General features: G+C 41.4%; 1 protein-coding gene across 1 annotated transcript; it reads left to right on the top strand.

Annotated features, from left to right (window-relative positions):
- Positions 1 to 28,157: 28,157 nt before the first annotated feature.
- Tet2 (tet methylcytosine dioxygenase 2) lies at positions 28,158 to 112,092 on the top strand. Its single transcript, XM_038311230.1, has 11 exons — positions 28,158 to 28,272; positions 54,199 to 54,343; positions 85,184 to 88,503; positions 90,240 to 90,330; positions 91,524 to 91,617; positions 92,597 to 92,805; positions 96,622 to 96,772; positions 99,086 to 99,175; positions 100,854 to 100,991; positions 107,003 to 107,354; positions 108,726 to 112,092. The coding sequence occupies exons 3-11, from the start codon at positions 85,230 to 85,232 to the stop codon at positions 110,183 to 110,185; spliced, it is 5,859 nt and encodes a 1,952-aa protein (XP_038167158.1). The 5' UTR covers positions 28,158 to 28,272; positions 54,199 to 54,343; positions 85,184 to 85,229; the 3' UTR covers positions 110,186 to 112,092.
- The last annotated feature ends 32,087 nt before the right edge of the window (positions 112,093 to 144,179 follow it).

Here is a 144,179-nt window from a genome sequence, read left to right as displayed (position 1 = left end):
ATGAGTCAAAAAAGATGAAGAAGGACATTTCATATTCATCACAGGAAAAATCCATCAAACTGAAGTCCCAATTCAAACATTTATGCCCAAATACAGGGCACTCTCATTTGTAAAAGAAATATTACTAAAGCCAAAATCACACATCAAATACCATACACTAATAGTGGGTGATGTCCTTATACCACTATCGCCACTGAACAGGTCTGCCAGACAAAAACTTAACACAGAAATAAAGGATCTAACAGATGTTATAGCTCAATGGGCTTAACAGACATCTACAAAACATTCCACCCAAACACAAATGAGTATACCTTCTCAGCACTCATGGATCCTACTCTAAAATTGACCACGTACTCAATAACAAAGCAAATTTCAAGAAATACCAAAAATAAAAATGAAGCAATCCCCTGTGTCTTATCAGACCATCATGGCAGAAAGCCAGAATTCAACGATAATACTAATTGCAGAAAGCCCACAAACACATGGAAACTGAACAATGCTCAACTGAATCACCAGTGGGTAAAGAAAGAAATAAATAAAGAAATTAAAGACTTCCTAAAATTCAAAGAAAATGATGGCACAACATATCAAAAACTCGTGGGACACTGTGAAAGCAGTGCTAAAAGAAAAGTTCATAACACTGAATGTCTAAACAAGAAGTTGGGAAGAAAAATCCCACAACAGCAAATTAACAGAACATCTGAAAGCCCTAGAATAAGAAGAATCAAACTCACCCAGAAGGGCTAGATGACAGGAAATAATAAAATTGAGGGCTGAAATCAACAAAATAGAAACAATGAACAATACAAAGAATCAAAGAGTCGACGAGTTGGTTCTTCAAGAAAATCAACAAAATGGACAAACCTTTATTCAAACTTACTAAAAAGCAGAAAGAGAATATCAAAATACAGAACACCAAATAGACTGGACCAAAAAAAAAAAAAAAGAAAAGAGAAGTCCCCTCACCACATAATAATCAAAACACTAAACATACAGAGTAAAGAAAGAATTACACCTGACTTTTCAATAGACACAATGAAAGCCAAAAGGTCCTGGTCAGGCATTATGCCATCCAAGACTACTATATTCAGCAAAGCTTGCAATCAATATAGATGGAGAAAATAAGATATTCCACCGCAAGCCAAATTTAACCAATATCTATGCAAAAATCCAGCCCTACAGAAAGTACTAAAAGGAAAACTCCAACCCAAGGAATTTAGCTACACCCACAAAACATAGTCAATAGGTATTAACAAAATAAGAAATGAAAATGGAGATATAATAACAGACATGGAAGAAATCCAAAGAATCATCAAGTCATACTTCAAAAACCTATACTCCACAAAATTGGAAAACTTAAAGGAAACGGACAATTTTCTGGATAAGTATCACATACAAAAATTAAATCAATTAAATCAAGACCAGATAAGCAAATTAAATATGCCTATAACTGCTAAGGAAATAGAAACAGTCATCAAAATTCTCCCAACCAAAAAAAAAAAAAAAAAAAAAAACCCAGGGCCAGATGGTTTCAGCACAGAATTCTACAGGATTTTCAAAGAAGAAATAATACCAATACTCCTCAAATTATTTCACACAATAGAAACAGAAGGAACATTGCCAAACTCTTTTTATGAGGCTACAGTTACCTTGATACAAAACACACAAAGACACAGCTAAAAAAAAGAGAATTACAAATCAATCTCCCTCATGAACACTGATGCAAAATTACCCAATAAAATCCTGGCAAACCTAATCCAATAACACAACAAAAAAATCATCCACTATGACCGAGTAGGTTTTATCCCAGATATGCAAGGATGGTTCAACATATGAAAATCCATCAATATAATAAACCATATAAACAAACTGAAAAAAACACATGATCATCTCATTAGATGCTGAAAAAGCCTTTGACTGAATTCAACAACCCTTCATAATAAAGGTTTGGGAAAGAGCCAGGATACAAGGAACATATCTAAACATAGTGAAGGTAAATACAGCAAATCAACAGCCAACATCAAACTAAATAGAGAGAAACTCAAAGCAATGGCACTGAAATCAGACATAGCTGTCCACACCCTCCATATCTATTCAATATAGTACTTGAAGTTCTAGCTAGAGCAATAAGACAACAAAAGGAGATCAAAGGGATACAAATTGGAAAGGAAAAAGTCAAACTTTCACTGTTTGCTTATGATATGATAGTGGAGGACCCGTAGGACAAGAACAAAAATCTTTGGAGAAAGATATAAAAGAAGATATCAGAAAATGGAAAGATCTCCCATACTCTTGGATAGGTAGGATTAATGCAGCAAAAATGGCAATTTTGCCAAGAGCAATCTATAATACAATACCCATCAAAACCTCAGCAAAATTCTTCACAGATTTCGAAAGAACAATATTTGACTTCATTCATATGACAAAACAAAAAAAAAAAACAGGATAGTCAAAACAATCCTGTACAATAAAGAAACTTCTGGAGGCATCACAATCCCTGACTTCAAATTCAACTATAGAGCTAAAGTAATGAAAACAGGTTGATATTGGCATAAAAACAGACAGGAGGATTAATTGGAATTGAAGACCTGTATATCAACCCACACACCTATGAACACCTGATTTTTGACCAAGAAGCTAAAATTATAAAATGGAAAGAAAGCATCTACAACAATTAGCATTGGCATAATTGGATATCAACATGTAGAAGAATGAAAATAGACCCATATCTATCACCATGCACAAAACTCAAGTCCAAATGGATCAAAGAACTCAACATAAATCCAACCACATGGAGCCTCATAGAAAAGAAAAGAAATTGGAAAGTAGCCTTGAACTCATTGGGACAGGAGATTATTTCCTAAATATAATTCAAGTAGCACAGACACTGGGAGCAACAATTAATAATGGGACTTCCTAAAACTGAGAAGCTTCTGTAAAACAAAGGACATGTTCAACAAGACAAAATGGCAGCCTACAGAATGGGAAAAAATCTTCATGAACCCCACATTTGACAGAGGACTAATCTCAAAAAATTTTTAATCTCAGGATTTTATTTTATTTTATTTTTTTATATAAAAAAACCTCAAGAAACTAGACATCAAAAGAACAAATAATCCAATCAATAAAAAAAATGGGGTACAGACATAAACAGAGAACTCTCTACAGATGAATCTCAAATGGCTAAAAGATATTTAAGGAAATACTCAACATCCTTAACCATCAGAGAAATGCAGATTAAAAACAACTCTGATATACCATAATCTTATACCTGTCAGAATGACCAAAACCAAAAGCACTGATGTCAGCTTATGCCTGAGAGGATGTGGAGTAAGAGGAACATTCCCCCACTGCAAACTTGTGCAAGTGCAAACTTGTACAGCCACTTTGGAATCAGTATGGCAATTTCTCAGAAAATTAGGAATCAATCTAACTCAAGATCCAGCTATACTACTTGAGCCTATACCCAAAGATTGCTCGATCATGCCCCAAAGACATTTGCTCAACTATGTTCATAACAGCATCATTTGTAATATCTAGAGCCTGGAAACCACCTAGACGCTCATCAACTGAAGAATAAATAATGAAAATTGGCAAATTTACACAATGGAGTACTACTCAGCAGTAAAACTTAATAGCATCTTGAAATTTTCAGGCAAATAAACAGAAATTGAAAAAAGTATCCTGAGTGAGGTAACCCAGATCCAGAAAGACAAATATAATATGCACTCACTCGTAAGTGACTTTTAGTCATAAATCAAAGAATAACCAACTTACAGTCCACAACTCCAGAGAACCTAGACAACAAAGACCCTAGGAGAGACATGCATGGATCCACCAAGGAAGGAGGAAAAGACAAAGTCTCCTGAGTAAATTGGAAGGGTGGGGACAGAGGGGGAGGGCAGAAGGGGAGAAGGGAAGATGGAAGGGGAATGGGGAAAAATGTATAACTCAATTAAAAACAATAAATTATATATATTAATACTAAATAATAAAGTTGTGGGATTTTTTTTTCAGAAAAACAGTACAAATTTACAACCAAACATGTCACATTGTGCATCCTATAAATCACACAGGATTGAAGCAAAGCTGAGGATTAATTGTGGGGCTTTTCAGAGACATCTCAGCAGATAAAAGCACCCATTGCTCTTGCAGAGGATCAGGATTTCGCCCCCAGCACCCATGTGGCAGCTTGCAACCATCTATAACTCCAGGTTTAGGGGACCTCTGCCAGGCATAAATGTGGTACACATCCACACCTGCAGGCAAGCACTTAGACACATAAAAAATAAAACAAAATAAAAAAACTGGAACGACATCACTTCATTAGCACCTCTTACCCACGGTCCCATATCTTGGGGTTGGTGAAATCACTTTGTGGTTAAGAGAGTTGGTTCTTCAATCCCCAGCACCCATATGGTAGTTCACAGCCATCTCTCACCCAAGTTCCAAAATTCAAATTTGGGCTTCCCCAAGTGACTTTCAGACATCCCAAGTAATTATTACTTTTGTTTGCTTTCATGGAGAAGCTAATTGCATGATCCTTAATATTAATCCAATTTTTTTCAGGGGTATTGGTTTAATTTTCTAATGTAGAAATGACCAGGAAGATGAAGTGGGGAGTTGAACACATTCAGGAAGTCGGGGTGAGAAAATCTCTTTGCAATAAGCAGGAAGAATTTAGTATATAGACGGCACTCCAGTTTTATACACAAAGTGACCGTGAGCATTTGTAATAAACAAGTCTATGGCCAGATGCAGTATAGACCCAGGAAGCCCCATTTTTACTTTCAGGTAGCTTACACATCATGTAGCTTTAAGAAAAGAGATGCAAAGAAGGCTCACAGGTTAAAAATACTTGTTGCCCTTTCAGAGTACCTGAGCTCAGATTCCAGCACTGACTTAAAACATGGTGGCTTGCAAACATCTATAACTCCAGATACACAGAATCTGGTACCTTCTTCTAATATCTTCAGGCAGCAGGCACAACAGTGGTCCACCATCATACATGCAGGCAAAATACTCATATATCTAAAATAAAATGAGTCTACAAGAATGTTTTAAAAAGAAATGCACAAAAAAACCCACATACAACTAATACTACAAAATTGGGTCATAGCAAAGCACAATTCTTAATAAGCTCCAAGTCTTTAAAAGCTTCATTCTGTCGAGTATTATCTTGGTTCTCATTGGTTCTTCCAATAATGGTAAAGGTCTGAACTCTCAACACACTTCATTAACTGTAAGAAGAGACCGGCAATCACTGATGGAGCAACATGGCTGCTTCTCTCTCTCTCTCTCTCTCTCTCTCTCTCTCTCTCTCTCTCTCTCTCTCTCTCTCTCTCTCTCTCTATCTCTCTCTCTCTCTCTCTCTCTCTCTCCTCCCCTATGTGCCTGTGTGCGAGTGTGTGTGTGTGTGTGTGTGTGTGTGTGTGCTTTTTGTTTTATTTTGCTTTGGATTGGATTTTATTTGTCTTCTTGATTTTAGTTTTAGTTTGCTTTGATTTTTATTTTTATTTTTCTATTTTCGTCTTGAGTAAGAGAGGACACAAATTTGAGTGAGTAGGGAGGTAAGGCGAATTGTTGAGGAACTGGGAAAGAGGACAGAATATAATTAAAATATATTGTATGAACATTATATCAATGGTTTTTAAAAATCTGGCAAGAGAAAATGCCCATCAATTTGCTCATGGTCTCTCTCTCTCTCTCTCTCTCTCTCTCTCTCTCTCTCTCTCTCTCTCTCTCTCTCTCTCTCTGACCTCAACCTCATGAAACGCCTGCCTCAGCTTTCTGGTGCTGGGATTATGGGTGTACACACCCAACTTGCCTGTTCCCTCACATTTTCCAAGGGCAATCGCTCTTCCATTAATTAGAAAGAACGTCCTCACTTACCTTGATTATATAATCAAGCAGCTAAATGCTGTTTGGATGTCCTCTCTTATAATAACTGACATTTTATGTACTTTGCAGATCTATAATCAGCAATCTATCACAGCCCTCAAAACAATACAGGCAGGGTTAGGGGTGACAGTGCACACCTGAGATACCCAGGAGACAGAGGCAAGAGAGAGAGAGAGAGAGAGAGAGAGAGAGAGAGAGAGAGACTGGGTGGGGGGGGGCTTCATCACTGAGCTATAGTTCAAATCCCCATTTAAGTTTTTATTTTAAGGTAACGCCCCACTAAATTGCTCAGGCTGGTCACAAACTCTTTCTGTAGTTCAGGCAGGCTTTGAATTTGCAGTCCTCTTACCTTAGCCTCCCAAACTTCAGGGGGTGTAGGCTACTACTCTTCATATAACACGTAATCCAGGCTGGTTTGGAACTAGCAGCTCTTCTGAGCACCGAGATTAAGATCTTGAACCACCACCCCTGACTTAATTCCATTTAACTTTATTCAGCTCTTTATTGAGGAATGTTTTTGACAGCGTTTCACTCGAGGCCCACAACTGGGATTCACTATGTAGCCCAGGCTGGTCCCAAATTCAATAATAATCTTCCTACCTCAGCCTCCTAAGTGCTGGGACTCTAGCTGTGCTGCTATGCCATGCCAGGCTCTCACATCTGGCTTGACCAGTCATGCTTGAAAAATCAGAAGAAGAAGTCAGTTGCTACCATTCCAGCAGTTAGGAAATGGAGGCTAGGAACCAAGGGTTCAGAGGCATCTTCAAATAAATAGTGAGTTCAAAGCCACCCTAGACTTTGTGACAATGTCAAAACAAAGGAAAACAATTAGATAGACAGCTGGGCCTTCTGGCTCGTGGCTGTAATCCTGAGGAGGATGTAACACTGAGGAGGCTGAGGTAAGAGGTGGAAGCAGACCAAGTTTGAAGTCAGTCAGGACAATCTAGTGACATTTGGTCTCAACTGAAGATTTAAACAAGACCTGGGGTAGGATTCAGTAATAGTGTGTTTGCCCAGCATGTGCATAAATTCAATCCCAATATCATAAAACAACAACAACATCAACTAATAATAATAATAATAATAATAATAATAATAACAGTAAACAGATGGTTTTAAAAACTACAGAGAATCAGGTGTTTGCTATATGGCAGTGTATTCCTAGAATCCCATCACCTGCGAGGAGAGAGATGAAAATCAATGGTGAATTGAGCAGCAGTAGAGGGTTGCAAACTGACCTTGACTTCATGTGTCGATCGCTTCACTCTTCTAATGGATGAAAATGATTGTCTTCTTTGGGGATCAATGTGGCAGTCATCACCCGATTGTGAAATGTATTTGCGAGATTCCAGGAAACACAATAGAAACAAGATCACTTACAAAATCAGTTTTCAAGTCTAAACTCCATTCATCTTGGGCCCTCTATGTTTTGAAATCATTGGCAGTTGTCCCAAGCACCATGGCATTATGGATGCAGCCAATGCCAATGTGAATAAACTCTCACATAGATGGTGGTTAAAATAAGATGGGGAAGTTACTTTTTAAACTGTAGGGTTTTTGTTGTTTTGTTTTGTGATGCTCCTGCTGATCCCCCATAGGAAAATTCAGATTCAAGGGCAATCAGTGAGAAAACTACAAAAGGATTATGCCAAGCCTCAGCCATGTAAGATTGCTGGAGAAAGCCCTTTTCTAAGCAACAAACTCTGGCAAACAGTGCATTAATTAGGCTTCATGCTTATCACCCTGTTTCTGCTCAACAGAAAGCACTAGTTTGTTGGGCGTTGGTCATGCACGCCTTTAATCCCAGTACTCAGGAGGCAGAGGCAGGCAGATCTCTGTGAGTTTGAGACCACCCTGGTCTGCAAAGCAAGTTCCACAACAGGCTCCAAAGCTACATTGCTGCACACTTACCAAAGAAATGTACTTCCGGTGCTTCTACAATTCACTTTGTTTTTCCAGAATGAGCATTGGGAATGACCCCACCCAAATGCTCTGAGTTGATTTTGTAAATATGTCTTAGTCAATCATTAAACAAAATTTCACCTACAAAATGCAGTATCTAAGACTTTCAGGGCAGTTTCCCTAAATGACACATATCAGGCATGAAGAATGGAAAGGATCATTTTGTCCAAGAAGGAAATCATGGCTCAGAAATTTCTAAGACTGAAAGGTAAGAGACATATATGCATTTACTTTATATTGTCAGCCATGGGATCACTAAATATTATATGCACCTGAACAGGAATAGTCAATAGAAATGTATTCCTTTGTTTCTTAAATTATAAGTTGAGATGAGTTTTTCCTAATGATTCTATAGAAGGGTAAATTTGAGTGCTATACATATGGCTATAGTATATAGCTTGGTGATTTTTTTTTCCAAAATTTTGAAAGATTAGCTAGAAGGTGGCAAGGTATGGATAACATTGAGTTTGAAACAAAAATGTTACCTATTTTAAAAGTAAAAAATTTTATCAGAGTTTGTCTTAGTTCAGCTTTCTATGGCTGTGACAAAACACCATGACCATAAAACAGGTCGGGGAGGAAAGGGTTCATTCAGTTTACACTTCCACAGTTGCTATTCATCAAAGGAAGTCAGGACAAGGGCTCAAACAGGGCAGCAACAGGCAGCACTTTATACACAGACCATGGAGAGGTGTTGGTTAATGCATTAATCCTTGTGACTTATTCAGTCTGCATTCTTCTTATTTATTTATATTTGATGATGATGGTGATTTGGCTTTTCAAGACTAGGTTTTTATGTGTAGCCCTGGCTGTCCCAGAACTCTCTCTGTAAACTAGGCTGGCCTCAAACTCAGAGATTTACCCTCCTCTGCATCTCAAGTACTGGGATTAAAGGCATGACCCACCACTCCCTCACTTCAGCCTGTTTTTTTATGGACCCTAGAACCACCAGACTATGGTTAACTATGTTCATAGCACCATTGTTTGTCATAGCCAGAACCTGGAAAAAAATATAAATGCTCCTAGACTGAAGAATGGATAAGAAATATGTGGTACATTTACACAGTGGAGTACTACACAAGAGAAAAAAATAATGGCATCTCGAAATTTGCAGGCAAATGGATTGATCTAGAAAATATTGAGTGAGGTGAGATAGCTCATACCCAAAAAGACAAATATCATATTACTCACTCATAAGTGGCTTTTAGACAAAAATCAAAGAAAACCAGCCTACAAATCACAATTCAGAGAACCTAGACAACAATGAGGACCTTAAGAGAGACTCACATGAATCAAATCTACATGGGAAGTAGAAAAAGACAAGATCTCCTGAGTAAATTGGGAGCATAGGAACCATGAGAGAGGGTAGAAGGAGAGGGGAGATGAAGGGAGGGGAGCAGAGAAATATGTATAGCTCAATAAAATCAATAAAAAAGAAAATAATGTAAAGAAAAAAGTTTTTACAATGCCGAGTCTTCAGCAATCAACTCAGCTCAGAGCTGATTTGTCACCTTTATTTATGTTTTTTTTAAATGTCCACTTTCCTGGGAAGAATCATGACACCACCACCTCCATCTTCCTTCACGCTCCTACCAATTAACCAAAAGCTTTCCTTGTCATCTACAAGACCCGTGAAGGGAAGCTGATTGAACTAATTTGCTGTGCTTCGCTGACTGAAGCCTATCTTGCACCAATGAGGAGACTAGAGAAGTGTGAGAGGAGCCCCCTTAACCACAGGGTTACCATGACTTAGCCACATCAGAGAGCCCACCCCTTACAGCCTGCACACACAGCACATACCAGCTGCTTTCCCCAGGCAGTGTTCCACCAGGCAGTTACAGGAGGGAGTAGGCAGTGTCCCTCACAGTGGCTTTATTCAGTCTTCTGGGATGGCTATTCCCTGGGGATTGTCTTCGTCACATACAGTTACCTGTGATTGTTTCAGAGTGGGCAAGCTCAACATGCTGCCTACCCTGTGCCTCTCCCCTCACACTGAGAACCTTCTTGGCAAGCAGAGATCAGCAGCAGCTGCGTTGTTCTGACATAACTTTCCCCTTTGTGAGTAGCTTCAAGGCTAGTGGCCCGAGCTTGGACAAACTGCCGTGGGAACTAGGTTTAACCTTAAGGCCCAATCTACCATTCTTTTATTTCATTGTATTTATTAAAGACAGATGTAGGGGGACAGATGGTTCAGTTTGGTTCATTTGCTGCCAGGCCTTGAGTTCAAGGCATGGAACCCAGATGATAGAAGGTGAGAACTACTCCAGAAAGCTGCCCTCTAACCTCTACACACACAGTGACACGGGTTTGAGTGCACACATGGTGGTGCACATGTATGAACACACAAATAAATGCTCATCCTTAAAATGATTTTTAAGGTAGCTGACAAGAGCTGGTAAAGGCATTTGCTGACAAGCCTAATTTTGTGACCTCTTGTTGGTTTCTGGCTGCTCAGCCCCAAAATAACCACACAGAAACTATATTATTTAAATCACTGCTTGGCCAATTAGCTCTACCTTCTTATTGGCTAACTCTTACATTTTAATTTAACCCATTTCTATTAATCTGTGTGTCTCCAGATTGTGACTTACCAGGTAAAGGTTTGGTGTTTGTCTCTGGGGCTACATGGCTTCTCCCTGACTCTGCCCTTCTTTCTCCCATCAGTTTAGTTTTCCCCACCTAGCTAAGTTCCGCCCTGCTATAGGTCCAAAGCAGTTCCTTTATTAACCAGTGGTATTCACAGCATACAGAGGGGAATCCCACATCACCTAATGATCTGAATTCTACTGCTGATAGAAAATTCATAGTAAAATGAGAAAACTGACTCTCAGTTTACCTTCTGACCTCTATGTCTATGCCATCACATGGGTACCACATGCATGTGTGCACATACACAAATAAATTTGTAAATATTGTTCTAAAAGACAACAGTAATCAAGGAGTTATAGATTTAATTTTTTTCTTATAAGCTCAAAATTTTTTTTAAGTATCCACTAAACCTACCCACCTACCCACCCCTCCTCCCTGTAATTGGAACCATCTAGAAATTCTATGGGCCCCTTGGCCTTTCATAACTGGTTGCAGTTCAGTGACTACTCCATCTAACATGGCAGCCATGTAATCACCAAGTAATCAATATTCCTCCCCCAACCCTTTCATTCTCTTGCTTCCTAAACCACATTTCCATCCATGAGCCAGGACTCTTACAAAAAATTCCACTTAATGGATATCAAATCCTTTAGAAAAAAGTAACTGCTTCCCCATCTACTCTCTCACAATTAGCAGATACTTTCGGGAGCCTCAAAAGATGTAAGGATATTAGCGGGGCAGTGGTGGCACACAGCTTTAATTCCAGCACTCGGAAGGCAGACTCAGGAGCATCTTGAATTCAAGGCCAGCCTGGTCTACATACAGAGTGAGTTCCAGTACATCCAGGGCTATGCAGAGAAACGCTAATCTTAAAAAACAAAAACAAACAAACAAGTAAAAGGTAACAGCAACAAAACCCATAGCCCATTTAAGAATAACACACACACACACACACACACACACACACACACACACACACACACTTCCTAGCAAACGAGTAATGCTGTAATGCTGTAGCAGTGGAGAGCAGCTTGATGTCCTCTAAGTCAATCTAGGAAGCCACAGGTTGAAAGTTCCGTCCCACAGCTTCCCACCTTCAGCTGCCAGTCACAAGCCCCAGGGTGTATTACCTGGGCTTCTGAACTACTGACCACAACCCCATCCTCTGGTCTGATTACCCTGCCAGAGTGTCTCATAGAACTCCGGGAAGCAGTGATTCAGATGGGCCTGTTTATTACAGAAGGAGTGACTAAGGATGTGGATGAAGAAGCACAGCCCGCAGGACGGGAGAGGGGCGTAGGGGCACCGTGCTTCCTCTTTGCACATGACACTCAGATGCCTGCAGGTGTTCAGCAATGCAGATGTTCATGTGTGATAGAGTGGTGTCAGTACCACGGTGTAAAATCACTCCCTTCCTCTGGGATGAAAATACTGAAAGAAAAGAGAACATTTCTGACTGCTGATTAAAGCAAGTGGCTGAGCACTGACGCATAGATCATGAATGACGAGTTTCACTTCTTTGTTCTTGAATGCCATTGTGTGATAGCCACATTGGATCCTCTTTTTCGTGAAAGACATTTAAAGCCAATTTCAACTGGATATAGTGGTTCCTTTCTGTGATCTCAGAGCTTGGGGTTAGGAGTTCAAGACCAGTCTCAGCTACATGTGAGGCAAGCCTGGACCTTCCTCAGATTCAAGGCCTTAACTGAGAAGATAACAATATTCATCTTCTGTCTCATCATCAGAGAAATGTAGTGGTTCTCAAAACTAAAAAGATGAAGAACTGGCCAGGTCTGCTCTTTGGACACTTTTCCCCACCTTTTGCTGTTTTCCTCTGTATTAGATACAAAGGAACAGAGGCAGAGTGTCACCCATCTGATTGCCAGTAGATTTTTTTCTAATGCATTCTCTCATACATTACATCTTGACCACAGTTTCCCCTTCCTCCACTCCTCCCAGTCCTTACTCCCATCTTCCCTCTCTTCTAGATCCATTCCTCCTTTGTTTCCTTAAAAAATGCAGGCCTCCCAGGAATATCAACCAAACACAGCATTAACAACTTATAATAAGGCTAAGCAAAACCCTTCAGATCAATTAGGCGAGGCAACCCAGTAGGGCAAAAAGGGACCCAAGAGCAGACAAAAGAGTCAGCAATACTACCACTCCCACTGTTAGGAGTCTGACAAGAACTGGAAGCTACATAAACATAATGTATATGCAGAGGACCTAGCTCAGACCCATCAGTTCCATGATTGTCACTTGAGTCTCTGTGAGTCCCTATGAGCCTTGTTAAGCTGTTATCTTGAAATGTGAGCAACCCTACATAAAAGATGTTTCTCCTTAACACAAAGAACAGAGTTAACTTCATTTTTATATGTTGGCTTAGCTTGGCCAGTGGCTTTTCTGTCTTAATAATTTCTGTAGCTTCAGGCACAGTGGCACCTTCCTTTAATCCCAGCATTCAAGAGGCAGAGGCAGACAGATGTCTGTGAGTTCCAGGACAGCTTGGTCCATGCAGCAAGTTTCAGGACAGTCATGGCTACACAGAGTGACCCTATCTCAAAGAACCAAACCAAATGAAATAAAGAATTCTTATGATGGAGGAAGCTAGAGAGATGGTTTAACATAGTCTGACAACCTGTGTTGGATGCCCAAGACACACATGGTGGAAAAAGAGAATTATTTCCTGAAACTTGTTCTCTAATTTTTTACAGGTGTCATGGCACAGACATGTGCATGCACATGCATATGTATGTGTACAAATAGATAGGTAGGTAGATAGATGATAGATAGATAGATAGATAGATAGATAGATAGATAGATAGATAGACAGACAGATAGATGAAATTCCTGTAGAATGCCAAGGATGTAGCTTAGGGGTAACTATAGGGGTAGAATGCTTACTTACTATGCATGTGACCCTTCGCACCCCATAAACTGCACCAGTGATTCATCCCTGTAATCCTGGGACTCAAGCAGAAGCCGGAGGATTAGAAATTCAAAGTCATTCAGATCTTCATAGTGAGTTCTGGTCAGCCTGGGGCACAGAGATCCTGTTTCAAAAAATTAAATAAAACACAAAGACTTGAGGGAGGAGAGGATGGAACTGCCATTTTATGATTGGCCAGCACTGCATCAGCTCATGCCACCTTTGTGCCGCAGGTAGAACAGTCCACCTCTGCCCTGTGGTTCAAAGATCTTCATTCTGCCTATATGTTACTATGCAACCACCTAGCAAAGGAGGATCCAGTACTTACTTTGTCCTGTGTGGTGTTACCTCTGCTTTGACCTCATTTGATTGGACTGCCTACTTACCTTTGGCCTTCAGACATGCTGGTCTTATGTCACATCCCTTTTTGCTTCTGGACTTTCCATATGGCAATTTCTCCTCTGAGAACGAGGTGCCTTCCCTTTGGGTCCTGTTCAGCTGGGCCACTTCTACTTATTTTTCGTAGGACAGCTCAAATCTTAATTTTCTCAAGGATATCTTAAATTGACTCATAAATCAAGTTACATCCTTCTCTTCCCATTCCCCAACGGCCACTAAACATCTCCTTTACAGCTTTTAACATAATCATAATTAAGTTTCAAATGAGTGTTTTCCTTTAATTCTGGGGGAACAGAATAATTGTAGAAATTAAAATTTTTGTCAAGTAAATGGATGCGATTCTTCACCAGATTGGCAAGTTGAAGGCCATCATCATGCTCCCCTGATTCCTGCCCACCTGTTCTAGCCTCCTTTCAGCTTCCTTCCTTACACATCAACACCGGTTTTTCCCTATGTCAGTTCTTGGATAAAGTCAATAAAGAGGATATTTTAGTTCTGAAGCAAAATGCCCTGTAAGGACATTTTGAGAGAGTACAATCTCTCAATTAGCTACTTTTGTTTGGGTTTTTGAGACAGGGCCTCATCCCCTTGTCTAGACCTCAAACCTTTGGGATTACAGGACAGAGCTACCATCCTTGCCTTCAGCTTGCTATCTCTGAAGACTCTATCAAGGTATTCAGTACAAAGTGCTCATGCTGCACACAAACCTAGATGCTGTGCTGGTTCAGCATCGCCAAGCTCTATGATTGCAAGAGTTTGGTTATTCTCTCCGAGTCTTCACTTACCTCACCACTAAAGATAATGAAAATCTGACGGGGACCTTGTGGCAGTATAAAAATAATGAATGCTTTGCTCCCAACACAGATCAGGCAAGCAATATTCTGATGATTATTCTTATATCACAAAATTGTCACCACTGTGGAAAGCCTGGAAGAAATCACAACCACCCTTGGACAGCCTACCTTTGACACGATGAAAGAAGCAGGTGGAGAGGAGGGACGTGAGGTGGAAAAACTGTGTCAGAAACCATGGGGTCTACACTAGCAGGGGACCCTGTGCTCTTCGAATGAATTCCACAAAATTACCTGAGCCTTAAAGCTGTAAAGAAACCTTCACACTGAACCAAGTGGCCCATCTTCTTTGCTGTCTATGCTGCGTGTCAGCAGAGTGAGTTTTCCCCAGCTGTACTGAGGGCCTGGACTGTGCTACACAAGGTTTCTGCCCTTCACCTGCACCCACAGGCTGCACCTTTCCAAAAGGGATAATGTCAATAAATTATCTTTTCTCCCCTTCAACCATGCGCCTTAGTTTTCTTTCTCTCCTATGGGCATTAAACCATGTTCAACTCTTTCTTATCTTAAAAAAAAATCCCCCTTTCACCCCACATCCCTCTTAGCTACTCTGTCCCCTTCCTCCCCACCACAGTAACCCTTCTTTAAATAGTTGTCTCCACAGCCTTACTTCCTGTTCAGCCTTCAGCCTCAGGCAATCTGGCTTCAGGGATCAAGGCTCGTCTTCTGAAATTCACTTGGCTAAAGATCACAGGACTGTCCCACTGTGCATCTGAGGACAGTTCTCGTCACCTGTGTCTTGTGACAGCTTGATGATTGGTGGCCCCGTGGACTAGGTCATACATTCCCTCAGGAAGCTTTTAAGTTATCCTTAACCCGGCTCCCTTGGCACCGAGGACCCTCCCATCCCACCCCAGGGCTCCTTACAAGGATGGATTTTTTTTCCTCATTTTTCCTTCTCACCCCCTCCTCAGGGCTACAGCTTCATTAAGTGCTGTCTTTATCCAGGTGGTTCACATAAGCAAATCTCTACTCCGAGTCTTCCTTCTGAGTGTCTGGCTCAGATAGTCAACCACCCCTGGGCTTGTCCACATGGATGCCTCCCAGGTGCCTCAACATAACTTTTTCCCTGCTGAGATTTTCCTCCCTCACACGGTCAAGTGACCACTCTCGAGAACACCCCCACTCAGTGTGTTTAGCTCTAGGGACAATCACCAAACATCTCATGGGCCAAGTGGTAATTGTGGGTGGGAGGCTTGCCTGTGCCGAGTCACACACTGCTGACAGCCCTTCGCCGTGGTTCACATCAACCCTCAGAGCAAAATGCTACATCCTGCTCTCCTCATGCCCCCTTGACTTCCTGTCCACATCTTCTATTTCTGGAACACCTCTGACTTGACCCATTCTTCTCCTCCCAGTGGCCTAATGTCTAATCCAGACCATTCTGGTTTTTATGTAAGTGATGAGTCACTTTTCTCAGTGCCAAACACCTGGAAAGGGCAGCTTAAGAAAGGAAGGTATTCTTTCTGTCTCGTAGCCCACGGGTCTCATCCAGCATGGTGGGAAAGGCTTGGCAGCCTGAAACCAAGGGAGCTAGTTCACGATGCATTGGAAGTCAGGAAGAAATGAGAGATGGATGCTGGTACTCAACTCTCTTCCTCCTGTTTACTCAGTCCAGGACTCTAACACAGGAGAAGTGACTAGCCATATTTGGAATGAATCTTCCCACCCCAGTTAACCCTATTTAGAAATTCCTTCCCAGGCCCCGCCAGAGGTTTGCCACCCAGATGACTCTAGATTCTTCCAGTTGAGGGCCAATATTAAGTGCCTCGATGATGTACACTTGTTACCTTGTTGAAACAGTGTCTTTCTTGTTTCCATTGTAGCACTGGTTACTCCAGGCTAGCTGGCCATGAACTTCAGGCAATTCTCCTGTCTCCAAGGAATACTAGGCCTGCAGATGGGCGTGGCTGCATTGGCTATTTACATGGGAACTTAGGTGGCCGAGCTTGCACAGCTGACAGTTCTACCCACTGAACCTTCCTCCCTGCTCGTTCGTCTTCTCAATCTATTCTCCACACCCATGTTTAGGTGGAAGCTCCACCTCAGTCCCCCTTCTCCCTCTCCAAAGCACATGCCTCCCCCTAAGATGATCAAGACTATACCTACACACCTACAGGGTATTTAAGACCTGGATCCTAGACCTGCTGTGTGCTTTCTCTCCTGCCTTTCTTAGAGTCACCCAGGAGTTGTTTTGCTCTGTTTATTAAAATCTGGTCTTATAATTGGACTAGATTTGGCTTATTGCATTGGCTGAGGACTCCCCTCCCCCGGCAAGCAGGAATTTTCAAAAATTCTTATCACATCTCACTGGAACTGCAGAGGTATTCCCATATTTCAAATCTACCAATCTGATCATTTGTATCTTCTCTAAAATCTATTCTTGTTCTTATTGTTTTGACCCTACCCCCGTTTTATTTTCCTGTGTGTGTATGTTTATGTGTATGGGGTATACATGAATATGCAAATCAGCATTCATATGGAGGCCAGCATTTGATGGGCCTCAGTTGCTCTTCTACCTTAATCTCTAGCCAGCTTGCTATGGGGATATCTTGTCTCCACCTCCTGAGGCTGGAATTACAGTTGAGCTGTTATCTGGTACCTATGTGGGCTCTGGGAATCTGAACTCTGTTCTTCTTGCTCACATGGGAGCCAACTGTCTAGTCCAGAATTCACTGTATGGACTAGACTAACCTTGAGCTTATAGAGAACTACCCACCTCTGCCTCTTTTGTGTTGGGACTGAAGGGCTGACTCACCATGTCTGCCCTCCTTTTGGACTCGAGAGGTTGGAATTCTTAAGTGTGTGTGTGTGTGTGTGTGTGTGTGTGTGTGTGTGTGTGTACACCCTAGGGCATTCCATGGCATACTTGTGGAGGTCTGAGGGTAACTTGTAGGAGTTGATCCTCTTCTTTCTACTACTTGGGTCTCGAGGCTCAAACTCTTGTCATTAGGTTTGACAGCCGGCACTTTCTCCTGCACAGCCATCTCACCAGCGCACAGTTGCTCTTTAAAAATTTTTTTCAGTATCTTTAAAAAATAAAATAAAATACGGGCCAACAAGATGTCTTTAGCAGTCAAAGGTGCTTCCCACCCAAGCCTGCTTAATCTGAGTTGTGTCTCTTCTGGGTCCAACATAAAGGTGGAAGGAGGGGTCCAGCTCCACAAAGTTGTCCTCTGACCTCTGTACCTGCAAGCTCATATCCATGACATATACACACACAGTATTTTAGTAAAACCAGGAAAGCTTTGCAAGTTTGTATTTGATCCCTGCACAAAAGTCATCATCTCTTCAATATTCTGATTTTAGTAAATGTGTGGGCCAACAAAAACACTGTTTTGTTGTTAGGTTTTATTATTTGTTACATTTTATTTATTTCGTGGTGAAGGGAATGCTATGCATGCTATGATGCATGAATGGAGTCAGGGACAACATGTGGGAGTCCCTCCCTCCCTCCCTCCCTCCTTCCTTCCTTCCTTTCTTCCTTCCTTCTACCATGCGGCTCTGACAATTCAAGTCGTCAGTCTGGCAACAGACAGGGACCTTTATCCAGAGCCATCTTGCTGGCCCTGCTCTAAGCAAGAGGGTCTCTCTCACTCCGTATAGGTCAGGTTGCCCTCAAACATAATGTCTCGTTCAGGCCAGCCCTGAACTTGCAGCAATTCTCCTTGCCCAGTCTCCTACATGCTGAATGGCAGGTGTGCAGTACCACTTTCTGACATTTTTTGGAGGCAGGGTATTACAACTCAGGCTGGCCTGGAACTTACTATACAGCTCAATCTGGCCTTAAGCTCACAATGTTCTACCCTCAACTTCCCGAATTCTGGCACTACCGATATGTACTCCTTCATATGACTCTTAAATATCTAGTTTTTTAAAAGTTCATATTGCCTCTACCTCTAATAGTCAACCTCACCCCTGCCAAAAAAAAAAAAATTCTAACTTCACATTTTCCCAGACTGAAAGATTCTTCTAGTTCTTGCTTTCTACAAGACAGTGGCTTCCAGTATTCTCTGATGTAAGTGATTCTGGAGAGTTTTCTTCATTTAAATCTACTGTCTGTTAAAATACACCATGTGGGCCTGGCCAGATGGTTCCATTGGTGAAGCTCCTGCCAAGCAAACCTCATTACCTGAGTTTGATCCCCAGAATGCAGAGAGAAAGAATTGACTCCAGAAGTTGTCCTCTGACCTCTACACATGTGTTAGCAATCACCCTCACCATCTGCATACAGATATCACACACACTATGACAGCATCTAAAATATGCATGTACTGGTTGGGATTGTAGCACCGGCCTAACTCAACACCACAGAAGCATATCAACTCAAGCAAACTGAATACATCAGCACCAGGAGATCTGTGTGTACCTGGTGACGTCAGCCCATGGAAACAGACTTCTGTATCGGTTCCTTCCTTACATCTCCCTGCCCAGTCTAAGTCAGACCACAGCCTGAGACCTTCAGGAGAAGTGAAACTTAGGAACACAGAACACTCTCCGTGTGATTTGGGACACCCTTCTGTAACAGAGGAGTGTGTTTCCTCACACCTTTCACAGTCTTTCTGTTAGGGGCCTCTGGCTGGTGATCAATGGTTGGAAATTAATTCCTTCTTTGGGTGATACCAGCTATGGTAAAAAGCAAGACCACAGACAATCCATCATGATCAATGAAAAGGCATGCTTACTTACTGATAGATCAAAATGGCTCCTGCAATAGTAAGAATATTATGATCTAAGGTATAAAATAAGAAACGAGGCATAGTGGTGGCACACACCTTTAATCCCAGCACTTAGGAGGCAGAGGCAGGCAGATCTCTGAGTTCGAGGCCAGCCTGGTGTATATACATAGTGAGTTCCAGGACAGCCAGTGGTACATAGAGAGGCCCTGTCTTGCTCTGTAGGCCAGATTCATACTGAAAGAGATCTACCTGCTTTTGTCTCCTGAATACTAAGATTAAGGGTGTGCACCGCCATTGTTTGGAAACCGTCTCAAAACACACACAATGAGGGAACAAACTTAGCTGAGATCAGTAGTGCACAGCCTTGGAGGAAACTCAAACACCCATGGGCTCTGAGTTGCCAGTGAGTCAGCGCTCATTAGCTTTTCTGAAAAAGACACTCGTTTCTAGACACTCGTCTAGAAAACATGCAGACAGCGTAGAAGATATGAAGAAAACTGGACATCAAATAATGATATCCTGTCTTTTGATTTTTATTTCTCTTCCATTCAAAGTATCTGTAGCAAAGGAAATAATTTCACTAGGAGGGGCCTAAAATTAGTCTTGTTTAGCTGTTGTTTGGTTTCCCTTTAGAGACTGATCCTCCAGACTGACCTCCAGTCTGACCTCGAATTCAAAATCCTCTTCCTTCAGTCTCCTATATTCTGAAACTAGAGAGGGAAGCCATCGCGACTGGTTTTTAAATGCCTTTATTTATTACAGTTTCACAGATGGGTGATCCCTGTGGTTTTCAAGTGATTATGTATCTAACTCCTGTAAAACTGTTGAAAGGTCTGGTTACAGCAGCCTTCACCCCGGAGCCTCCACGACCTTCTCCTTGGAACCTCCAGAACTGGAGGAGTGGAACCTGGTTTCTCATATTTCTTCCCCAAGCTCCAGGATGGTTCTGATTGTTTTTCTAACCAACATCATTCTGCATATAGTATCTCCAAGGATTCAAGCTGCGCTAGCAAGTTCAGCAGAGGGCGCTCTTTCCACCTTGCTTCACGGAATGGCTAGGGGGTAACTCGGGAGCACCAGGAGCATATCAAAGGTGCAATTCTGCCTTTTTTGGTCATCAATGAAGCCAATCCTTTTGTGACTCTAACCAAAGCAAAACTCATAAAATATATTTCTCTTGTTTTAATTAAGGCTTTATTTTTCATTTCTGTGTGTATACTGTGTGGCGGGAAGCGGGGCGGAGGGGAGGTTCAGGGGTTGGAGGCAGAGGGGGAGGATTGGCTGGGAATTGAACTCTGGTCCTCTAAAAGACCGGGAAGACTCTAAACATGCAGCCACCTCTCTGGCCCCACAAAAGGCATTCCAATGTGTTCTCCTCTCCCCAAAGAACCAAGACCAAAGGACAGCATTCTATGATCTGTGGTCTATGCTCATGAGAAGAGGTGAGAAGCCGGACATGATGGTATATGTCAGTTACTCTAGCATGTGGCAGGCTAAAACAAGGTCACAAGTTCAAGAACAGCTTGGGTACCCAAGGGAACTCCTATCTAAAACCTCCCTCAAACTAAGCAAAACAAAGCAGAGAAAAGACAAGATAAAGCAAAATGAATGAATGAGTGAGTGAGTAAGTGAGTGAATGAGTGAATGAATGAATAGATAATTAGGCTGCAGAGGCTTACAATGTATGGGGTGGGGGGACTCTGAAGAGCAGAAAGTGGTCCAGGCTTACACTCCATGAAAACTGCAGGAAAAGGCTGGTGGTTCACGTATCTACACGGGCATTCCCCTCTATATGGTGTTTTTCACTAGAATGAAAATGGACAAAGGCTCTGTGAAGTTACTTGACCAAAAAGCCCAAATTCTGTGAAGTAGAACTGGAAAAGAAAAAAATACATAGAAGATGCAATCAAGAAGATGAAGGAGTGATCTTACATACAACACTGCCTTAAGAATTGCTAACATGAAGGAGGGTAAGCTGTAATTCTATTACCAACGACACTGAAAACATGTCTTAGATTTTACTTGTGCTTCCAAATGTGGGGATGCATAGCTTTACCCCAGTACTCGAGGCAGAGGCAGAGGCAGAGGAGGCAGAGGCAGAGGCAGAGGCAGAGGAGGCAGAGGAGGCAGAGGCAGAGGCAGAGGCAGAGGCAGAGGCAGAGGCAGAGGCAGAGGCAGAGGCAGAGGCAGAGGCAGAGGCAGAGGCAGAGGCAGAAGAATAGCCACAAAGTCACAAAGTTAATCCCAACCTGGTCTACATAGTGAGTTCAAAGTCAACCTGGCCTGCATGGTGGCACCTTATCCCAAAAGAAGGCAAAACTAGGTGTAGTGATACATGCCCTTGATCCCAACACCTGGGAGGCAGAGACAGGTGATCTCTGTGAGTTTGAGGAGTTTGACGACAGTCTATAGACCTATAGAAAGAGTTTCAGGACAGCCAGAGCTACATAGAGAAACCCTGTCTCAAAAACAAATCAAAAACAAAAAACCAAAAACATGTTACTGTACTCTCAGCACTTGGGTGAACGAGGAAAGACTCAGAAGTTCGAAGCCAGCCAGGGCTACATGGACATTCCAAAGCCATCTGGGTTATAGGAAATCATTTTTAAGTCCTGAAAATTATGAGAGATTGATATTAGCAACACAGTTTCAATATTTCTGAACAATTCCTATGATATTTATCCCAATAATAACCTTAATAGTCTTTTATAATACCCCTGGTGATATTTTAATAGAATTGGGGTAGGGGAATAGCTCACTGCTGCAGACATAAACCATGTCAAACAAGGTTGGGGAAAAATAAGTGCTAGTCACAGTAAGAAAATAAACTATCTAGGCCCTGTAACATTATGACCTCTGGCTTTAGAAAACAATAGCTTTGATATTGTGGATAATTCATATTTCTGCGCTAAAGGGCAATATCTTCTAGTTAGCATCCTATGTTGATTTGATTAGGTGCCGCCTTATGATGGGAAGGACAGCAAAGCTTCTTCCTAGCAAAAGTGCTGTGTCCTCTGAAGGTCAATTGTCTTTTAAGAATGCAGAAAACCTCTACCATGCTATCCTTTAGAAAAATGTTTCAGAGATAGGAATGATAGGAAGATTTAATGTCCCTGTGACATCTCTGTAATTCTTTCAAAGCTGTAGGAAGCACAATCCTTAAAGAGAAAAAAAATCGAGTCTGTAAAAAAAATGTTGTACACTGCAGGCAGGGAGAAGGTCAAGAGAGAGAAAACCTAGTTTTGGTTGATGTGTTGTCATTGTGATCAGCACAGTATGAAAACCCACTGCACTCTGAGACAGTGCTCCGGGGGACAGCAGCAGACAGGAAATGGCCTCATCTCCAGGAGGCTTAGAGATGGCAAAACTGAGACAGCAGATATTCAGGCCAATCAAGTCAGTTCTCTGACATGGAACAGCATGGCATGGAGCGTGTTCTATTGGCAGTCTCCACCCCATCTCCCATCAGGAAGCAAGGAGTTCGTGGTGTGGTAAAAGCAAGCAGTCTTGGTTTCTAGTTTTAGAGAAACAGCAAAGGATTTGATTACAATCAGCTGTTGTTAAAATAGTAAATTATCTTCTAAAAACCAGATTAGCCACACCTATGGGGGGATCTCAAGAATGCATTGTATTCATAAAAGCTGGCACTGAATTACTCCTGCATATGGACCCTGATGCCCATAAACAAGGGATTATGCACACTAGAGCCTTCCTCTCCCAGAAATAGCTAAGGAAGGCGGCTTTCTTTAAATCAACAAAACAAAAACTGAAAAATCAAAAGTGCGGACCTACAGACTTTCATAGTTTTCCTTTATTTTGCTAGTGAAATGTCACAGTAGCCAATAGGAATAATATATTTCCTTTGAAATTAACAAATGTCATGGTAGTTAAGGGTGGGTGCAGACGCAGAGAAAGAACTTGGCACAAAAATGTGCAGAGCCTCTTGCAAAAGCAACTGCAGCCCAAACATACTTCCAGATAGACAAGAACCACCTGCTATCACAGAGAGGATCTAAAAGATGAACCAAGGAGATGGCCTGAAAGTTGTTTCTATCAATTTTAATATAAATAAAGGAACTTACAGACATATCCAATATATACCTTGTTTTTAATCCCAGCACTTTAGAAGTGGAGCAAGCAGATCTTTGTGAGTTTGAGGCCAGCCAGGTCTACATGGTGAGTTCCAGCCTAGCCAAGTTTATACAGTGAGACCCTGGAGTCTAGGAAAAGGAACATTAGGGTATTTGAATATCTTGGGGGGGGGGAGGGCTGAAAAGATGGCCAGGAAGTTAAGAACATTTGTTGTATTTGTTGTTCCTCCTCTTGCAGAGGACCTGAGTTCTTCTCCTAGCTAGCACCCACAGTGACCAGCCCTCAACAAGCTGTAGCTCCAGTTTCAGGGGATCTGATGCCACTTCTGGACTCTGCAGGTACCTGCATGTGCATAGGTACACACATACACTCTGGCCCACACACATACACACAAAAAAATTACATGCCAACATTAGATTTCCCATCTATTATTAAGCATAGAAAGATGTGTAATTATGTATATATTCCTACAGTTAGTCAAGAAACACCTGTGGAAGTAGATGGCTTTCTCCTGATAAGAGTAATAAGTACCCACACACATACTTGGAGTCTTAGTTAATCTCTATAACAGTGCTCTGCTCTACGCTGCCTAAGGGCTGAAAAAAAATCTAATTCACAGAGTTATGGAACATGTCCGGTTCATATGACAAGAGATCCAGGCAGAACTGCCTCAAGTCTGCCCAACTCCTAAGCCCACACTCCCAGCCGCTCTGTAATACTGGGCACTACATAAATGTATGACACGGTCAGTGTAGAACTTCACCTCCACAACACGACAAAAGCAAATCTCAGGGAATCTTCCTGGGTTTTAAAATTCATTGATAATTGTGAAGATTCCAAGGACACACTTGTGGACAGACAGAAAAGACAGAAATTTAATCTGCACGTCATGTCTAGGGGAACAGGAACACAATTTTGCTTGGTCAATACAAAGTCAGAAACATGATTCTTTTTATTTTCTCTTCTTTCCTTTCTTCTGATTAAATTAAACAATTGTTATGGGCACCATTCATAGTTTTCTGCCCCTTAAAATACAATGCCACTGTGCAGCTCGTCCTGCTAAAAGCCAGGTTCCCACTGAGGAATGGAATGGATGACTGTCTGTGAAGTGGAGTGCATGAGGGACCCCATTTACTACTGGGCCCTAAGCCAGGCAGTGGGGGTGCATGCCTTTAACCCCAGCACTCTCTAGGCAGAGACAGGCGGATCTCTGTGAGTTAGAGGCCCGCCTGGTGTATGAGAGCTAGTTCCAGGACAGCCAGGGTTGTTACACAGAGAAACCCTGTTTAAAAAAAAAAAAAGACTAACTGGAGGCCTAATAGGGCTAATAATGACTGAACTGAGATGAGGTACAGGAACATGAACAGGAAGTGGGGGTAGGGAAGTCCTGTGTTCGTCACATGCTTTCTGGTACATGTGTATGTGACCTCAACACTCAGACACCTACATGCATTATTTTTATAATAAGGTTTCTTATTTGTGTGTGTGTGTGTGTGTGTGTTTGTGTGCATGTATGTGTGTGCATGTGAGTATCACAGCACCACTGAAGAGGTCATATGACAACTTAGTAAATCAGTTCTCTCCCTCTACCTCTATAAGGGTTCTGGAAATCGAACCCACGTTGTACAACTTGTGTGACAAGCACCTTTACATGATTTCTAACACCTCCTGCCAGCCTTCCAAAACTTCCGGAGAGCCTGGCCTTGAAGATAATGCAAGGTGAAGGCCAGCAATGTGAGTTACGGTATCTACTGTCCTCTCCTATATGGGCCAGGCTGTGGCCCTAGGGAGATGCTATTCCATCCTGCTCCTGGGATGGTCCTGAGTGTGCTCTTACTGTCAGAGAATTAGACATTAAATGCTGAACAACCAGAGCAAGACCCCCTGAACTACAATGGGAATTTCAGGTTTCTGACTCAGGGTTTTGTTTTGAGATAGTGTCTCATGTATCCCAGACTGGCTTGGTTATTCAGTATAACCAGGCAAGTGTGACTTGGGAAAATCATCCTTTGGTCCCTGGCTCCTGGATGCTGACATCACAGGAGTGTCATCACACCCAGGCTTGAACTTCTCTGAGTAGAGAAGGCAGAACACAGGAAAGGCCCAGACAGAACAGCAGGGTCCAAAACTGGCTCCCAAGGGCACTTTAGACACCCACCAAGGTTTCTGAGGCCAAACCTTAGGTCTGAGAAAGACTCTGGTTTGGAGGGAGTCTCAACCAGAATAGCTAGGCTATTTTAGTCCTGGTCACTAGTAGGATGTTTTGGATTTCCACATTGATTCAACAAACTCTTGGTTATGTCTGGTAAACAAATAGACAAGAAAGGGGTCTGGAGAGATGGCTCAGTGTTTAAGAGCACTTCTTCTTATAGAGGACCTAGGCTCAGTTCCTAGAAGTAACTGTCAGCTCATAACCATCTATAACTCCAGTTCCTTGGGATCTGGCCCCCCTCTTCTTGATTTCTTGGGGCACCAGGCACGAACATGTTGCAGAGACATATATGCCAGCAAAACACTCATACAAATAAAGAAAACTTACTCTGGAGGCAGAAGCAGGAGGATCTCTGAGTTCGAGGCCAACCTGGTCTGCATAATGAGTTCCAGGAGAGCCAGAACTACACAGAGAAACCCTGTTTGGTGGGTGGGGCATGACTGGTATACACCTTTAACCCTAGCAGTTGGGAGACATAGGCAAGCATCTGATATCTATGAGTTCTAAGCCAGCCTGTTTCATGTAGTTCCAAATGAGACAGAGCTATACAATGAGGCCCAGACAATAATAATAATAATAATAATAATAAATAGCAAGAATAATAAATAGTAATAATAATAAATTTAGAAATAAAGTGGAACCCAGCTAAATGCTGATTACTGATTTGTGAGATCATGACTTGGAGATTGTTTCTAAATGGCAGAAACATTGTTTCCTTAGAACTTACTTTAGCATTCTTCTGGGTAACAATGTGACACATGGAGTTCCTGGCTTTGACTCTGTGTGTGTGTGTGTGTGTGTGTGTGTGTGTGTGTGTGTGTGTGTGTACATACGTGAGGCCATTTTACAAAGAGGAAGTGTTTCTAGTTCAATAAAGTTAAGGGAAGGAGTCACAGCTTTTTCTTATTTTTTGAGACAGCCTCACTATAAGGCCTAACTGGATTCAAGGTCCCAGCCATCTTATTGCCTCAGGCTTCCAAGGGCTGTGATTACAGGTCTGATCCTTTTCTTTTCAAAATGTGTGTGTGTGTGTGTGTGTGTGTGTGTGTGTGTGTTAGTGTGAGAGAGTTGTGTATTTATGGGTGCACACCACCACAGCACCTGTGTTTTGGTAGGTCAGAGGACTACATTTTGTAATTTCTGTTACCTTTACACAGGTCGTGGGGATCCAGCTAATGTCTATAGGCTTGCAATGCAAGCATCTTTGCCTTATAAGTAAGTTCCCATTACTCTTCCTTTTGAGTTGGCTGACTGTGTGCCAAGGCTGACCCAGGACTCCTGGCTCAAATGATTCTGCTCTCATCAGCCTCAGGAGTAACTGTGACTACAGGCAGGCTCTTTTCTGAAGAAATCACACACACACACACACACACACACACACACTATGGGCAATATAATGATGTTAAGGTTGACTTAAGGTTGTTGTGATCGCAACTGTTCCCATAGAAAATGTTCCCAAATTACCTACTTAAAACTTTAATTTCAGTGATGTGAAAACTTAATAGAGGGTGTGTGAGTGTGTGTGTGTTCTCTAAACTACTGTCTCATGACTTCTATGAATTTGTCTTGCGCTTACCTTCAAAAGTTAATGGTTACCCAAAGGAGTATTTAAAAGGTAAGTAAAAGAGAAGAGCAAGAGAAGAGAAAACTGCCCAGAGAAGAGCTGGTGTGCATAAGCGTTGAACTTCAGGGAAAACTGGGCGCTGCGTGTTCGGAATTCAGCTTCCCACAGGCGGTTTCTTCATGACTTAACTGTACGAGTGGAAATTTGTGCAAAATAGAGGAACTTACGGGGGCGACTTGAACATGAGAAACTGCAGGCTAATTTCTTTCGAGTGACAAGTAGGGGCTCAGAGACACAACTCCTCTTGGCTCAGCGAGACAGCCCCCTCTGCAAGGCCCACGTGGCCAAAGTAAACAGAAGGTGGGCCTGGGCGGGGAGAACCCCCGGCGCCGCCGATTTGCAGCCTTTTGAGTCTTTAAAGCACGGGCCCCTCGAGCTTTCTGGGCATGGTCTTGGAGAAATGGGGAGCGGCTTGGCTGGGCGACAGGGAAGGGAGGGTGGCAGGGCGTGGGGGAGAGTGGGGAGCGGTCGGTGCCGTGCTGGGAGAGAGAGCCCGGGGTCAGGGGCCTCCCCGGAGCGCGCGGGAGGGAGCAAGAGTTTCCAAGTGCGCACCGGGCCCCGCAGGGGACAAGGGCGCGGGGGACAGGGGCGCCGGGGACAGAGGCGCGGGTGTGCAGCCAGCGGGCTGGGGGCGGCGGGGAGCCCCGGGGCGGAGCGGAAAAGAGGAGGCCCAGAGCCCCCGGGAGGGAGCGAGCGTCTAGTCCTGGTCCCGCGTCCCCGCGAACGAGCGAGCGCACAGCCGGGACCCCGCCGCGCCCGCCCCCGCGAACGAGCGAGCGAGCGAGGAGCGAGCGCACAGCCCGCGCCCGCGCCGCTCGCATGCCAGTCACGTCCGCCCCCTCGGCGGCTGCCCGAGAGCCGGCCCCGGCGAGCCGGGAGAACAGACGTCAAACTGCCTTATGAATATTGATGCGGAGGCGAGGCTGCTTTCGTAGAGGAGCAGAAGGAAGCAAGATGGCTGCCCTGTAGGATTTGTTAGAAAGGAGACCCGGCTGCGACGGCGGCGGACTGCGAGGCTGAGGGACCAGAACCAGGTCAGAGCGCTGCTGGCCGCGCCTGTCTCTCTCTCGCTCTCTTTCTCTCCTCGCTCTTTTCGGCAGCGGAACTGTCCCTTTCCAACCTTCCTCGCTTTCTCTCGGCCTTGCGGGGACTGTCATGTCACCCACAAATACCAAGAGGGAAGAGGGAAGCCTCACAAATTACTGGAGCTTCTTCAACATGGCTGACAAATATAGTTTTAATTTAGCACCCCCTCCCTCCTGCAACCTGCACTTCTGGGGTCCCTTCTTCCTACTAATGTGTGCCCCCCTCCTTACCCAGAAAACTTACCTTTGAACCTCCCACCAGCCGCTGGCCTTTGAGTCTCAGGAAAGTATTTTCTTGGGGCTGCCTTTTTGAAAGAGCTCATCTTTGGGGATCACCACTTTTCTTTTTGATCCTCGTCCCCTTTGACCTTAGTATAAGTCAGTCGAGTTCCTCGTTTACCCTCAGACACCCCGGAAAGAACACTGACCCGGTGTTTTTGACTCTTTTCTCTCCGGTAGTGTTTGTTTGGGTCCTGTTCTGGGTTTGTGTCTCCGGTTTCCAGCACGTTTGTCCCCCCGTGGAAGACTACACTAGACAAATGCCACAGTGAGTGGATTCAGGATCCACTACGTGGAGTTATTTTTTTTCTTTTTCTTTTCCTTTCTTTTTTCCTCCCTCCTGAGTCCGCGCGTTTTGTTAGTGGCGCTGAGTGAGAGAGGAAAGAATAGTTTCTCCGCGCCTCCAAAGAAGACCAGAACCCACTTTTCTCAAGGTTCACAAGCCCTGCGTGGGCTGTACCTCCCAGTTTAGGAAATGTGTGTAAGAGAATCTGTGCAAATCTGTGTGTTGGCTTTGTGCTGCCCCCGAATCAGCTTCGTTCTGTTCCCCGGTAAGTGACAGGCACACACAAAGGCAGGCGCAGGCCGAGGGAGGGGGCGGGAGAAGCGTTCCGAGTTGGAGAAGGCAAGGTCAGGGGCGCCCAAAGAATTGAAACCCAATCCCGGCAGGGATCTCTAACCGTCCCATCCCAGATTTTCTTAACTCTGGCCCTCGCTCTTTTCTCTTGGTCTTTCACCACCTCCCCTCCCCACACGCCTCACTCACATCCTGATTCTCTCCACCAGTACTGCTTGCTTACGGTTAGAAAGCTAATGGGGTTTCTATGGAGAGTTTTCTGCTATGGCCAGACCCAAGTGTGGCCTGGGCAGACTCCTGGGAAGGTCGAGTTAAAAAGACGTGCTACTCGCGGGTTAATGCCTTCATGATAGACTTTTGAGTGCTTTGAGAGATTTTTTTTTTCTTTCTCCCGTTTAATGATTTGGAATTGAAATCGGTTGATTTGGGGTTTTGTTTTGTTTTTTCCCCAAGTTGTTTGCTTAAAATTTAGGGAAATGTTTTGGTTGGTGTTTGCCTATCAGGGGGAGCAGAATACTTCCGTGGACTTACAAAACAATCACAAGTCACACACAGTACTTTTGCTCTAATTAAGGATTATAATGACAAAATTCATACACATAAATACTCATAAGAATAAGATTGTATGTTAGGGAAAGTTGGGATTCACGGGGAAAATATATTGGTTTGATTTAAGTCTGTGGGTATTGTTGCCTGGCTAATGAAATCATTGCATTTGCATTTTAATGGTAAGTTGAAATACTGAAGGGGAGATAAATTCATCTGTTTCTCTGTGTGTTTCATAATGCATTTTGAATACAGTACAAATTACATTTTTAAAATATTAATTTTTAAAAATGTTATTAGGCAGTAGAGTGTTTCTAAAGGATGAGGGTTAAACTTAAGATGGGGGGGATAGATTTAACTGCAGGGGAGAGGGAAAGTCACTTCACTGCACCAATCAAATCTCCAAACCTGCTCACCCTGAGTAATTCACTTCACAAGTCTTTCTGTTTTGGTTTTCAGTAACATGGCTAAGCTTGCTTTAAGCTTGCTCCTAGGGGCTCATCCACATGACCAGAAGGAAGAGACATTACTCATCCCCGAACAGAAACACTTCATTGGTTCTGATTTGCCCTAAAGTAATAAAGAAAACACAGGGCTTTTTTTTGTCTCATGGTTGGTTGAGAAAACTATGGTGAATTAGTTATGCCAGCAATCTAGGATTCCGAAAGAGTAATTTGCTTGACTAGTAGACTAGTGTGTTGTAACTTCTTTGGGGGCAAGTTTTCAGATTTGTGATCTTTTGTGTCCTCAAACTACTTAAGAGTATTTGCCATCCTAATAAATAAAAAATATTTAAGTTGGCTTATTTTTTTATGTTGTCATAGAGGCCTACTCTTTCCTGTCATGAAATTTAGCATCTTGTCATTTTGTGCATCTTGGTTTCATGCTGAAAAGAGCTGCTTAATTATTGTTATTTTAAAAGTGAAAATTGGTATATTATTGAACACTGTATAAAAATAACACTTTCTCGAGCCAGGCGGTGGTGGCGCACGCCTTTAATCCCAGCACTCGGGAGGCAGAGGCAGGCGGATCTCTGAGTTCGAGGCCAGCCTGGTCTACAAGAGCTAGATTCAGGACAGGCTCTAGAAACTACAGGGAAACCCCGTCTCAAAAAAAACAAACAAAAAAATAACACTTTCTCATTTCTTAGAGAAACTATTCAAGCAAATACAGGATGAAGAGTCTCCAATAACCTTTCATATATTATGTGTGGTACCACCTAGGTATTCTAAAAAGTCTTAAGAGCCAATTGTCTTAGTTGATTTTACTTTAGAATAAAAATATTAAACAATACAAGATTGGTAGATTTTACAAAATGCATTGTTTTGTCTATTTGTATATTGAACTAACGAATAACTTGGAATGAGACTTCGCTGTGTTTAAATTCACTTCTTTGTCAAATAGTTTTAAGGCTTTCAATAGATTTATTGTTGTTTCAGTCTGTGCCAGGAACCGGGGGAGGGTATGGTTTCCAGGTGGCAACATATGGCCCTGCATACTGGCATCACCATCACTTCCAGAGCAAGTGTGCACACCTGCTTTGGGCTTCTTATGATGACTTCCACGTCCTGATTGGCTGCTGTATGTGTGTTTCATTTTGGCTTCACTTGTTGAAGCTAGAAATTGCCTATCAATTACTCTGAGCTCCACCCAGGCCCCACTGTAAGCCAAGTGCCTCTATTTTCTTGTTTGCCAGCTTCATTTGGAAACCCTTCTCATGAATCATAGACACATCTCAAAGAAAGTCTATTTTCCATCATTACCTAAGCAAATTAGTCAACTTTTATGAAATCATCAAATAAAGTGTCTTAGAAAATGTTTGAGCTGAGTATGGTGTGTCAAGTCTGTAATCTTAGCACTTGGCAGGCCGAAGCAGGAAGATTGCTAAAAATTTTGAACCAGTTTAGGCTATAGAATGAAACATCTCAAAAAAATGAGGTGATAATATTTGATATGAAATGTCAGTATTTTAGGATATCTGGTGTTTTATATTAGATCTGATATCTATGCTATAATTGATTCTAACTTTTCAATTTTAGCAGTTGCTGTTTTGGGGGTATGAGTGTTTGCATGCATGTATGCATGTGCCCTGTGTGCAGGCTTGGTGCCTTTGGGCACCAGAAGAGGATATCAAATTCCCTGCTTCTGGGGTGAGGTAGTTGTGAGCTGCTGTGTGGGTGCTGTTTGCAACCCAGATCTTCTGCCAAGAACAGTGAGTGTTCTTAACTACTGAGCCATCTCTCCTTCCCCAAATTTCATAATCTTATATAGCTTATTGCTAGAAGACACGATATAATTGTTTTCTTGAATGGGATAGTATTGATTCATTAAAAACATACTTTTTCGAGGATTATGCCACCATTGACTAGTAATTCCTAGGGGCAGCAACAGTACCAAACTCAGCAGCAGGAAATGTCTCCTGAGCCAACTTTACAGTTGGAGCGGTCGTTGTGGGAGAGTCCAGTTGCCAAGCAGAGCTGGTGGTTATCCTGGAAACTGTGCTAAAGAACACAACCACAGTGTCTGTTGCCAAACACACAGTATTTCCATGGGTCTAGTGCTCTGGTTTCTATTACACTTTACTGCCAAAACCCAGTGAATACGGTGACATTATTGAATGAGGCTGTGCAGTACATCTGTTGGCGTATGTAGGGCGCTAGCAGGAGAGGAAGTACAATCAGAGCATGTGTATCACTATGACCACAAGCAGGAAGAAATGTGTGCACTGTACACTTGCTCATTCCCAACCATATTCTGACTATAGAATGGGCATTGCAGAAAATTCCACGCTTAAGACAAGAAAAACAAATTGAATTTGAATTGTCCTTTCCAATGTCGTGAATTCTCACTTCTGACTTTCTCCTATTTCCTGTAAAAGGTATTTAAGGGGTTGGAAAGATAGCTCAGCAGTTGAGAACTCTGCTCAATCATGAGGACTGGAGTTTGAATCCTAGCCCCCCATGTTGGGTGGCTTACAAACGCCTTTAACTACAGACCCAAGGGTTCCAACACCCTACTTCAACCTCTGCAGACACTTGGACACACACATATAAAAATAAGTAAATCTTAAGCTGGACATGGTGGTGTACACCTTTATTTTGTTTATTTTTTTATATGTATTTGTCTACATATATTGCACTATGTCCCTGCAGTGCCAGAAGGGGGGCAGAAGAGGGCATCGGCGAATCCCTTGGAACTGGAGTTACAGAAGGTCCTTAATCCACTAAGTGAATGCTAGGAACTGTGCCCAGGTCCTGGAAGAGCAGTGCTCTTAGCTTCTGGACCATCTCTTAGGCTCTGGTTTGAGACAGGTCTTGCTATGGAGCCTTGAATGGCCTGGTGATTACTGTGTAACCCCAGGCTGGCCCAGACTTGCTGCAGTACTCTTGACTCTATCTCTGATTGCTGAGGTTACAAGGTGCCGTATCATGCCTAAAAACCTAGAACTCGGCGCTTTGTGCTCACTAAAGTTTGTTGTTCAAAACTGATGTGAAATCACACGTTAAGCAGTCTGAGAATTAAAATTAGAGATAAATAAACTGTGCTGAAGCATTTTTGAGGGATAATTTAGGGCATAAATTTGTTGTACCAAAAATATTGCAAATGTTTCTTTTAAATTAGATTTCTTTCTGTCTGTTGAGAACTTGCTGATTTCTGTATGTTTTTATTCACTAGTAGAAGCTAGTAAAAACATTTTTTAGAAACTAGAACATGTGTCACCTGTAGTCAAAGCATAATAGGAAAATAATGTAAGAGGCCTTGGTGATGGGCATGGTGGTTGCTAGTGATGCTATTGTTCCTCAGTGTCATTTCTACAGGAAATGGTATTGGCTCCTCCCAAAGGCACCCATCTTCAACGTGGGATTTAGTGGCCTTTATTACATTTATACTGGAATTACATATTTTAATTGAAACTTTTATTCAAACAGTTGTAGAATTAATCTATGTGGTTATATGAAATAATGCAGACAGAGCCTGTGCCCACCCCCTGGTCTCCTCTAGTGGTAACATTTTGCACAACTTTTGTATAGGAAGCCAGTATTGATTCAGCTCTTGCTTGTGTTGTGGGGTGTGTGTGTGTGTGTGTCTTGAGGGTCAAACTCAGGGTCTCAAACAAGCAAAGTAACCATTTTCCCACTGAAAGAGTGTGGTTTGCTTGATTGGGCTTTGTTGTGGTTTCCAGATCAAGCCATGGGCCATACCCCAACCTGGCATCAAACTCATGGCGATCCCCCTGCCTTAGCCTATGCAGTGTTGTGATTGCAGGCATAATCTGTCAATCCAAGTCTCTCTCTCTCTCTCTCTCTCTCTCTCTCTCTCTCTCTCTCTCTCTCTCTCTCTCTCTCTCTCTCTCTCTCTCTCTCTCTTTGAGACAGGGTCCTACTAAGTAGTCCAGGATGGTTTAGAACTTGGCTCTCTTTTACTTCAGCCTTCTGTGTGCTTTGGTTACAGGTGTGCACTGCAATGCATGGCCTCCTGTCTGCCTGTCTGCCTGTCTTACTTGATTTTCTCCAGTTTGGTTTTCCTCATTCATCCCTGTGCATACATTATTCTATGCCATTTTATCAGATAATCCTGAGTCCAGAGAAGCTAGGCAAGCTGCTGCACTGCGCATGTGTTGTACCGCTATAGTTTAGCAAAAATATATCCAGTTATACAGCCTTTTGTAGTTAGTTGAGGAGATGGAACCTAAGAAATAGAGAAAGGCCTGTCTGTAAACATGGCCATCCGTGTTTAAACAGATGGATGCTGAATGTATAGTGAGATGCCAAATGAAATTTCTATATTGAATATTTTAGTAACAAATTACTCGACAGTTTTTGTGTCTCATCTACCTGAAAACAGAAGGACATTAGAGACCCTAGTCAGTTTCTAAAGATTGATTTTTTTTTTCAAGACAGGATCTTACCATGTAGACCACGCTGGCTTCAGACTCAGAGAGATTCACCTGCCTCTGCCTCTCAGGTGCTAGGGTACAATCAAGGCATTACCACCACACCCAGCTCCTGGTTTCTCTTAGGACTTTGAGAATCAGTTTACTGACAGTAGATTTTTATAGTTCAATCATTGTAGTTTTTAGCTATTCGCCACTTTTTAGTTCTCCATTTTTACTTTGATGAACTTCCAAAAATTTATTCTTCTCCCATGCAAAGTAGGAATGTTTTTGATTTGTTGTTTTTTTTTTATCTTACTGTGTAGCCCAGGTTGACCTAAAACTTGATGTAGCCCAAGATGGCCTTGGCATACCTCTCTCTTCCCCCACCTTGAGACAGTGTCTACTTATGCTAGCCTTGAAATAAAAGTTCCTGCCTCAGCTGCCCAAGTGCTAGGATCATATGCCCTATTTCACCTTGAACTCTGACTGTCAGAGTGACTACATCTGTTGTTGATTTTTCAAAAAGGCAAATTTTATGTGTATGCGTGTTTTGCCTGCATGTATGTCTGAGGACCATGTGTGTCTGAAGTCTGTGGAGGTCAGAAGAGGACATCAGATTTCCTGGAACTAGGGTACCAGACAACTGGGAGGCACCATGCGGGTGCTGTGTACTGAATCTAGGTCCTCTACAAGAGAAACAAGGGTTCTTAACTGACGAGCCATTTCTTCAGTCCCTGTTGTTGATATTTTAAACTTACTTTTATAAATCATTTCTGTGAAAAACAAAACCTACGCAAAGGAAAACAATGTGCCCTTATTTTTGCTGATGTGCTAGTCTCTCCAGAGAACGCTGCTGTGAGCAAGCACAGGTGGCGGCATCCCAGGCAGTGTGTGGGATTGAGCTACTGGGACTGTCCTGGGTACCATAGTTTGTTCTGTGAGTACCTCAGCCACGGGAATTGTCATTGTCATGGCTTCATGAGCATTGCTAAAATATGCTTTATCAAATCACTTGCTTTCATTACAAAATACTACACTTTGAGGGAAACTATCCACAGAACTGTCAAATGTGTGTTTTTTTAATTTTAGTATTTTTCTCCTGAAATTTGTGTTTTGTCTTAAAAAACAAAACAAAACAAAAAACCAGTAGCTTAACTAGTGATAATGGAAACCAGGGGGTGTGGAATGATATCTGAGTTACTCTTCTCTCTTTCTTCCCTGTCTGTAATTAGAAGGCCATCCGTTAGAACAAAACTTTAGTCCTCTGAGGTAGACAGTGATACCAGCCACAGCTGGGTTCTGTCTTCAGCACACTGGCCTGCTCTGGCCCATTACCACCACAGATGCTCTCTGTCCTCAGCACACTGGCTCACTCCTGCCCGTTTGCTTTTCATCCGTCTGTCCTTTCTACATGTCTCCAGTGTTGCACAAAGTCCCTGAAGTTTCAGAATCTTCTTATTGGCTGGAGCATGACCTCAGTTCCTTGTGCCTTTCATGGCTTTTTGCATTAAAAAGGCTCCCTTTTCACTAACCTGTAACTAGTACAAGATGTTGGCCTTTTGTTTTCTTTATTTTATACGTTAGAATGAGAAACCATTTCTGCAAATAAAGTGGTCAGTCAACTGTCAGGTTCATGCAAGAATCTTCAGTGAATGTTAAGTCACTTACATTCCTATTTTAAAATTGATGAAAGGAGGGCTGGAGAGATGGCTCAGAAGTTAAGAGCACTGACTGCTCTTCCAGAGGACCTAGGTTCAATTCTCAGTACCCACAAGACAGCTTACAAATGTCTGTAACTCCAAGATCTGATACCCTCACACATACATGCGGCAAAACACCAGTGCAGATAAAATAAAAATAATAAACTATTAAAAACATGCACATGACTCATTTATTAAAAAAATCATGAAAGGAAAAATACCATGAGTAAATACCTTTCAGATATGAAGGAAGAAAACATCCCCCAACTTAAAAAACACTTAATACATAATTTTTTCTTTTAGTAAAAGCTTAGACAGGTATATATCCTAGGGAAAATAAATCTGCTTGTCTTTTAAGTTTATTTTCTAAAGATTTTTTTTATTATTTTATGTGTCTGCATCTGTGCACCATAAGTGTGCTTGGTGCCCGAGGAGACAGTAAGCCTCCATGTGGTTGCTGGGAATCAAACCCAGGTCTTTGACAGCAACAAGAAGGGCCCTTAACCACTGAGACAACTTCCAGCCCAGATTATGCTTGTCACCTAAATGGTTAGTTTTGTCTTGTGACATTACATGGTGTTTAGGTTCACATTCAAGGAAGACTATTTAATTTAGAAATCTCTAATTCATGGGGAAACACTTGCAAAAAACAAAGCCAGTAAACATTTCTGTGTATGGCTCCCATTATCAATGACGTGACTGGTGATGCCCTTATCAATCAGTGGTGGTGGCTTGGGTTTGATTACTACTGAAAATTGATCCTTAGCTTTGGGAACTAAACTTTCTGCAGCTTAAAGTCATCTCTTTCTCTTTTTAAACCATTCTTTTTTCAAGTGAAAATAATATGTGCAGTAGATTTTTTTTCCCATATAAAATTTCAGATCATCCTACCAAGGGCATATATTTCTAGTGTTAAGATATATAGGATATATCATTTTTAAAAATTAAGATTTGGGCTAGAGAAATGGCTCAGTCATTAAAGGTTAGGCTCACAACCAAAATTAAAATTTAAGATTTGTTTTAATTTTATTTTTTAAGTGTTTAGCCTGCATGAATGTATGTGCACCATGTGCAAGCCTGGTGCCAAAAGAGGGTGTCAGAGCCGCTAGAACTTGAGTTACAGATGATCGTGAGGGGACCTGTGGATGCGGGGTTGAACCCCAATCCTCTGGAAGAGCAGTTAGCGCTCTTCACCGCTGAGCCGTCTCTCCAGCTCCAGTATATTTCATTTGGAAGTGATTTAAACATACAGGAAAGACTAAAGATAAACTAAATCCTTGTTAGAGAGATTCCTTGTCATCCACATGCATGTTTTTAGGGCTGGCAAAGTTTCTGTGCACAACTGAAACATCCAAGTGGTCTTTCCCACAGGACCCTGACACTTCCACGTGCAGCCTGGCTGCCAGGCGCTCTGGGTAGCTCTATTTGCAAACACTCTGGCAACCCTGGGAGGGAGGACCCTTTGTGTGTCTGGAGCCAGGTACCCACCCCCTTAATTAATAGTCACAAATCCCCTGTCTGGTTCTGACCTGGTCATGACCCCTAGATCAAGGTGTTTCCCTGAGGACTGCCCAATGCAAAGTCTACTTAAGCAAAGCCAGGACCATTTTTTTGTCTTTTTTTTTTTGTCTCTGGTCGCTTGCCGGAGCGGATCGTGCCAGCCTTTTCGTTTGTTTGTTTTGTAGACAATGTCTTGGTTTTTGTCGTTTACAGTTCCCAGTGCATGAAGTTTAATCCACTCTTACAAATGAAAATCAACAATGATAAAAAAAAATAAGTTTCTGAGAGGAAAGGGAAAACATAATCAGAATATAGTGTATGGAAAAAAATATTTTCAGTTTTAAGAAAAGTTAAGAAAAGAAAAAAAAATTCATTTAGAAAAAGTTTATATTCAATTTGAGATCTTGAGAAGTGAATCCGTGATCTAACTCCTCAAAGTAGGAACTATGGCCAGAGAAAGTTGATATTTCCCACCCGGCACCCGGATCTGAAATCCACCCTTATGACTACCACATCCCAGCATCCTCCTCGCCCAGGGGTTAACACAACAGAAATTAAGCTTTCACTGGGTAACTTAGTTCCCCCTTTCCCTAGCTGATTTCTGCGGATTTACATTTGTACTATCCATAAACATTGTGCTCTTTAATTAAATGTCTGCTCTTGTGTGTGTTTGATTGTGTTATAGTTGTAGGCAGGCTGGTCCTGCTATGTAAATCAGGAGCAAGTTGCCAGTTGTGTTTATATTTTATCCATCCCTGGTTTCCCTGCTGTCACAGCCTCTGAAAGTAGAAGTTGTGTTACCAGCTTAGATGCAGCAGGTAGAAAATGAGCTGGTTTGAATGACTGCTTGCTTTCTGAGACACGGTTTCACAATGTAGCTCAGGTTGTCCTAGAACTCACTACGTGGAACACACACACCACACACACACACACACACACACACACACACACACACACACACGTGTGCAAAGACCTGTGGTGTTAAGAGTAATGCCCGGATCCAGACAGCTTTGGGTTCTTCTCACTCCATCCCGCGTGGTCAAACACACATGGATTTAATGTTTATAGACTGTTCCAGAATTCTGAAGACTAGCATTAATGATGGGGATACGGCCACACCTCACAAACTATTTATTTAACAGTCTCCTGGAATATTGGTACAGAATAAGAAAGCCCTGCACGTGTAGTGAACTTGGCTGAAGAGAAATGAGGTGGATGCCTGAAGGAGCCCCACCCCTTTGCTCGTTTTAGAATAGATTTACCCCCTGAAAGGAAATCTTTGGAGAAATTTGAAAAATAGTGGCAACTTTTAACTCTGGCAAGAATTTTTGCATGCCAATGCTGGAGGGAAGGTAGTCCTAATGCCAGTTAACTCTTTTAACAGTAAGTTGGCAAAGTTATCTCTTGTCTGCAGTAGTGGAAGGAAACTGCCTGCCTTGGAGGTTTGAAACTACATTTGCAAAGTATTTCTCACCCATTCTTTCTGCTTGCTGTTCGACACACGCAGTTCCTAGCGTATGCATGGATATTTCCCAGAAGTACTGGATGCATTTGTACAGAGAAGCCTTGCTTAACAGTGGGTTGAATACAATGAGAAAACCCCCTCTTATCGGACACATTACGCTGGCCTCAAACTTGTGGCAGTTCCCCTGCCTCACCTTCCCTCATGCTGGAATGACAGGCATGGGCCACCGTGCCAGCCTAAATCATCTGGTACATTCATGACAGGAGAGAGTAAAGTGAGAGATAATTTTGCATGCAGTTTAATAACGAAGTGCTTGTGTGTATTCAGCTGGATGCCAGCAAGTGCTGAACACAGGAAAGCGTTTAGCCGGGTGAGAGGCAAACATGCAGAAATAACGACACTAATAGTTTTCATTGAATAATAAACACAGTCACACGCTATGAAAACTCAAGATTGACTGTAAACTGATTCCTGCTTGTAAAAAATTGTCAAAGACTCTTCTTCCTTTCTTTGCACTTTTAATAGTTCTTCTAAACTAAAGGTTTAATTCCGTGGGTTTGTTTGGGATTTGCTTTTTGTTGCTTTTGTTGTGACTGTTTTGTAGGTGTAGGGCTAGCACTTTACCTCTGAGCCCCATCGTATGTTCTAAATACAGTTTCATAGTTCATGTGCAAGTGTGTACATTCAGTGTCTTTCCAAGCACCTATATAATTGCCTCTTGGACTTTAACCACCTCCATCCAATTTTAAATCATTTACTAGATTCAGAAAAACGTAGTTCGTATAATATACAGCACTGTGCATTGTGATCAGATAGAGAAGGCTTTAGAAACACTAAGCTGTTTGTCGCATTGATCTGAGAAAGGAGAAGAACGTAAGGGAAAGTCTGTTCCCTGAAGTTGCTTCAGAGGCAATATTTATTTCGAATGCAGGCCATGTTAACCGTTTTCTATTCTGGTGATTTCTATTTTCTCAGATTCCATATTTAAGTTATCTCATGCCATAGGAAAAATCTCAAGTCCTAGCTTCCCTTGTCCCCAGGTATGTATGCCTTTGCCAGGCTGCTTCATCCTTTTTTAGACCTGCTTCACCATCTGCAGAATGGGAACAGCTTAATATTCTAATAATGATGCTAAGAGGAGCTGATGGGATAGCAAATGAACTGGCCCACACTTTACTTTGTAAAGTTTCAGTGGCTGAATGGATGTTGTTTTACTCTTCCAGTGTGTGTGAAGCAATTATCTGTATCTTGAAGAAAATGACCTTCCTCTTTGCTTCTGTGGAGTGGGCAAGAATCTGTGTTTTGAATCCTCGCTTAATTACTGGATAGCAATTGAGATTCATAGACTAGGCAACCGCGGACTTTCCTGGCCTGTTTTCCAATCATTACCTAGAAGGGTGATTCCTCTATTGCCTGAGTGGTCCTTAGAACTGAACTTGACATAACGTTCTCAGCATCCAAGCTGACAAAGAATGCACAGTGTGGCACACAGTGGCGTCTGAAGAGATGAAGAACCCTTTCCACCCTAGAACTGTTACAATCAGATACACTAGCTCCTGCTGTTACGTTTGTGAGTGTCCTCTACTATTCTTATTGGTTACATGGAAATAAGCTTGTCTTTAGAAATAGTAAATGATAGCATGCATGGTGTGAAAACCAGTATCACTAGGGAGTGTGTGGGGTGGGTGGCAACTCACACCTGTTCTCCCAGCACTTGGTAAATACAGCCAGGAAGATTTACAAGGAAGTCAAGGTCATTTGATGGGGGATTTGAGGCCAGCCTCTGTCCTTCGGGTGCTAAGATTAAGGGTATGTACCACCACACCAAGCATCTGGGTTTGTTATTGTTGCTGTTTGTTATGTGGGCCAGGCTACCTTAAAACTTGCTAGATATTGGAGGGTGACTTTGAACCTCCGATACTCTTGATTTCAAGTGTAGAAGTACGTTTTTGCCAGATGGAGAGGCAGAGGCAGGGGGCTCTCTGTGAATTCGAGGTCATCCCGGTCTACAGAGCAAGTTCCAGGACAGTCAGAACTAAGCAGAAAAAGCCATTCTGAAAAAAAAGTATGACTTTTATTCTTCTTCCTTACCACAGAATATTTAATCTTTAAAATTAAACAATGTTATATTGACCTCCCTGACCCCGCCCCAGTATGTAAGATGTGAAACACAGTATTTCTCTTATCCGTTTATGTTCTTCCCTTCCTTCTACCATAAAACAATTTCTATATTTGTTTATGTAATGTGTAAGGGAAAGTATGTCACCAGCCCCCAATTTTCTGTTTTCTAAGCTATTTTTCCTTATTGTAAACTCATAACTTCTGTATTTTCAGGGCAGAGGATATAGCTCATACACCTGCAAGCGTAAGCAAGACTTGCTTCAGTTTGACCCAAGAAACACAAAAGGAAAACTGATATTGTAATGTGCGTTTATAGCTAGTTTTCTTGTGTTTTGTTTCTCATTATGATCTGAAAATAGTACATCACTTAGTGCCATGGTTGTGATGTCCAGAACTCAGCACATGGTGTGGTAAATGTGCACAGCAGGAAAGAGCAATCCTGACACAGAATTCGGCTTTCTTCGGGTGTAATGTGTTAAGCTCAATTTAAGTAAATTTTGTTTTTTTTATATTCTTTAAATTCCTTAAACTTCTCAAATTTTTCTATTAACGTTCATTTCTTTTCTGGGAAATTCTAATTGCCTTTTTTTGTTCTTTTTGAAATAATTGTCTCTATTCATGAGTATGTGTCTGTGTGGGGGTCTATGCATTGGAGTGCTGACACTCATGGGGGTCAGAGGCTGTGGAGCTTTTCATAGGTCTCATCTTCTCTTGTAAGACACACAGTTTCTGTTCAGCATTGTCCTCCTTGGCCTCGCTCACAGCTCACTCTCGGATTCACTTTTTCACACTAGTCTACACCTCTAAGCATTGTGGGAGTTCAAGAGATCCTGGGAGTACATAGCCTGTTGATAGTGCTTTGCATTTCCCTGCACGGTTAATTGGCAGATGTTTTTAATATCATTTGGAGTAAGTTAAAAAAAATTTTTTTTTTGGAGACAGAGTCTTACTGTGTAGTGCAGGCTGCTCTCAAATTCGAGATCCTCCTGCCTCAGACTGCCAAGTAGGGACTGCAGACATGCACTACCACACCTGGAAGTTTGGAACTATTTTCACTGCAAATTTAGGAGACATGGCTAGACTACTAACCATCTGGTATTGCTTATGCAATCTCTGATGTCAACATTTTAAACATCCAACTGCATCTTACGAAAGTTAACTCTTTAACTTCAGAATCTCATTACAACGTATTTAGTTATAACTTAAGATATTCTTTACTCTGTGACCATGTACAGTCTTTGTCTTGTTGTTTTTCCAGGCAGGGTCTCACTGTGTAGTTTACAGAGATTTGCCTTCCTGTGCCTCTCCACAAATGTTGGGATTACCCCGGCTCTATATAATCTTAAAACAGGAACTTTCACTCATTTCAAGAAATGTTTCTTCTGTTATCACTTTCTTTACCTATTTTTCTTATCTTCCTGTAATTTCTACTAGTTGTGCATTAACACCCCACCCCCACCCCAGAACTGAATCTTCCTGTTTGTTAAAGTCTTCACACTGTACACTGATTTCAAAAGTATCCATGCAGCTCATGCAAGTGAGGTTGGGTTTGCAGATAGATGAGGTACAACACAATTTCCCAGCAGGGACTGGAGCAAAGGAAGCATTTATATCTAAAGTACTCTTCACAATGGCAATTGTATTCTTTTAAGATGTCTTTAGGATGTTACAATATTCCATCATATGCTTAAAAGGTCTTAGTAATGGCTTCAAAATATACATCTGATTCACAACATCACACGTTTGAGTTTTACATAAGCAGAGGGAAAGTCAGGTCTCTTGCAAAATAAACACCGCTGAGATCACCAGTTGATTCCTGTCTTCCAAGGCTGTGTCTGCTAATTTTGGGGCTAGGAGAGATGGCAGTCTCTGGTATCTCTTGGCATCCACTCATAGACAAGATATGTATCTTTTAGCTAGCTTGTCCTTGTCATTAGCAAGCAGTCATTACTGGATGTGGTGGTGTACACCTTTAATCCCAGCACTTGGGAGGTGGAGGCAGGTATATCTCTGCAATTTTAGGCCAGCCTGGTACACATAGTGAGTTGCAGGATAGCCAGAAATACATAGTGTGACCCCTGTCTCCAGTGAGGCAGTCATTGAGTCACTGAATCTAATGACTGTTAAGAGCACATTTGCTTTTCCATAGGACCCGGCTTCAGTTCCCAGAACCGACATGGCACATGGCAGCTTACAAGCATCTATAACGCCAGTTCCAGTGGGTCAGATGTATTTTTCTGGCCTCCAAGGGTACTAGGCACACATGTAGTTCATAGACATAGATGCAGATAAAACATTCATACATATTAAATAAAATAAAGAAATCTAAAAATCCTTTTACTTTGTTTTAGATATTTTCTTCTTATTTATTATTACTTTATCTCACGTGTATGAGTATTTTCCTGCATGTATATAGGTGCAACACATGTCTGCCTTGGGCTAGCAGAGGCCAGAAGAGAGATTGGATCTTTTAGAAATGGACTTACAGACAGTTGTAAGTAGTCATATAAGTGCTTGGAATTAAACCCAGGAATGAGAGCCAGTGCTCATAATTGCTGAAACATCTCTTAAAGTGCCACAGAATAATTTTTGTTTGATTTTTTTTCTACATAGTCCTGTCTGTCCTGGAACTCACTGTGTAGACCAGGCTATGTTCAAACACACAGAGATCCACCTGCTTCTGCCTCCCAAGTAGTGAGACTAAAGGTGTGTGGCATTTTTTTAACATCATTCAAACTACATTTTTTTTTGCCATGTGTGATAATGCCAGTACTACAAAGGCAGAGGCAGGTAGATCTCTGTGAGTTCCAGGCCAGCCTGGTCTATACAGAGAATTCTAGTCAGCCAGGGCAACATCGTGAGACATATAGTTTTAGGAAGAGGAAGAGAAAAATAATTTTTAAAAAGATAAAATAATTTAAAATCAGTAAAAATAACTAACTTTATATATCACTATGATTATTTATAGTTACAAAGTTGGGGACAGGTTGGTGTTTTGGGTTTTTTAGTTTTTAAAAATGACTAAGACTGCCTGTTTGCAGTCTGTCGTGTAGGAAATGGAGAAGTCACTACTCCACCCCAATGACAAGTAAAACACTGAATAAGATGAAAACCAGCAGTTCTTGGTTCTGTGGAAAGGAGATCAGAGGAAACCATAGCCCCAGTGCTCAGGAGAGTCAGGCAGATACAGAGAAGTGTAGCTTGTCTGGGCAATCCACAGGAAGAACTCTCTGGAACTATTGTCAGAATGGGCAGTTATTGACTTGCTGGAGACTTAGTGTTGCTAAGGAATGCAGACTCTTAGATCATCCAGTTGGTGGGAGACCCCCTTCGTGCCTCCTGTGCCACCAGCTCTCTTGGCTCCTCCAAGTGGATAGTGTTGTACATCACTATGGGAGGGGTAAGGGGTCATTTCGAAATATGCCAGAGAATTTCACTATACTTTCAAGGCCTAACTTCCAGAAACTATTTAACAAAGCCTAAATTTCTGGATTTCTCTTTCTTTTTGAGGCTAGGCATCACTGTGTAGTCCTGGACTGGACTTGAACTCACAAAGATGTAGCCTTTCCACCCTGCCCAGTGCTGGGATTAAAGGTGTCACCACCTCAGAAATTTCTGTAATTTTATCAGATTCTAACGTAACCTTAACCTGGAGAAAAGAGCTGCCCAACTGCAGATCACTCAATACAACCAATCCCAACCAGCAGAGGAGGTAACTATGCACAACATTGGCGCGGTTCATAGTGCAAGGTACAGGCCCACAAAAGGACCGAGGAGGGCAGAGGAGGGCAGAGCGTTGCGCTCCTGTTGCAGCAGACATTTCTGAAAAGTCCTGTTGAGAGCAGTTTTTTTTTTACTGAGAATATTTGTGTGTGTGTGTGTGAGAGAGAGAGAGAGAGAGAGAGAGAGAGAGAGAGAGAGAGAGAGAGAGAGAGAGAGATTCAACACAAAATACAGGGTATACAAAAAAACTTGAAGAAGCCAGTATTCAAAACAGAATCAAATACAGTACTGATGTGGGGATGAAGACTTTTATGACGTTTGTGTTTAATTATTGTGTATGAGTGTGTGGGCACATGCACTGGAGGTCATGTGACAGCCTCTGTGAGTCAGTTCCCCTTTCACCACAAGTCTAGGGGTAAACCCTGGTGTCAGTTTTAATGGGAAGTGCCTTGTACCAGCTGAATCATCTCACTGGCCCCCAGAATTTTTTCTAATGTTGATTAATATGACAATGGATATGCGCAAATGGTGGACAGATGTAAGAACACCGGGTGGGTATTGTCAACATACAGATAGACATTTTCAGGGAGAACAAGAGTCCTGTCAGAGGGCAAGCATGCTGCAACAGGAGCGATGAAAAATGCCTTCCATGGCTTCATTAGGAAGCTGGACATATCTGATCTTAAAGATATGAGAATGGAAAATTCAAAAACTAAAACAGAAAAAGAAAAAGGATGGGGGATAGCAAGTGGGAACAGACCATGGGAGAGCTGCAGAACAGCTCCAAAGCTCATATTGGAAACTGGGAATCCAAGAAAGTAAAATGTAGTAGTACCTGGGAAGTCTCAAATTAATGTCAAACACATGATTATGGATGCAGGCGGCTCCCAGACACCAAGAGGGGTAACGTCCCTCCCTTAACCTCACTAGACCCCCATCCCCAACTGTGGCTAAAGCAAGTAGCCTAATGGCCTTCTTAATTGAATCATAGTATTGTTCATGATGAATAATTAACCCTTGTCTTTTATTAAAAGCAGGGACAGTAAGGGTCTACCAAAGACGGTGGACTTTCTTCAGTTACCTTCTTCAGTGCCCCAGTACAATGGCTACAAAGCAAATTAGCATAGCTGCTAATTGCACAGTTCGTAGTCAAGATGAAAACACCCTGTTTGGCCTTTACTTTCCTCCTTGCCTCATTCCTCCTCTTCATTTGAAAGTGAGTTCTTGTAATAGAAAGTTATCTGTCAACAGCTGTGACTCTTGGGTGATTTACACCACCTCTGACCTGCATTCCCTATAACACATGACTTCATCCATGGCAGTGAGACGAGGTGACTTGTGCACCCTGACCTGGCACACACTAGTGCCTCAAGTAACTTCATCGGCGCATGTTGCTAGAAGATTGACCTCCCGCTGCAAGGCTGTCTGCAGTGAGGTCTGAAAAGCAGGAGTCTTCCTGGTGAGAATAAGCCAGTTTTCTGGACTCTCACCTATGAGTAAGAAGAGTTTTCTTCCATTTGCTTTCTTATTTTTGTTGTTTAGATTTGTGTCTTTCATTGACATTGAACTAATATAAATTCTCCTGCCTCAGCTTCTTAAGTGTTGGTATTAAAGGCCAGCCCATGCCCAGCTTCTCAGCAACACTTTCTTAAGATGGTCTCAGCACTTGATCTTAGCCAAAGGCCCAGAAGCCACATGAATCTTTAGCCTTTGTGCCTACATTTTTGTTATTTGCATTTAGGAGGAACTATATGTGTGCCTATCAGTCTTTATGAGGTTCACAAATGCTCCATTTGATCAAATTAATATTCTTCTAGAGGATTTTCCCCTCCTGAGAATGTCCTGGTGGATCTGACTTTGCCCTGGGATGAAGTTGACTGTAGTTGTTGAGCACCCCCACTTTTCTGCCCTGCTCTGCCCTTCACTGTAGCATGGTTGCAGAAACAGCTCTTACGATGGTTTCTACACCACACAAGTTACAGGTGACTTGAACTTTTTTAACAAAGGACAATCAATGACCAGAAATTCTTCATCTCTTCAGTTTTCGATATCTGACTTGAAAGATTTGGCAAATAAAAATTGATTTTGAACATTTAAAAATTATTATTGGGGAATATGTGTATATCATGGTATGTGTAAAGAGCTCAGAGGACAGTTCTGTGCAATCTGCTTTCTCCTTCCACCTCTACACGGGTTCCAGGGATCTGACACCATTTTCCTGACCTCCACAGGCACATATGCGGAACACATACCATCCACATAAAATAAATCCACTTCTTTTTCAGTTCACAGTGCAGTTCTGTGAGACCATATCCTATGATCTGCATTACACTCCAATTTTTTTGTTTCTTTCATTTGTGATACTGTTTCTTAAATGTTTTTAACAATTTAATTTGTATGTAAGTAATAGTTATACCACCTTTTTATAGCACAATAATAATTACTTTCATTAAAATAGGTCATAAGTTTATTATATAAACATTTGAATTTCCCATCCAGTTATGATTATCAAACCATAAGTATGACATGAGCTTAAGTTCTTGACTTTTTTGTTTTATTTTGCTTGTTTTTCAGACAAGGTCTCACTATGTTTCCAGAGTGTGCTCAAATTTGTAATTATGTGTTGAGATTATGGGTATGGACCATTATGACAGGCTAAGTTTATTCTTCTATGTACTATGTGCCACCTTTACTTAGAGGGAAATACATTGAAATTCATTCAAGTTGACCACAACGTGAAAATTTAGCCTTACGCTTCCATTTTCATTGAAGCGTGACAATATAACCTTCTGTATAGTTTTGAAAGTACTTTTAACATTTGTTATATTTAAATATGTGGTTATTCTTCTAAGATTTCCTCCTCTTCATCTCGCTCTGTAGCTATCACTGAAATGAAAAGCGGCATATTCCTCCCCCGGCAAATGTTAGATTCAAAGAGACTTAACGACCGTAGGTCTTTTTTTATCCCTTAAGATCCATGTGAAGATGCAGGTCCCGTGCGCAGCAGGTGCATGAGACCGGCTGTGCACTCGTCATTGAAGTGCTTCCAAGGGGGCTGCCAGTGCTCTGCCTCAGCCACTGTGTCTCCGTCCTTGCCACTTCTGAGCCTCTCTGCTGCCTTGCAACTAAAATAGCGAATGGCTTATCCATGGGTTGTAGAGGGCCACTGGGACCGTCCTCCATCTTTTGACCCATGCTTTGGCATGCCAGATGTTAAACATTTTGCTTATCACTGGTGTCTGGCAAGAGAGACATTGTTTATTTAAGTTCATGAGTGCTTTACCACCACCCCCCCCCCCATTTTCTTTTCTTCTTTGAGACAGAATCTTGTATATAGCCCGCCCATGCTGGCCTAAAACCCCCGAGCCTTCAGTGCTTTTTATAAAATCTTGTGTTAGTTGTGGTGGCATACACCTTTAGTCCCAGGACTTTGGATACAGGCATAGATGAATCTGTGTGACTTTGAAGCCAGTCTGGTATATATAGTAAGTTCCAGGCCAGCCAGGGCTATGTAATGACACTCTGTCTAAATAATGATGATGATGATGATGATGATAGTAGTAATATATGTTAATCAAAGTTTTGCACACACAAATGGTTAATCTTGAATTTCTACGTCCTGTTCCTTCTGCCTCTACCTCCTAAGTTCTGGGCTGACAGGTGTGAACTACCATGGCAGGACTGTGAAAAAGTTATTCTTATTTCACCTTAAATGAAATTTCTAGTTTGCAAAATGCATAAATTTGTTTTCGCAACACAGATAAATATAACTCTGGAGTTTTCTTGTGTGATTTGGTGTCTTTATTTCATTAGCTTTTCTGGTAGAAATGAGGTTTGATGACATCTACCTGGCTGTGATCTGAACTGTAGGGACGCAGAAGGAGGGTCAAGGGTTTGGAACCAGGATGGGCTACAGAACGTCTGAAGGCAACCTGGGACACAGCTGGAGCCTGTCTCAGAACAACCAGAAAGAACTGATAAGACCCGCTTGTTTGAAATTCAACAATGTTGTTTCTTGAAGTGATACTATTTATTTTCTTTTAATTTTTGTTTTTAATTATGTGCAGCACAGGGATGTGTAATATGCATGTACAGGTGCTCAGGGAGCCCACAGGCACTGGATTCACCAGAGGTAGAGTGACAGGGGGTTGACAGCCACCTGACCTATGTGCTAGGAACTGAATGAGCTTGTTTTGCAGGAGCAGCATGTGGTCTGAATTACAAAGCCACCTCTCCAGCCATGGAATGCTATTTTAATATCATGTGTGCCATGCTAGTCATGCACGTCACATCCAGCATGCATGCCACACCCGACAGGCACGCCATATTCGACACGTGTTCGCCATGTGTGTCATATTTGACACACGTGTAGTATCTGACACATGTGTCATTTCCAACATGTGTTTGTCCCATTTGAGATGCGTGAGGTATCTGACCTGTGTGTCGCCTTCGACACATGTATCACGTGTGTGGACTCAACATGCGCACCATATCCGACATGCTTGCCTCGTCTGGCACGCATGCCATTTTCGACACGTGCCTACTATGCCCGAGGCATGATATTTTTCTGACACACGTGTCAATTTTGACACATACGACAATTTCCGACACATGTGCTGAATCTGTGCGCATGTTGCTTTCGGCACATGTCAGATCTGGCACGTGTGTCAGGGTGGCACACGTGTCAAATTCGACACGAGTGTCGGAAATGCCATGGGTCTCAGACTTGGTGCGTGTTGGGAATGGTGCATGTCAGATTCGACATGTGTGTTCGAGGTGTGTCCATTGCGCATGTTGCGTTCCGCATGTGTGTTGCGCCTGGCACACATGTCTTGTCCGACATGTGTGCTATATCTGACACGCATGTTTATCTGCATACGTGTCAAGTCTGGCAGGTTATTCAACATGTGTGCCAATTTGCTGCATATTTGTCATGTGTGTTGTGTTTAGCATGTGTGTCATGTCTGTTGCATGTCATGTTTGGTGTGTGTTTGGCATGTGTGTCATGTTTGTCATGTGTGTCATCTGAGATAACGATCTTGTGCTGCCATACCTGGCTTTCTGCTGTATTTTTGCTCTTGTTTTTCTAATATGGGTGTCCCATCTTTGCTTTTAAACATGCCCACTGTAGCTCTTTCCTCGCTGCCTTCTTCTGTTCCTGTCAAGCATGTAAATCGATATCTATAATCTGCTCATCGTGTGGAATTTATGTGTAGCTCTTATATTCTGCTTGGTTCGTGGATAATCTCGTGGCATGGTGCAAGCACTACAGTCAAGAGTCCAGGTTTGTTTGGGGTTTCTGGTCTCTAAAGCCTTGTGTAGAAACAGCTGATGTGGAGTGTATTTGTTTTCATTTTGCTGGAGTTTGTCCTGCGGATTCCTGCAGAATTCTTCCTTCAGAGTCACACTTTGTATAAGTTGGGAGGGACAAGAGCAGGGCCATGATGTCATCTCTAATTTTCTTCTCATAGCTTTCTTTAAAGCAATTGTTTTCAGTATAATACTTTTTAAAACATGAATAAGGAAAGGGCCATTGCTGCCAAGTTGCTGAGGTTCTGAAATAATCTTTTCCTTTGAGGACTGTAGAGCTGAGGTCATTCCCTAGCTCTGGGCGTGTGTGTAAGGGGAGATCCATTTGTGCACACACCCTGCTGAGGTCAGTAACCTGCTGTGCAGTGCAATCTACTCTGACCCCATTTAGTGCCTGGAGGACCACAGGCAAAGACAGCATTTCCACAAGAAGGAAGCAGCTATTGCCAGGAGGTTACAAAGACCAGGCATTGAGGGTACTAGGGGCACAGAAGGGAAAAGAAGGGCCAGACCCAATATGATAAACATGGAGCATTTGGTGACATTTGGTCAATGAAAGATCCAACTATTGAAAAAGAATGACTTTTGAGCTACAGATATGGTGGATCATGACAGGGATCCCAGAACTCAGGAGGCTAAGGCAGGGGGATCAGGGCAAGCATGATCTACATAGTAAATTCTGGTCCAGCCTGGGATATAGAATGAGAGATGCCTTTAAAAAAAGAAAAGAAACAAAAAAACCCAAAGAATGGAAAGAAAGGAAGGAAAGAAAGAGAGGGGGGGGAGAGAGAAAAGAAACAAAAACCAAAGAAAGGAACGAAAAAGAGAGAGAGAGAGAGAGAGAGAGAGAGAGAGAGAGAGAGAGAGAGAGAGAGAGAGAGAGGGAGAAAGGAAGAAAAAGAAAGCCTTTTCACAGTATACATAGCTTGTATGTATGTATGTGCATGTTGTGGTTTGAGTGACTGGCTTTTAGAGATTTCTTTTTCTTCTGTTAGAGGACTGCTTTGACTAGGGGTGTGACTTAGTGAATGAAATGCTTACTGCACAAGTGTGAGAATTCCAAAATCTATATAAAAGCATGTCTGGAAACTACCTGGAATCCCAGCATCAGAGGCAAGCTGGTCAGTTAGACTAGCTAGAGAAGACCTCCTGGCTCAGTGAGACACCCCCACCTGCTTCACTAAACGGAGAGCAATGTGTAAACACACACACACGCATTCATGCACGTATGTACATGCACACACAGAAACATGCATGAACATATGCACGTACACACATGCAAACACATGCATGCCTGCACATACGTACACACACATGCACATATGTGCAAGCACACATGCACACACACATGAACGTACGTATGTGCACACACAAACACATACTTCCCATACATAGAAAAGAAAAGAAAGGGAAAAAAAGGAAGTGCTCTTCTATGATTTAAACAGGGAATTGTTGGCTTTTATTGATATGAGCTGTCTGTGCATTGAGCCTTCTCTGAGCCCACTGAGACTCTGAAACCTGGTGGGTTGAGTCCAGACTCTGGGGCTCTGCCATTTACATACAGAAGACACTATGTTGAACACTAAAAGAATCCAAATGTCTTTAATAGATAATAGCTTTTTTACTTATCATTTTAAGTTTTACCTTCTAGAAAATATAGCAGAAAATCTATTTTAAAACATTGAATAACTAATAAGGATAAAATTAGAGTAAATTTTGATTTAAGGGGAAAATACATCTAGGAGCTACATAATTTCAGAAAGATTATGCTTTTATAGTGTCTATATCATTCCATTGCATTTGCTAGTGGTAGAGTTTTTGCTAAGAGGTTGTTTGGGGCCTAAGAAACTGGAACCTTATGGTTCTCTTTGACAGTTTGCCAGTTGGGATTCCAGATAACCCGCTGTAGCAACACAATTGTCGTCCTCTAGGAGTCCCGAACCTACGCCAGGCAGTGGAGGGAAGTCTCTCTGAGCACACTCATGCCCACCTGAGAGTGGAGGATATCACAGTCCCATGCTGTAGACAAAGTATTCCATCGTGGAGGCTAACAGCTGAGATGAAGCCTGGTGGGATACTATTTAGTATTGTTTTACTAATTTAAATTTTAAACAGAAAACAGGAAGGCAGAAACCCCTTTGCCTTCTTTAGTGTTCTGTCTACGCGGCTGAACCCAACTGAAGGACCCTCAAGTATGTGTGCCAGGCAGTGGCCACAACCTTCTTGTAAAGCAGTAGTTCCTCATGAGAGATGGAGGGAGGATGGGGTGGAAGTAGAGAGAGGAGGGAAGGGGAGATAATCCCTAAATTTCATCTTTCTTTATTTGAAATGCCTAGATTTCCTCAAGTGCTTTAAGGTGAAGAATTTATGTATCATCTCAGCGTTCCTTCCAGGAATGAAACATTTATCAAACCCAGCGCTTTGTGACTGTAACTGCACCGTTCTTTTTCCTCTGCATATCTAGACTGTCACTGAATTTCGTGTTTATTTCCTTATCGTATCTTCCCGGCTGGTCATTTCCTCTGCCACTCAATTCTCTCAGACTCGGTCACTTCATGTGTAACTAAAGAACTAAATATCTTACCTATGGTGATTTATAGCACCTAAACCTTCTACCACTTACTGCTCACGGAGATAAATATAAATAAAAGGACATACAACAAAAAGTGTTGCTACGGTCGTAGAAAAGTGGGAACCACCCAGACATGCTTTTGACTCTAAAAGGTGGCAACCGGTGGCAAGATAGTTTAGTTCTTCCTGCTTAAAGAACAACAAAAGATGGTTGAACAATCTTGCTCAAAGCAGTGACACTGTCTATTGACCCAAGAGTTCCTAAGTGCCCAGTGACCCCACTGTCACCCCTGAAACATGGCGTCAGCAGCTGGTGCTACTCTGGGCACTGTCTGGGGTGTTCTAGGGCCATTTCCAGTGTTTAGGATAATGGTACCTTAGCTGTTTTCCTGGAACTCTTAAATTCTCTTATGCATTTTTCTTTCATTGTTCCAGTGCTCTGTTCGGGTAACCTCCACCCCTGCCAGTTTCATGTAGTCTTGCTCCTCCTCTTCCCCCACCCCCTCCATTTTCACTCAGTTAACTCCACCCTACCCTTAGGACTCTAAGTTTTCTGTGTTCTGTAGCACTCAAGACTTTTACTGTATCTTTGACTGGCGGATTAGGTTATGTTTTCAAAGCATTTTTCTTCTCAGGTAACACTTTTTAAAATGCATATCAGGAAATGAAAGTTCCAGAACATAGAGAGTGCCTGTTGTAATACCTTCCCCTTTCCTCAGCACCCAGCGTGAGCTTCTTTCACACAGTGTATACAGAATAAATACAACGAGTTAAGTTAGTGCTTCATCTCAATAAGTGCTGGGGCTTTGATGGATGATCCCCGAGGCTGGCTTCCATAGAATTACCTGGGGACAACGTTCTTCCATAATCCAGTAGGTCAGACTCTCAGGTGGAGGGCTCAGCCTTACACTGAGATGCTGTTCTTACAGATGAAGTAATGTAAGTAAGTGGTTAGGAAAGCTAACTGATCATTTCAAGGATTGAGGACCAGATGCTTGGGAGTTTCAGTTTTGTTGGGATATTTAAAAGTATCACTGCTTTGGTAAAAAATCTTTTAATCCTAATTTTTTTAACAGTCAGCAATGTAATTGAGACAACAGCCCAAGGCCCCTGAGACCTTTTTAAAAAGCACATCACACCTTAGTAATAGGCATAGATGACTTGATACTATTGACAAACTAAGAATAAATGAATTTGTCTTCTCTAGGCTGGTAAACGTTCAGCAGCTTACCCTCCCAAGACTCTCCATGTCCCTTGTTCCTGTTCTGCTGCGGTGCTTGGAAGCAGGAGATGGGCTCACACACGGTCAACAGGACATGATCCAGGAGGAGCAGTGAGGGACAGAGCTGCTGGTAAGGCATGGGGCACAGTGGATGCTTGACTCGCATGCCAAGCAACTCCAGGTCGCACTGTGAATTACGACTACTAACTGCATAAGACACACGGATTAGATTTTAAAATCAATATCTAACATTGTATGATTTTTATGCCACCTGTGTTTTTCTGGATTGTTGTTATTTTTAATAACCAGATTCTTAATGTCTGATTCTTACTAAAAAAGAAATAGCCTTCTCATATAACTAAGCATAGAGAAATACTTATTATATTATTATGATGATTTTTGACACAGTATCCCTCTCCTCTTTTTGTTGCTCACTTGTGGCTACATTCCTGTCTTGTGAAGACTAAGTCAGTGATATTTGCATTTGGTTATCGGTCTGTCAAGTGAACACTCCCAGGAGGAAGCAGGTAGCTTTAGCAGTTGGCATCTGAGCACAAGCAAAGGACTAAGGTGTGTTCAGCAGATCAGAGAGGGCACTCGTACAGCTTTGAAAGTACAAAAACACAGGCCGTGGGTGGAGGAAACCCCAAATAATTCCTTGTGTCTTTAAAGTTGATCTTAATAAAGTCCAGTTTGCTTTTAATGCACCAAACTCTTAGTAAGTTTTCCCAAACTAAAGGTTCTTAAAAGAAAAAGTAAAATTTTGTTACATTTATTTACTCAAAAGGAGACATTCTGTATTGTGTGTGAATGAGTGTGTGTGTGTGTGTGTGAGTGTATGAGTGTATGTGTGCATGTGTGTGTGTTAATGTGTGTGTAGGTCAGAGGACAACTTGAAGTTGTGGGTTCTGTCCTTCTACCATGTGGGTTCTGAGGACAGAACTCAGGCTGGGACCGCTGGCAGCCACACCCTCACCTATCTTGCTAGCCATAAACTAGGTTTAGTTTTACTCTTTTGTTTTTGTTTTTAATTTTAATTTATTTACCGTGTTTGTGTGTTCTCTCCTTCTACCATGTGGGTCTTAGGGATGGAATTCAGGTTGCCAGGGTTGCCAGAAGCAACATTGACCTATTGAGTCAGCCATCTCTCTTGTCCTAAAGTAAGGATTCTTTATAAAACCATTTCATTTACTTATATGCATGTATAGAAGTAGGAAACAAATGGATTTTTCCCCCACAGAAAACGAAAACAAGAATGCATTCTGCATACAGGCTTGCCTGTACTAGAAGGCAGCTGAGTTTTAGGGGTGACTGTTGTGGGCAAGCCCGAAGGTCAGAGTGAGAAGAAGGTCTAGGCAGTTTCCCCCGTCACCCTTAGCAGGCAGTTCAGTCTCGGTGTGTCATTCATTATGCATTCAGTGTAATGAATTCCCCAGAAAGCTGGGTAGCTACAATCTCTACACCCATTCTCTGGGCCTGAGGATGTAGGCATCCACGCTGCCACTTGGTACTTCTGAGATGCTGACCTGATGCTGAGAAATCCTTCTCTGTGTCCTCAGTTAAAGCCCTGTGGCTTCAGAGGCTAGCATCTCTGCCTAGATTACCTCTTGACCCAGGGGGTTTCAGGTCACTGAAAGGGAACTCTCAGAATGAAGATTTTTTTTTCCTCTTCGTTCTTAATATTCTTAGACTTCCTCTTTTCCTGCTCATGTTGGAAAATCTTGGGTAATTATGAACAAAGCATTCTTTACGTATTTTTTTTTCTCCTCACTGAATGGTTGCTCACTTCACCCCGTGGATGCCAACTGTGGCCACTCATTCTGCTCTCGTCCTTTACATGAGAACCGAGAACATATATTTTAAGATGGAATTTTTATCTCTTTAGCGAGATCACAGCATTACTCAGAGATTCTCTTCTTGGAGGTGGGAGGGTGGGTGAGGAAGGGTGTGTACAAGTTTATGGGAAAATGTAAGAGAAATAACAAAAGAGGATTAGAAATGAAAATGTTCACGGTTCGAGAAGTGGCTTGCTGCAGAGCGCTTTCCCTTAACCACTCCCCCCAGCCTTAGTTCACACTTAACTCATGTTGGATCAACTCAGCCTAGGACTTAACTTTCATGTTAAATAAGTCTAGGGCGCATTGGAGTTCATTTATTAAGGGTCTGTTTAAAGCCTGCTTTACTTGGCAGTTAGGCCAAGTAAATACGATTGATTTAAAGATACTATGTGTTGGGTCAGGCACAATGTGAGTTCCTAGTTTTATACTGCCATGTCTTTCGTTCTTATCACTGTTAACGGTTTTATTATTTATTGCCAATCTTAATGGCTCCTTTGGTTTCTATTTTGTTTCATTCCAGTATTTCTTTGATTAATTCTCGATGCGAATGAGTGTTTTGCATGCATGTCTGTGCACCACATGTATGCCTGGTGCCCTCGGAGACTAAAAGAGGGTGTTGGAGCAACAGACAGCTGTGAGCATCTGTGAGTGTTGGGAAAGGAACTGAGTCCTCTAGAAGAGCAGTCTGTGCGCTTGACTGCAGAGCCATCTCTCCAGCCCCATACTTGAGTGTTTCTAACTATATGCAGTCCTGGAGATGGAACCCAGAGCCTTGATCATGCTAGGTGTGTGCTTTGCACCAAAGCTATATACACTTACCTCTCCTTGAACCTCTTAAGATAGAATTTATTGTAATTTTTTCTTTTTTTTTTTTTTTGGTAAGTTTTTCTTGTATGCCTATCAAATACTAGGAAACAGACAGAAATCTGTCTTTGGTGACCTTAGGAGTCTGAAGGAGACAAAGAAAAATCATGATAGTTTTAAGAAGGCAGTATGCTGTATAGCAAGAGCTTTTAAGCATAAAGTAAAGGACAAAGTTGGGCATGATGTTATATGCCTGCTTTTTAAGTTTCTCTAGAGGCTGAGGCAGGAGGGACTGTTTGGGCCCAGAGTTCAGAATCTGGGCATTCTTGCCAGACCCAATATCTTAAACACAGAGATATATATACAAGAAAGGAAATCGGGAATGATTATGAGATAGTTAATTGAAGAGCCAGTAGTCAGAGAAGACATGTTGAGAATATTAGATAAAGGCATTAAATTAGGGCAAAATGTTCTAAGTAATAGAAAAAAAAAGTCACAAAGATTAAGAAAATAGTTTCAGAGGAAGCCAAGGAGAACCAGGGTGTTCCATCAGTAAACCTTTGTCCATATCCTCGGGTAAGTGGCGATGGATGAGGACCTGGGAAAGTCAGGGGGCAGCGTCTGGATCTTGACGGATGGGAGGTAACAGGAGTGGCATCCTAGTGGAGAAGTGGAGGGCAAAACTTATGCTGGAGCATATTGATGAAATGGACCCTGAGGTTGGATGAGGATGCCACTCCCTATAGAGCTCCTGTGGGCAGATGGAGAGAGAACGGATCAGATCAACCTAAAGGCTATTGCACCCTGTCCTGCAAATACTGGTTTTAAATGCCACAGTGGATAGCAAAGTGAGCTCATCCCCAGTAATGCAATTTTGGGGAGATATGGGATTCAGGGTGACCTTAAGGACCTGAATTATGCCAAGAGATAGGAATGAAATGGAAAAAGAGACCTGATATATTTAGAGAATAATCAAGAGGATTCAGATGCTAGTTGCACACAGGAGATGAAGGAGACTCGTTTAAAATTTACCCCTATTGTTTTCAAAGGACAAATTGGGGCATATTTGAAGTCAAAGTTCATATAAGATTTGAAATGAGCCAAATAAGTTTCTAGGAGTCTCTTAACCATATATTAAAATTTAGCTAGCATAGTACAAAAGTTCTGTGCAGGAAAATATGCCTGAGTTCTAGGTTTCTTCCCTCTATCTACACTTACCAAAGGGTCCTTGTTTAAAGAAGTCATCTTTCCCACTTCAGTAGTTTGAAAGAAATGATTGAGTTTTTGGTTGGTTTTGATTTGATTTTCAAGACAGGGTTTCTCTATGTTGCCCTAGCTGTCCTGGAAACTTTCTTTGTAGTCCAGGCTGGCCTCAAACTCAAGAGACCCGCCTGCCTCTGCCTCCCTGAGTGTTGGGATTAAAGGCGTGCACCATTTTTAACCATTTGTACAATTTTTGAAAGTTTTATTGCACTTATTTTAGTGTGTGTGTGTGTGTGTGTGTGTGTGTGTGTGTATGAATGAGTGTGCCATGGTACACCACCCTTTGAAATGGGACCTCTCCCTCTACCAGGTATGTGGCGAGGATGGAACTATCCAATTCAGTTGCTTTTTTTACCTGCTGCGTTGTCTTGCTGACCCTGCGTTTTTAGTTAGATTTTTTTTAAAAAAATAGAATATAATTGTTTAGTAAATGAACAGCAGAAGTATATTTGGAAGACTTGATTGTCTGTTTTCAAGAGCTCTATACCATTTCTTTCTTCCCTCTACCCTGTCACAGAATGACCTGAGCATTGGCTGAATTATATGAATGCAAAACCTGTTATAGATCGACTAAAACATAGGGAACTGAGTGAGAGAACACAGACATTGCCATAGGATTCAGCTGAGGACTTTGGCAATCCTTAAATTCATAAATAGCTGGGCAGCAGTTTTGCATAGCTACATATCCACATGTGACATGTCCTTTGCATTTAGAACAAGTAGACCGTACTAAAATAGAGCGGCCCCGAGAAAGTCATTTCCACCACTCTTGTGTTTCCGTTTCCTCTTCCAGGGAAGTATCAGTTGCTGCTATTGATCTCATGAGATATTTTAAGCAGAAATGAGAGTCTTGGTGAAAGCACTTTGTAGTCTAAAAGAAAAGTCACAGTGACAGTGAAGGTTCTAGAAATGTTTATCACCATTTCAGGTATTAACTTACCAGATTCTTTATCAACATATGAAGATGCTATATGTCATCTTAGTTTTTAAATATTAACATCAGGATTCTTCTTGTAGAATTTCTGATCCTGTAGTGAATGCTTTATTTGTTTAAGACTTTTGTAACTTTTGACCAAAGAATGCACTGTCCTTAAATCTTGGTAAAGGTTTAGATTTAAACACAACAACTTGGTATTTATCTTGAGTATTTACCCAAGTGAACTAAAGATTTTTGTATCCACATAAAAACCCTCACAAATGTTTATGGCAGTTTTTTTTGTGTGACCATTTGGCCCTCATGTACATATGTGCAGTATAAGCATCCCTGATGCCCACAGAGGGCAGAGAGAGTGCTGGGTCCCCTAGAACAGGAGTGACAGACTGTTGTGAGCTGCCACATGTGCTGGAAACTAGACCAGGTCCTCTGCAAGAGCAGCCAGTGCTCTTACACCTTTAGCCATCCCTCCAGCCTCAGTTTATAGCAGTTGTATCTACAATAGATAGTTGATGGTATGAGTCTTAAGGGCTTAAGGCTTTAAGACATCCTTGCTGTTATTTTTCTTCCCCTCTCCTTCTGTATCTATCTCCTTCCACTCTTTAATTAGAGCCCCCCTGATAAGATCATATTTCCCTGGTTAGATTACATGTATCCTGCCATTGCTCCCCTACTCCAGCGATGGTCCCTTTCTGCTTTCTTGGTTTCTGCAGTTGTTCCAGGCTATGTACTCAACTCTGAAGATTTGGAACTAAGAGAGACAGCATGTGACAGACCTGCTCCCAGGTCTGGTTTATCTCACTCAATGTGATCTTCTCTGGGTCCACACAAATTTCACAATTTCCTTTCCTTTCTTTCTGAATACATATCTCAACTCCTGATTCCCTGGCCTGTACCTCCCACGCGATAAGATGACAGGGTTCTTTGCTACCACATCTAGCTCTCTCTTAAACTATTGAATTGGATACCAACATTTTCTTTTTGTTCCTCTGGAAAAAAGGATTTAAGACTCAAGTTATAACTCACTACAGCCCATCCATTTTATGCATTTTGAGATGTACTATGCTCATTACCATTTTCTGGTATTTATTTCAACATTTTACTTTCTTCTTTGACTAAAGAGTTGATCAGAAAAGGAAACAGAAATCTCTTTAACGTTGTTGACCTAGAATAAAGTCAATTTAGAAAGAAAAAAATATCCAAAGATTAAAGTTGCTTGGGACTAAACAGGATCTGGGAATACAGATTCAAGCCTTTGAAAACATGTCCAAGTTCTAGAGAATGCCAGCCATGTCTGTAGTTCTGAATCTCAAGTAGGGACAGGAGTGTAGTTATGCCAATTGGCCAATCAGGAACTATTAGTGCTGATAGAAATGAAGCTAGTTTGCTGGCTTGTTCTCTCTCTCTCTCTCTCTCTCTCTCTCTCTCTCTCTCTCTCTCTCTCTCTCTCTCTCTCTCTCTCTCTCTCTCTCCCCCTGTCTTTGTGACAAGGTCTTACTATGTAACACTGGCTGGCTTCAAACTCAGAGATTTTCCTACTTTCGCCTCCCCAATTAAATTCATGCAGCACCATGCCCACCTGACACATTACACGTTCTTTTGAAATAGAAATTGTGTAGCTGGCTGTGTAGTTGCACATACCTATAATCCCAGCACTGGGGAGAGTCATTTGTTCGCTCATTCATTCATTCATTCATACCCCTCTGCCTTTTCCTGCCTGTCTGTTATCACTCCCAGCCCTCTCTGCTTTTGAGCCCAAGTCTCAAACTCAAATTCTCCTTCTTCATCCTCCTGAGTGCTAGGATTGTAGATGTGGATTGTAACAGTCCATTTGAGGCTGGCCTGGAAGACCAGTGAGGACCTTAATCACAAAATGAAATTATCTGCTTCTAGAATAATTTGTTAAATTATGTACTTAATGTGAGTTTTTCCCCCCAATTTCAGTTTTCAAATTTGACATTCACTCCTTTCAAACTATTTATGAAAACTTTTTTGTGTGTACCCATGCATGTTTGTCTGTGTGTATCTATGTGTATGTCTGTTTCTGAACATCCATGCGTTTGTGTGTATGTGTCTTTGTATGCATGTACTTAAACCTGTAGGCATACATTCTACCTACCACCCTGCTGCATCCTTAGCCCCAAATCTTTCTTTGGCAGGATGACATATGAATTCTATAGTAGACTTATAGAATTATTAAGTTAAGCAAGTTATTTCAAAACACGTTGAACGGTTGAGTAATATTTATTTTCTTATTTGGGTTGAAATTTCATTTTCCCTTACGTTCTGTGATATTATGAGACATGTATGCCAGTTTTAATTGGTATCTGGCTTGTTACTCCCATTCCCAAAGCAGGCCTCAGAAAGTTGAGTTTTATTCCCCCCAAGGTGGGTCATAAAAATTGTACTTTCTTGAGGAATGTAATCACTACCACCCATGCCCTTAGGGAGGTGGGAGAGGCCCAGCATGCTGCAGAAGGAACCACCCTGGATTTCCCCACACAGAGTCTATTAGCATTGGATGTATTGGACAGCTTATAAGTGCTCTAAACAACAGTGTCCTCCTGCATGCCACAGCTGAGGAAAGTCCCTCAAGTGTGTGTGGCGTTCTGGAGAAGGGAAGCAATCTTCAGGCCCCTCTCGTATTTCAGGCTACACATCTTTCTTCCACGTCCTTCATATAGCTCCTTAGTGGAAAATGGACACAGTGCCCTGAGCTTTGAAAGAAGCTCCTGCAAATGAAAACCCAAGGAAAAGGTTGTGAAAGTTTTGATTATAGCCCATTGACACAGTTAAAATGACCAAGACTTTCACCTGGCATCTATATTGGGGGATCTGATAGAGAAGACTGTAGCACAAATTCTAAATAAAATAAAATTTTAATAACAAAATTTTAATAATAAAAACATAGAGTCAGATATGGGGGTTAATGTTGAAGATCAGAGAAACAGATCAGCCAGCCACTAGAGAAATTTTTTTACCTCTGCCAGTGCTCAGACTGAAGGGGAGATCCTGTCCTCAGACTACACTGAGCTCTTGTCTGTTCCTGTCATATGTCCCTCTCTCCGCCCAGCCATATCATTCCTGTCTCCACCTTTAGGGAGGTGCTGGGCTTAAAGGTGTGGGATTAAAGGCATGGGATCCCAAGTGCTGGGATGACCTGTGTGTGAGCTCTTTTTCTCTTTTAGACAGATTCAATCTCGTGTAGCCCAGGGTAGCCTTGAACTAACAGAGGTCCTTCTGCTCCTGTTTCCAGAGTTCTGGGGCCAAAGGTGTGTGCCACCACTCCCTGGCCTCTAGTGGCTTGGCTCTGTGCTCTGATTATCAGGCAAGCTTTATTTGTTAAAAACACAAACAAAATATCACTACAGGGGGACTGTCTTGTGCCAGAACTCCTGTCCTGAGACCTGATGCTCTGTCCAGATTCTCAGAGGTTATGGGAATTGAACAAAGGATGGCATGGTGGCATATTCCTATAATTATGGCACTTGGAAGGCTTAAAGAGGTTAATTTTCGCTACAGAGAATTCTGGGCCAGTGAGATCTACATAGAAAGCTAGTCTATCCCAAAAGAAAATAAAAGGGCATGTTACACTACCCTCCTGCTTGTTAGTGGGGAGAGACGCTCAGGCACTGTGTGGCTCACGTAAGTTTTCTGTGTCAGTTGTAGTATGAGAGCGAGGGAGAAACAGGCAGTTGGACTCCATTTTTGCAGCACAGGTATTTTGGATTTTTCCCCCTGTTCATTTATTCTAAAGGAAGAAGGATTTACCTGTCCTGTGTGTAGTAGACTCTAGGTAGCTGAGAGAGTCACTTAAGGGGAACATTTAGAAATCTTCACCAAAACACTTTGGGAGTTGTTTTCTGCCTGTCTGCTCTTTACTTTGGGTCCTCTTCGCTTGTCCTGGTTTCTAGTCCAGGTTATATATGATATTCCCTCTTGGCCCTTCAGCCCACCAAGCTGAGGAAGACCCATCACACTGATCCCCCTTTCTGTGAGCCTGAGCAGTATAAACAATGCACACTCATGTGACCGTGAATCCTTTCACTGCGGTCAGAGTAGCTCCAGCCGTGTGTGGACAGATGGGACACTTGCTGCCTTTGGCTACTTGGACTTGAAGGCATTGGTTTCTCCAGCTTGCCCCATCCCTTACTTTATAGCTTGCTGTAGACTGTGGAGCCTCTTGTTGGGAAAAAGAGCTTCGCTCTCTCTGGGTTAGCATTCCACATGTGACTGTGACGCAGGGTTGGCACATGGCATCTGCGTGCTCCGCTCAGCTGCTGTGCAGGGACTGAGGAGGCTTTTCACTGCACAGTCTGCTGGTGTGGTTTTTATTTTTCTCCAACTGAAAAGTTTTCCAAGTAAGGAGGTAGACAGCATAGCTTTGTTTTCTGTAGCTTTCCCTATATAGGTTTAGGAGAGAGCTCATGACTGGACTTTAAACAGTGTGGCTTCACCTGCATTTTTCTAAAACTTCTCAACACTTTGAATCTGAACTCCTACTAATACCTAGTATTGAATATATTAATACTAATATATTTATGAATTTTTGTTTTTCTTCAATAATTTTAAGGTGTCTGCTTATAATATTTCTACTTCTCTGTGCTTTAATTTTATCCATGAGTGTAGAAATGAGCTCATGAAAGGCTTCTATTGTTGGATACTGGCTTCAAAGAAACTTAAAATAGAAAGCAGACTTTCAAGGTGAGGGACTAAGGGGGTGGAAGGTGCACACCTTAATCTCAGCACTCCTGGCCTTTAATCTCAGCTGCTTAAGTAGAAGAAAGGCAGGCAGATTTGAGTTTAGAGACAGCCTGGTCTACATAATGAGTTCTAGGCCAGCAAGAGATTAAAGTCGCACGCCACCACACCCGGCTTCAATTTGAGTTCATAAGGTAGAGTTGTGGAGTTGAAAACTAAACCATAAGGGGTTTTAGACATTAATACGACAGTTTTCAAACTGTAGGTCTTGGCCCCCTTGTGTCGAGCGGCCTTTTCCCAGGGCTCACATATCTATCCTGCATATCAGGTATTTGTAATTCGTAACAGCAGCAAAATTACACTTATATAGTAGCAGTGAAAATAGTTTTATGGATGGAGGTCAAAGGAACTGAAATGATTGCCCTTGGTGGTGTCTTTATCCTTCAGGCCTGGTGTGCCTCCACAGCTGGAAGAGTCCAGCTGTTTTCTTTCTTCTGGGGAAGTCACTCTGCCTGTCTTGACTTTGTAGTATTCTTATTTATTTATTTATTAAATTAAAAAAAAGAATCCAAATTCCCACTCCCTCCCCTTCTCCCATTTCCTCCACATGTTCTCCCACTCCACCCCCTCCAAACCTAAGAGAGGGTAAGACACTTTTCTTTATGGAAGTCCCAAGGCCCTCCCTACTACATACATCTAGGCTGAGCAAGGTATACATTCAAAGAGAATGGGTTCCAAAAAGCCAGTACATGCAGTAGAAATAAATCCCAGTGCCACTGTCAGTGGCCCCTCAGTCTGTCCCAGCCATACAACTATCAACCACATTCAGAGGGACTAGTTTGGTCCTATGCTTGTTCCTTCCCAGTCCAGCTGGAGTTGGTGAGCTCCCATTAGCTCAGGTAAACTGCTTCAGTGCATGAACCCTTCATGGTCTTGACCTCTTTGCTTATATTTCTTCCACTCTTCAACTGGACCTTGGGAGCTCAGTCCAGTGCTCCGATGTGGGTCTCTGCCTCTGTTTCCATCTGTTGTTGGACGAAGGTTCTAGGTGATATTTAAGATAATCATCAGTCTGACTACAGGGCAGGGCCATTTCGGGCCTCCTCTCCTCTATTGCTTTGGGTCTTAGCTGGGGTCATCCTTGTGGAATCCTGGGAATATTTCTAGAGCCATGTTTCTTGCTAACCCAGTAACAGCTCCCTCAATCAAGATATCTCTTTCCTTGCTCTCAAATCTATCCTTTCTCCATCTCAACTATCCCATTCCCTCATGTTCTCCTCAACCCTCCCCTTCTCCCCTCTGATTCTCCTTCTCCCCCCACCCCCATACTCCCAATTTTGTCAGGCAATCTTGTCTGTTTCCAATTTCCAGGTGGGTCTACATATGTTTTTCGTTGGGTTCACCTTACTACTTAGCTTCTCTAGGATCATGAACTATAGGCTCAATGTAGTATTCTTATTCATTGTTGCTGTGATAGGAATGGTAGAAAATGTGGAAAAGTGGGGAAAATGTCCTTAGCAGAATTTCAAGCAAACAGCATTAGTTAGAATTCTCCATAACAACTCATTGGGAGTGTCTGGGATTCCCCTCACACTTATTTTTAATTTTCTAGTTATTTTTCTTGCCTTTAGGCATAAAGGGTACAAAGACTAGGTTGATTTTTACCATGAAATAAGTTTTTAAAAGCTAAGCTGTTTTTTAATTTGGCTGCCTTGCTGTATGAATCTTGTAGTCTTAGTGTCCGAGCATGCCCAGTCTCTTCCTGGCAGTGATAAACAGTGTAGAGGGCAGAACCTAGGGCCCAAGCAAGCAGGTAATGTTTCCAATGAATCCTGAAGATGGAGGGTAACACAGCATGAGTTTTCTTCTTTGGTGTCGCCCTGAACTTTTGACATGGTGACCCCCCATAACGAAAGACAGCAGGACATTTGATACCAATTAAAACAAAAGCTACTGAAAACTAAACTGTTAGCAAATCCACTCTGAAATAGAATCAAGAAGGAAATAGTGGACAAAGCTAATAAATTTTAGCATCTGCTAGGGGAAAAAAAAAGTGTGTGCCAACTCAAGGTTCTGTTTTTCTTTTTTTAAAACAAGGTTTCTCTGTGTTGCTGTCCTGAGATTTGCTGGTCACAACTCAGACCAGCTCAGACAGCAGATGCCTATTGCTGCCTCCTAAATGCTGGGATTAAAGGCATTTGCCACCACCCCTGGCTCTGAATTTTGTTTTTAAGAAGTCACAACTTGCCCATAATGAATAAAATAGATGGTTCATATACAGTGTCCTTGTTTGGGTGAAGTCTGAAGTCTCTGAGTTCACCATGGTTGTTTATTTCAGATATGAGTTACACAATCAGGATTTATTTGGATTAACAATAGTTGAAGTTTGATTGTGTTCAGAGTAATGACAGGGCTCTGTCTTTTGTGGACAGGAAGGAAATGTGAAGATTCTTGCTTTAGACAGGTTGAGATACTCTAGTAACTGTACGGAGTCCTCACTGTCTCTGGTCCTTTGCACCCAATAGTCAGCTGGATAGATGGTAAGACCAAGAGGACTAAATACTTGCTCCCTATGAATTGGGTTGCAGCTAATGTGAGTCATTTCCAACAATTGTATGTATTGTTCTAAATTAGGACCTTTGATGAGAGAACCCTCCCATCAAATGTTCTCACAGTGAACTTCCGGAGGCATCACAATCCCTGACTTCAAACTCCACTATAGGGCTATCGTAATAAAAACAGCTTGGTATCGGCATAAAAATAGACATGTGGAACAGTGGAATTGAACTGAAGACCCTGATATTAATCTACATAACTATGAACACTTGGTTTTTGATAAAGAAGCCAAAATTGTACAATGGAAAAAAGGTGCTGGATGTCAACATATAGAAGAATGAAAATAGATCCATATCTATCGCCATGCACAATACTCAAGTCCAAGTGGATCAAAGACCTCAACATAAACTCAGGTACACTGATCCTCATAGAAGAGATAGTGGGAAGTTCCCTTGAATGCATTGGCACAGGAAACCATTTCCTAACTATAACCCCAGACACTGAGAACAAAAATCAATAAATGTGACTTTCTGAAACTGAGAAGCTTCTGTAAAGCAAAGGACCTGGTAAACAAGACAAAACTACAGCTTACAGAATGGTAAAAGATCTTCACCAACCCCAAATCTGACAAAGGGCTGATCTCAAAAAAATCTTCAAAGAACTCAAGAGGCTAGACATCAAAATACCAAATACTCCAATTATAAAATGGAATATAGATCTAAACAGAGAATTCTCAACAGAAGAATCTCAAATGACCAACAGACATTTAAGGAAATACTCAGCATCCTTAATCATCAGAGAAATGTAAATCTTCTTGTACTTACATTGTAGACTGTCAGAATGGCTAAAATCAAAAATACTGAGGACAGTTTATGTTGGAGAGGATGTGGAGTAAGGGAAACACTCCTCCACTGCTGGTGGGAGTGCAAATCAGTATGACAACTTCTCAGAGAATTGGAAATCAATCTACCTCAAGACTCAGTGATACTACTCTTGGGCATATATGCAAAGGATGCTCAGTCATATCACAAGGACATTTGCTCAACAATGTTCATAGCAGCATTCTTTATAACAGCCAGAACCTGGAAACAACCTAGATGCCCCTCAACCAAGGATTGGATAAAGAAAATGTAGACCATTTATACAATGGAGTATTATTACTCAGCTGTAAAAAAAAAACAGTGATATCATGAAATTTACAGGCAAATAGATAGAACTAGAAAAATCATCCTGAGGTAACTCAAACTCAGAAAAACAAATATAGTATGTACTCACTGATAGGTGGATATTAGATGTAAAGTATATCCCGACTACAATCCACAACTCCAGAGAAGCTAGGTAACAAGGAAGACCCTAAAAGGGATGCAAGGATTATCCTGAAGAGGGGAACTAGATGAGATCTTCTGGGTAAACTGTGGGTGATGGTGGGGGCAGTAGAGGAGAAGGGATGGCAGATGAGAAATGAGGGGATGGGATGGTAGAGTTGTTGGAGTGATGGAGTGGGAGAGCAGTGAAAGAGATACCTTGATGGAGGGGTTAGGGAGAAACCTGATGCTAGGAATCCACAAGGATGACTCCGACTAAGACTCCTAGCAATAGTGAAGAGGGAGCCCAAACCCATCTTTCCCTGTAATCAGATTGGTGAATACCCCAACTGTCATCATAGAGCCTTCATTCAGTAACTGTTGGAACCAGAAGCAGAGATCCACATCCAAGCATCAGGCCAAGATCCAGAAATACAGTAGAAGAGAGGAAGGAGAGAATATATGAGCAAAGGAGGTCAAGATCATGACACGGAAATCTATGGAGACAGATGAACCAAGATCATAGGAACTCATGAACTCTAGACCGACAGCTGTGAAGCCTGCATGGGACCAAACTAGGCCCTCTGCATGTGGTAGATATAGCTTGGTCTATCTGAGGGGCCCCTGGTAGTGGGACCAGCATCTATCTCTGGTGCATTTTTGGAATCCAGTCCCTATGGTTGGATGCCATGTTCAGCCTTGATGCAGGGCCAGGTTTTGCCTAAACTGAATGTGCTAGGTTTTGTTGACTCCTAATGGGAGGCCTTACCTTTTGGGAGAAATAAATGGGGGATGGGCTGGGAGGAGGCAATGTGGAGCAGAAGGAAGGGTGGGAGTGAGAACTGTAGTTGGAATGTAAAATGAAATTTTAAAAAAAATAAAATTCAGAATAAAAAATACCCTGTAGTTTGTGTTTTCTGTTTTGTTTTTTAGTAATTCATATTTATTCTTTGAATATAGTCTTTCTGTTCACTGTAATATTTCCATCAGTTCTTTTATTATTCAGGATTCTTTAGGCTATCCTGGTGTGCGTGTGTGTGTGTGTGTGTGTGCATATAGAACTGATTTGTCCTTTCAGTATGTGAAGAATTGTGTTGTAATTTTGATGGAGATTGCATGGAATCTATAGATTGTTTTTGGTAGGATGACCATTTTTATTATATTATATTCTACTGATCCATTAAAACAGAGATCCTTCCATCTTCTGATATCTTCTTCAATCTCTTAAAAAAGTTGAAGTCTTTCAGTTTCTTGATTAGAGTTGACCCAAGATTTTATTTGAGGCTATTATGAAAGGTATTTTCCTGATTTCTTTCTTGGTCCATTTGTCAATTGGAATGAGTTCCCTGGGTGAAAATTTTATTACTTAGATATATTTTCATCATCTGCATTTAAATAAAGATACTTTGACTTCTCCTTTCCAAATTGTATCCCCTTGATCTTCCTCAGTTGTCTTATTGCTCTAGATAAGACGTCAAGTACTATGTTGAATAGGTATGAAAAGAGTGCTCTTGATTTTTAGAATTGCTATGAGTTTCTCTTCATTTAAGTTGTTGACTATGGGCTTTCTATGAACCACCTTTATAATATGGAGGCATATCCCTTGTATCCCTAATCTCTCCAGGACTTCTATCATATAGGAGTGTTGGTTTATGTCAAAGGCCTTTTCAGCATCTAATGAGGTTTATTTATACAGTGGATTACATTTATCAATTTACATATGTTGAATCACCTACTTGATTATGGTAGATGATTTTTTTTGTATTCTTGAGTTTTTTCTTTTCTTTCTTTTTTTGTTTTTCTTTTTGTTTTGTTTTGAGACAGGATTTCTCTGTGTTACCCTGGCTGTCCTAGAACTCACTCTGCTGATCAGGCTGGCCTTGAATTCACAGAGATCCACTTGCCTCTGCCTCAAATGCTGGGATTAATGGTGTGTCCAACACTACCAGGCCCCGTTTGCAAATATTTTCTTAAGAAGTTTTGCATCAGTCATCTCTCTCTGTGTTGTTTCCTCTGCAAGAGTAAAATATTCACAGAGTAAAATATTCATGTTCACAGAGGAAGATTGTCTAACTCTTTCTTTCCTTGGGCTTTATGTAATTTGGGTGCCAAGGTAACACATGACTTCATAAAAACAAACTGGACAATGCTACTTTTGTTCTATCTTGATGGAGGAGGGTCATCTGTCTATGTGTAATGATGGAGGAGGGTCATCTGTCTATGTGTTACTTTCATTGGTTAATAAAGAAACTGCCTTGGCCCTTTGATAGGACAGAAAATTAGGTAGGCAGAGTAAATAGAACAGGATGCTGGGTAGAAGGCAGTGAGGCAGATGCCTCAGGTAGTTGCCATAGCTCTCCTCTCCGAGATGGACGCAGGCTAAGATCTTTCCTGGTAAGCCACCACCTCGTGGTGCTACACAGATTACTAAATATGGGTTAAAGCAAGATGTGAGAATTAGCCAATAAGAGGCTGGAACTAATGGTCCAAGCAGTGTTTAAAAGAATACAGTTTCCATGTAGTTATTTTGGGTAAAGTTGGTGGGAAGCAGCCCGCAGCTCCTTCTACACTATCTTGTGAAATAATTGTGAGGGTCTAAGACAGAACCCTGAGGCCTCTAGCAGGGGAGGCTCTTCTCAACACAGAACAGAATCAGTGATAGAGGAAACCCAAGTGCAGTGGTTCTCAACCTGTGGGTTGCAATCCTCAGGATCAAATGATCCTGTCACAGGGGTCACAACAGATATTTTGCATATCAGATCTATGATTCATCATGGTAGCAAAATTAAAGCAACATTGTAATTTTCTGTTTGGAGGGTCAGCACAGCCTAAGGAACTGTATTAAAGGGTCTCCGCATTAGGAAGGATGAGAGCCACTGGTCTAGACAGATGCTTGGAATAAGCGTGATGAAAACTATCTACTCATCTTGGTTTGCTTTGAACTATCTTTACACTGTATCTTTATATCAGTGTACCACTCATTGAAACATGATAGAATAGTGAAATTACATTTATTTGCAGAAATACAACTGCTAGAACAATAGTTTTTGCTAATTGCAGATGTTGAAATGATTTCCTTGTCTATTCACTAGTAACACTTGCCAAGAAACTTGATAACTACTGAATCTTCATGGGCCCATTTTTGTTTGGGTCTGTTGTCATGACTAACCATGGTCGACAACTCTACTTCTAACTAGGAGAAAGCTCGGAAGGTGCTCACCAGCAGTCCACACTGGTGGGATTTGTTTGGTTTTGTTTTTATTTGTGTGTTTTGTTTTGTTTGTTTTGGGTTTTTTTTTTTTTTGAGACAGGACTTTTCTGTGTAGCCCTGGCTGTCCTGGAACAAACTCAGTGATCCATCTGCCTTTGCCACCCAAGTGCTAGGATTAAAGGCATGCATCACCACCACCCAGCTACACACTGTTTTTCACAGTACTTAACAGTTCAATAAGCAATTAACTTGAACCAGTGAGGCTATGTGTCAAATACACCATAAGTCTGCCTTGTGTAGTGATGCATGAGATACTATGCTTGCTGCTCATGAAGCATGCGACGAGACATGGTGCTGTCTAACTCTCCTCAAATGGGTACCATTTCTCTACAGTTTTCTGACTACTTGCCAGCCCGTGTTAGAAAACTAATGGAAGAGCTTTCTAAACGGCGATACTTGACCCATGTTTATTACTGAAAAGCTCAAATTCTTAATTCAGTGGATTGCAATTTCTACTACTTAAAATTTAAATTACCTGGGTGGTACTTTTAAATGTATAGATTGGTAGTTATGTGGCAGTCATCTGAAGTTAAATTGATGGTGTGTGTGTGTGTGTGTGTGTGTGTGTGTGTGTGTTATCAAATTGACACAAGCTGGATTCACCCAGGTTGAAAAATTAAGACCATCAGATTGACATGTGGGCAAGGCTACGGGGGCATTTTCTTACTTATTAATTGATGTAGGAGGGCCCAGTCCACTATGGGCAGTACCTTGCCTAGATCAATGGACCTGGGGTATATAAATTCTCATTTATTTTTAAAATAGAAATAGGTATATTTGATAAAACACACTAACATTTAACTAAATATCTGCTATACTAATGTTACTGAAGGAAAAAAATGCTGAAACCACGTGTGGTATTATATGCAAAGGCAGGTGGGTCTCTGAGGTCAAGGCCAACCTTGTCTACATAGGAACTTCTAGGACAGCTTTGGCTACACAGAGAAAACCTGTCTCAAAACAACAACAACAACAAAATTAATGAAAAAATAAAAGCTAAAAATAAATTATGTTAAAATGTGCTTTCATGTGTGGTGGCCTTCCCAGTGTCTGCTCTTTCTACATAGCCCTATGTCAAAAGTTACTCTTTCAAAAGTTATTTATGTGTAAAAATTTATGACCAATTTGTATGCCACCAAGACAGAAATACTGAGTTAAAGGCAAAACAATTGAATAAATTAGAACACTAGTATAAACAAAATCCATGATAAACTTTCTACCATATGTTTTTACATTAACGCTCCATCTAAGTTTGACATGGTAGCAGTTCCTCTGTCCCATAGACTTTTAGCACCTCAGGAGTGATATATTTAAACTAGGTATGGCAGATTCTGTCTAGCTCAGTACTGGAGAGGTTAAGGCAGAATTCTTGCCAGTTCAAGGCTAGCATAGCATATATAGTGAGTTCCAGACCATTCTGAGCTACAGTGAAATCAACCTTTAACCCTAGCAGACCTGAGGCAATCAGGTCTCTAGTTTGAGTCCAATCTGGTCTAGAAAGGAAATTCCACATCAGGCAGGGCTATATAGTGAAATTGTCTAACTGCCCCCCCACATACACATCACCACACACAAAACACATTTAATTAAAAACCACATAAATTATTCATCCTAAATTAGGGTTCCGTGGGATGTTGGTTTTGTAGACTGCTCTATAAATGATGCCCACCTGTGAGAGGTGCTTCAGCATGCTCACTGGCTGCTTCTTAAGACAACCTGTAACTCCTGTTCCAGGGGATCAGATACCCCATTATGGTCTGGATTGAGGGAAATTAATTGTTTTAATCAAACTCAATGGAAGTATTTAACAGCTAGTGGAGGCATTAATATCATGTTTTAATTTCGGTGTTCCTGGGAGGTAGAATTTTAGGGAAGAGTTCACTGGCTGTCAACGACACTGCTGCAAACTTCCTTGCTTCATGGTGGAATCTCTTTGCCTAGGGATTGCACTCGCTGGTCGATTCCATTTCTACCCCCCAGGAGAGTATAGATAAGGACAGCAAATTGATCGTCTGAACCGATCATCTTACTTCACCCTCTTCGTTTGTCAGCTGTTCCAACCCACACATTTAAAACTGAGGCAGAGGTCTACTTTCAGACATGGGCGTCACCGCTCTGTGCTGACCTGGGTTTCAGTGAAGCCCCAGCACATAAATTGCACTACCAATTTCAGAGAACTATCATATTTAAATTCTTTTAATTCCCATACTTGTTTTATTGTGTGGAGAGATGTTTTTCCTGAATGTATAGCTCTGTGTCACTTGGGTATGGTGCCCTTAGGAGCTAGAAGAAGGGATATACTGGAACAGGCATTGCAGACAGTTGTGAGCCACCACGTGGGTTCTGGGGATCAGACCTGGCTCCTTTGAGAGAGCAGCCAGAGTTCTTAACCACTGAACACTGTGCTGTTGCTCCAGGCCCTAAATTGCTGATTTTTTTAAATGAAGATAGGGAATGTTGTATGGTCTGTTGTAACTCCCCATGTAGAGCCAGAGGAATTCTCACTCTATCCCTTCTTGTGCATGTGCTATCTTCCATAACTAAACACCCTTCAGGGAGAGACCTTTTGAATACACTGGAACTCTATAGATTTACTGGAAGTTTTATGTCTGTGTGCCTGAGTATATGTATATGCACCATGAGCATGAAGGAGACCTTGGACGGCAGGAAAAAGCACTAGATTCTCTGGAACTTGAAGTCTAGATGGTTGTAAGCTGTCTGATATGGGTCTTGGGAACCTCCCCTGAGTCCTTGGGAGGAGCAGCAAGTGCTGTTAACTACTGAGCCATTGCTGGCCTCTAGAAGAAAAGTTTTATTAGTTAAAAAAAATGTATCAGTCTTTTTCTCTCTCCTTCTCCCTCACCCTCCTCCCTCACTCTCGTGTGTGTGTGTGTGTGTGTGTGTGTGTGTGTCTTTTTTTTGAGACAAAGTTCTTTTTGTGTAGCCCTGGTTGTCCTGAAACTAGCCCTATAGCCCAGCCCTATAGCCTCAGATCCACCCACCTCTGCCTCCTGAGTGGGCTGCTTTTTTCTTTTTCTGTTTGTATTTTGATACCATCTAAAAGGTAGCACACAACTAGGTAATCTTAACGTTCATCAGACCTTTCAAGTTAGAGTTGTCTTTAAGCTTGTAGGAAACCTAGATATGTGGCTACCCAAGATCTCTTTACTTCCTAGGCTTACTAGAGGACTTCTTTTACTCAATTCTCTGAATAAACTAACATGAGGACAATCTCGCCTACTCTAGTCTGACCTTCAACTTCTCATCCTCCTTCCTCTGCCTCAGTGGGAACGTTAGGGTTTTAGGCATGTACTGCACCTGGCCTGTTTTTCCTGGCTTCCTTAGGGCTGGCACATAGTGAAGCATCTTAAACTGAAGCTCGTGATAGGCAATGAATTTGTTGATGTCTCTTGCTGATCCTTAAGAGTGCCTCTCTTATTCTCAAGAGTCACTATGTAGCCCTTAGACATGTAAGCCTTAATGGATGTATGGTAATGATTTCCAAGACAGGGAGAAGAAAAAGACTAGGTTGTCACTGAAGACAGTCAATTAAGATGAAATCAGTAAGAAAATGGAGTTGTTCAAGTTTGGACAAAACTTCTGAGAGACACAAATGGCATGCCCTTTTAGGCAAAGTAGCAAGCCAAGCATCTTTGAGAAAGCAGATTTCATGAGTATGACAGCATGTAATTCCCCCAATGTTGCAACTGTTTGCTGTGAAGTTTTTCAGTAAAGGAAGCATTTGCTCTGCTTCACATTTGAAGTGAAGCTCACTTTGGACATGGTAATTTCGTTACCTCAAACACTTTCTAAATTTTGTTCATGCATTTTTGTTGTTGTTGTTGTTTGGTATTTTGGTTTTTGTGGAAAATAGGCTTTTAGGTAGCCTACTCATCCCAAATTTGCTATGTAGCTGAGCACAGCCTTGAACTCAACCATTCTGCCATCACTTCAAGTTCTGGAATTATAAATATATACCTCCAAAACCAGATCTCCCTTCCTCCCTCTCTTCCTTCCTTCCTTCCTTCCTGCCTGCCTGCCTGCCTTCCTTCCTTGTTTTATTTCGTCCTTGACTTAGGGAGAAGGTAAGAGATGGTACCTATATTAAAATAATAAGTGCACTGATTTAACATCCTGGTTAATTAAAGGTTTATCTTCATTTACCTCTAAGACTTTTTTTTCAAATTTCACTCCACCAATGATAGTTATTCTAAGTGTGTAGTATTTAATAAGTCCACCTGTAATCGTTCCCTGATATATCGACATCTGTATAAAATCACCTACCATCCCACCATGAAGGACTCTCTCAACACTAAGTTTATTATGTCTCCCATTTGAATATCAGATTAGCAAGGCAAGAATACTTGCCTCGTTCCTGGTGGTGTATTGGTGGCTACAGCAGTGCCTGACAAAGGGGTCTGTTCAATAAATATTTGTCATTGAAGAAAGAATGACTATCATGATGGTTGGTTGCCTGTGATAATTCTGTCATTGCCTGAAAATGCTGAATGATTGTAAAATTAAATGCTAGAAGTGGTCTATGGAGCTCTGTATACTCTGTATACAGTAATATTGTATTACTAGAGACCATTGTATTGGGTTTACCTACACTGTAAATGTCTAGCTGTCCCTTAAATATGCTACCACGGTCTCCCTCCATTCTCTTCTTCCTCAGACGCCTTGGCATTTCATCTTTTAAACTCCCTTTCCAGTCTGTGCCTCAGCCTCAGTATCTGCAGGTTTTAGCTCCAGCGCGTAGAGCATCACAGTCTCCCTTTGACTGTGTCCTCCCCTTCCCATTTGAGCGCCATCCCCCAGACTAGGCAGTCCGGAGAGATAATTGAATGGCAAGTAGAACTTTTTGTGGAAACCAGGAGTCAAGACTTCGGGGGCTGCTGTGCTTGCGAGTGACCTCGTTAGCTATTGGATGTCCTCTGAGATTGTCAGGCATCCGAATCCAGTCCCTGTCTCACACACATTCTTCAGATAGGATGTCCCTGATGTTGCAGAACTTTCTCCCCTCTATCTGTTTATCACCTTGTCCGTATCGGTTTCATCTCTACCTACAAATTCTACCTCAAAGCCTCTTTCTGCTGTGCAGGGTCTCCTTGTCCCTTGGAAAGATTCTGGATAAACTATCAGCTTAATTGCTTATAATACTTTCATTTTTTGAAACTGAAAATTTCAAACATTACATGAGGAGTACCCCTAGTGCAAAGATAACCTGCCTATGGTTAGACTTTGGTAAGAACCGGAATGAAAATAAAAATAAAATGACTCTAAGTGTATGGATTATAAATATTCTTGTGACATTCCAACTAAATCTCATTTCCTCCCAGCTTTTAACAGTTTGAGGGCTGCGGAAAGGCCAAACATAAACCCAAATGCAAGAAATAATTTCTGGATAACTGGCGTGTGAATGATTGAGAACTGACAAGATCATGCACACTTGAACCTGGCTAGCTTTTCCAGGCTGCAGAAACTTTTACTTCTTAACTGACAGGTGGTAATCTGAAGTCAAGAGACCGCTTGCTTCACTATTAGTGACATCCCCTCCCTGCCTTTGCCTCTTTAAGATAATCTCGGCGCTGTGCGTCAACTGTACTGCTAAATTTCAAACATGGGCATTCAATGGTCCCAATGAGGATGTCTAAAGATACTGACAGACCCTCAAACATGTGGCACTCCAGGAAGGATGGGTGCATGTGAGCATGTGATGTGGTGTGTGGTGTGTGTGTGTGTGTGTGTGTGTGTGTGTAAACTCTGTCTAATCAGCTTTTAAAAAAAAGCTTTAACCTTTTCCAAAGATGTTTGCATGCAGAAGTTTTTCTTTTATAACTTAATTTTTTTTGTGTGCGATTGTTTCATCTGCATGTATATCTGCAACACTTGAGTGCTTGGTGCCTGCAGTGACCAGAAGTGTGCACCAGATCCCCTGGAACTGGAGTTACAGAAGATCGTTAGCCTTGTGGGTGCTGGGAAATGAACTTGTGTCCTGGAAGTGGAGCCTTAGCTGCACTTCAGTGCAGTTCTTAACTGTTGAACCATCTCCCCAGCCCCACATACACTTTAACGAGAGATGAAGTACATTCCAATTTCCAATTAAACGTTTTCTACAAGAAGGGTGATATTAAAGTCAGCTTCACCTCATGTTCTCCTTATTCATCAATATGATCTGGACTGTTGGTATTATTTTATAATCTCAGTTCCTTGGCTGAGGCAGGAGGGTACAAGGTTCAAGGACAAGGTACAAAGTTCTAGGCTCCTGTGTGAGTTCCAGGCCTGCTTTGAAAAGTTAGCGAGAACCTATCTGGAAACATAAAATAAGGGTGAGCGATGTGCTCAGCTGATGAAGTACTTGGCTACCCAGCAGCGCATACAGCAGCTGTGAGGGAGGACGCCTGTAATCTTGGAGGGGAAGGGAAGGGGTCATCCTCTGCCGTACAGAGTTCAAAGCCAGCATGGGAATATAGAGGGAGCTGCTGACTATGTCCCATAGATTTTTCCTAGGAAAAAAGTAGAAACTAAAAGGATTAAACTAGTGCTAGTGAGATGGCTTAGTGGTTAAGTGTGCTCACCATCCTGCCAAAAGCACCAACATTTGGTACCCAACACCTATATCTGATTGCTTACAACTCTGGGACCCCCTGTCAGCCTCTAGAAACCAGCATTTACACAGATGCTTTTTGCCCCAGTGCTGGGGGATGCCTGGGGCTTGCTGATTGCTAAATCTGGTAAATTCCCTGCCTCAAGGCAATGAGGTAGAGAGGAATAGAATAGGATTCCTGACATTCCTTCTTTGGCCTACACATACACCACACACATATCACACAACACAACACACATACACCACACCCCCCCACACACACATACATAATAAGTAAATAAATAAATAGAGATGCAAATAAAAAAATCTTTTTAAAAAGGGAAGCAAGAAAATTAAGTGGAAAGAATTGGTAGATTTATAAGATGAGATTTCAAAGCAGCATTTTGGGTCCTCAAGGATACTAACAGACATGCCTGGTGACATCTACTGTCCTGTCCTGTACACTTTGAGATGGGCTTAGTAAGTAATCCAGGCTGTCCTTGAACTTTGTATCTCTCAGTCTTAAGTTCTGGGATGATGGGCATTTACCACCACAATGGCTCCCTGAACATATCTTGAAATTTACCTGTGGTTAACGTAAATTGTGTTCCACTTTGGTAATCAGAATATAACACTGCGGAGATTATTCCCATGTATGTGGGAAGTATAATCAAATGTATCACTTTCTCAGGGCTTTTCCTTGCCAAGAAATCATTCCTAACAATGAGTTTAGTAAATGAGTTTGGAAGGAATGAAACTTCTCAGTGGAAGTGACAAGGTGACCAACAGTGATCCCCTAAGACTGAGGCTGGAACATAGACTTGCATTCCCTGCTCATAACCAGCCATACATATTTACCTCCACTCATCTGAATAGATTCACACACACACACACACACACACACACACACACACGATTCACCAGTTTATGGCATTGTGTGTGTGTGTGTATGTGTGCATGTGTGTGCATGTATGTGTCTGTAATATTAGGAGAGAGGAGTACTTGTAAGGAAAAAAATTACTGCATTATTGTATAAATGTATTTTTACTTTTAGAGTTGGAAAATACATATTGCCGACAAAACCAGAAAGCCAAAAACAAAACAAAAAAACCCTCCAAATTTTGAGCATCATCTGCGGTGTTCTCTGATGAGAGATATGGCTACCCTCTGAGTGATTCGGAAAGAGTCAAATGGTGCTGAGCTACATTACAACGCTAAATGCACATTGGTGAAATGAGATGCTGATCCATTTGCACACTAATGTGCTATTTTTAAGTCATGCATCATAGTGTCTTGAAAGAGGACTGTCATAATTATGATGGATTAGACTGCAGAGTCAGCCCTCCGTGCAGTAATTGTTTCACAGATGCGGTCGGTGTGACTTGAATTTTTAATTAATTATTGTCACAGGCAGGAGAAAGGACAAAATTATGCTCGTAGGAAAACTGCAATGGTTGAAACCTTCCTTGTCTTCAAGAAACTGAAATGCTAGCTACTCCTCAAAAGAGCAGTATTTTAAAATGTTTTTGTTTTGTTTTGTTTTTATGAGACAAGCATCTCTCTGCATATCCTGGCTGTCCTGGAGTTCACTATGTAGTGGCAGGATTAAAGGCATACCACCACACCCAGCACAAACAGGCTTTGTAAACTTGTGCCTCTGACACAGTCAGCAATGGTCAGACTGTGCCAATAGCTAATGTCATAAATGGGGATGGGAAGGCTATAAAATGATTGCACATTCCTATTTAAGTTAAATTACTCTATTATAATTTTACCCTTAAACTTTCAGCAACAAAAAGGGATGTGTTGTATTTATAGTTGATATAACCACTATTTTTGGTTCCTCAGACAGCCAAGCATTGTGAGGAATGTTATATACACACACATTGTACATTGCATTTAGCCTGCATATGTGTCTGTGTGAGGGAGTCGCACCCACTGAAACTTGAGTTATGGTGTGTTGTGAGGGTGCTGGGAATTGAACCCAGGTCCTGTAGAAGAGCAACTGGTGCTCTTAACTGCTGAGCCATCGTATTTTAAGGAATCAGTAGCCACTGCAGTGATACACACTGTAATCCTAGCACTCAGTGAGACAGCAGGATCTTGAGTTCACCAGAATATCAGGAAAACGCTACAGGAACCTCACAGTTCATATTTTAAGTGTTTACATTTTATTTATTTCAAGCCATATAGGGAAATGAGGCCCTCAATAAATATAAGTAAATTCCCATAATTCTGTTAATAACGACATGTCTATAAACATGTAGCAAACTGTCTTTTAGAGTATTAATACTAAGCATGCAAACAGGCTCGAATAAGAGCAAATTTAAGTTCAAAATAAAGTCTCCCTAAATCATGCATTTTCGTGTGTATTATGTGATGGGAAGGGCTTCAGAGAGCTGGCAGACTACTTCTGCATGGTCCTACCAGGAGTCACTATTTCCAGGCAGCTTCTCAGTATTTACATCTATAAAATAGGAAACCAATGAAGCCCTTTCTGATACCCTGAAATGCTTCATACATCATTTGGACTATTAATGCCACGTGCCCTGCTTCCTATTTGAATGTCATTTAAAGTCTTGTTACTCTTTCAAAGGTGAAATGCCGCCGTTCTGTGATTCTGATGATTCTGAGCTCCCTGTTAACATAATTCTGAAAACCAGAATGACTACCCAAGTTTATGCTGGGCTCAGGGAACATGCATTTGATTTTCAAATAATATAATAGTTGATAATTTTTCAGAAGCCCTAGGTATTAATTTCCAACAGAAATTGGTGATGGGTTTCAATAGCCTGCAATTATCCCTTCAATACAACTCAGAGGATGTTGGTTATTTGGGTTTGTGTTTTTAAGTGTAACTGTTAACAGTGTGTAAGCTGAGTTATCCTGTAAAGCATCCCTGGGAAGCTTAGCCAGTCAAGTCTGTAGGTTTCTGAAGGATATTTGGTCTATGCTCTCATATAAACTTCATAATGGCTTTTGAAAAATAGCACCCTAATTTTGATTGGCCAAAGTCCTCCTGAGTGACATTGGCTAATCCCTCTTTAAAAAAATTGCTGCTCAGGCTGGGTGTGATTGCCAGCATGGGCTCTAGAATGAGACCCTGTCTCAAAATAATGGGGATGATGATTACGATGACGTTGCTTCTCAGTCTAAATGAAAATTTTCTTCATGTAGCAAACTAGTATAATATAAATAAATGACTATCATCTATAAATTTCCAGAAAATGCATTACTTTAGAAGTATCTAATCTCATAAATTAAAAAAAAATCTATTTCTGGTCATTCACTTATAAGAACAGATAATAAATGTCTGTATCTCTTATTGCTTTCAGTGGAGAAAGGAAATGCTATGATTTTTTTCCTGTAAAAACATGGCTGAAATTTAACCCTCACTGGGTAACTGAGAGGGTAAACTTTAGAGGTAGGACATCTAGAAGTAGAATATTCAGAGGTGATCAAAATTGGGATCATGGGATTGGGTACCATGATGTGAATGTGGGGGTCAATGACAAGTGTCAGGGGTTTGTTTTCTCTCCTACTGTGAGAGCTTTAGGGTCCAGCCCAGGTCTTTTGGGACAGGGCCTTCAAAACGAAGAGGGTGAGACCAGCACACAGTATCCTTGGCCATGATACCCTGCACCAGCTCCAGACAAGAACAGCAGGAAGGCTGTTCCACTTGAGAATGAAGAGCCAAAATAAGCCTCCAGCCTGCCCAACCCCATGCCATTAGAAATAGGAAGTGGACTGAGGAAAACCATGCAAAAATAACTCCAGCAAAAGTTTATAGTTTTTTGAAAATGATTCCTTGTTTTACAGTCATTTAAATTTAAAAAAACAACAAATCCTAATGTCCTAACTGATTATTAGGTAAACATCTCAAATACAACCCAAAGATTTTTTTTTCTGTCTTAACCATGACTTTTTCAGCTTAAAACAAACAAACAAACAAACAAACAAAAAAACTACAGTACTGAAGCGTCTTCCTTCTCTCTAATGTGAATAATGCCAAAACCTGGATAATTGAAAGTACTGTACAAATGGGTACAGGACTCTTTAATATTCTGAGTTCCCCTACAAGAAATGCGGCTTAGGACGTACTAAAGCCTGAGGCAATATTTCCTTTTTTACCCTCTGACAGGGGAGGTTGTTTTCAAGAGAGACAGTGTTTAAATTCCCTGAACTATTAGCTTTCCACAGCTACTGGCTTTACCCAGGAAGCGAAATCTTGCCACAGAATACTTCTGTTTAAATTTGGGGCTTAAAAGTTCTATTGTCTTTAAACCTCCATATTAATATCAATTCTATTTCGTTACCCTAATTCTTAGAAGCTACTATTATGTTTAAAAGGTTTTTGAGCTTCATCTATTATAATTTTTAGCTTGACATTTTAAAGAATGACCAAAAATTACATGGAATGGATCATAATGTGTTGAATGTTTAAAATGCTTTGATTATAGCTCAAAATTAGGTAGCATGACACTGTATACAGAGCCTGAAATTTGTAGTATGAGAAATGTACACATGTATGTAGCTGTAAATAACACTTGATAGTTGTATGTGTGGATTGGTTGTACAGTTGCCAAGAGTACATCTTTTTCTTCCCCTTCCCCCTCCTTTCCTCCCTCCCAGTTTCTTTATTAAGAAAAAAAAGAACAACCCAAAAGAAATGTGATGCAATGCATGATATAGAATTTTAAATTTCCCCAAAAGTGAAAATTAAATGTTTTTGCTTACTATCATCCAGAATAATTTATTATTTTATTTTTTGAGACATTTTGGTTTTAAATTCACTACGCAGCTGAAGAACTTTGACCTTGATTCTCCTGCCTTCAACTTCCCTTGCCCTCTGCCAGGGTTGATGTGGTGCTGGGGACCGAAGGCAGCCAGACAAGCACTCTCCCAGATGGGCTAAATCCTAGCCCATAATGGATGTCTTCACAACACGAGATATTTGCATTACTTTTCATATAGGCCTGAAATCCAGTGCTTCTTTTCATTCCTATGGCACATTTCAGCTTAGAGTAGGTGTATTGCAAGGGTGCAGTAGTTTAACGTGACCATGTATTCATGTCTATGTTAGGTGATATCAATCTTGCCTGTCATTTAAGACACAAAAAAGATCACTTTTCTTTGTTCAGTGAGAAGAATCTTTTCAATTTAAATTTTAATAAGAAAGACAAATTTGAAAGTATAAAAAGACAATTAAAAGGAATCCCCTTCCCATGGCTATTCTTCAGCTGCTTTTCCGTCAGTTTCTGTGTTTGTGACTCAGGTGTTGTGTGGGCTTAGGCATTCTGTTTTTCTTTTTCAGCACAAGGTTAGAAACCATATAAAGTTCACCAATAAAAGTTATGTCAGTTGTCGGGCCAGCCACAGAGGCCTATTGGATAACTGCTGAAAGGAGTACTGCATCTTCCTGTGTCTGCAGATAGAGGTTCCAGGTGAGCCTAGATAGAATCATGGACCAGTCCTAAAATGGAAGCGCTGCCCGCCAGGCTGGCTGCCATCCTTTCTCAGAACAACTAGCTGCGTGTTGTGTTTCCCTACCTGGCTTTCATTCCTCAACTCTCCCCTGTAGCAATCTCATTGCATATACATAGAACTTTTGAGTTTGCTTGTTCTGTTACAACGGCAATATTTCATTGCCATAAAACTTCTGATTACTTTTATGTTTTGAGGCTATCATTGCATTTGGGGTGGGGGGCTACTTTACTAAATCTTCAGAAATGATGGCAGCGTTTTAGCTGGCTGTCCTCACTGGTCAGTGTACAGTGTGATTATCTTTCCGACACAGGGTCTTGTATACAGCCCTGGCTGTACTGGAACTCATGGAGACCCGCTGCCCTACCCATGCAGGATTAAAGGTGTGAACAGCCGTGTCCTTCTAGGTCCAGTGATAATTTTAGCGCTGCATTTCAGCACTTCTATCTTATTTCTTCCTCTGTCCCATTTGTCTTGTCTGAAAAGTAAGTACTAACTAATAAAACAGGGTTTTAGAGCAGACAGAAAAGAGTGCCCCCTCCGCTGTTAGCCTTCAAAACAGGAGAAAGATGCAGAGATGTGTGTGTGTGTGTGTGTGTGTGTGTGTGTGTGTGTGTGTACATACATGTGTTACAGGTGCCTGAATTCAGAGGTGAAAACCAGATTAGCCACTCAACACTGGAGTTGGGAACCAAACACAGGTCTTAACTACTGAGCCCTCTCTTCCATCCCTTAATATGGGTTTTTACATGCCCACCTCCCCTTCCCCTTTTTCTCTTCTTCGGGCTTTGAATGTTTTTACAAATCTGGAAAATGTTTGAACCAATGATAATGGTAATAACTTAGGGTTTGAATGGTCTCAGTGAAATTTACTGGGTGAGTACAAAAATGAATTAGATTAAGCACAAAAAATGAGCTAGAGTTGTGTCGAAGCAGTACATAAGGCAGACAGAGACAGTAGGCCAGCTGCAGCTAAAGTGGTGACTTCAGGATGGAGAAGAAGCTGAAGGGGAAGAAGGTGCTGCTGACATAGATGTAGAGAGCCACTTTCACACAGCAGCCAAAGCCCTTCCAGCTGAAAGTGCTTACTGTCGATTTTTATAAAGTTGTCAGTGCTAGACTTAAGCCATGAAGAACAGGAAAGATAGCTATTAGCACCAATTATTAGGATCTACATTTTGTTATTGTTTTTATTGAGTTATACATTTTTTTCTTTACTCCCCTCCTTTCCCTGCCCCTTCTACCCTCTCCCGTGACCCCCCCACACTCCCAGTTTACTCAGGAGATCCTGTTTTACGATTTTTAAAATTGTATTTATTTACATGTGACTGTGTATATGTATTGTCTACGTATGCATGTGCCCTAACAGGTGTAAGAAGTCAGGGGACAATTTGTAGGCCTTTACACTTCTCACCTGGGTGCTGGGAATTAAACTCAAACCATCAGCTTGGTGATAAGTGCCCTTAACCTGCTGAGTCATTTCACCTGCCCTAGACAGGAAATCTTCATCAAAGTGGGCATCCGTCCCCTGTTGAAAAATCACCTAGAAGCAGCATGCTTGGAGGTGGTACATGTTTGAAAGTGGTTGTGTGTGTGTGTTTCAACTGAGTATCGAGCCTGGGGAGAGTGTCCTGCAAGCTGCACATGCTGCCTTGCGCTGACTTGAGCCCCGAGCCAAGTGGGTATTTTAAAGCCTCACCTTCTGCCACGTCACCGCATGGTGTACCGATGACGGTGAAACACAGTGTGGGGTCCCTGTTAAATGAAAGAGTTTGAAAACCATTGACACATGCCAAGCAGAACTAACCAGGTATGATAAGGAGGAAAGGTACCAGGATCAGATTTTAGAACATTCTTTTGGGTCTTTTGATAACAAATTGGAGGCAGCCTTGAAGAACTCAAGGGAGGATCCAGTGTCAAAGAGCTGTGACAGGGACTGTGAGACAAAATAGAATGGAGTGAATTGAGATGGGGATAATTTAAGGAGTGCACAGGAAGCAGCGATGGCAGTTCGGTAAGCAATTAGACAAACAAGTGCTGGAGAAAATGCGGTTTTTCTCTGATACTACTTGATGGTAAAGTATGAACTTCTCAGAGCAGCTGGGACTCTATCATTCCTTTTTGCCATGGTAGGAAGACAAGAGTAGCTTCTTGCTCAAAGAGTGTCTGACTGCTATACCCAGATATTGGTGTTGCTGTAATAAAAGTTTGTGTGTCTGTATTCTTTAGGATTCATTCAAAGGGCAGCCTTGTGGATGGCCCCGAAGCAAGCCTGATGGAACAGGACAGAACCACCCATCCTGAGGGCAGCACACTGAGTCCATTCCTGATACCACCGCCTTCTCCCATCTGCCCGCCAGAACCTCAACTCCAGAATGGAAGCCCATTAACAGAGAGACTTCATCCAGAAGAAGTGAATGGAGACACCAAGTGGCAGTCTTTCGAAAGCTATTATGGAATACCCCACAGGAAAGGCAGCCAGAGCAGTCGTGAGAGTCCAGACTTTATACACGAAGGCAGGGGGTATTCCGGGTGCTTACAAAACGGAGGAATAAAACGTACAGTCAGTGAACCATCTCTCTCTGGGCTCCATCTGAACAAGAAATCAAAACTAGACCAAAAAGCTAAGGGAGAAGGTAATAGCTTCGGGGAAAGCCGAGAAGGACACCCAGGTGAAAGCAGCCGTCAGCCAAATGTCTCCAGTCGGAGCGAGAACAGAGAGGCTGTGCCCTCTCTGGCCCAGGATAGAGCAGGTGCAGCCATTGATGGTTTCCCGACTCATAACTGCAATGGAGTGGACAACAGAGAGTTTCGGGCTCTCAAGGAGCAGGAAGGGGAAAATGGCAGGAACGTTTTACTACTTACGAACAAGGCTGTGCTAATGCCTAACGGTGCTACAGTTTCTGCCCCTTCCGTGGAAAACACGCATGGTGAACTCCTGGAAAACACGCCATCTCTGTGCTGCCCAGATCGCGTTCCCATGGCAGTGCAGAATACCACATCTCATGTGAACGACCTGAACAGTCGGGCTACTAATGAGTTGTCTTGTGAGATCACTCAACCATCGCATACCTCAGAGCAGATCAATTCCCCACAGACCTCAAGCTCCCGGCTGCCTCCCGAGCTAGCTGCCATGGTGCCGGAGGCCTGTGATGCTGATAATGCCAGCAAACCAGCTGGAGTGCCAGGTACCTGTCCTTTCCAGAAACACCAACAAAAATCAGTTTTGGAGATATGCCCATCTCCTGCAGAAAACGCAAACCCACGGGGAAACGTGACGCTCTTTGCTGAAGAATCCTGTTCCGGTTCCAGCTGTGACATAGAAGGTTCTCATGGCAGCTCTGAACAGTATTCAAAGCAGAAGGAAATCAATGGTGCTTACTTCAGGCAAAGCGCAGTGTTCACTAAAGATTCCATTTCTGCCACTACCATGACTCCACCATCACAATTGCTTCTTTCTCCCCCTCCTGTTCTTCAGCCTCCCTCAGAAGGAAAAGGCACTCTGGGTGATGGGGTTTTGGAAGAACACCAGCACTTAGGTAACGCATCTCTCTTAAGAGAAGGGAAAACAGAACATCAACCTAAGGTGGCATCATCTGGCCAGACTCTGAATCCATCTGTTCAGACATCCAACCCCTCGCTGATGCTGCCGGAAGGGCATCAGAATAACTGCGCCTCCGTGCGCTCTGAACAAACCAGAACCATGTCAGAATATCTCAAGTATTACCCACCAAATCATGGCTGCGGTGGAGATTTACAAGAGCACGGCCTGCATCTGATGGGACACAGGGAACAAGAGATGATGAAGGATGAAAACAGGGAACAAACACAAGACTCAGTGCTGGCGGCCCAGCACTATCTGAAACCTGGATGGATTGAACTGAAGACCTCTCATTTCCGGGAAGCGCAGCATCAGCCGAGATGTAAGGATGCTATGTTTCAGTCGGTCCTTCGCTATCAGGCCGGCCCTTCCAATCAGATGCCCTCCACACAGTGCACTGAAAATATGAACATGCCAGGAGGATTCCAAAGGCTACCCTACATCCAGAAAACAGCTCAGCCAGAGCAGAAGTCACAAATGTACCAAGCGGAGACGAATCAAGGACACTCTCCTGGTATGAGGGACCAGCATCTACAGTTCCAGCAAACTTCATACCAGGAGTGCCTCTCCAAGGCAGATACCGCTCCTGGTGCTCATGTTCCGAGTGCTCCTCTTTTTCATTTCCAGCATACAGTGGATCCCTCCACTAATAAGCACTTGAATCAACAGGCCACAGAGACCGAACCATTTTCAAACTTTTTACAGCATAAGCCTCATAAGCAGGCAACGCAAATACGAGCATCCCAGAACTCAACTTTCCCTCAAAACTGCCAGCAACAGCAATCACAGAGGACGAATAAAGAACAAATGCCTCAAACTTTCTCTCATCTCCTAGGCAGCAATGATAAGCTAAGGGAAGAGTTCTGCTCTGGCCAGATAAAGGTGGAAGAATGCTATAGTAGTGAAAACCAGTATTCAAAATCAAGCAGTTTCCAAACTCACAATACCCAGGGGGGGTTGGAGCAAGTACAGAATGTGAGTAGTAAAAATTCTCCTTATGTGAAGACGTTAAAATCAAACACAGGCAAATTACAGGTTCCCTGTTCGGATGATACACACCCCATTCCCGAGAATCGAGAACAAACTCTACACCCTGAACTCTTTGCAGGAAACAAGACCCCACACCTGCAAAACATGCAATATTTCCCAAATGATGTGACCCCAAATCAGGATATTCATCATAGGTGCTTTCCAGAACATGAACAGAAGCCTCAACCAGCTCCGGCTCTGCAGGGATTCACAAGCAGAGGCCAGGATGCATTTTCTGGGCAGCAGGCAGCAAAACTAGCTGAAGTAGCTCAGCAAAGGTACTTGGTGCATAATCAGGCAAAGGCACTCCCTGTGCCCAAGCCAGGAGGAACTCAAACACAGACCCCTCCTCAGAGGGACATTCAGAAGCATGCTGCCCTAAGGTGGCTACTCCTACAAAAGCAAGAGCAGCAGCAAACACAGCAATCCCAGGCTGACTCTTGTCATAATCAGACACACAGGCCAGTCAAGACAGAGCCTGGATCCAAACCCTCTTCCTGTAAACGCTCCATGTTGGCACCCCAAGAAAAAATGGCCAAAAAGATAAAGCAAGAGATCCCCCCACCAAACTGTGATGATGGGCAACCTAAGAGCATCATTGAGACCATGGAGCAGCATCTGAAGCAGTTTCAGCTCGACTCATTCTTTAACCATAAGTCCCTGACTCTGACTCTCAAGTCACAGAAGCAAATGAGAGTGGAGACATCTGGTACCGTCACAGTTGTGTCTACAAAGACCCATGCTGCAGAGTCGGAGAGCCACACCCCAGCTGCAGAAAAGACACCAACCAAAAGAACAGCTGGCTCTGCACTCAACAATTTTTTAGACTCACCTTCCAAATTACTAAATCTTCCTGTAAGAAATTTATTGGATACTCCTATCAAGACTCAATATGATTTCCCATCGTGCAGATGTGTAGGTGAGTGCCAGGAACATCCTGAAGCCCATGGTGCTTTCCAGAATTAGCTCATTGTTTTCGTATTTGAGAGTTTCTTCCTTCTTAAAGCTGGAGTCTGGGAGCCCACTATGAAAGCTCATAAAAAACTTGCTTTTGTCTTTAAATTACAGACGCTCATGCCATGCAAAATGAAAACTTTGTTTGCATCTGTCCACCCCCTCCAAACCAATTGAATGTGTTCTTTTTTTTTCCTCTAATTAGATCTTGAAGTATAAATGTATTTTATATCATTTTAATGATTTGCTTGTACATACTGGAATTTTGTCTACATGTATGTCTGCATGCCAGAAGAAGGCATTGGATTCCATAGGACTACAGTTGTGAGCCACCCTGGGAGTACTGGGATTTCTAACTGCTTGGTCCATCTCTCCAGCCCTACATCTTTGGTTTGGTTTGGTTTGGTTTGGTTTGGTTTGGTTTGGTTTTTGAGACAGGGTCTCCCAGCCCCTGTCCATCTTGTCCCTATGCAGATCAGACTGCCCTGCCTCTGCCTCCCAAGTGCTGGGATTAAAGGTGTGCATCACCATGGATCTATTTGTTTTAACTCTTATGTCTTAGAGGAGGCATATAGGCAGGAAAATTAGTTACCGTGAAAAAAATAACTACTTCCTCCAACTCATGTAGCTTCTTAAACAAAACAGTGTCATAAAACCAGGTTTAAAGTTTGGGGTTAAAGATCAGAAGATTTCTGGGAACTGAGGAAGTTCCTATCTTTAATCTCAAGTTGGAAAATTGCAGGACCAAGGTTCTGAGTACTTAGTTCCAAGGTTCTGAGTACTTACAAACGTAGCCCTTAGAGTACTCACGAAAACTCCCTTAGGAGCACTTAGAGAGTAAGTCCTTTCCCACTTGATACTCTCTATTGGTTTGTGTTCCTTTTTGTTTTCTTTTTTAATATAAAAATAGTATTTCTTAAATCAATGCCTTTTGTTAAGCTTGTGTTATATAATAGTTGTGCAGCTGGAAGATATCAATAGTATCTGCCCCCCACAAGTGTAGCAGAAGACATTAGAACAGGGTACCTTACTGTCTAATGTCCCACCCATCCCATGGTGGTGCTCACTGTATTGTGCCATCCACTTGGCAGGTTGGTGGGAGGAAGGAGGTTCTTCTGCCCTGTGTATGGCTCACAAGATGCTGCACAGAGCTAATGTGTAGCTAATGTGTAGCCAGTACTCCTACAGTGGGCCCTTTACTGGACTCTGGAGAATTCTCTCACAAGTTAGCTCCAACGTGCAGTGAAAATAGTTCTTACCAAATGTTGAGGGAAAAATAGGAGCAGAATAAATGGATTCCACAAGTTTAATTATCTGGAGTGGAATAGGACAAGATTTATCTTTAAACTTCATAATTTTCAAATGACAAGCATGATTCTTGTTGGATTTTTTTTTCTATTTAGAAAACTGTGTTGTAGTTTATTACATATATTTTAATCCCTTCATTCTTATTTGATTTAAAATAATTTCTTATGCTATATCTGAAATGTAGTAATAATTTGCCAGTAGCCATTGTGTGTGTGTGTGTAATACTTTGCACATTTTTCTAATAGATGAGGCCACCAATGTACTCTAAAGGGAAAAAAAAGAATGGAAGTTACTTAGGGCCATTAATGTGCAGCTGGGGGATAATCTTTGGATGTAGCCTTAATTCTTAGTATAATTGAGGTCTAAAATAATAATCTTCTATTATCTCAACAGAACAAGTTATTGAAAAAGATGAAGGTCCTTTTTATACCCATCTAGGAGCTGGTCCTAATGTGGCAGCTATTAGAACAATCATGGAAGAAAGGTAATTAACTCAAAGGCACAGGGCAGATTAACATTATCCTTTGTATACAGCAGTGTTTCCAGTTCCCCCACACAGAGCAGTAAACAATTGTAAATCAAGTAATTATCAGTAGGCTTAGCTATTCCGTGGTTGCCAGCCCAGCACACTGCTATTCACTACAGAGTCACAATATTTGACAGGACAAATAGTTGCTTAGCTGGCACAGGCTGCCCACTTGGAAATGGATGCTTGAAAACCCGGGCACAAACAAAAATCATTCAGCCAACCTGCTGGGCACGCGAGTGCTGGCACAGGCGGCAAAGGGGCTCAGTCTGGCTCTCTCCTGTTTGGTGACGTGTCAAAGAAATAACAAGGGCAAAGCAGCACAAGGGAAGACCATTGATTTACGATCTTAGCTTTGCCTATGATTCCTTTCTCTTACAGAAGAAAGCAAGCGTGAAAGCTTAGCTAAGAGACTCCATTTACTTTCCAAAACTGTCTGTCCAAGGTGTCTACCCTCAGTTCCCTTATGTTGAAGACTCAGAAGGCCTTCCCTATAGATAAAGCTCTGAGCTGTTGTATGCCATGTCATAAAAATGTATTTGAGATATGGGCAGGGCACTCAGTGTCATTCTCGCTTTATTTGTGGATTATGACCTTCTAATCTATTATGTAGACATTCACCACATTGTCCCCCAACCTGGCAGAGGCTGTGAATTTCTCTAAGCACTTTCTTTTGTTCGCAGTGCACAGCATTTGGCGTGCAGGGAATACAATCTATTTCTAGAGTTCTGACTTTTTCAAAATAGCTGGATAGTAACTTTTTGCCAGATTTCTTTAGGATTTCTAAAACCTTACAATTCTCCAAGTTGGAAGATAAATTTAGTACAGGACAATAATCAAATAGTACATGGTTTCAAAATATGAATTTAGCAAACTAACTTATTTTGTACTTTGTATATAAAGATAGCTTTCCTAGTTTTTCTCATTCAACATATAACTACAGAATAATTCATTATAACTCTTGGTATATTTGGATGCTGAAGAAAAGATAAGACTGACCCATTACACTTGGCTTACACCAATTTTTTAAAGAATAAATTAAACCTTTAATTTCTTAAGATGTGGTTATAGAACAAAACTACACTTACATGTCCAAATATGTGATTGCCTCTTGAAGTAGTCTACTAATTGTGTGTGTGTGTTTCTTTAAGGTTTGGACAGAAGGGTAAAGCTATTAGGATTGAAAAAGTCATCTATACTGGTAAAGAAGGCAAAAGTTCTCAGGGATGTCCTATTGCTAAGTGGGTAAGTGTGACTTATTGGTGCCCCTGCTCTTCGCTCTTGATCGTTTTGATTCACTCCTCACCATAAGAATGAGTTTACCCAAGCGAAAGAGTGTTGCGAGTTGGAATGAACGTATCCTATGTGTCACCTTGTAGTCTTAAGGTAGAGTAGTTCTGAAATCATGGACAAACCATTAAACTGAAATAGTTTAATAGTAGAGGTCTAGAGCAGAGGTTCTCAGCCTGTAGGTTGAGAGCCCTGGGGGATCAAAGAACCCTTTCACGGGGGTCACCTAAGACCAACGAGAAACAGATATTTACAGAATGATTCATAGCTAGCAAAATTACAGTTATGAAGTAGCAATAAGAATAATTTTAGAAGCCGGGCGGTGGTGGCGCACGCCTTTAATCCCAGCACTCGGGAGGCAGAGGCAGGCGGATCTCTGTGAGTTCGAGGCCAGCCTGGTCTACAAGAGCTAGGTCCAGGACAGGCTCTAAAAAAGCTGCAGAGAAACCCTGTCTCGAAAAACCAAAATAATAATAATAATAATAATAATTTTAGGATTGGGAGAGGGTCATCATAACATGAGGAAATGTATTAAAGGGTCACAGCATTAGGAAGATTGAGAACCGCTGGTCTAAATCATAGTCCTTAGATCATGAAGAAATAGTCCCTAACCCTTTAAGCATCAGATTAATATTTATAATGCCACTTAATGAAAACCTCAACTAAGACCTTGCATATCTTTTCTGTAGTTCTTACTACAATAGTAGAATTTAACTGCCCCACTGTGCCGGGCTAGCCATTGAGGAATAACTTTGCACCATTTCCTTTTGTGATAGTTGATTAGGTTCTCACTGTATACCTGGGCAGGTGGTGATAATTTTGATCCAGACATGAAAAAGTATGCATTTGCAAGTGGATATTTTCTGGATCCAATTGACCTTTGTTCTGTCTGGGCTGGGGCGGGGCTTTCTGGGTGGGCTATTGACTCCTGCAGGTGATTCGAAGAGAGAACCTTGAGGAGAAGCTACTGTGTTTGGTCCGAGAGCGAGCTGGCCACAGCTGTGATGTTGCGGTGATTGTGATTCTCATCATGATCTGGGAAGGAATCCCAAGGACTCTGGCTGACCAGCTCTACTCGGATCTTAAAGAGACCCTGAGTAAATACGGTGCCCACACTAATCGTCGTTGTGCCCTGAATGAAGAGTAAGTGGGGCTACGGCCCTTTCTATCCTCCAGGGGTATAGTTTCATTTCAAGCAGGACTTGAATTTGTCTACTGATAAAGCGGGGGTCATTTGATTGATTTCATAGTTGAACAGTGAATAGTTTTCTAAAATGAATATTCTGTCCACGTAGACCATTAGTCAGTGTTCAGCAGCAGTTTCTAGTAATATCTAGGTGTCTGTACCCACATGGCTTCAGTTCTACCATAATTTCTCTTTTACTTCTCCTGCCATAATTTGACACACCTTATCAATATGGCTACCACTTTAGCAAGCAAAGATAAAGTTCTGTAGAAATCAAAATCATTTTTCTATTTAATCTAGTTCAATCCTTCTGTAGTACAAATGTGCTTCCCTTCCCAATGCTGCTCCAGATGTTACTGCTGTGTATCTGTTGTTACTATCTGCTGGTTTAGCTTTGTCTACTCTGCATGAAGCCAATGCACTCACTCAGAGGTTTTCTCTGTTTCTCTACTGTGGATCTCTGCATGATGCTAAAATACAGAAAGGTTCTCCTTCTACATTTTCTCACAGTTGGTTGAAAAATAATTTAAATTATACACTTTAAAAAAAAACCCACACAGTTCTAACACAGAATAATTTGGGATTATAGAAAGACGTCCCCATGTTTACCAATCCCATTGCTAATCAAATTGTTTATCATGGTTGCTCAGTCTTGGTTGTATTATACCATTGATCCATAACTGATTTAAGAAAGTTAGTCCTCCCATTTGAAACAGAGTTGATTTTGAGAGGTTTGATCAAAATACATCTCATGGTCTTTGTTTGACTGCCCTTAGTTTGCTAGAGATTGCTCAAAAGGACTTCCTAGCACATGACTTGTAAATTTCTGTTAAACTGCTCTAGATGCAAAATACTTTCCAGTCTATCAAATTATTCTGTTCATTCTTGGAAAAAAATATGTGTATATATATTTAATCATAAATAAGAGAGAAGGCACATTGGGCACACTTTTGCTGAGGCAGTGGCTTCAGAGTCTAAATTGCTGAAGAACTTGGGGAAATGACTTAGGGAAGGATACTTGTACATCCATGCTTATTGTTGCCTTCCACCTAATAGCCAGGAAATACAACAAACACAGATACCCGCCTACTGATAAAGGGTTAAACAAAAATGTAATGGGTGCACATAATAGATTTCAAACCATAGAGAAAAAAAAGTCATCTTCAGGAAAATGAATGGAACTAAAGATGATTGTGTTAAGCAAACTAAGCCACAATCTAAAACATCATATCAAGAGAGGCATGGTCATGACATGATAGCTCTGCTTATTCTTTTTGGATATAAGCTCACATTCTCACCTTCCCACATTGCCAGCATTTGTTTCACGTATTTCCTTGAAAACCTCAACAGACATGCAATCTCAGAGCAACTTTAGTGTGCATTTCCCCCGTGTTTTAAGAGGTTCCAGTATTGGCTGACCATTTATATTTCTGTCTCTTCAGTTCACGAGTCTGCTTATTGACTGGAGAGTTTGGTTTTAATATTTAGTTTTTGCAACTCTTTAAATATCCTACCTTTGCCGGGCCGTGGTGGCGCACGCCTTTAATCCCAGCACTCGGGAGGCAGAGGCAGGCGAATCTCTGAGTTCGAGACCAGCCTGGTCTACAAGAGCTAGATCCAGGACAGGCTCTAGAAACTACAGGGAAACCCTGTCTCGAAAAACCAAAAAAAAAAAAAAAAATCCTACCTTTGAGCCCCATCAGTTTATTTGGTAAAGATTTTTTTTCAATATTTATTTATTAATTCTGTATACAATATTCTGTCTGTCTGTATGCCTGCAGGCCAGAAGAGGGCACCAGACCCCATTACAGATGGTTGTGAGCCACCATGTGGTTGCTGGGAATTGAACTCAGGACGTTTGGAAGAGCAGGCAATGCTCTTAACCTCTGAGGCATCTCTCCAGCCCCTATTTGGTCAAGATTTTTGTCCCACAAAACTTTCTTGAGCCACACAATCTCACTGTCACTAAGATGACCTCAGGTGGTGGTTTATTGATTGTCAGTTTGACAGGATCTAGACTCACCCTGGAGACATTTCTGGGCTTGGTTCTGAGGGATTTTCTGTAGATAGGTTAATTGAGGTAGGTGGACCCACCCTAATGTGGGCAACACCTTTCCTGGCTGGGGCCCAACCCTAAAACTGAGGTGGTGCATTTTTCCTTCTCCACTGTCCAACCTTTATCCAGACTGAAAGGAATTTTGTTCTGCACCGCGTGGATATTCATTTTCCCAGCGCCATTTATTCAGGCAGTAGTTCTCAAATTTGAACTTTGATACCTTTATCAAAAAAAAAAAATCAGGTGGCTATAGCTCTTTTCTGGGTCCTCTCGTCTTACTCCATTGGTCTAAATGTCTCTTTTTGTATGAGTACCATGCTAGTTTGTTGCTATGGCTCTGTAGTATAGTTTGAGATCCGGTATTATGATACCAACAGCATTGCTTTCTTCTGTTTAGGATTATTTTGGCTATTTGGGACTTCATTCTTTCCTATGGATTTGGGAATCATTTTTCTAAGGGTATGAAGAATGTAATTGGAGATTTGGTGATAGATTTGACTCTATAGTCATTTTCATTAATATAATCATTTTATAATACTGATTATGCCAATTCATGAGTATATCTCCAATTTCTTGATTGATTAAATATATATATTTAACCTCTTTGGTTAATTTTATTCACTTGTATTTTAATTTATTTTTTCTTTCTTGTCAAGTTCATTATTGGCATATAAAAAAGCTGGGGAAAATTCTTTGTTACCATTTATTTATTGATTTATTTATTATGATTATCTGTGTGGATGTGTTCATGTAAGTCCTAGTACCCACAGAGGCCAGAGGTGTTGGAGCTACAGTTATAGGCAATTGTGAGCTACCCAATGTGGATTCTAGGAACTAAGTCTGTACATGCTATTTGCAAAATTCACTGATTTTTTTTATTTTTTGTATTCTGTACTTTCATGAAATGACTGAGCATTGAATTAAAAAAGAGCAGTGATAATGAATAATCTTGTCTCTTTTCCTGATTTGAGAGGAAATGGTCCCCATACAGTATATGTCGACTCTGGTTTTACCATGTACCCTTTATTGTGTTTGGCATAGATTCCTTCTCTCCCTGGTTTCTTTAGCACTTCTCATGAAGGAACATTGATCTTTGTCCAAAGTTTTTTTTGTATGTCTGTTGATAAGATCATGTGATGTCTGTACTTATTTGTGTGTTGAACCTATGCATTGTTGCCATGAAGCCAACTCTACCAAGGTGTATGATCTTATTGTGTTCTTAAATAGGATTTGCAAAATTTGTCCATCTGTGTTCATCAGGGAAATTAGTCAGTAGTTTTATTGAGTCTTTTTTGACTTTTGGTGTCAGGGTAAATTGTAGAATGAATTTGGTAATATTCCTTCCCCTTTCTTATCAAAATTTGTGTGTATAAAAATACATTTCTAAGCAATGCACCAAGTGCATTTTAATTGAACATGACAAATAATAATAAAAAACAAGTTTAGAACACAAAAATGAGAAAATTGAAGTGACCAAAGTTGTCACAAACAATATATGGAAACAATTATCATTGACACACATTACACAATTATATGAAATCTAAGAATACTCAAATTTAGAGGTAGAAACAATCTCTGTCTCTTTAAGACATGAGAATGGCTCAGTAACATAAAAGGTGAGATGGTGGAGTTTGTCAGAGACTAAGGTGCTAGGAGATGCCTCCACTGAGGAGAAGGTGCACTATCTATAATCTTGCATTTTGTCCTTTGATCTCAGGAGAACCTGTGCTTGTCAGGGCTTGGATCCAGAAACCTGTGGTGCCTCCTTTTCTTTTGGTTGTTCTTGGAGCATGTACTATAATGGATGTAAGTATGCCAGAAGCAAGATCCCAAGGAAATTTAAGCTACTTGGAGATGATCCAAAAGAGGTTGGTTTGTTTCCTAATATATAACCTATTTTTCATATAGAATTAGTGAGCATGGATGACCTGTCATACTCTCATTAACAGAAGGAATTTCATCTCAGATGAACCTACAAATTCTGGCAAAATAATAAGCACAAAATATTTTATAAATTTAACATGACTATGTATAGCAGCATAAATGAGTCTTCCCTGTGGGCTGTCTTTGCTAAGGTTTCTACTGCTGTGATTAAAAACACCATGACCAACGTCACCTTGGGGAGGAAAGAATTATTCCACCTTAAAGCTTGTAATGTAATTCATCATCTAGGGAGATCAGAGCAGGAATCTGGAGGCACAGAGCTATTGCAGAGGCCATGGATGAGTGCTGTTTGCTTACTCCCTATGACTTGATTGGGTCAGTTTCTTATAGAACCCTGGACCAGCAGCCCAGAGATGGCACTGCCCATATTGAGCTGGCCCCTTCCCTGTCAATCATCAATCAAGAATAGGCTGTCCTGGAGCTCAATCTAAACCAGGCTGACCTCAGACTCACAGAGATCTATCTGCCTCTGCCTCCTGTGATTAAAGGTGTGCACCACCATCACCTGGCAGACAATAGACTCTTGATGTTAATGAAATTTTGATTTTTCGGTGTAATTTTACACTATTGATATGTATAAGGACAAGGTCCCATTTAACATTAATTTTTCATGGAGTGTTTGGGAAAAAACAAGTCTATAATATCTTAGACCAGGTAAAAATTATTTACATATTAAAGCTGGTCGTGCTTGAAGATCTGTGATATTGGGGTTTACTGTGGCAACGTGAATCAGGTTGCAATCAAGGACAAAAATATTGTGGATTTGTAGATAATATGTAAATATTATTTTTAAAACAAGGAAGACTTATTTTAAAGAAAACTAAATTAGGATGTGTGATGTCATTCTCATCCAAGTCTGAATTATGAAAGTCATGCTTACCCTATTTCTAGTCAGTCACAAGATTTAAGTTCCTGGACTGAATGTATTTGAGCAATGAAAACAGGTCAGTTTTAGTATACATGTCCCATTCAAGTAAAATGAGCGTTGATTTCTCACTGAAGCCATCAAACTTTTTGTCTCTTAAAATACAGATTCTTTGGAAAACATATTTGTAAATTGTGGGACTTAAGGTCATTTAAGTCTGCTTGGAAGTTTGCCGAATGACCAAAACCTCAATATACCTGGCACTTGTGTACTGTCTCACTCCCTACACTGTAGCTATTGAATCTTAAATGTAGTTAAAGTACATATGCAGTTATTAACTTGAATATATTCCTCTAAAAGGGAACTGTTATTTGTGGCTATAATATTAAATAAAAATCAACGATTTAAATATTCTCGAAAGATATTTTCTCAGGCAGGAATATGGCACTGTTTACCTACTAAAAGGTTGCATCCCTGATGTGTGTGTGATACATTTGTGTGTGCACTCACACATGGCATGCGGCAGGCAGCATAATTATTGATGTGTATGCATGTGCCTGTGTGTTTGTATGTGCACCATGTACATGAAGGTGCCCCTAGAGGCTAGAAGAAGGCTTGTGATCACTTACAACTGTGTAATAGGTGCTAGCTGTGAGCTGTTCTGACATAAGGGAGAGGAACCAAGTTTGGATCCTCTAGGAGAGCAGCAAGTGTCTTAACTGCTGATACATCTCTGCAGCCCTCAAAATTGCTTAACAGTAGTAATTTTAAAATGAGAATGTGTTGGCCAGGAGTGGTAGTATACCCCTTTAATCCCATCACCCCAGAAGCAGGCAGATCTCTATGAGTTCGAGGCCAGCCTAGTTTACAGAGTAAGTGGCAGGACAGCCAGGGCTACACAGAGAAGCTCTCTCTCGTGAGAATATGTCAGTGGAAATTTACAAACCAATTACTAACACATGCCACTTCAGAAGCCTCTCTGAAAACCTTTTCTGTGTGAGCATGGAGTATTGAGAATATAACAATGTTTGCCTTTCAAGTAAACTGCTCAGTCTTTAGACAAACATAGGTGTTCATCTTCCTTAATGAACATTTGCATAATGAAAGAAAATGGGTTCTTGGGACCCATCTGGCTTACTCAGCACCACTCCCCCAGCAGAGCGGAGAGATTCGGTCCATCTTACCCAAGCCCAAGTAACTAGCTTCCTGATCGCACAACATTCATACTAGAACTAGTCATATTTTAGAATATATATAAAGAAAAACTCTATACACTTGGGAATAATATAACTGACTGCCCTGTTTCTAAATGCATACACAGGTTTGTATATTGATCTTTAATTTAGAATTTGTTGGATCATTTTTTGTACAGGAAGAGAAACTAGAATCTCATTTGCAAAACCTGTCTACTCTAATTGCTCCAATATACAAGAAATTTGCACCTGATGCATACAATAATCAGGTAAGTTTAAGTGATTATTTATGATTCAAACTATTTGTTCATTATTTGTAACTTATCCACTCCTGGAGTATCTTTTTAACCTTCTTTTTTAAGTTTCATTTTTTTTCTTTTCTTCATGTATATGAGTGGTACCCTGCATGTATGTGTGTGTGTGTATATATATATGTTATACACACACACACACACATACACACACACACACACACACACACACGGCATTAGCTCTCCTTGAACAGAGTTATAGACAGGCAGTTGTAAGCCACTATGTGGGTGCAGGGTCTCTGCAAGAACAGTGAGTGTTCTTCACTGCTGAGCTCTCCCTGCAGCCTCCCTTTCTCTCTTAATTGTTAAAACTATTTGAAGAATTGTTCCTAGTGTATGGGTTTTGTTTTGTCATTTAAAAGGCATCCTCTTGGTCTTTTCAGCCTTAAAAACAAATTTTTTTAGTCTTAACTTAGGTTTTGACTAAAAGATTTCATGTGAAGATTTTGTTGAATATATTTAAATCATGTGGCCCTGACTGTACAGTATATTTTCACAGGATTATTACATTTATTATACATTTATCAACTAATACATTGCTTATTACATTTATTATACATGGGTCCAGTTTTGTTAGACTTTGTCTCCATGAAGAAAGTCAAAGACAAAATCATTCTGTGTTTACTTATTTTGCAAGTACTAAACTCCTTAGTTAACTAAGCGATGAGTTCAGAAATTTCTCCAGATTTAGTCCCATAACAGAATCATCCAATGAACTCAAATGAAGACCTGTTTGTAGCCACATAGAGGCATGAAGAGAGCATATGTTTAGAAATAAATTCAAAAGTAACTGCCACATAATAAAATCTAGAAAGAGATGTACACAGAGGAAAAGCTGTTTGTTCCTGAGTATCTGGTACAAGATAAAGATGTGGTATCAGCCTACAGGGAGCCGTTCATGTACCAAGTTTGCACTGGAAGTAGGAAAGGATGAAGTGACTGAATTTTTATTTTTATTTTTTCTTTAAATCTTAGACATTTTGGGTAGTAACTATAATCAGAAGTATCTTCTGCACAGATTTTCTTCCATCTCACGCATTTTTTTAATATGGGTTATTCCCTTGACTATGGAAAAGACTTTAAATGTGATGCAGTCCTCACTTGTCTGTGTGGTGGAAAAACCCAGGAGACTGGCAGAAACTTCAGGGAATGAAGATTATGGGCCTGATGTTGTTTATAGCAGTGGTTACATGAGTATACATACATCAAGATTAGACTGCCTTCTGTAAATGCCACCTAACAAGTTTCATGGGCAGGTTAGGAATATATGCTACAATAACAGTTAGTGTGTGTGTGTGTGTGTGTGTGTGTGTGTGTGTGTGTGTGTGTGTGTGTATTTCACTAACAATTAGTGGGAAACGAGACCATGAATTTGAAAGAGCGAGGAGGGTTTGGAGGGAAGGGAGAAATCTGGGACCTGGCAGGGTAAGTCAGGAGTGGAGTGCCACGTCAATGTGTGAAGCCCTGAATGGGACCCTTGGCATCACACACACACATGGAATTTTCCTCGATGGTATTGTCAAATGAAAATTTTCTATGTTTTTGTCATTTCATCATTTTATAGATATAAAGTGCAAAATAGTCTCAAACTATTCTGAAGTACCTTCCCACTCACACACATACGTGTTTTTCTCAGATTGAATATGAACACAGAGCCCCAGAGTGCCGTTTGGGTCTGAAGGAAGGCCGACCATTCTCAGGGGTCACTGCATGTGTGGACTTCTGTGCTCATGCCCACAGGGACCTGCACAACATGCCAAATGGCAGCACATTGGTAAGTGGCAACCTGTGATCCTAGCAGCATCTGCCAGCGGAAAGCAAAGGCTGTGTGCTGCTGGCTCAGAACAGATGTGAATTGTGCTCCAGAGTAACCTTGCTGGGCACGGCAAACACTCTCATAACAGGGAGGCACATTAGTAGACAAGGACAATGTTTGGCAGTCACTTTCTTTTGTGTCCTGCTTGCCCAATTAGAACAGCGTACTGTCAGCAGTCAAAACAAGGGCATTTTCTACGGCATGGACGGGCTCTGTGTGAGCCTTGTCAGTTTGGATGCTCACCTTCCTGGACCTGGGGGGAGTTGGGAGGACCTTGGACTTAACATAGTATAGGGAACCCTGATGACTCTTTGGCCTGGAGAGAGAGAGTGGGGGTATGGGTGGAGGGGAGGGGAGGGGGGAGAGGGGAGGAGATGGAAATTTTTAATAAAAAAAAAATTTTAAAAAGAAAAAGAAAAAATAAAAAACTATGCTATTAGGACATTTTAAATGCCATATTCTGTAAATCTTTGAAGTGTTTGAAGATGACCTGTCTATCTAAAATATATCTTTGTTTGACCTTGAAACCATACCTAATGTGACTACAAGTTCAATTATAATAGGTGATTAATTACTAACCTGCAATTTCTTATTATCCTAAACAGTTGGTAATAATAATTTTCAAGGACTAGGAATTTGCTTTACATCATTAAATGAATTGTATAGGTACAATACCTTGACCAAGAAGAAATGTATATACAGTATGTTGTACCAAAATTAATCTCAAATTTGTATCAATATATAAAATTTGTGTATAATATACAAAAGTCCAATCCAATGTAGAACATTTAAAACTAGTAATTTCTTTTTAAAAGTAGATTCAATAATCTACCTTTTATATTATCATATCTATATCTTCTTTTTTCTTTTCAGAGTAGATTTAATAATTTACCATTTTATCTTATCATATCTGTATCCCCTTTTTTCTATTCAAAACAAGAACCTTGAATTTAATTTCCTTTGTTTAGCTTTTTTCCTGACCATTACTGATAACAGCTTGTAACCAATCTCCCTAAACAATGACAAATATTCATAACCCAATGAAAGACCAAAAGCCACCCACCCCACCTCTTGGGAAAGTGAAAGTCATATTCTTAAATTTGCTTCCTGCTCTCTGGGGGTGATGGCATCTTTAGGGAATCCTGAAAAGAAAAATTTAGGTTAATTGTCTAGTCCTGGGAAATGTAGCTGTATCATTTGTTGTCCAGTCTGTGTGTAATGGGAAAGTGCAGGACTTATGGCAAGTCATGGCTAGAGCAGTCTGTGAGGCTGGATCATATCAGCTAGCAACCTTGAAATTGTTCTGAGCAGTTTGTAGTCCAAAGCCAATCTTTAGGGGGTATTTTTCAACCCCACGATCCTTATGAAGACTTCAAAGATTACTGTTAGGTGTGCCCAGGTTTCACTGCAGAAAACTGATAGAGACTTAAACCCAAAAATCATATACAGGAAGGTAGATGAAACCTTTTCTTAGAATTAGTTAATACTCTATATAACCATTAATATCAGGACAAAAAGTTTAATATATATTTTATAATATATACTTATAATACATATTAATCTTATATACCAAGAAAAGTTATTAAATAGTCAATATAAACCAAAGGATCATGAGATTGGTAGCAATATAATAGTCCTTAAATATTTGTTTTTCTTCTGCCCCATATCAGGTGGCTCTTCTGACATGAGACAAATTTTGGATTTCACTTTAATAAACATACATGTATTTAGAGAAGGAGAGAGTCACACTCCAACTCCAAAGCCAGCTTTGATTTTTAATTAGACTGGGACTACAAAAAGACCGTTTGCATTATGTATCTGTAGAGAACAGTAGAAACAAACATTTGGAAAGACTTATGAAATTTTATCATGTTAGAAATGTTATATACCAAAAGGGCAACTTACTCTTTTTCTTGAGTCAATTTTCATAGATGATTTGTACTTTTTCTTCAGATGTCTCATTTTTCCAGTGGTCCAGTCCTTAGCTTGATATCTTCATTCTCCTGAAAAAACAAAACAACTTGAATTTTTGGGAGATTCTATTATGGAAAGTTATAGCTGATGAAGTAAAAGCATTTGTTAGTTTTATAGCATAGTTTATATTAAATGGAAAACCCTTCCCCAACTTGAATTTTGGGGAAATTCTCTTATATCTGATAAAGTAAAAGCATTTGATAGTTTTATAGGATAGTTTATACTAAATGGTCATGGTGTTTGATGAACTATCATCTCTTCTAATTAAGAGGTTGCCTCCTGTTCAAATCAAATCTTTATCAATTTGATGGTATCCATAGCTTTTCTTTTCCTGTGGAAATAAAAGCAACACTCCTTCCCCAATGTAACATATATCTCGCTTTCCACTCTGAGGTCAGTATATCTTTAAAGTGTATTGACTGATTTAATTCTGTAGTTTTTTTCTACTATCCAACGTATCTCCACAGCTGTTGTTTCTTTCTCATTAGCATTTAGAAAATTAAAAGTTAATAAAGCATGATGCAATCTATTTTGGGGGTAGTTATCATCCCTTTCTGTTTATTTATCCTTTAGAGTTTGATTTGATCTTTTTATAACTGTCTGGCCTGTAGGATAGTGTGGTACACCTGTAATATGCTTTATATTAAAATAAGCAAAAACTGATTGTCATAACCTCTATCAAATGTGTGATTACTGAATCAGCCTTTTCCAAACTCAAAGCAGTTTTCCATTGAAAACCTAAATGAGTATCAAGTGTGGTGTACATATTTTAGTTTTCTAAATTCTACACAATAGAACACATCCATCTGCCAGATTTTATCCCTCAGTCGGTAGAGCATGGGACTCTTAATCACAGGGTCATGGGTTCAAGTTTCACATTTGGCACCAAATGTAGCATAAATACTAAAAACCCAGAGACAGATATTAGGGTTCAACCTGAAGATAAGAAAATCAAATCATCCAAGTCACTATAGAGCTCTTACATCTACTAAATCTTCAGAATGAAAGAGAATGAGTTCCTGTCTCGTCCCGCCGTATATTCCTCTCTAATGCTGGGATTATAGGCATGCACCACCACCGCCCAACCTCTATGGATAACTACTGTTGCTGCTGGGATTAAAGGTGTGTGCCACCACTGCCTGGCCTCTATGACTGACTATTGTGACTATTTTGTATTCTGGTCTTCAGTCAAGCTTTATTTATTAAAATACAAATGACATATCATGACAACCACCTGTAACTCCAGGTCTAAGGGATTTGGTACATTATTCTGGTCTGGTTTCTGTAGTCATGATAACTCGTGTGCAGAGAAACAACACATCCATACATACAATTGAAAATCTTCTCTTAAAAAAAATCAAACTTCAGCTTTAGGTATGTAGTGAACTATAACCTCACAGCTTGGAAAAGAAAACACATGCGTACACACACAACCGTTCCCAAGACAAGGTTCTGATTCTCCTTGCGGAGAAACAGAAGTGAAAAGCACATTTTCACTGTCACAGTTCGTAATGTGCAGGATTTGATCATTCAGCAGCTGAGGAAGTGGTTCAGCCAGGAAAGTACTTGCCTCCAGCTTGAAGAATTGAATTGAGTCCCCTCTACCTATGTAAAAGCCAGTGCTATGACAGGCACCTTTAATCCCAGCATAGGGGAAGTGGAGAAAGAAGGATCTCTAAGGCTTGCTATCCAATCACCCAGCCAGTGTACTTGAGACTCAGTGAGATACTCTGCCCCCCAAAGCTAAGGTGGGAAATAATTGACACCCAGTGTCATGTTCATGACACATGCACATTGAGTCCAGAGGAGCTCATTATACCTACATATTACAGTGGACACAATGGGTTGACACATCCTTGGTTATAACACAGGCTCTGATTCAGAGCTATCAGCCCTAGTTGAAGTTAGACCGAAGAAAAGAAACTGCTCATAACCCTGTCAGCCCTGGCCATTGATGGCTGTGCTATAGTCTGGAACGTGGAAGAAACATAGTAGCTCAGTCACGTAGTCAGTTCTTCATTCTAGCAAAGTGATTGTGTTGGCGGAGACTGCTTACTCATTCCTGACTGCCTGGACCAAAATAATTGCACAGAAACTCTATTAATTAAATCACTGCTTGGCCAATAGCTTAATCGTCTTTCTAGCTAGCTCTTATACCTTAAGTTAAGGTATAAGATTCTGTTAATCTGTACATCACCATGAGGCTTGTGGTTTACCAGTAAATGTCCCGGGCATCTGTCTCCTTTGCTGGTGGCTACATGGTGTCTCACTGACTCTGTCTACTTTCTCTTCTACCTTTGCTTGGAACTCCCGCCTTGGTCTATTCTGCCCAGCTAGAGGCCCAAAGCAGCTTCTTTATGGAGTGGGAACTGAGAGTATACCTGCCTTGGAATGATCACAGGTTCTACAGGGCAAGATGGAAAGGCACTCTGGATGAGAACTGAGCAGTGATAAATATGTAAGAGAAATGTATTCAGAGACATGAGTTTGGAGAACATTCTTCACAATTCCTTGGTCACTTAGAAAGATTATATTCCTTTTAGGGGATATCTCCCACTCATTTTATAGCTACTTGTCCTTTAGGTCTTATTTTCTCCATTTATCAAGTAAATATTAAAGTCTTTTATCAAAATGACGATTATAGTTAAGGAAAGAAAATTACCTTTAAACTATTAAAGCAAAAGAGGGCACATGAAACTGTACATGAGTTATATCTGTGACCAGATCATTTTTATTTTAATTGGTATCTTGTTAATTTTTACCTTTTTGTGGTGGGAGGGGGCTTCAAGTTAGGGTTTCTCTGTGTAGACTTTCCAGTGTTAGAACTTGCCCTGTAGATTAGGCTGGCCTCAACTCACAGAGATCCACCTGCCTCCTGAGTTCTGATTTAAAGTAATGTACCACCACTACCCAGCTGTAAAATTTCTTAAACATAGCAAAATTTTTAAAAAATTTGCTTATTTTTGTATGTGCACTGATATCTTGCCTGCACATATATTTGTATGAGGATGCTTGATCCCCTGGAACTGGTGTTACAGACAGGTGTTGTAGTGATGAGGTGAGTAGGCCTGCTTTTCATCCCTCCCGGATCCCACACGGCTAGCTTTATACCCGAAATAACAACACACAAACTGTACTCATTTAAACACTGCCTGGCCCATTAGTTCTAGCCTCTTGTTGTCTAATTCTCACATCTTGATTAACCCATTTCTAATAATCTGTGTAGCACCATGGAGTGGTGTCTTACCGGGAAAGATTCAGCATGTTTGACCTGGTGGCTGGCTTCATGGCGAACTTCTCAGAGAGGAGAGGCATGGCGATTGTCTGAGGCATCTGCCTCACTCCCAGCATCCTGTTCTGTCTACTCCACCTATCTAAATCCTGTCCTATCAAAAAGCCAAGGCAGTTTCTTTATTAACCAATGAGAGTCCTCCATCAAGGTGTGAACTGTCATGTGGGTGCTGGGAATTGAACCCAGGTCCTCTGGAAGAATATACAGCACTCTTAACCACTGAGCCATCTCTCCAGCAAACTTTTTAAACATGGATAGTTAGGAGTCAGGTCTGAGGGCAGCCGAGCTGTGTCGTGCTATCCCCCTTCCCTACCCATTGCATATGGTAGTCACGTAGTTAGAAGCAGGCTATAGCTTCTTGAAGGAAATGATCTGTCATGTGTGTTTAATATGTGGAAAGCAGGACACAGCATCATTTCATCTGGAAGAAGCACGTCTTCTTCCTTAAGTTCTAGCTAGACGTGCATGACAATCACTCGTAGTGATTCCTGATAGACTTGAAAAAGTATCAAGGGGAGCTTGTCTTTTCTCCCTGTCTTCAGTTTGTACATTGTCTTCATTAATAACAGGCATATCTGGTTTTGATACTACACACATGTCCCTGTTTCAACACACATGTGAATACTAGGAGGGAGGAACTTTAGCCTGTATACGCTTCTTTTGAACCTGCAACTGAGCCTGGACCATTTCCCCTCCCCATCAGGTGTGCACCCTCACTAGAGAAGACAATCGAGAGATTGGAGGACAGCCTAAGGACGAGCAGCTCCACGTATTACCTATGTACAAAATTTCTCCTGTGGATGAGTTTGGGAGCACCGAGGGTCAGGAGGAGAAGATTCGGAAGGGGTCCATTCAGGTGCTGAACTCTTTCCGGAGGAAGGTGAGGATGTTGGCAGAGCCGGTCAAGAGCTGCCGACAAAGAAAACTAGAGGCCAAGAAAGCTGCAGCTGAAAAGCTGTCTTCCCTGGAGAACTGCTCAACTAAGAACGAAAAGGAGAAGTCTTCCTCACGCACAAAGCAGATGGAAAGTGCAAGCCATATGAAACAGCTGCCAGGTAAACTCCGCATGGCCCTTGTGGCCTTCAGCACTGGGTGACACCTGTATGTGGTAACAGTCGTGGTCTGAGTCCATAGCACGATCTTCCCGCAAGTGACCAGGTCCAGGCTTTTACTGGCATTGTTAGAGTTGGTGTACCGTCCATCTCAGACTAGAGGGGCATTGGGGTTGTCCTAAATGTAATAAATAACAAAACGTATAAACGGGTCATTTATATGTCAAAAGTCGTGTGAATCATGCAGGGACATTTCACCAAGTTTAAGGAGGGAGCATTAGGACCTAAAATGGGGCAAGAGGGGAGCACAAGACCTTGAGTTAAATATATAAGAAACTGCAAGTAAAGCCTCTCAGAATACAAAACAGATCACACTGGCAAAAGAGTAGATGGGAAGGGAGAAAACTTTGGACTGCTCCAAGTCTTTAGGCCTAGGTAATTAAATAGTGCTATATTGAAATGAGTTTGAAAATGCAATTGACAGGATAAAGGGTGAATTGAGTATATTTTTCCATAGACAGGTTTGGTCTGGTTTAGCTAAAGTTCCACACTCATCAAAAGAGCTTCTGGCTGTGGTTGTCCTCATAGAGAATGGCCTCAGAGCCCCTTGCCTTATCTATGGTTGGAGCTACTAAAAAGAAATCCAGTTTTTAGGATGTATATGTAACTTAACCGCCAATGAAAAGAATGTTCTTTCAATTTAGCTTACCACCTCTTGGCTTTTAGAGATGAAAATTCCCTTCTTACTGGTTTCTGTGATGGAAAACTGTTCATGTCTCAATAGCGCCACAGCGGGTCCATTTAATAGTTTGTAGCTTACTTTCTACAAGGTGCTCTCTAGAGTTGTGTAAATTTCCTTCCTGGGAAGTGTTCTGATGAAGTAGGATTCACCAAGTGTGTAAGATCCTTTCTAGGTATTGATAAATGCAATTCTTCTTGTCGTTCTAATTATATAACAAGTCCTGTCACATGCCAGACAATTGAGAAATAAAATAAAACATGTTTCCTCCTCCAGGAACAATAGAGGTGGGGGGGGCACTATTACAGTGCAGTCACTGCCTTTCAGACTATGTTTGCATAGACGGTGAGGACTGGGCTAAGTTGAGGAAGGGCTGGGAGATAGGTAGAGTGAGCAGAAGCATTTTGAATGACTCTGGTGGACACACATTTTTCTTACTCACAAAATGTAGCATTAAAAGCTCAGCGCATTTATTCTAATACTTCAGACACAAAAAGTTCTGCTTGACAATGTTCAGAGCTCCGGCTTTCCTTCACCCTTGCTCGCAGAGACTGTCTGTACTGTTGCATATATTTAAGAATCTCCACTAGAGTTTTTAGAATAACAACCAGTATTCGTTCCTGCTCTTTCCTTAGAACAATTGCGACTTTCGGGATCTGTCATCCAGCAGCCCCAGCCACTTCAGAGGCACCTTCAACAAGTGCAGCGGCCACACCAGCCACAGGCACAGCCACCTCAGCCACAGCCACAGATCCTGCAGAGTAACTCTCAGTCTGAGTCCATCGGCTCTTACTCTACCAACCCATACATGAGACGGCCCAATCCACTTAGCCCTTATCCAGGCTCTTCACACACTTCAGATATTTATGGAGATACCAACCACGTGAACTGTTACCCCACCTCATCTCAAGCTGCAGCGTCCTATTTGAGTCCTTCTGACCCCATGAACCCTTACCCTGGGCTTTTCAATCAGAATAACCAATACGGAGTGTATCAGTGCAATGGGAATGTGTCTGTGGACAACTGTTCTCCTTACTTAGGTTCTTACTCCCCCCAGTCTCAGCCCAGGGATCTGTACAGATATGCAAGCCAGGAGCATCTGACCAAGCTGAACCTACCACCCATCCACACATTTTACCAACAGAGGTTTGGAGACGGTCCCTCTAAGTACTTAAGTTATGGAAACCAAAATGTGCAGAGAGAGGCCTTCAGCAACTGTATCATAAAACCAAATGTACACCACCTCGCAACCTTCTCTCCTTATCCCGCCCCTGAGATAGATGGCCATTTCATGGGAGCTGCCTCCAGATTGCCGTACAGTATGAGCAATCCACACACAGACTACGGAAACAGCGAACGCCATCCACCTCCTCAGACGATCCACAGCTACACCGCGGCGGCTTCGGGCATGACGAATAGCTCCAATCAAGCCTTCCACAGCAAGGAGAGTGACATGCTCTCCCACACAGCTAATGGGCTATCAAGGGTGCTTCCAGGGCTGAATCATGAGAGTACTGCTTCTGCCCCAGGTCTATTACACAATCTGACTAACAGCAGTCAGGAGAAGCAACCTGGGGCAGCAGGCCAGGGTGTGGCTTCTTCTGTGGAGGACAATGACGAGGTCTGGTCAGACAGTGAGCACAGCTTTCTTGATCCTGACATCGGAGGGGTGGCTGTGGCTCCAACTCATGGCTCGCTTCTCATCGAGTGTGCAAAGCGAGAGCTTCATGCCACAACACGGATAAATACTCCCGATCGGGTTAATCCCACCAGGATCTCCCTTGTATTTTACCAGCATAAGAACCTGAACGAGCCAAAGCATGGCTTGGCTCTCTGGGAAGCCAAAATGGCTGAAAAGGCCCGAGAGAAAGAGGAAGAGTGTGAAAAGTATGGACCAGAGCATGTGTCTCAGAAAAGCCATGGCAAAAGGGTAAAACGTGAGCCCATGGAGCTGCAGGAACCTTCTGAGCCCAGTTACCTGCGCTTCATCCAGTCTCTTGTTGAGAAGACAGGGTCCCTGACCACAGACTCCACGGTGACTACATCTCCATATGCCTTCACTCAGGTCACGGGGCCTTACAGCAGATATGTATGATGCTGTCCCTTACGCCAGAACACCAAGAACAACCTGTCAGTGATATAGCTCTCACGGCATGGGCAACAGGGACAGGTCATAGCATCCATGACAAATGCAGTGTGTGTGTGTGTGTGTGTGTGTGTGTGTGTTTGTATGTGTTTGTTGGGGGGAGGGATGTCAGCTCACCAGCAAAACAGGGATTATTTTTACCATTGCACTTAATCTCTACTGACTTCCCAAGCGGTCCCTGGTGGCATTCGGGAAAAAGACCAAAGCATCCTATGCAAAGGGAAGGTAGGAAGAGAATGCACCACAGTTCATAGTTTCGAAACCACTGGTTCTCTTATTGGCTGAGGTCGTGGGTGTGAGATGCTTCCCCAGCACTCCACACACGTGACCACTTCTAATACCAAGTTTGCATCGTCACGGGACACAGTACTGTAGTAGTACAGTTGCAGGAATCACCTGGTGCTGATCTATGGTGTGCTGAATACTGGAATTATGGCTTTTGAACACGCAGTTTTTACTGTAATCTTAATATTAACTTATTTATCAAAGAAGCTACAGGACGCTTACGTGAATAATGGCAAAACACTGAATTTGTTTGGGTGTTACATGAAATGGTGCTACAAAAATGGTGTCTTTAATAGCTGAAAAGTAAATGCCTTTTTTTTTACCATGCTGTCAGTGCAGTCTGGTGCCCTTGAAGAACTGGGGTACCTTTCATTTACATTTATGTCTTATTTACTTATTCTTATACAGCTTAGTTTTTTAAACGTGGACATTTTAAAGGCCTCTGGATTGTGCTCATCCAGTGATGATGTCCTTGTAGGACAATAAACATAATGTGTACATACACACATTTTTATATGTGCAAATACATGTATATTGAAATATTTTAAGTGGTGTTTTAGAAGCACTTTGCCTACCTAAGCTTTGGCAACTTGAACAATGCTAAGGTACTGAGACGTTTTAAAAAAAAAAAAAAGTTTACTTTCACTTAGGATTAAAAGTTTATTTTTTTTAAAAAAAGGAAAGCTTTTAAAACATTTGCTTTTAGCCATGTATCTGCTGATGAGCAGTACTCATTGCTGACACGGCCTGTGAAGTCCAAACCGAAGCTGAATGGATGTGTTAGTCCACAGAACACGTGCTTTCTGGTGCTCATCTTGATGGCTATAGTAACGGTGTGACGAGCTCGTTGCTTCTGTGTGTGCAGCTTGGTTCTCTGTTGGCTGCAGACAATCACTAGCTGCATGCTCCAGACCCAGCATAGCTTGTCCGCTTTCAGCCCGCACTGTCTCGTGGAGCTGTAGGTGCTCCGGGACAGCGGGCTGCCTTCGTGTTCCTCGTGCATTGTCATGTCATCTCTTTGCTTAAGTGTCCTCCTTACCAGGAAGCTGGAGTGGACTGACGCCTGCGTAAGATGAGCAGACAGGGTCAAGTCCATGTGAAATGGTTGGCTACAAAACAAAGCAAAAACCCTAAACAAAATAGGCAGCTGGTTTGCTGTGGTGATTTTAAATCATAAATTTGTATAAAAAAAGACGAAAGAGTTGTATAGTAAATTAAATTGTAAAACAAAACTTTTTTAATGCAATGCTTTAGTATTTTAGTACTGTAAAAAATTAAATATATACATATGTGTATATATATTATATATATATATGAGATTGAAGCAAAATTCACATCACGATGGTGCTACTCAGACTGCTACACATAGATGCTAATGTGAGCTAAGAATTGATTAAAAGTTTGAGTAATGTTCCTACTTGTCATATACCTCAACACTAGTTTGGCAATAGGATATTGAACTAAGTGAAAGCTTATAGCATTGTATACCACCATTTTTTAAAAGTCTTTTTTTATTATTATTAAAACATACCGTTTTCAATACTTGATTTCTTAGCAAGTATAACTTGAATTATAAAAATTCAGGGATATTTCAACTTGTTCTCCTTATGCCAACATGTCATCTGTGTTTATGTAAAGTTGTCAGTTAATATATTTTTTTTCAGGGATTTAACTCTTTTATTTTGAATCCCTCCTATTTTGCTTGTACATGTACTGATAACTGAAACTAATTTTGTAAATTTGTCAACTTTTAATTATAAAGAAAAGCATTTTTTTAATGGTCTGGAGAGTTGTGATGATTTTTAACGAAGTAAAAAGCTTAAAATAGAATGCACTGACCTGATAAAGGGAAACTTGTGAGGTCAAAGGTCATCACATGGCTGTTGGCCAAATCCTCAAAGGTTTTTGATCTAGTAATGACTACAGGTTCATATCCATGAGTGTCTCGAAACAGTCCTGGAATCTGGTGGTGTGCCGTGCAATAGGACTCTGTTACATTGTGGCCTAAAAAGAGTGTTGCTTACCAGCTTTTCAAATAAATGGCTCCATGATCAGTGGAGGAGACCTTTGTAATTTATTGGTCACATTTTGTCATTAAAACTTTCAGAATGTCTGCTTTGCACACAAAACCACAAGGTTAATGGTTTTCCACACCACGATGTTGAATCCATAACATCGGCTTCTTGTAGGTGCGTTTGGCCATCTTGAACCAGTCATTCATAAGGAATGTTTGCTTTACATGTCACCCACTGTCATTTGTCAAACTGCTGGCCAACAGGAGCAGGAAGTGTGGTTGTGAGAGGATGGGTCATGTAGGAAGAGAGGCAATTAAATGACATCCAACCTCTCAGTTAAATCAAGTGGAAAGCAGATCAGAGATTTGCTTCTATAGGAATGGGTTGACTACAGGGCCATACTTGAAAGTGCTTCTGCATGGTGTCAACATTACTTGAATGAATTTTTCATCTTGATTGACGCACAGTGATGTCTAGTTCACTTTACAAGGTAGTTGTTAACTTGTTAGGAAAATCTTTTGCAGTTTGACACTAAGATAATGATCTCCTGTGTGCATTTTTCTATGGTTTATTTTTTTTTAACTTAGTTTCATTCATGAGATGTTGGGTTTGTTTATAAAATCTGAGGGTGGTTATAAATACTGTAAGTATTGTAATGTTATGCAGGCTATTTGAAAGCTGTTTATTATTATATCATTCCTGATAATGCTATGTGAGTGTTTTTAATAAAATTTATATTTATTTAATGCACTCGAAGTACCCTGTTGCAGAAGTTTTTGTTCCACAAATGAGGTAAAATGGGAAGAACTGGGTTTTGTCATCTTCTGGATACTTTTCACACTTTTCACACAGTTCTTGTACATGTTAAACTAAAATGAAATGAATACCCCAAAGATGGTTATTTAGTCAGGATATCTGCCCATAACCCCCCTTTCTGCTCACTTTCAGCCTATTTCCTCTGCACATATAGACAGGTAGCCAGGAATGGAATGATCCCAACAGCTGATCCTAGGTTAACATCTTAGCTCGCGGCATCAGCTGGTCCATATTCCCAAGCGTAAGCCCTGGTCTGAGTCTAATCTCAGCTTATTCGTGGCCACTCTTAAATTTTCATTTCCTGTCTATCAAAGGCCTCCAAGGGTCTGCTGCAGGAAAAGTTGCTTGATCCATACCAGATAGGCCTGTCCCATGTGGTTTTGGGGAGCTTGAAGCAATAGTGCCCTCAGCCACATCTATCCTCTGCATGTGAACCAGGCCAGTTTGCAACCCCACTGCACTCTGGCTGCAATGCTTCCCAGATCCACAGGTTAGCAGTTATAAGGGTCTTGTAGCCTACCTTTTCCCAAATTAGAGTGCAATCATTTTCACCATGCTTGTAATAAAGAAATTTCCTCTTCCAGATTTTTTTCTTTGGGCCTAGGGACAAATTTGATGCAAATGGTGCAGACTTTGGCCCCTGGTAACTTTCAGGTCACACTGACAGACGCCTCCAGGACTGCCCCAAGTTAGCGTGCTATGAAGAACAGCCCATCAATGTTTTCTAGTTCAATCTGCTAGGCATACTCTATCTTCAGTCCTTTCGTGACCCATCATCTACCTGAACCTCCACAAATTCTCACTGCCCACCTTTGCAAGGTCAGGGAACAATCAAACACTCCAAAGCACAAAGGCTTTTTCTGCTAGCTCCTTCGCACCCTCAACCCACTAATGTTCAGAAGCTGGGCATGCTGTCAGCACACTGGAAAAGGAGCTGGAGGCAGGCCAGCAGCTGAGCTTGCAGGGGATTTGAATGGATAGACAGCTGGATATGACAGATGAAGCCGCATTCACCAAGCTTTATTGGCCCTTTCCCTCTCCCAGAACGGCCAAGAACAAACCTGTGCAAAGCTGCAGCCCTTAAGAGTATAACCTGCTGCCTCCCTGAGCCTTGAGTTGCTTTAAAACACAACAGTTCCCACATTAGCTTCAACTCCTGCCTAATCTGCTCAGGAGAATCACACTGCAGGTGAAGTGACTTGCTTCAGCAAGACACATGCCCCTCATGTCCCCGAGAGCTCTAAATTGGTGCTTTGGGTATAAAAGCCATCTGGAGGTGAGCATTCTGTCAGAACAGGATGGTAGGGGAACATTTCTTTCCAGAACTAAGAAGAGGGCTGACCCTGTTCCAAGAAACATTTGCTTCTTGACTTTATCACTCATCGGGCCAGGGGGTCATGTTCTTTCTGCTTACATCCCTTCCTCCCTCCCTCCAGGAGAAAATGAACACAAAGAATACTTAGAAAGGAATTAACTGTAATTTACATTATTCCGGTTTTAACAGTGCGCTTCAGAACAAAGGTTCTTTTGTTCTGATACATTTGAGGCCACCTGTCTAAATATCCATCTTACCAGGTAATTTCTCACAGATTTCTCTGCTTGTCTGCAACAGGCTTTTTCTTTAAAGGGGCCGCTTTTCCTAACAGATACATGCGATGAACATGCCCTTAGCAACTTCTCTTTTCTGCAACTTCAATGATGCTTAATCTACTCAATTTGACACTTCACTCTCTAATCAATTCTTCATTCAAGCTGAAATGAGAGTTCTACTTAGGTACTGAGTGAATTACTAATTACAGAAAAGTACTTTGCTGCCTCTCCCCTCTCTGGGCAAATCCAGATGGGTTGAATTCACAGGACTGAGGATTCATAGGCAAAACTCCCTTGCTTTTATCCCTTGCTTAGGAGAAATGCGTGTGTGTTAATGTGATGTTATAATCCAGTGGTTCTCAATGTGTGGCTCACAACCCTGCTGGCAAACTTCTATCTCCAAACAAATATTTACATTACAATTTATAACAGCAGCAAAATTACAGTTACGAAGCAGCAACAAAAATAATTTTATGGTTGGGGGTCACTATAACATGAGGAACATATTAAAGGGTTGAAGCATTAGGAAGTTTGAGAACCACTGCCTTAACCCACGTCATAGTCACCATTTGCTGTTGTTTGAGACAGGATCTCTCTATGTAGTCCTGGCTCTTTTGGAGCTCACTATATAGACCAGGTCAGCCTCAAACTCAAGAGATCCTCCTATCTCTGCGTCCCAGGTGCTGGGATTAAAGGTATATACCACCATGCCCAACCTCCTTAAAAAAACACATTTTGCCTACATGCATGTGTGTGGGCCAGGTATGTGCCCGGTGCCTACAGAGGGCAGAAGAGGGTGTCATTCCCAGCACTGAATTTACAGCTGTCTATAGCCTGTCATGTGATGTTCTGTTGTGGAACAGAACTGCAGTCATCTGCAAGAAGAGCAAATGCCTTTCACCACCAAGACACCTTCTCAGTCCCACAGTGGTCTCTTGCCTGCAGCTTTAAGAAGTGTAATGCTGGAGACAGTGTCTGGCTTTGGGTTTAACTCGATAGTATCATTGAACCGTGTCTAGAAGATCAGCACACTGCATCCATCATAGTTATGGTGAGGACCGGGTAGGAATATGAACATTAAGTAGAATATTAGTGAGCCTTAAGAAGATACTGCATGTCAACATCTCCTTTGCCTCATGACAGAAGATTCTTTCCAGTGACGAGCTTCAGATGCCCCAGTGGACAGGATCCTAACTCCCTTCTTGAGTTTTATGCTGTGAATGAGAAGGACAAGTGGCCTCCACAGTTTCTTGTGTTTGACTCATTGGTCTCCAATAGATGGGGCTACCTAGGGGAGGCTTTGGAGTCTTGCATGCCCAAAGAAGGGCATCTTTGCATGATTCTGGCCTTGGTCTTGATGTGGGAAGTCCTTCTGTATATGTGTTGCTTTTATTGGTTAATGAATAAAGAAACTACTTTGAGCCTATAGCAGGGCAGAACAGAGCTAGCCTGGGAAAACTAAACTAAATGCTGGGAGAGAGAAGGCAGAGTCAAGGAGAAGCCATGGAGTCACCAAAGGAGATAGATGCTAACCACCAGCCAGAACCTCACTGGTAGGTCGCTAGCCTCATAGTAAAATATAAAATAATGAAAATGGGTTCATTCTAGATGTAAGAGCTAGCTAATAATACCCTTAAGCTATTGGCCAAACAGTATTGCAAATAATATAGTTTCTGTGTGATTATTTTGGGAATCTGGGTGGCCGGGAAATGAGTCTGGACAGTCAGGAAACAAACAAGCAACTACATGGTCCCACTTCTAGGTCATTGTCAATAAAATATAGTGAGAAATACTGTGGTTCCTGTTACCATCTCTCTTAGTTTCTGCTACACCCTCCCTACACATGCTTTGAATGTACCTGTTGTAGAAGTAAGAATGAGTGCCACAGAGGGGGCTATACCTCCTGCCACAGTCACTCCTCTTGTTGAGGCATAAGTGGCTGACCAGAGAACAAGCATTTCAAACCCCACAGCACTTCAGCCCATGATAGTAGCAGGTGTACCATCAACAGAGCCTGAGGAAACCCCCAACATTAACAGAGGTCAGCACTCCCATTGTGGGAGTGGTCATGCTATGCACTCACACATTGTTGTTCATACCATACCTGCCTACACTGCTAGTGTTCCTTCTCTTGTAATCACACAGAGGCAGGGGTCCTCTTCTATGCCACCATGCTGCTTAACATTGCGAAGCCACTATTCAAAGTCAAAGAAAGGATGAGCACATGATGTCTGGTGAGAATCAAAGCCAATATTGTCTAAGAGGGTGATGTGCCAAGGTACATCTTCAGTGAAAAGTCCTAAAACTAAGAAGGCAACTGATAAAATTGATAGAAATCTCTAATCTATCAAGTATAAAAATCTGCATAGGCAAAAAGTATGCAAAACAAGTTAATATGATGTCTTAAGAATATAGCTGTCAGCTGGGTGGTGGTGGCTTACACCATTAACCTCAGCACTCTGGAGGCAAAGACAGGCAGATTTCTGAGTTCAAGGCCAGCCTGGAGAGAGTTCCAGATAGCCAATCCTACACAGAAAAACTCTGTCTCAAAAAACCAAGAAGAAGAAGGATGAGAAGGAGAAGGAAAAGAGGAGGAGGAGGAGTAAGAGGAGGAGAAAGAAGAGGAAGAAGAAGAAGAGGAGGAGGAGGAAGAGGAGAAAAAGGAAGAGGAGAAGGAAGAAGAAGAAGAAGAAGAAGAAGAAGAAGAAGAAGAAGAAGAAGAAGAAGAAGAAGAAGAAGAAGAAGAAGAAGAAGAAGAAGAAAGAAAGAAAGAAAGAAAGAAAGAAAGAAAGAAAGAAAGAAAGAAAGAAAGAATACTTTTAGAGTCTGACAAGACTCTAGTGGGCCAGCTAGCCAGGATTTCATAGCAATTCACAAGAAAGACCCTGTATAAAAAACAGGTTGAAGGTGTAGCTGGAAGTTCACTGTCTTAAAGCCACTTGGTCCCAAATACCCAGCAGCCACTTCCCAAATTAGCATGCAGAGGCTTAACATTACTTGTAAAGTGTTCACCAATATCTCAGGCTTATTATAAACTAGTTCTTCCATTTTAAGTTAACCATATTCCTTACTTATGATCTGCCATGTAGCAGTACCTTTTTTCAGTACAGCATGCCCATATTGCTTTCTCTGGGTCTGGCTGGCATCTCCTGACTCTACCCTTTCTCTTCCCATCTACACTTCTTTCCTGACTACCAGACAATCAATGTTGTATTAAACCAATTTGAGTGACAAATCTTTACAGTGTGCAAGAAGATTATTCCACAGCAGGAAGGTAAGGAGCCTGACCCAAGGTTGTCCTCTGATTTTTATATGGGTAGTTGGGCATGCATGGAACTCTCTCCTGATGAACAGAGGTAGAGGGAGGGGCTGGGTGAGTAACAGGTGAATAAACAAGTTATGATAGCAGACTAAATCAAGCAATCAGAATTTGAAGACAGGTCATATGAAATATCCCAACCAGAAACACATATGAAAGACAGGAAAAGAAGAAGGGGAAAGAAGATTGAATTCAAGATATTTGTGGAAACATAAATGAAAAATAAATATGAAAAATTTTAAGACATAAAGTCAAAAAATGTTCAAGGACATGTTAAATGTATGTATGTATTTAATAAAATACCATAAAGGTGCTAAGTTTGGGGAAACTACAGACACATGTGCATGGAAGGCTTAGATTCCTCTAAACAGAAGTAAGCAGAAAACATGCTTAGCAAGTGTATTATACCCAAATGACTAGAGCACAAGCCAGAGAAAGAAAATGAAATATACAAAAGAAAATCACTATCATATTTAATTGTTCCTCATATTAGATCAACTGCAGATTTATCCAGGAAGTCCTGCAAGCTAGGGCACAATGCTATGATACATTCTAGGTCCTGGTAGGGAATTACCTACAACCATGAATACTAAAACTACGTAAATCTTGAGAAATGAGGAGGAAACAATGACCTCACAACATGAAACAAAACGAAGGAATTCATGGTAACCAGGAAGTTCTACAGAGATGCAGAGATAGCCCTCCCTCGAGAAAGGAAATGCAATTATCATGAATATACATGAAGATTCAGAAACAGATGACTGTTGAGACCCCAACACAAGCCTTACATTGAATAGAGTTCAAACTGGGGCCAGGTAAAATGGCACACTGAATGCTACTACATGGTCCAAGTGACTGTGGGAAGGAAAACAGGGAAATAAGAGAGAGACTATTCCAAACAGGAAAAGAAGAGCTTCTAGAACTCATAAAAAATCAAAGCAGCAAAGGCCGGGAAGCTGAAAGTCCAGGGGAGAAGAGGTGACATACCAAATCAAAGCAAGCTTAACACAGCTCCAGCCACATGGCTTTCCAGCAGGAGACAGGAAAGAGAAGCCAGGCTGAAAGCCAAATGCCCTGGTATGAAGACATGTCACCTTTGCACTAAAAACAAACCAATTTTGAGACAATGACTCTTGAGTGACAGAATCATTCTGTATGACTCAGAGAGCAGTGGTTAGTGCCTGCACTGATGGGGGACCTACTATATAAAACTGAGCTACTTTGGGGGTCTGAGAACAGGGAAAACCAGGGAGTTTGCTTGCTGTAGCCCTGGGTGTGGCACAGCCCTGGGAGGCAACTGTGGAGAGCAGGGAGCTGGTCGCAGACCAGCTGAGTCATGCAGCGGATTGGAGACTCAGTCCAGACAGTGAAGTGCACAGAAAATGGCAGCCCTGAACTCCAGAAGCCAGCTTGTCAACAAAGAGTAACTGGAGTCTGGTGACCTGAGGTGAGCAGGTGAAGCATCTGAAGCAGCCACAGAACTGCTCTTCTCTGCTATGGAGTCTGAGAACTCTCACGCCTTCATGGACCTTGGTGTCCACAGATGTGCAAGTAAGATACCAGGACAGCCTTACTATCAGCACTTAGCGGGATGTGAACTATAGAAACAGATCTTCCCCATGTGTAGATCACACTGATGTTGTGGTACTCCCAGCACCCTAGGGAGACACAGCCTCTCAGCAGCCCATGGAACTTCTTCTGAAATATTTAAGGCCAGAAAACAACTTTACTCAATACCAAAGTGTTGGAATAAAAACTCACATCTTATGAGCTCACAGTGGACTAAAACTACATGGATAGTGAGAGAAACTACACAGATGTTTAGAAACTGAACAATAACTCTTGAATGACAAGTATATCACTGAATAGGTCAGGGAGGGAAATTTTAAACTCCCAGAACCAGAATTAAATGAAATGAACATTATTTACTAAAACCTTTGGCATACATAAAGACACTTCTAAAAAGAAGATTTCTATCAGTGAGTGATTATTTAAAAGAGGGAGGGGTGGAGAGATGGCCCTACCCTATGTACTTGCTGCTCTTGTAGTTTAGTTCCCAACACCTGATCAAAGAAATTAACAAATGAAGAAATAAATGAATTTAAAAATCAGAGCTGGGGCTGGAGAGATGCATTAAAGTTTAGGAGTGCTTGCTACTCTTACAGAGGACCTAAGTTTGGTTCTCAGCACTCAGATATCAGCTCACAAGTATTTATAACTCTAGCTCAAGGTGATTCATCATCCTCTTCTACCTTCCCTAGATATCATGAATGCACATGACACACATACACTCAAAAACAAAAACAAGAAAATAAGTAAGTCTAGAAAGGAATTTTAAAAAAGTAAGGATGATTTCTTTCTAGTTTCATCCATTTGCCTTCAAATTTCAAGATGTCATTGTTTTTAATATCTGAGTAATAGTCCATTGTGTAAATGTACCACATTTTTTTATCCATTCTTTGGTTGAGGAGCATCTAGGTTGTTTCCAGGTTCTGGCTATTACATATAAAACTTTGATGAATGTAATTGAACAAGTGTCCTTGAGTTATGATTGAGCATCCTTTTTGATATATAGCCAGGAATTATATAACTGGGTCTTGAGGTAGATCAATACCTAATTTTCTGAGAAACTGCCATATGGATTTCCAAATTGGCTGTACTCCTCCAGCAGTAGAGGAGTGTTCCTCTTGCTCCACATACTCTTCAGCATGAACAATCGCTTGTGTTTTTGGTCTTAGCCATTATGACAGGTGTAAGATAGAATCTCAGAATCACTTTGATTTGCCTTTCCCTGATGGCAATGTTGGACATTTCTTTAAGTGTTTCTTGGCCATTTTATATTCCTCTGTTGAGAATTCTCTGTTTAGATTTGTACCCCATTTTTAATTGGATTATTTGTTGTTGCTGTTTTTTATGTCTAGCATCTTGAGTTCTTTATAAACCTTGGAGGTCAGCCCTCTGTCAGATGTGAAGATGTTGGTGAAGATCTTCTCCCATTCTGTAGGCTGCCATTTTGTCCTATTGACAGTGCTTTCGGCTTACAGAAGCTTTTCAGTTTCATGAGGTCCCGTTTATTAATTGTCAATCTTAGTGTCTCTGCTACTTGTGTTTACTCAGGAGTGGTTACATGTGCCAATGTGTTCAAGGCTATTCCTTACTTTCTCTTCTGTTAGTTTCATTGAAACTGGATTGTGTTGAGGTATTTTGTTCACTTGTATTTGAGTTTTGTGCAGGGTGATAATGATCTATTTGCATTCTACATGGCAACATCTAGTTATGCCAGCACCATTTGTTGAAGATGCTTTCTTTTTTCCATTGTATAATTATGACTTCTTTGTTAAAAATCAGGTGTTCTTATGTGTATGGATTTATATCTGGGTCTTTGATTTGGTTCCATTTATCCACCTGTCTGTTCTTATGCCAATACCATGCAGTTTTTATTTCTTACTATAGTTTGTAGTAGAGCTTGAAATCAGGGATGCTGATACCTCCAGAAGTTCTTTTATTGCACAGGATTGTTTTAGCTATCCTGAGTTTTTTGTTTTGTTTTGTTTTGTTTTGTTTTGTTTTTCTGCATGAAATTGAGTATTGTTGTTTCAAGGTCTGTAAAGAATTGTGCTGGGATTTTAATAGGGACTTCATTGAATCTGTAGATCACTTTAGGTAAGATAGCCATTTTTACTTTGTGTTGGGATTTTAATAGGGACTGCATTGAATCTGTAGATCGCTTTAGGTAGGAGAGCCGTTCTTACTTCTTTAACTCTATCATTCCATGAGCGCGAGAGACCTTTCCATCTTCTGATACCTCCTTTAGTTTCTTTTTTCAAAGAATTGAAGTTTTTGGTATACAGGTCTTTCACTTGCTCGGTTAGAGTTAGGACAAGATATTTTATATTATTTGAGATGATTATGAAAGGTGTTATTTCCCTGATTTCTTTCTCAGTCCTTTTATCATTTGTATGTAAGAAAGGCTGCGTATATTTTTAGTTAATATTGTATCTAGTCACTTGACTACAGGTGTTTATCATCTGTAGGAATTCCCTGATAGAATTTTTGGAGTCACTCATGTTTACTATCTTATCATCTGCAAATAGCTACATTTTGATTTCTGCCTTTACAATTTGTATCCCCTTGATCTCCTTCCATTGTCTTATTGCTCTAGTTAAAACTTCAAAAACTATTGTGGAGATATTTAGTTTGTGCTATAAAAATAAAGCTTGCCTGAGGGTCAGAGAGTGGAACAAGTCGCTAGTTAACCAGAGAGGCCAGGCAGGGGTGACACACACATTTAGTTCCCATGCTCCAGGAGGCAGAGGCAGACAGATACCTGTGAGTTCAGGGTCACCCTGGATTATACTAGATTGACCCAGCCTCAAAAAAAAAAAAAAAAAAAAAGCAGAACCAGAACCAGGTGGTGGTGACTCCCACTTTTAATCCCACCACATGGAAGTCATATGGCTTTAATCCCAACACTAGGGAGGGGGAGACAGGAAGGGATATGGCTGGGCAGAGAGAGGAATATAAGGCAGGAGGAGACAGGAGCTTAAGGCATTCATTCTGAGTGCTGGTAAAGACAGGACACCACATTCGCTCTGGGGATTTCATAGAAGTAAGAACTAGTGGCTGGCTGCTCTGCTTCCCTGATATTTCCGCTTTCATCCCCGAAGATCTGACTCTGGGTTTCTATTATTAAGACCAATTAGAATTCGCGTTACAGACTATATTGAATAGGCTAAATTGCTAAGTTGCTCAGGCTAGCACTATTCTCATTCTGTAGCCCAAGTTAAACTCACAATCCTTGTGACTCAGCCTCCTGAGCAGCTGGAATTACATAACATACCTGGCTACATACACTGCAACATAACATCTTCATCTACTTCCTGAAGCATGTCTCCCTAAGGCTAGTTGTGAGGATCATACTAACTAGACGTACAATTGGGCCTATCAGGAAGCCCAGGACAAAAGGAATTTACCTCTTCCAGGTACCAGAGGCTGAATTTGAACCAAAACAAGCCAAAATCATTCTCAGAGAACAGCAACAGGAGAGAAAAAAGAGAGACCTAAGGGGAAGAGAAAACTATTACAGAGTAGGGAGGAACAATGGGAGACCAGCGGCTCCTGCTGTGGAGCCTCTGCTTCCGGCCTTACCCATGTAACCCTTGTAAAAACTGGAAGAGAAAGTAAATCAATGCAAGCCTTGAATATGTAAGACCTACAAAAGTTCATGAAGGAGCCCAAAAACTGCTCCAAGAAAGCTGTATAAATAAAAACCCCTCTTCCCTCTAAATGGTGTGTGAAGAACAGCCAGGAACAGTAAATCCCAGGCTGGGAGTTTCTCCTCTGGAGAAAAGTTCCACAGACTGAACTCACAGTCTGCCAGAGGAATCCATCCTCAACTGGGGGTGATTCAAAGCAAGGTCGCCACCTCCAGGGAAGAAATTGAGAACAGCTGCTGCGAAGCTGACCCCGAGCTGGGCCTGTGCCCTAGGACGGTCAGGGCTCACAGAGAAACAGGTCATGGCTGGAGCCAGTCCTTCCTGAATTTACCCAGAGACCCACATCTGCGATTCAGCAGCCAGGCCAAGTCCTCTCTTCCTAGGATCAGAAGCCCTGAATGAGCCTCGGGCAATGGGTCCAGAGATGTCCTTATGCACGCAGTTCAGAAAGAAAAGAAGCTCTGGGAAACTTTCTCATCCTGCGGTACAGATGGTCACAGGACAGCCATCTCTAAATGGGTCCCGCCTTTTCACTGCACCATCTATGCGCAGGGCCACTCAGAATGGAATAAAGGAGTCCTGCGCGGGACCAGCAGATTCACGCGGTATTTAGAGGGATGTGGGTTCCAGTGAGCTTTGTATCAATTCAAACTTATTATTTATTAGCAAGGTACTCCTCTTTGCTTATAAATAAAGTAGAAACAACGGCATCTGCTCCTCGAGAAAGCTGTGAAAGGAGGAAGTATCTTCTGTGTTCTTGGGGTCATGGCTGCCACTGGGAGCTGAACACATGGCATGCGTTGGAGGCTGTATTTCTAAAATGTGGGGTTTTACCTGGCATCGATTAAAGTCAGGAGAATTTTTTTTTATTTTAAAACTCCACTTATGAATGTTTCTCACAAAATGTTGAGCAGGAAGGACAAACAAGAGTAAAAACTGTATTATTTAATTGATGGGGAATTTGAAATAGACAAAGCCAGAGACTTGGGAAGTCACGCCAGTGGCTACCCTTTAGAGGGAAGGATGAGGTTTGGTAGTGAGTAGTGACTGAGAAAGAGCATGACATGGGGAGAATTCTGCTTCCAGAATCCTGAAAATCTTGCATCTGCCTGTAGAATCCTGTTACACAGGTACATTTACTTGATCAAAACTCGCAGACCTATGATTACAATTAGCTTCCTTTACTCATGCATATTGTGTTTCATTATAAAGTTCGCTGATGAGTTTTAAAAGATAAAGTCCTCATTTTTGTCGGGGTCCAGCCTTGATGGGTTTGTACATTCCAGAGAACAAATGTGTGGGTTAGAAATACTAGGCAGAAAAAAAAAAAAACAGAGATACAAAAGAAAAAGACAGACACACAGAATAGACTCAGGAGGACAACCCAGAGAATACTGAATTCACCTGCAATTTATTTTCTTTATGTTTTATATACCCCATTCCAAAGGGTGAGGCAAAAGACTGCTTTACCAAGATACGAAGGGCAAACAGAGCAATTCCCTCTTCAGCATCTAAAACATCATATTTTATTGTTTAGGCAGGACATGCAGCAACCACACCCTAGGCCAATTAACCTGTAGGTAGCCTCACCCTGAGTCAAATCTCCTGTTGCAACCTTGAAGGAGCAAGAATAGGCCTGAACTCCTTGACCTTTGATCAAGATAGAACAAATCTACTCTGTGGACTCTGTCACAAATTTTCACCTCATGTTATAGGCAACAGCCTCCTCCATCCATTCTATGGCTATTACTGAACAACCACCACGTTTAGGAAGTATTCTAGCAGCATGGGGCTGGGTAGAAACAAGAAAGAAATCATGATTTGCATTTCAAAAGCACCTTCCATATCCAGTGAGGACAGAAGTTGTGCTATGTCATGGTCCAGTGGGGAGAAAAGTGCTAGCTAGACTTTTATCTATTAAGATTTGTTGCCTCATGAAGCAAATGGGCCTGATACGTGTCCTTCCTTTCAGAGTGATCAACTCTGTCAGGAAAAAAAAAAACTCCCAAGGGATCTCATAGACCACACATTGATCCACTGAGTAATGTCCTTGTAGGAGACAGAATGTTTTTTCCCCTAATTCCAAATATAATTATCCAAGTTCTCTAGGCTTTCTAGGGAGAGTTTCCTGTTATTTTCATGGTTTCAAACTTCAGAAATCCCAAAATAAATCCTTTTTTAAAAAGTCAGTAGAGAGAGCATTTTAAAAACTCAGTTTCCATTAAGTCTCCCAGACTTCTCCCCTGAAACCTAAACTGGTGAGTGACATCAACAAATAGAAGATTAAAACTTAGAAAGCCCTCACTTCCCCCATGGAAATACAAAACAATAGCAACAACAGACTGCCTAAAATAACTTTATGCTTGTTCTAAAAAAATAAGTCAAGGAACAACAGCAATTAATCAAATGCACCGTCAAGAAAAGTCCACAACCAAAATGGTAGGAAATTTCAATGTTTGATTCATCTCCCACCCACTCACAGAGAAGGCCTTACTGACCGCAACATTCTAGCTGACGGTAAAGAGCCCCGAAAGGTTTTGCTTTTAGTTCTTCCTAACTTAGACCTTAGGCTGAGCAGCAGTGTCCTGCTGATGACAGTTAAAGAGAAAAGTAAGACCAACAGTAACTTGGAGCAAGAAATGATGGGGAGGATGTATAACAGACTTGTTAAGGCTCTGGGAACCTGAGATTAGATTCAGAGCAGGTGAAATGCTCAACAACCTCTTTCCCTGTCTCTCTCTCATGTGTATATGTGTGCATCTGTATGTCTTTGGGTGATCTTATATGGGAAAACTATCGCCAAGGATGTTGGAAAAAAACACGTGGAAACCTATTTCATAAATTCCCTGTATGTATGCATGTATGTTCACATTCATACAAAAGAGTTTAATTGGATTTATCCTACACAGAGGAATATGCCTCCCCCAGAAACCTAGGTTGCCAAATAAAAAGCTATGTGCTGAGTATGGTATACTTCCCCCCAAGTTGTTGGTCGGGGTATCCCCAAATCCCCCAAACAACACAAACTATTGTCGTTGCTGTTGGTTACCAGCAACTTGAAAGTAAGACTCTATTGATAAAGACTTTGGTCACAGGACATGGAGAAGGCAACCTGGTACTATTCGGGAAGCTTTCTTGAAGTTATAACCCACAAAGTATGGTCAATAATGTATTAAGGAATGCAGTGGAAAAACAGACTCATGAATACAAAACAGGGTAGACACAGCTCCAGATCCAGCTGCAACTGTCCTGCCATTCTGCCCAAGGGCAACGAGGACCAGCTGCAAGGCTTGCTCCTGCTTCGACCACCCAAGAAAGAGAGCTCTTGCTCCCTCCTCAGTTTTATCTGGTCACATATCCAGAGAAAGCCACACCCAGAGGGCTAGTCACCCCAATTGTCATTGGCTAAACAGATCAAGCTCTCACAGCATTGATGGAGCTCCACAACACTTCCTCCTTGTTGGCTATGTTTTGAAGTACACAAAGGTGCTATGCAGGTCGCTGATGAAGAAAAAAATCATCAACTCAGCTGTGCACCCTTTGAACTATACTAATGGCTTGCTTGGGAAGATATTCCCATGACATGCACATCATGCACAGACATACATGCAGGCAAAACACCCATACACATATGTTAAATTTTAAAAGGAAGTAAGAACACAAATCAGAGGATGAAACAATAGTATTGGGAGATGGCTGGGCAGTTGAGAGTACTTACTGGACCTGCAGAGGACCAGGTTCAGTTTCCAGTGCCCACGTGGTATCATACAATTGTAAGATCAAACTCAGGGGACTCCAGCTCTCCTTTCCGGCCTCTGCAGGCACCAGGCACAGCCAGTGTACTTCCATGCAAAGTATTAATATGCATAAACATCAATCTTAAAAAAAAGGTCCATAAGAGTATTCATGGCATGAATATTATGTGGGCTATGAAGTTCATAGTTCAAGATAGCATACATTCTACAGTTATTTTGCTAATTGAACTATTCTCTCAATTCGTATCTCTGTGACCAGCTCTGGGGCCTTGTCAGAGAAGTTGCTTTTAGCAATGAACAGTGGTTAAAGTGCACAGAAGAAATTTCTATAACGCACATATTCCTAAATGCCCATTCTACATCACACTGCTTCCCCGCAAGGCTCAGGGAACATGTTAGAATGGGGGACTGAATGCTATAAGGGCCAGAAGTTTGGGGAGGACTGGGACAATGCGCTGAGGACATGTTAGAACTGCTGCAATCATCAACTCATGGTAGCCATGGCTGCCAACACAAGACCTGCAACAGAGCAAGCTTCTAGCCTGGAGGGAAAGGAGATCATAAGACCCTACCCACAGCTGGAGATTTATTGGCAGGAATGGCTCTCAGGGAGAGAGAATTGATTTTCTTTAAGGGTGAGGTCCCTGGTAGGTTGGCCATGACCCTATGGCCCCATACCCATAGATATATGGGCAGCACAAATTAGGCTCATTGGGTTATAAAAAGAAAAAAGAATGACATGAAGTTTAGAAGGGGTGGAAGCAGTGTATGTATCTGAGATAAGCTGGGGTAAGTGTGGGTGAATATAGTAAAACATACTTTGTATGCATGAATGAAATTCTCTAATACTTAATACAAATATCATATTTTAAACGACACACACAGGCCTAGAAAAGACTTAAAAACTTCTAACGCAAACCCAGTCTGTCAAACCAGAGAAATGATTATTTTTTTCATATACCCGAATTTCAACAGATATTCATAATTCATACAAATGAACAAGATAGCATACATGTATCCTTCCAAAAAAAGAAAAGAAAATTGTCAGCAGCAATCCTACAGACACACATAAACAGAACAGGTACTAGTGTTATGAACCAAAGTTTGAAATAATTCTCTGGTTCAACTATCAGTCCAATTAGAAACTAGCGGAGAATAGTGGGCAATGGTGGCACAAGCCTTTAATCCCAGCACTCAGGAGGCAGAGGCAGGTGGATCTCTATGGACTTCAAGGTCAGCCTGAGCTACAAAGCAAGTTCCAGGACAGGTTCCAAAGTTACAGAGAAACTCTGTCTCGAAAGACCAAAAAAAAAAAAAAAAAAAAAAACAAAAAAAAAAAAAACAAAAAAACCCAACAAATGAACAGCGGATTCCAAGGAAATACACAAATATGTCTAATAAGTATGTGAGTAGGTGCTCAACATTACTAGTCATTAAGGAAATGCAAAACTACAATTAAATGTGGTTTTTATCCATTAGGATGGAAATAAGCAAACAACAAACAAATCCAGAATATGGTATATTGTTGAGACTATGGAGAAGTCAAAATCTTCTGTACATCTTGGAAGAGATGCAAATTGGCATAGCTATTGTGCCAAGCAGCAGGGCAGCTTTTCAAACAAAGCAACAGCATAGAATTACCATGAGATCTACTGTGGGGCATATATTCCAAGATACTATTCTTTTAAAGACTCCAAGGAAAATGCATGGGCATGTGTAGCAGATTTATTCACAATAGGAGGACATAACCCAAATGTACAAGAATAGGCCAACCACTGTGTGTGCATATAATAAATATTATTCAGCTTCCAAAGGAGGGAATTGCTGGCTGCAACGTGGATAAGTCTTGATAATATTATCCTAAGTGGATTAAGACAAACACTGGTGATATAGTTTAGTGGTGGTGTGCCTGTCTCTCATGCACTAGGCTTTAGCTTCAATCTGCAGCACAGACAGAGAGGGAGGAGGAGAGAATGAGAATGTGCCAGCCAGTACCAGAAGATCCATCAGAGGGGTGAGTGAGTTCCTGACCCGCGGCAGCAGCCCAGGAGGCAGAGCACAGACATTCCTCAACCCCCTATACTTCCTGGTCATTCTGTGCAGGGGCTACTCTCCCCTATTGCCTCTCTCTTCCTATCCCATCCCGGCTTGCACCCAGGCAAACCCCCCTTCTTTCTCCCTTCTTCAGGGCCATAATATCCCCCAGCTCAGCCTGTTTGGGCACTGGGACGGGGTGGTGAGTGCAACCGGGCGGGAGTTCCTTTGTTTCAATAGTCTTCCTACAGCAAGGACCCTGGCCAGCAAGGGGACCTGATCCTGTACCAAAAGATCTGTCGGGGAGCATTTGGAGGAAGAGATGGGCAGGTGCCAATGCAAGAATTCCTCCAACAATCTGAAAAACAACATGAAAACACCAGAACCCAGCGAACTTACAACAGGAGGTCTTGAACACCCTAATCCAGAAGTAGTAGAAAAAAAATTGACTTCATGAAGCTGATAGAGTCCCTTAAACAGATGAAAAACTCCCTTAAAGAAATGGATGAGAAGAATAACAAAAAGTTTGAAGAAATGAGTAAATCCGTAAATGATATCCTAGGAAACCAAGAAAAAACAATCAAACAGATAATGGAAACAGTGCAAGACTTGAAAACTGAAATGGAGGCAATGAAGAAAACACAAACCGAGGGCCAGCTGTATATGGAAAATCTAGGTAAACAAACAGAGACTACAGAAACAAGCATAACCAACAGAATACAAGAGATAGAAGAATCTCAGATTCTGAAGACACCATAGAGAAAATAAATGCACTGATCAAAGAAAACAGCAAATCCAATAAATTCTCATCATAAAACATTCAGGAAATCTGGGACACAATAAAGAGACCAAACCTAAGAATAATTGGGGTAGAAGAAGGAGAAGAATTAAAGCTCAAAGGCCCAGAAAATATATTCAATAAAATTATAGAAGAGAATGTGCCAAAGCCAAATCCACTTATAGAAGGGTAATAGGGATCGACAAATCCGCAGAGTGGTGTGGGAAGTCCTTCTGTCTATGTGTTGCTTTTATTGGTTAACGAATAAATCTCTTTTGGCCAGTGGCTTAGCAGAATAGGGCAAGGTGGGAGTTCCAAGCAGATAGAGAAGGAGAGAGTAGGCAGAGTCAATGAAAAGTCATGTAGCCCTACTGGAGACAGATGCTGGAGGGAAATTTACCTGGTAAGCCACAGCCACATAGCGATACACAGATGAACAGAAATGGGTTAATTTAAATTATGAGTTAGCCAGAAATATGCTTAAGCTATTGGCCAGACAGTATTGCAAATAATATAGTTTTTATGTAGTTATTTTGGGTCTGGGCAGCCGGGAACAGACAAGCAGCCTACGCCAACAACAGAGACTATGATGACTTTAGTGAGTATAACCCCATGGGTTCAGGTACTTGAATACTTGGTTTTCAGTTGGTGGTACTCCTTGCACAGGTTTAGGAGGTGTGGTCTTATTGGAGAAAGTGTGTCACTGCAGGTAGGATTTGGGTATTTAAAGATTGCTGCCATTCCCAGTTATTCTTTCTGCTCTGTGCTTGCCAATGAGAACGTGAGCTCTCAGCTTACTGTTTTAGCCTCAATGTCAGCTGCTGCCATGCCTCTAGGCTAGAATGGCCCCTCATCTCTCTGGGATCATAAACACAAAGATAAATGTTGTATGTGATACACATTTTATCACAATAAGCACAAGTATCTTGAATTTGTTCAAAGAGGTAGCAAAAGATGGACAAAGAAATAAAGAAAATCAGAACAATGATACATGAACAAAATAAGAATATAAAGAAAATTATGTAAAAAAGTACCAAACAGAAGTTCTAGAGGAAAAAAAATTGACAATTGAATTGAATTTACTATGCAGGTTCACTAGTAGATTTACATAATGACAGGATGGAATTAGTAAATTTAATGAGATGAATCTTAGGAGCAGAAAGATAATGATTATCGCTCAATATCAATGGTCTCAGTTTCCCAATAAAAATAAATAGACTAACAAAATGGATGGGGAAAATAGGATCCATCTTTCTGCAGCATTCAAGAAACAAATCGAAGATAGACCTCACCTCAGAGTAAAAGGATGGGGAAAAGATAGTACAAGCAAATTAACCAAAGAAGAAAGCCTATGTAGACATTTTAATAGTTAGCAAAAATAGATTACAAACAAAAACTAAACATGGAAGGATATTAGACACTCAGAGGAAATATCCCCCAAGAGGACATGGTCGTCCTTACCATCTGTGCCCCAAGCACAAGGCACCAAACCTCATAAAAAAAGGTTTAAGTCACATATTGACCCTGACACACTGATAGTAATAGACTATATTAAAAGTTGCAAGGGGAAAATCCAAGTAACATATAAAAGTAGACCTACTAGAATTATACATGACTTCTCAGTGGAGACGCTAACAGTCAGAAGGGGGTGAACAAATGTCTTGCAGATTCTAAGAGACCACAGATGCAAGCCCAGACTACTATATCCAGGTAGCCTGTGACAGCACCTGTTGATCCGCATCTCGTCAATGTCTCATCTAGAGGTTTAGTCAAGACATTACAAGTCACTATCATTTTTAGAGGTTTTACTGGAGACCAATCAATGATCTAAGTGTTTGGTTGTGTGTTAACCTTCTCAATTTTCCCTAACTCCCAGTAAGGGGAATCATCATTATTATTATTGTCTCCAATTTATATCTGAGAAAACCTAAGGTATAAAATTTAAATAACTTTCTGAAGATCAAAGAACTAATAACCAGTGACTTCAAAGCCTGGCAGAAATTAAGGGAGTCAGGAGTTTCTTGTTCTTTCCTTTTAGAGAAAGAAACCTCTGGCTGCCCCGCCAGAGCCCAAAAGAAGAGTTTTCTGTTCAGCTAGTTGTTGTTTCTTTCTCAGTCTAGAGATTGCACCCAGCAACTCTCACACACGAGCTCTACCCCTGAGCTACTGCCCAGCCATCAGCTGTTCAATTCTTACAGTGACCTTTGGTGGTCGTGTGCACATTCATCGCATCTAACCCCATCATCATAGTCCTGTGGGTCAGGTCCAGGGTCCATGCATGACCCAGCTAAGATTTGCCACCCACTATTTATCTGTCCCCTGGCAAAAGGTTCTGAGTCGGTGACAAAGTCTTAGGAAGAAGGAAAGCCCAAAAAAAGAACTCATGGGGAGGGGGTTCTTTCTCTAATGGTATAGTCACTAGCCAACTGACCTTTTTTACTAAATAACTCCTCACCATGCTCAGGAAAGGAACTCTTACCAAACTCAGTGTTCCACACACAAAAGGAAGATGTGAAAAGTAGGAGGGAGACTTGGTCAGAAGGGTGCCCATGGAAGAGGAAGGGGGATGAGAGGGAAGAATATTGCTTACATAAATGTAAGAAGCTGTCAATCAAATGAAAAAGGTGTGTTTTTAAATGAACTCGGCTCCAGTGACACCATTTGAGATGACGAGCATGTCGCATGCATCTGTAAGGCCCTCATTGTGCTTCTCTGACTCTGAAAAGCATCCATGGAAACATTGCACAGTGATGCTATGGATGACAGAAGCAAAAGTGTGGAGGAGGAGGAGGTGTGTGTGTGTGTGTGTGTGTGTGTGTGTGTGTGTGTGTGTGTGTGTGTGGTCTGCCTGTGTGACTGGTTCCAAGCATCAAGCAGCAGCTGATGTCTCCATGACTTCTCACCCATAGCTCAATACATGAGACCGTCAAATCACTTGCTCTCACAGCAACCATTCATAACCAGAATTCAAGAAGAGGGGGAAAACCCGGGGCTACCCAGAATGACTCTCCAACGAAGGGGCAGGAAGAAGCCCTTCATAAAATCAGCTTGAAATCATTCAGAGAAAAGAGGGTTCTTCAGCTTTTCTGAGTCACTAAGTTAGCCACACGGAACAGAAAAAATGACTCAAGAGAGCACGGTTGATCCTGGAAATGGGTTCATTACTAGGAGGGTGAGGGGAGGGCCCTGGGCAAGGAAGAAGCGAACAATAGAAGCACCTCTCGTCTAAGACGATCTTAGATGCAGTTACTCGGGGATACCACCAGCATTCTCAGAGAACTGCAGACAGAATGGCAGGGTTCCTTCTGCCTTTGAGTTTTAAGAGATCCATTCTAGAATTAAGGAACCATCCAATGTGCACAGAACTGCATTAGAAACTGAGACAGAGCAAATACAAGTTGGCTGTCCTCTGCCTCTTCTTTCTCACTCATCTGGGTTCACAGTACCAATTAAGGGGACAAAATGAGGGCAGCGGTTCCTTCCCCAACCTAAGAAACTTTTAACTTCCTGGCTCCCCCACAGGAAAGGCAGTCATTTCTAGTCCCCTTCCTCTTTCTACTTGCTTCACTGATAGAAGATGTTCCTACACCTGGTGTGGTCAGGCTGTTGGGTAAGTCATCTCTTTAGGCCAATGGTTCTCAGCTTGTGGGTCACATAGCCAACCTATCAGATATTTACACGATGATTCATAACAGTCACAAAGTTACAGTTATGAAGTAGCAAGGAAAAGAATTTTATGGTCGAGGCCGGCACAGCGTGAGATACTGTAGTAAAGATTCGCAGCACTGGGAAAGTCGAGAGCCACTGCTTTAGGTGTTGTTGCATGTGGGGACCAGCGAGGAAAGCTAGAGCCTGCTACAGGAAACAAGATCCTTTCCCTCAAGGATACCGGAAGCTTTGCCGGCAGACAGACTCAAACTGGCTCTGTCAGGGTACGATCTGAGTGTCCTTAACTCCAATATTCTGCCCTGGGGCGGGGGAGTAGTAGTAAAGACACTCCTACAGATTAATTATCAGGATTGAATGACACACAAACCTGAAAGAAGTTCTTATATTTCGTTGCCAAGGACAAGTAAAACCTCCTATGCCTCCCTGTCCCATCTCCTCCCCCATAAAAAAGCAACCAAAACCAAACCAAAGCTTTAGTCTAGACAAGAGCAACTCATAGTTTGAAATTTTTGAGTTCTCATTTCTGTTTTTCCATACTAGGAAAATAATTTATGACAAGGGAAAAACGAAGAGGTGGATGAAAACACACATTGATTTGAACACCTCATAACTGGACTCCTAGTCTCCTGGAACTTTTTAGATTTTTAGACGGAGACTGTTCTATAGTGCAGGGCAGCCTTGAATTCACTGTGTAGCTGTGTAGCTGTGAGCAAAGCTGACCTTGAACCACGGGTGAGCCTCCTTCCTTGGCCTTTAAGTACTGGGCTACTAGGAATCACCATATGCACTTTCCTGCAATTTTCAGAAAGTGGTCTGAGAGTCACCAAGCTCTCTCCTCTTGGCATGTCACCTAGACAAGCACAGTAGAGAAAGGCACAGACATTTTCAGTTCATTTGTGTGGGGACATTTGTGCTCACCTTCAGGGGGGGAACACTATTTCTGATCCAGGCATCAATTCTACCATTAAGGTAGAGGCTTAAAGATTCCTGGTTTCTCCTGTCTATTGAGATGGGACATGAGCCCACGGGAACGGGACCTGACTCGTTTGATTTCCCCAGATCTGACTCCCAGCATAGTTACAATTCAGCATCTCGGCTACTGGTGTAAAGTAGAACCTTCCCTGTGTGGCAGCCTGGTCACAGCCTGTGAAGGTCTATATTCTCCTCCAAACGCTCTCAGTATAAGTAGGCAGAGTTTGCATCTGTCTCTCCGGCCCGATGTCATTGTGCCTAGATGCTCACAGAGATGGTATCTGTCTCTTCTAACCATCCTATGATGTTTTCTGGCTGGTGGGAGGCTCTTGTTGAAAGGGATGGGCTACAACATTCAAAGTGAGTAATTCGACTGCTACTGCTTGTGAGTCAGAGCACAGCACAAATGTGAATGGTTAAGTTCATGCTGATGATTTAAAATATTTATTTCTTTTAACTTAGAATAACATGAAATAACGACTAGAAAAGACAATGTACAATGTCAAGAAGGCTATTGTAGTCTATATTCTTGTTTGAATTCCTTCTCTGTTTAAGATATATGCACGGGATCAAATTCACCCACTACTTCTATCCTTTAGTCTGAAGGTCAGTGTAATAATTTAGGGAAGTATTGATAATTTTGTAACTTCTAGTAGGACAGAAGTCCTCTTTCTGTTTGTATTAGCCTACACCTCATGACAGTAACTGCTTATTACCACCTACCCAGTTTTCTTCTCTAACCCCTGACAGAACTACTATGTCCAAGCAAATATTTATTTTGCATACCATTACACCATATACAGGATGCATGTATATATGGTACGGGATAGATGGTATATAAGATATTAAATGCATGGATAATAAGAGACACTATATGATCAGTGCTGAGTCAGGACTAGAGAGAAAAGGTAGTAACTGGTCTCTAGATCATAGTTCAGGTTGAAATTTTCCTATAGATTATAAGAGCTCAGAGTAACAATGGGAAAATGTTTCGGGCCCCATTTCCAGAAGTTCTGGGATTTTAATGCGGGTCTCTTGGTGTAGCTCTATATGTCCTAGAACTCACTCTATGTTGACAGAGGCTGCTCATTCATTTTCCTGGCCGCCCAGATCTGAAATAATTACACAGAAACTGTATTATTACAACACTGCTTAGCCTATTAGCTGATACTTCTTATTGGCTAGCTCTTATATCTTTTTTTCTTTCTTTCTTTTTTAATTAAAAATGTCCATTTCCTCCCCTCCTCCCACTTCCCTCCCCTCCCCTCCACCCACACCCCCACTCCCTCCATCTCCAGGCCAAAGAGCAGTCAGGGTTCCCTACACTATGGGAAATCCAAGGTCCTCCCAATTCCCCCCAGGTCCAGGAAGGTGAGCATCCAAACTGACAAGGCTCCCACAGAGCCCGTCCATGCAGTAGAATCAAAGCCCAGTGCCATTTTCCTTGGCTTCTCAGTCAGCCTCCACCATCAGCCACATTCAAAGAGTTCGGTTTTATCACATGCTCCATCAGTCCCATTCCAACTGGCCTTGGTGATCTCCCATTAGAACTGTCCCACCATCTCAGTGGGTGAACGCACCCCTCGCGGTCCTGACTTCCTTGCTCATGTTCTCCCTTCTTCTGCTCCTCATTTGGACCTTGGGAGCTCAGTCTGGTGCTCCAATGTGGGTCTCTGTCTCTATCTCCATCCATCACCAGATGAAGGTTCTATGGTGATATGCAAGATATTCATCAGTGTGGCTATAGGTCAAGGCCAGTTCAGGCACACTTTCCTCTGTTGCCCAAGGAACAAGCTGGGGACATCTCCTTGGACACCTGGGAACCCCTCTAGAGTCAAGTCTCTTGCCAACCCTAAAATGGCTCTTTTAATCTGTGTATTACCATATTGTTGTGGCCTATGGGTAAGATTCCATCCGATGTCCAGCATCTGTCTCCCACAGCGGCTACATGGATGGCTTCTCTTTGACTCCACCTACTCTTTCCTCCTCTATCTGCTTGGAATTCCTGCCTTGCCCTATTCTGCACTGCAATAGGCCCAAAGCAGCTTCTTTATTAACCAATGTATTCACAGCATACAGAGAGGAATCCCACATTAACTCTATAGACCAGGCTGACCCTAAACTCAGAGATCTTCCTGTTTCTGCCTCCTGAGGGCTGGGATTAAAGGCTTTCATCACCACTGTCTGGCTCATATTTGCTTGTCTTGCAAATCTCAGGAAGCCATTAACACTGTGTGATACAATGTTTTCTAGTACAGAAAACAACCTGATGCATCATGATTTGACTTTATAAGAATTCAGCTATTCACAGTGATGCTGAGTGATAAGAATGCAGGAAAAGAAACTTTCCCAGGCTTGCAATCTGTGACACGACATTCTCTCAAGGTGCTCAGGAGTTCAGTCCTTGATGATGACAAAGTAAGTGTGCCATTCTGGAGTACAGTTTGTTGCTGAAATAGACAGAGTAGCTATAGTAAATGCACTTTCTTATAATATCTACAATCTATAATGAGTTGATCAGAGCAAAACCCCAGACCCTAGCTGGATTAGTTTTCCCAAAGAACAAAAAGATAACCCTGAAGCTATGCATTTGCAGCAAATATATCCTTAATTGAGACTCACTGTTGCGTCTGCCTTCCAAAACCACAATCACAAACCCAAAGGATCCAAACAGAAGAGGCAATTAATTTCTACAGATTCCCCAGAGATCCCAAGGAAGTTGAAGTGTAACATCTTGGTCTCAAGGAAAGAAAAGCATATGGTGTGAGCATCTCAATAATTGGGAGGGGATTTAGGTGCTTTCAGTAATGACGTCTGATGTACCTCATGGTAGCATTGCTGTTCTCAAATATGGATCCAAAAACTCTTGTTAAATAGGTGAACACAAGGTGTTTTTTATCTATTTCCCTCTGCTTTTTGGGCTAATTTCTTCTACCAAGAACATATTGCCAGTTAAATTGGAGCCAGCATAGACATGTCTAATCTCCCTCTCCTAACACGCACGCACGCGCACACACACACACACACACACACACACACACACACACACACACACCACACACACACAGCATCTAACAACACGCATGACTCAGGGTGAAAAACTGACTTAGTGCAAACCTGTCACCAGCCATGTTATTAAACACAGGCCTCTAGCCATGTCTGTCTTGCTCTTTGCCCGCTGTCTTACCTCCCACTGACCTGGCAACCTTTTCTTTTGAATTGAAGTCCTCATTAAGGGAATCTAAGAGGGCTCTTTCTACCCTGTGCTCTCTGGTTGGTTGCCTCTGTGCATCTTATCTTTGCAGCCATCACACAAAATCACACATGGAACATCTGTCCACAAATACACATTAAAATGTGGGTGGAGGGCTTCTCATCAATTCGAATGGCAGTGGAGACAGACATGGTAAATTCTACAGGTCAGCATTTCATGATTCTTTAACTGATGTTAAAGATTTGCTAACAATCCTGTCTTGAAAACGTGCATCTGAGATTTTCTCTTATTCAGTGGACTTTCACCTTCCAGAAACACAGCTAATAATTTGGCTTATTGAGACACATAACCAATAATTTTATCATCCATGCTGTGGACTGGCAATTCTTAGAGAAACACAGCCAACAGTATTGGAACCAGACATCACCGAAACCTGTCACAGCTACTACAGGTCAAAGGTTTCCCTACTTTTAAGATAGCTGACTTTCTCCCAAAACTATGTTCTGCAATATTGTGAAAGAAAGAAAGAAAGAAAGAAAGAAAGGAAGGAAGAAAGGAAGAAAGAAAGAAAGCTTCTGATATAAAATAAATAACTTCACAACTTTCTTTCACATACCACTTTCAGGGTCTATTGTTTTGTTTATGCTCTTAGGAAATTCTGTGATGGTTTGCTTTAATGTAAAAATATGGAATAATCTTGAAAGGACAAGTCCCATGTGTATTTGATGTTGGTTGCAGGGTCATGGGAAATTTTCATCTATTTCTTTAAATAAGCTAGTGTACAAAGTAATAAGTCTCATTTCAACATTTTCAGACCTGTGATTCATTATATTTTTGTCCTGATTTCTTACTCCCTGCTTTCACCCACCTCCATTCCCCAGTTTTTCTCCTAGGCAGTATCCCCTCATCCTCATGTCACGTGAAGCCCATTACTTTATTGTTCTCCATCCTCCTTTAAGATCCCTTCATGGTCCCATGGTCTTCTTTCTACTTGCATGATCTACACACACACACACACTTTACGAATGAGAAGAAATATTCAATATTTTTCTGAGTTTGACTTATTTCACCTAACATAACAATCCCAGCTCCATCTATTGTCCTGAAAAATCTCATGGTTTACTTTTTCTTTATGATGGAAGAAAATATCTTTGTGTATGTGTACTGCATTTTATTTACCCATTCATCTTTTTATGGGTATGAAGATGGTTCTATTTCTTAGTTATTATGAATCACTAAGTTACTGAGTGCCTCAGTAAACATGGATGTACAGGTATCTATCTCTGTGTTGAGATGGAACCCTTGTGTTATGTACCGAGGAGTGGTGGTGCTGGATCATATGACAGTTCTATTTTTAGTTTCGAAAGGACATTGACAGTGAGAAAGACCAAGTCACACACAAAGGCAGACTCATCAGAATAACACCTAACTTTTAATGGAAATTTTGGAAGCTGGACAGGTTGATGTTTTACAAAATCTGATAGACCACAGATGCCAGCTCAAACTACTATACCCAAAAACATGTCATAATTAAAGGAGAAAGAGAAACTACTCATAATCAAAAGAGATTTAGGGAATTAATGTCTAAAATATACAGTTCCAAGGAGGATATTAAAAGAAAACTTTAGGTCTAAAGCGAACATTAAGCTTATCCAAGAGAACCCAGAAATATATAATCTCAGAACAGGTAAAAGAAGTCTAAGAAACACCACCACAACAACAAAATAGCAGGAATAAATAATACTAAACTATAATTCTCAAAATTAATATTACTGGATTAATTTCCCCCAATAAAAAGATACAGACTAAATGGGCTGGTTTAAGAAACAGATTTCATCATTTTGTTGTTTCCAAGAAACATGCCTCACCATAAATAATAGGCATCACCTTAGAGTAATCAGACAGAAAGAGGTGTTCCAAGGTGTGCTGGCTTGGATGGAAATGACCTTCCTAGACTCATATTTGCATGCTTTGTCTCCAGTTGATGAATATTTTGGAAAGGACTAGGAGGTGTAGCCTTGTTGGAGATGTGTTAACCAGCATGCTCTATGAGATTTCAAAACTCCACACCAAGCCCACTGTCACTCTCTCTGCCTGCTGCCTGTGGATCAGAATGTAAAGCTCTCAGCTTCTTCTCCAGCATCATTGCCTGCTTGCATGCTACCAGGCTTCCTACCATGTTGATCACCGACTAACCTTCCGAAACTGTGAGTAAGTCCTCTATTAAATGCTTTCTTTATAAAGATTGCCCTGATCATAGTATTTGATTACAGTAATAGTAATCATAATTTTCAAGGAAATGAGAGAGAAATAAAGTAGGTGTAGCTATTCTAATATCTGGCACAATAGACCAAAACTAGTCAGAAGAGAAAGGGAAGGGTGGACATTCCATGTTCATTAAAGGGAAAATCCATTGAGTGGATATTACATTAATATTTACACACCTATGCAGGGGGCACCCATTTTCATAAAATAAACATTATTGGATCCAAAGTCATACACTGAGTTAGCTGTAATGCATGCCTTTAATACCAGCACTTGAGAAGCAGAACCAGGTGGATCTTTGTGAATTCAAAGTCAGCCTGTTCTAGACGGTGAGTTCCAGACCAGCCAGGAATACACGATATGACTCCGTCTCAAAATAAATATAGAATCATAAGTCACCCCAATACAAGTATGAGTGTGTGACTTAAATTCTCAACTCTTACCAATAGAGAGGTCATCCAGACAAAAGTTGAACAGAGAAACTTCAGAGCTAAATGACATCATAAATCAAATGGAATTAATATATTTAAAAGGAACAAAACAAGGATGCTTACTCCTTCCATTACTCTTAAATATAATAGAGTGCTTGAAGTCTTAGCTAAGACAATAAGATAAGTAGAGGAAATAAAAATAGGACAAAAAGTCACATTGTCTTTATTTGTAGACATATGATTCTCTCTATATAATAAATCCTAAAGACACCACCAGAAAATTCCTACAGTTGATCTATTCAGCAGAGTATCAGAACACAAAACTAACACACAAAAAATTAGAAGCCTTACAATACACAAATGATAAGCGTGTTTAGAAAAAATTAGGAAAACAATCACATTCATAATAGACTGGAAAATAGATTTAAAAAGTAGGACTTACATATTAAAAATGCTAAGACATTCATGGAAGAAATTGAAGGAGATGCCTGCAGATAGAAAAAATCTCTCATGTTCGTGGATTAATAGAAAAATATTGCACAAATTAGTGATTTATTTGGTTAGCCATCTAACCAAAAGCAGTTTGAAGATTTAACACAATTCCCATCAAATTTTCAATTCTTCAGAGAAATTTTTTTTAAGTGAAGAGCTGGAAAGATGGTTCAAATAGTTAAGTTCACTTATTGCTCTTTCAGAGGCCCTGGGCCAAATTTCCAGAATCCACATGGTAGCTCACAATCACCTGTAACTCTAGTTCCAGGGGATCTGATGTTCTTCTGAGTTCTGTGGGCACCAGGTACAGGTGGTATATATACAAGCAAATCACTCGTGTACATAAAATAACAAATCTTTAAAAAAGAAAAAAGAAAGAAAAATTTATTTCATTAGGGAACACAAGCTACCCAAGACAGCCCAAACAATCCCAAACAATCCCAAACAGTAAAAGAACTGTCTGTTACCAGTATCACCATACCTGATTTTAAATAATACTATAGAGCGATGGTAATAAAATCAGCACAGATTTGGCATATGCATGGATACACTGATCGATGGAATACGATAGCCGTAAGGCCACACACCTACAGACACTTGAGAATTTTTTCAAAGAAGCCAAAAATACAACTAGAGAAAGGACAACATTTTCAATAAATCATGTGTCAAACTGGATTGGCTGCATGTAGAAAATGAATATCAAACTGCTCAAACTCAACTACAAATGGGTCAAGGACCTCAACAAAAGGCCAGATACCTTGAATCTGACTGAAGATAAAGTAAGGAACAGTATTAACTCATTGTCACAGGAAAGGGCTTTCTGAACGGGACACTGATAGCACAGGCACTAAGACCAACAGCTAATAACTGGGACCTCATGAAGCTGAAAAGCTACTGTCTGGCATAGAACACCATCATTTGGGTAAAAAGGCTGACCATGGAACTGGAGGAAAGTCTTTACCAGCTATGCATCTAACAGAACTAGAATCTAGAATATACAAAGAACTAAAAAAGGAATCTAAACAGATTTCTCAAAAGATAAAATACAAATAACTGAGAGACATTTTTCAAAATATTTAACATCTTTAGTCATAAGGGAAATTGAAACTGCTTTGTGATTTCATCTTACCCCAGCTAGAATGGGCAAGATTTAAAAAAAAAAAAAAAAGACAGAAGAAGATGCTCCTGAGGTTGCAGGAAAGGGATCACTTGACTTATTCACTGCTGCTAAGAGTGCAAACTAGAACAACTTCTAGGGAAATCTGTATGGAGGTTCCTCAAAAAGATGGAATTATGCTCTTGAACACATACCCAAAGGACGCTACATCTTGCCATAGAGATACTTGCTCATCGTGTTCATTGCTGCTTCATTCACAATGGCCAGGAACTGGAAACACCCTTGATTTCCATCAATTAGTGAATGCATAATAAAACAGTATACAGAATGGAACATCACTCAACTGGTTAGAAAAATAAAATTATAAAATTTACAGGTAAATGGATAAGGCTTTAAAAACGACCCAGAAACATAAGGACAAAGTGCACGTTTTCTCTCATTTCTGGAGGTGAGCTTTAAATTTTCAGATAAGTGTATTTCATTTGGAATGCTCATGGAAATCGGGAATTTAGTATGGGGCCAAAGGAAATGGGATTTTCAAGAAGAGGAAACCGAACACAATTACTTTCAAAGGATAAGGGGAACGACAGGACAGCGTGGATTAAGTGGGGTGGAGGATGGGAGAGCAAAGTAGAGGAAGAAACAGCAGGGAGGGGTAACACTGCTTTTTGACAAAGCCAAGTATAAATCTGCTGCAATAGAGGCTCCCTAAAGTATATGCACACACACATAGTTTTAAAAAGAGTTTAATGGAGCTGTCATTCTGCAGGGAAACAACATCACACTAGGTAACTCATGCTAGCAAAGAAAACTTCAGTACTAAGAATGAATTACCGTTTTGGAGTTGTTGGCCAATTGATTCCCATAGATTACCCAAGCATTAAACTTTATTACCAACATTCTTGGATACCATAAAGAATTTGGCAGATGATTATTGGTGAATATACCACGTATTTTTTTTCACAAAACATGAGGAAATTGCATCCTACCAGCTAACTTTTACAGTACTGAAAAGTGTTATGAATCTGACTGGAGATGAAAAGGAATCATCAATGTCACACGGTTTGTAAACCCCTAAAATTGTAAAGATGACTCTCATTGTCTGCAAAGATATGCCCATTGGGGCAGCCATGGCAAAATGTTATAGGAATACGCAATCACTTCTTGATTAAAACTAAGGCCCAATCCATGAAATGGAACCCATACTTGGCATTGTTGATGGAGGCTACTTGTTTGTCCAGTCCCAGCTGCTCAGCCCCAAAATAATCACACAGAAACTGTATTAATTAAATCACTGCTTGGCCTAGTAGCTCTAGCTTCTTATTAGCTAGCTTATATATATTTGGTTAACCCGTTTCTATTATTTTATGTTTTACCATGAGACTCGTGGCCTACTGGCTAGGTTCCAGCTACCAGCTCGCATCTTTCCCTTCTGGTGGCTCCATGGCTTCTCTCTGACTCTGCTTTTTTTCCCAGCATTCAGTTTAGTTTTCCATGCCTACCTCTATTCTGTCCTGCCAGGCTCAAGAGAGTTTCTTTATTAACCAATGGTATTCACAGCACACAGAGGGGAATCCTACATCATGGCACTCTTAATGGAGCCAAGAACCTGTGGCTAGATAGCCTTAGGATAGAACCCAACACTATTATTCTGATAAAATGGATATGTGATTAAAATTATCTCTTTTTTTTCTTTTTGAGCTTTCAGGACAGGGGTTCTCTGTGTAGCCTTGGCTGTCCTGGAATTGGATTTATAGACTAGGTTAATAAATGCCTGCTATACTCATGTATCAGTGCATCTCTCCACCCTCATTAGAATAACATCTCCCTGCAGTAGATAACAATTAACCCAGAGACCTTCAACTAGGTCAATATGCAACAATAGAGATGGCAGAATGCTCAGTTCGAAATAGGATGTACCAATTATGCCCTTCCCCACAAAGGCTCGAAATCTTCTCAAAAGAGGGAAAAGAAA

The sequence above is a fragment of the Arvicola amphibius genome, chromosome 14 (genome assembly GCF_903992535.2).
Source record: "Arvicola amphibius chromosome 14, mArvAmp1.2, whole genome shotgun sequence".
Lineage (NCBI taxonomy): Eukaryota > Metazoa > Chordata > Mammalia > Rodentia > Cricetidae > Arvicola > Arvicola amphibius.
Note: the sequence above shows the minus strand (reverse complement) of the source record. Positions and strands in the feature narration are given on the sequence as shown.

Coding starts and splice junctions, on each gene's coding strand:
- Tet2 (XM_038311230.1), top strand. CDS start 85,230: ATGGAACAGGACAGAACCACCCATCCTGAGGGCAGCACACTGAGTCCA. Junction 88,504..90,239: donor CCCATCGTGCAGATGTGTAG/GTGAGTGCCAGG, acceptor TTATCTCAACAG/AACAAGTTATTGAAAAAGAT. Junction 100,992..107,002: donor TGCCAAATGGCAGCACATTG/GTAAGTGGCAAC, acceptor CCTCCCCATCAG/GTGTGCACCCTCACTAGAGA.